Source organism: Astatotilapia calliptera, chromosome 11 (genome assembly GCF_900246225.1).
Source record: "Astatotilapia calliptera chromosome 11, fAstCal1.2, whole genome shotgun sequence".
Taxonomy (NCBI): Eukaryota; Metazoa; Chordata; class Actinopteri; order Cichliformes; family Cichlidae; genus Astatotilapia; species Astatotilapia calliptera.
The window spans coordinates 9930520-10074698 of record NC_039312.1 but is presented as its reverse complement, the minus strand read 5'-3'; the positions used below and the strand labels follow the sequence as shown (position 1 = coordinate 10074698).

Below are 144179 nucleotides of genomic sequence, written 5' to 3'. Positions count from 1 at the left end.
CTGTGCCAGGTCAGTTACAGACAGTTTGTTCCATTGTGAAGCAATGAGAGCGAGAACCCAAATCGTTTACTTGATTATCTCAGAGCAAATATCGGAGCATCACTAGGGCTGAGTGGATGTCACATTTAAATAGCTCAGAGATGTAAATTGCAATATACTAAGGATGGCAGACTATTTTATACCACAGGGAAAATTGGAAATGTAGAGTTAGTGAGGCAATCATTTTGGTCTGAAATCAAGATATTTGTGGACCATTTTGTTAGAACAGCTATTTGGATGCCTAGAACCTAAATGTAAATGATGAATGAAGTGAAATGAAAGCATTTCAAGTTGATCAATGTAAGAGACGTGAGTGCTTACATAAGATTCAATTAGTCACTTTTAAATAACTTTGCTACTTAAGATAAAAGACTCTGCGGCAAAGATTTCTTAAAGCAAAGAGGTCTCCCTTTTTTGTATTTCTGTTTTTATATATATATATATTTAATTTTCTAAATAAACAGAAGCTATTTTCAGCGACTAAAAAAGGCTAAGTCTAAATAGGTAAAAAAAACTAAAACTGACTGGTCAAAGATGTTCAGTGCTTCCAATCCAGGAAAGAAATTATAAATAAGTATTATTTAAATGTGGAATTGTATCATATTTAGTTTATCTAACTCACATGAGGTATTTGACATGTGGTCTGACAAAAGGAATCATAAAATTTACCGTAGGCTGATTCTGTGTTATTACACAGTAGCCCTGCAAGCATCTTCCTGAGATACTGCAAATTTCCCAATACGCAAACATTTTCATGACACAACATGAAACAGAGCACGAACCAGCAATGCCAAACAATTCCGATATAAAGGCAACAGGTTGTTTATAAAGTGTTTTTCTAGTTTTGTCTTTAAAGAGTTCAGCGACATCCACGGGGAGCCGAGGTCAGAACCAGCAGCTGATGCACACTTACTAAGAATTAAAGCCATCAAAGAATGAGTGAGGTTGCATGGACCCGTGGCCTATAAAATTTTATAGTACCTTCAGTTTTTTATGTCATTTCATTACATGTCATATTAAAATGCCTGTGAAAACACAAGTATTAATGTAAATGAAACAGACCAGCGTAATACTGACTTTAATAAATATCCGCAGCCTCACACAGAAGACAAAATAAGGATCTCCTGATGAATACAGTAATGCTTTGTTTTGGGGGCGGGGGGGTCTACACATTATACAGGTCAGCTGTACAGTTTTTATACAGTGGAAAAGTTTGTGATAATCTAGCCCTTCACTCCACCGAAACGGTAGATTTATCCTGAGAACAGCTGCCTTATATTTTCATGTTGTTTTCAAGACAGGAACAAATGTATTAAACATGCACTTACATTGCTTTACTTTTGTTAGTGATTTCTAGAACTTTCACACTCCCACCGGTGTATTTTCTGTGATTGCAAAGTGCAAATTTTCTGTAATGATTTCCTGAAACAAATCATTCCACTAGAAACAGGATGATGACAATGTGTGGCGTAAAATTTGATGATTGCATCTGTGCATGTAAATGGCACCTGGGAAATAATACAGAATAACCGGTGTGCTCTGGACCATTGCCCCAAAGCTACACCAAAGTGGCACTTGTGTTGACTTAAGGGTCACTTAATGGGCTGTTAAGCTGACCAGAGAGGCGCTTGGATCACTCGTGTGCCTTTGGAATGACATTAGGATAAACATTAAGAACACAAGGGCTACATTAAACAGCAGGCCTATCCGCTGATGTGAAAAGACCAAAGTACAAAGATGCCTGGAGGAATTGACTTTGCATAAAGACACTACTCACCAGGAGGTGTCCAATGAAACATATAAAGAGGATAAGGGAAAGGATGAGAAAAGCCATTCCAAAGGATATTCCCAAGACTGTTGTCCTGCAAAAAAAGTTGAATGTTTAAACTCTGAAACGAAGTTTAATCTGTTCCACCAAACAAACTTGTCCCCAAAATGACCACACAAACCCGCCATACTGAAACCATCTCATTGATTTAAAATGTTTTCAGTTCTAATATAAAGAAATATAAAATGCACATACTTAGGCAAGACCAGAATCTGCACAATGAAAATGCAGAAAAAGATCAAACAGGCGCAGGTGACATAGTATTTAAAGGCCGGCAAGTTTGTTGCTCTGTACTGAAAAGATTAAGAAAAAAAATGGTTAGGCATTATAAAAAAGACGTTTAAATCCTACTCCAAGAAATTTCTCAACTTAGACATGACAAATTTATGTAACTTACAAGATTTACAGCTTCTAAAGCCTCTTACCTCTTTCTCTAAGGATTTGTTGTGAAAGAACAGCGATATTCTTTGAATGTCCTCAGACTTCAGCCACTGTCTGGAAGCATAAACGCAGTGTTATAGAGTGGATTTAAAAGAAAAGAACATTAAGTAAATGAAAACTAAATTAAGATTAAAGTACTAAGAATATAGGCATGAATAAATTAACATATTGTGTTTTAACACAGCCACGTTCATTGAGTTGTACTATTAGAAAACACGACCTTATCTGCAGTAGGATAATCTACAATATGCTAGTCTGTTCTTAGAGTATATTAACACGAGTAATACATGTTTATATGTATGTAATAATACTTTTGTGACGTTATCCCATCAAAAGTCCTGATCATCCTCTCGTTGAGCTCCTCCTCAAACCGTTTTTTCTGAGACTTGGTCCTTTAATGGATAACAAAATGTAAGAGACAAGATATCTGTTATTTTCACATAGCATTAGTGACTCACACTTTAAAGCTTAAAGCAAAAAAAAAAAATGTTATCAAAACATTTTCTTGGCTGTCCTTATAATATAAAAAGAGATGAGGATAATCCTGTCAAACGAAATCGTGCGGAGCTATAATATGAGTAATTTGCCTTTCTGATCTTCTCTGGAAGTGATACTGCCCCATCTTCACGTCCTAAACACAGTGCAAGAGAAGAGAGACAAGTTAGCAGCTACAGATTAACTGACAAACAAGAAAAAACATGTCCAGAAAGAAATTACACACAGCAGTATTGATCTTCCCATTCTCATTAGTCATGCTGTCTCTGTGGTGCAGGTTGGCAAAGGGCTTCGCTGCTCCCCATGACTCCAGATAGCGGGTCATCCTGACAGAGGCTCTCATCTTGGCTCCATCTAGAGTGTTTCTGGGTCGGTAATGATGCTGTGGGCTCCGCCGCTCGACCTGGACAAACATGTTTCGTGTTTGAATTCTCATGCTGATGCGTTTTCTTCTGTGTCCAATATTCTCGTTTACTGGATCTGACATGTGTGTGATACCTTTGGGTTAATGACCAGATATGTGATGACTCCATGTTCCTTCAGGTAAGGATCTCTTTCTTGTCCATCCCCATCTTCCACCTTATAGGCACCATTTAGGTGTTCCAGTGTCACTGAAGTGATGTGGACTCGCCTTAAAGGGAACATTTGATAAAAGAATGGTTTCCTGTGTATATTAACAATATATCTGGACATTTAGCAAACAACAAGCCAGACAACACTGGTCCAGGCAAAATATGAATTAGCGACATAATTTCCTGTTTTGAAATTCAAATGCCTTACAGTATGTTTTTATATGCTTCTCACTTACCCTGGTACACCACCTGCCTCCATGTGATTGGCCAGTGTGACATCATGTGACCAGACATCATACTGCCATTTTTGAAGTCCAATGACACCACACAAGACATTCCCAGAATGCACACCAACACGCATGTTGATATCAACCCCTGTGGCGTCCCGTACTTTCCTGTCATACATCAAAAAGTTGTGTTTTGTTAATGTGGAGCAGGAAAAAAACAATGCATGCCATCTAGCCTGTCAGAAAACAAGCCTAACTCTGTGACATACAATATATGCTGCTTAAAAAAAACTAAAACTAAACAGTGAAAAGTACTTAAAAAAAGCGGAAAACAGCAACAACAATTAGTCCTTTGTTTTCATTGCAGGTCTGCTAATCAGTATGTTAATACTTATTTCTGTTTTCCAGTAACCACACTAACAATCTGAAGATCGTCACAACATGTTTTTGACATCAGTGATTCATTCACCAGGCTGAACTCTAGTAAATGAAATTGGAAAAACAATTTTACTCCATGGCAGCACTTACTTAATGGCCTCACACATGTCTAGACCCATTTTTACACAGTTTTTGGCGTGGTTCGGCAGTGACTCTGGCAGGCCGGACACACAGTAGTAACAGTCACCAAGGATTTTGATCCGCATACATTCATTTTCCTGCATATAGAAGGGTGAAATATAGTCTCTGCTACAAAAGGTCAGGTAAATATCAAAATGTTCATTTACAACCCTGCTTCCAAAAGCTAGAACACGGTGTGAATTATAAATAAAAACAATCTTTTTACTTTTTGAAATCAGTTTGTTTGATAAATATCAGTGACAGAAACTTATGTATACAGTGAAAGTGAAAACTACTGAGATCTATCTTCTATCTAGGACACTTTCAGCACAAACTGTATGGTGTCTAACCATCAAATAACTGAGTACAAGGTGTTTGCAGGAATTTTAAAAAACATTAGAGCAAACTAAATGTAAACATTTTGCATGACATTGCATTAAAAGCTGGTTATAATCAGTGTTACGCCTCATTGAATGCTGCAGGGCTAATTTTAGCATGCAATATTTTCACTCAAAGACATTTGTTTGACTGGCATGGATGATTCAAGGGTGCAGGGACATACATGAAATTTTAAGAATTTCTAACATGTGAATAAGAATTTGTGAATTCCACACTTCACAAATTTCCTAGCGAGTAAAATACTTTCCAGTAAAGCAGTTTGAGAGGTAAGCTCTGTTAATCTAAAGAAGATCAGCATGTGTTAGGACAGTAATTCATTACAAGAGCAGAGCAGGCAAAAGTTTACCTTAGCTATTTGGTCAAATTTGCCAAACAGTTCATTCAGCATGTGCACAAGTTCTCCAGGTGAGCAGTCACTGGCCAGTCGTGTGAATCCTACTATATCAGCATAAAGTATGCTAGATATATAAAAAACAGTAATGGATACACTTTAATTATTTTATGGATTTTACAGTTTAGAAAACATCTGATTTGAAAATATGCATTAGTATGTACCTACTCTGTATGTAAATTTGACCTAAATACAGAACCACTTGGCTACAATACATTTGATTTAAAAAAAGATACATGCCTGACATTAGTGTGCCTCTGGACATAGAGGTTGTGAAAATTGTTTGTGTTTTCAATCTGGCCAAAATTTGGACCCTTTAATCTCTGGATGATCTCGGCTTTCATTACACGGGCAATGTGAGCTGGCAGCAGAGACAGTAGGAGACGCTCCTAATGGCAGAAAACAAAGGAAAAAAAGAAGTAGCAGTAATGCAGGGACAGTCAGAAACATCAAGAAAAAAAAGCTGATCATTATGTAATTAACTTTTTTATTTATTTTTACCATGAAGCACTTAAATGTATGTGACAAAGTGACGAGGAAATTAAATAGTTAAATTCAGGTCATGTACAGTAGTTGGTTAAATCACAAAGCAAATATGACATATGCACAAACATAACCTATTTCTGTTAACTGTGGAGTCTATTGCCTCAGGGCCACATTGATTCATTGCCCCACACCTGTAACTAAGAATAAGCAGATAGCAGATGGTCACATGAAATATACATGCATTTTAGGTTTAGAAAATGAACAGCAAAGTCAGTTAAACTTCAGCAATATCACTCACTCCAGTTAGCAAACATATGCCACTGTGAATCACTTTCACCTGCAACAAAAAGACAACTCCCAGAAAGGGAATGCTTTAGCAGGTAGTGACTGCAAGATGCTGGTGCTCTCTCCTTCTCCTTCCTTGCTGATTTTTTGCTAGTTTTGCTTTTTTTGGTCGCGTCCTTTTCACTACTGGGAGTATGACACAATATCTGCAGCCCTCTCAGGTTGTATAGGTAGGCCAGCTTCTACAACGTGGCGCATCCATACAATCGTTAAAAGACGGTAAGGTCTGCTATGTCTCCCAGCAAAGTTTCAAAAGTATGGCTGAGAAACCAGGAGACGGGTAATGATTGACCAGTATCTGCTCCTTTGTGAAAGGAGAAACAGGAGGAACACTGACAGAGCCCCCATGATGACCTTTAGTGAATCTTTCATGTATGTTTTTGCCCAAAGACTACATGAAGGTGGGATGAGGTCCTTCAGTGGAATCTGTGCTCACAGACCAGAGCATTCACAATGGTTGATGCTTCCTAGCTGGACACATTGATATTCCTTAAGTTTAACTCACTTTGTGTTAACTATACTTAATTTCTATGAGGTGTATAAACTAAATGAAATTTCATGTATAGGTTCAAAGTTAAACTAGAGTGCATGCATTAGGTTGCTGGCACAGAAAATGAATTGATTGCAAGTATTCATTACTTTCTTGCAAGCCCTTACAATTTAAATTCAGCATTTATTCACTTCTTTCTCCTTTATTTTCTCAGGTGTCTCAGACTACTGAGTGTAACCTACAGTACCTAGCAAGCAATTCACCTTTAGGGTGAAGAGAAGCTGGGTGGAAATGCTTAATTAATCCAATATCAGCCCAAACGTGACAACCAATGATCATCATCTTTTTTTCACGCTCAGAGGATTTTATGTGGAAGAGAGGGAAATTTTTCTTGTGAATACCGCCAGTGATTTTGGTGTATGATGAATTCCCATAGTCCACTTGGACCACTCATAGTGAAAATGTATGCACTCACTGTACTGCAAAGCACTTTGGATAAAAGCATGCAGTGCAGCAAACAGCATATATTATGAGTGCAATGAGCGCCCAGGAGGAATGTGTCTCTGCACAGTTACTACCATCTGTCACAGGCAGCAGCAGCACTCCAGGGCTACTGCGAAATGCTCCACCCTAGACATTTTCAGCTTTCCTCGTGGCACTTCTAACACCACAACCTGCATTTACCATATGAAAAACCAGCTCAACCCTAAGCCTGGGCTTTCACAACAGCAGCTGGATTCACATCATCTCACTAAATAACTCACCAAAAGCTGTAGTAAAAAGCTAGCCAGATCCCAGAGTCGCACATCAGAGTGCTTTAATCAACACTTTGCTAATACTATCTCACAGGATGCTGCACCACTTGAAAGTATTAATAACAAATTAGCATTATTATATTTCAACGCTTCCAACTTTGCAGGTAGATGCAGAGAAAGACAATGCAAGCCGGTACAATATCAATAATAGAAAACAACTAGCACGATCCAAAATGTGAGTGATGTGTGTTCACTTTAAAAGAAATCATAGAAAATATTACCATTAATCCTCAATGAGGATAATTGTCATAAAAAAACCAACTATAGCAATATAGGCTGAGATAATCACACACTGACATCATTAACAATTCCCACATTCTGCACAGTGTAGCCCTGACAAAGTTCTCTGTCGTTGTAACTCAGAAGATAGAGCAGTTCATCTAGTAGCTGGACGGTTGATGGTTCAATCCCTGGCTGTTCAGGTCTGCATGCCAAAGATACTCAAATACTAACAGAAAGCACTTAAGCATAATAAAACTGATTGTATGAACGGGTCAATGACGCGCTTTGAGTGCTCAGGTGGAATAGAAAAGTGCTATAAGAAGGAATCCATTTATCCAGAGCCGATTGATTTCAATAATTTGAGTGTTAATATGAAGAGTGACATTTTAAGCACAGGACACAAGTGCTACTTTCAGCTGTTCCCATATTCACATGGTAGCTCTGCATGTTTTATATGGCAGATTTTTTTTACACCACATATCTTTCCTGACACAAACTCATTGGGATTTGTGTCTCCTCTTGGGATCAAATTGGGGATCTTTCACTTGTTAGGCAAATGTGTAAAACACTCAAATACTCTATGGAACCGCTAAGTATAGCATGTACGTATGACATAAAAATACATAGGAAACAAAAGAACAATAGAGGAAAGATGAGTTAAGTAGCAGTGGGATGTTTGACTCGAGTGCATGACATAAATATTCAGACTACATTATAAGATAAGTCATTCTAACAAGGCTCCAACATTTCCCCATGCCATTGTACTACACTATATTACTAAATTAGCAAATGATAATTAGAGGTAATGTTTAAAATCTGAAAGTCATTACTGTAACAATTATTGTAATGAACAGCAACATCATAAATATTTTATTGCCTGGTGTTCATTGTTTCAGTGTTTTAATTAAGTGTTATTAACCACGTTACCTGCTGTCTCTTCTCAAACTCCAGTTTAATTGGGGACTTGATGCAGTTGCAGGTGTCCTGGTAGGTCTGTTTGAGTGCCAGCTCCATCAGGTGCTTATGGTACGCTCCAGCCATGTTGCCACACATGAAAATGATAACATTGGCCAGAATCTGGGTAGGAACAGAGAACAATAACAATAAAAAGTGTTGTTAAGCTTTACTATATATATATAAAATAGTGGTTACAATACAATATAAAGAATTTAAACTCATATTTAGAATCAGTCCATTAAATAGTTCCTGTTATAGGAAGGCCTAGCAAAGAAAGTAAAAATCAACCTAAAGTAAATATTTTCCTCAATGGTTCCTGATCCTATGGTGAGATCTTGCAGTGACATCAATAGGCAGCACTACATTGTATTCAAGGGTAATGTGGCATATAAATACACATCTTTCATTTCCAGTTATTTAATGAAACATCCTGTGGCGGCTGATGACATTAAATAGAAAAATACAATACAATCAGATAATAATGGCATTGGATAAATTTGACACCGCTATACTGCCCCTGCTCGGTTGTTTATTTTCTCTCACTTCAGTTTTACAATGGCAACCCAGCCTCTACCCTGTAAGAAACACAAATAAGGGCAACCTATGTGACTACATCCCGTCTATATAAATAGACTCTCCCCTGAGTTCAGGTTGATCGCACACAAAAAGCTCTAACTTAATTAGCATTGTTGCAGCAAACATCACATGCCACTACAAGCACTATTTGACAAATGGTGGGCTCAGTTGAGACAACTGCTCTAAAACATGGATTGTTTTGAGCACAATAAAGCTTAATTAGATTTGTTTATTCCAATAATGAGAAGCCAAAATCTTTACACCCATACATTTTACAACCCAATTTCCTTCGGGGTCAACCTTCAAGATCAATAAAGTTTTATTGAATTGAAAGTGTATTTAGTAAAATCCTTAATAAGATGGCCTATCAGTATTATTAGTACATATTATGTACTAATATGCATTTATGCCAGAAATGTCTTTAGTGTCCACTACTTTGCGCTAACCAAAGAATTCATCTTATTTTTAAATACACTAATACTAAAGTCATAGCAAAGAAGATCTTAACAGTCTCCCATTTGTATTTGTTCATCTTTATATCAGCTGCAGATTGACTGCTGGGATGTGGTATGGAGCAGCGGTCCCCAACCCCCGGAGTCGTTTGGTACCGGGCCGCGAGAGTTGAGGCTTGGGTGTGAAATTTATGGTTTTCATGGTTTTTATCGTTTTTTGTCGTTATTTTTGTTTATATCATTTTTATCTTTAACTCAGTTTCCCTGGGTCTTTTCCCATGTGTTATGAATAAATCTTCTTTTCTTTGGTACTGGTTTTATTTTTTTGTATTTATCCGCGATACCTTAAAGGCCGGTCCATGAAAATATTGTCGGATATAAACCGGTCTGTGCCGCAAAAAAGGTTGGGGACCGCTGGTATGGAGCACGTTCTGTTTATCAGTCCACAGTGCTGCTGTGACACAGACTACAATTTTGAATAAATGGATTGTCATTTCATCAAGTGCTACACATGAAAGTTCATAACTGACAGACTACCTCAAAACCAATTTAAGTCCTGGCTTTAAAGCGTTTTTAATGCCTAACATTTCAATATTTTGGATACATCTTTCTTTCTCACTCAACAATGTGAGTGCATTTTGTATTCAGCAGATAAATGACATAGTATGGCAAAGTTAAGCCAAACTTGTGGAGAAAACTTTCACCTTTTTGACTGTGACAAATTGTCTCAAGTCAGAATTGACATTTACTACGCTGCTACTTTTAATGATTCAAAAGACTGGAAATGATGTCTTAATTTTTCATACATATAAACACCACAAAACAAAACAAAATCTTAAAAGAAAGTCTTTTATAGAGCATGTCCTACTTCAGAGTCACACAATACAAACCATGACACACAGGGATAGATGCTCTCCACTATAAGCATGGAGTGCAAATTGCAGTCTGTCCTCAGAATTAAGACTTTATTTCTCCGCACATTTCAGGCAAAACGCAGGGCTGCACTAAACACGAAGCCCCATTACAGGAACAATTTGGATGTTTATTAAAGATTTGGATGTGTAAAGACCCTGGAGCTCTGGTAACCTCGAGTTTAATATTTCCCAGCTATACAGCAAATGGATAATTTAATGGTTCTTCCCCATTGCTTGAAAAGAAATCTCCCTCTCCTTCACACTCTTGCATGCCTTGTCTCATTCTCGCTATTTCTCTTTCACTTCTATTCTCCATCTTTGTGTCTTTTCTCTCCTGCATAATGTTGACCTTACTGTCACAGTGACCATTGTTCTCTCTTTTTGGACATAAATATGCCCAACAGACTTACATCACAGCACAAGTATAAGCTGGTGACCTTTGCAAAAAGGACGTTTTATTTTAGTAATAATAGTCAGACAAGAAGAAAACAAAAATGTCTAAAAACCACAAAAACTAAAGCTCATGAATTTTATAGCTTGCAGACATCTGTACTTTGCTTCTAGTAAACAGCTGAAACTGAATTTAAAGTTATTTTCCAAACAAAAGCAAAAAAACCCTATGTACCCTTTTTACAATGCTAAATTATTCAGTATTTTATTTGACAGCTTAAAGGCAGACGAGGCAGCTGCACACACAAGTATAAAGCAATTGTAACCACCTGCAGCAGACTCTTCCTACTTATCCATCACAAAAAGACTCCCCATCAACATTTTCTTAACCAGGGTCCAAGGCAAGCAATACCTATAAAACTAGTGAGAGCCAATAAAGAAATATTGCAGTGAATCATACTGAGGTGAAAATAGTATAAACTATGCAGATATTGTCTCCTTATTGAGAAAGCTGCTTCCTTAAATGTTTATGTGACTACACCAGAAATGTACCATATCTCTATATTTAACAAAAGCAAACATTGAGGCCAGTAGCCAAGTACATGAGGTGACCTGCTGTCTGGATTTACTTTCACATCTATTCAGTGTATTTCAAAAAGACATCCCTCTTCCTCTCTGCCAGGCCTTTTTTCTGCACATTAAAAAATACTGAAAGAACAGAAAAAAACCCCATTTTTTTCTCTATATATCGTTCTTCTAAACGATATAGTATGGACAAGCTTGGCTTTGTTGATCATCATCCATTGTCAGTGGGAAAACTGACAAAACAGCCAGAATCTGGTACTGTAGAACAGTTTTATAGGGTAGATCACTGAATGACTGAAGAAAGCCACAAAAAGATGGACAGGGGCTTTTGTACGGTGGTTTATAGAAGCGCTTTAACCCATAGACTGTATATAATATTTTAACCCTTTCACGCATAGTGGTCACTACGGTGGACAGCTATTCAAAGGCTGTTTTCTTGTATTTGTGTCAGTGTTGACGTTATACTTGTACATAAACCTCTACACTTGTCACTGATGTGTCACTCCATACCCTGCCACCCACTGTGCGTTTAATGTTACTGCAGATGTGTGGTGTGTTTCATTGTAATTATTATTATTTAACCCTGTCATGCATAAATTATGACAACCTCAATCAGGATTTTTTCTTAAGTATTTTTGATGAATAAAAATACTTAAGAAAAAATCCTGATTGAGGTTGTCATAATTCATGCATGGAAGGGTTAAAATCCAAGTTTAAAATTCCCTTATCATACCAGCATATTTAACAAATAATCTATTCAGGCACATCTTTAGTGGCTGGTTAATATAAACTTTGCTGCACCAGAGCCTGAAAAAACCCCAGAAGTCACTTCAGAGAAATTTTCAGTATGCAAAACCTGCATCTGATGTTAAATGCAAATTACTTCCTATTGTGTGTAGCTGAGGTCGATATATTCAAATGGCGTGTACTCTTTGAAGACTAAAAAGAATATTTTCAGGCGCAATGTCAGTAAAGTTAAATTTCCTTTAACTATACTTGAAATCTAAATGCAAAGAAGACTGGGTGCATTTAATTTGCATTTGAGTTTATCCTTTTATGCAGGTATGTGATATTTTACCAATATGTACTCAACTGTAATATGTGCTCAACAGATCACATTAAGTTAACATAAATATTACTCTATAACCCGACTCTCACACTGACTACTTACAACCCATCTCAAATATCCAACCCAACATCACAGCAAGCCTTGTAATACACACATCAGTCCACCGTTTCGACTTCACACTTTGCCTCTCCAAAACATGAAATAGCCACACATGCTGAAATTGCATTACTGCATGTAGAAATTTTATTACCAGCAATGGGAGATAATATATTAAAAGCTACAAAGTCAGTAGTGAGCAAAAAAGGTATGAAGTACCTTGGTGGCTAATATGTATTGTGTTAATAATGTCTGTTTAAACACTTTTCCATGATTATTTTCATGTTGAGTTGAAATAAAATATTTCCCTCTGCTGTTCCTGCAGATTATTGCAACTTACTGCAAATTCTGCATGGGTGTCTATTCTCGATTTGGAGAGGCAAAGCGCGAAATGGACACGGCTGACCGGCGTGTCTATTACACGTTTTTCCGTGAAACTGCATTGAAATATCAGCTGTGTATAAAGGCTGGTGGTGCGAGTCATTTGTACCTCAGTGGTACCCAATTACAGATAACAGCAGGGTTAGGTGAGTATCACATCTCAAGAGCTGTGACTCCTGCTGGGATTATCTAAAACCAGGAAACTTCACTTTCTGAATGTTATATTTCTGCCATGTTACTGACATGTGGATAGAGAAAGACATTAGTGTGCAGATGAATCTTGTTTTTATTGTACATCAGTGACAGATGTCCACCGGTCCTGTCTTCAGTAGACCCTCAATAGTAATGACCACAAGCACAAATGACAAACAGTAACTTAGAATTGAAAGGATATATCAAACTACAGTAAGGTCCACAAGCATTTTAGCTCTGTACACTGTTAAAATTTACCTAAAATGAGTCATGGTGGTAGGCAATATCCAAATACCAAAAAACAAACAAACAAAATAACTGCCAGTGACAAAGGCACAAAAACAGGAAAAAAGATCTGTGAGCACCTCATGGGAACAGGCAATCTACTCTTTTCCAGCTGAGGAACCAAGACCTTCATCCCAGCTGCTTCACACTATAATCCATCCCACTGTGAACTGGAAGTTGTGTTTGGATAAAATCAACAGAACAACATCATCTGCAAAAAAGCGAACATGATTCCAAGTCCACCAAACAAGACACTCCTTAGACCAGGGGTCTCAAACTCCAGTCCTCGAGGGCCACTGTCCTGAAACTTTTCCATGTGTCCCTGTTTCAACACACCTGAATAAGATTAGTAGAGAACTTGACTGCATGCTGAAGTGGCAACCCCTAACCCCACTCAAGTAAATTTAAGTAAATCTAAGTGTTTGGAAAAATTTACTTCTAAAAGTACTTTTACTGCAACATGTTCATTCACTCATGAGCTGCTGTAACATGAATCAAATGGCATGCAGTCAAGTTCTATAGAGTACTGATAATGACCTACTAATTGTATTCAGGTGGTTGCAACAGGGACACAGGACACCAGCCCTCTAAGACTGGAGTTTGAGATCCCAGCCTTAGACCCTTGTAGCTCCTCCCCACTTTTCTGTCTACTCCGTAGTGCCCTGTAAATAATTAGCTGAAAATAAATTTTTAAAAAAAGTCTTGCTGAAGGAACTCAAATATGCAGAAGAAGTCGGAAATACTGCAGGTAATAAGAACCAAGATCACACTCCATTTGTATTATAAATTCGTTGGTTGTTCTATTGGGCCAAATTCTTCATAATTCCGAAGAACCCTCGTGTCGGTGTATTACACAAGGTCCCATATATTAGACCAAATCCACAAAACACATGCAGAGTTTTCTCTATGCTTGAGAAAGACAAATACTGGCCTAGTTGGTGTGTCAAAATTAATTCAAAATGCACTGAAAATGGATGTGATTTCACAGATTTCCATTTAAGTGAGATGGTAAGGGCCATGGTGCGGGCTGCCTACTTCTAATTAGAGATGTTAAAATTCTTTTACATAAATGTCATTGTGTAGACAAGTGCCAATAGATAACTCACTTAGCTTGCACTGTAAACAATCCAAATGTCTTCACAATGATTAGCAAACAAGGATACAAAGGATCAAAAAAGCAACCACAAATATCAAACAAGAACATAAAAAATGAACGTTTTTTTAGTAGAACACCCACAATAAAATCTTAAAAATAGCTGGAGGCAGCAAACCTGAGGCAAGTGTGTGATTGTGAATTCACTGGGCTATTGCAAGCACTTTTCTCACCATGCCACAAACCGACCTTTCTTTAAGGATATAAAAAGTTGGAGACATGTTGTTGTCTGGATATCTGCATCTTACATGCCTCTCTGTCGGCTAATTTTGGGGGAGATAAGTTCAGAGATGCACTGCGTGTGTGAATATGGCTCAAATGAGAGATCATTGACTTTGCTCAACTGCTGCTCAACTCCTTTTCTCAGTCAACAGGAATTTAAATACAGGAATGCAGGTAAATCACACAATTGAACCATAAAGAAGGTTTCTTTTTTTGGCAATATGAAAATCACATCCAGTGAAATGCAACACCGTTGAGACCTGGATGATCTGAGTACAGACAGAAATACTCAAGAATTGCATTTTTGGTTCGTATTACTGACATAAAACTTTAATATGATTCAATCTGAAAGGATGAGACAAAGAAATTCAAGAATTCAAGAAATACCAGTCTCACAGTTTAGACCTCACAAACACACTTAAGTATGTAATATATCTTTAACAAAGGCAAAAACCCTTATCTGAATTCAAATGAAGCCCCCCGTCCTTCAAAACATCCTCCAAAAACAGGTAATGCATGCAATATTCAACAGCTACTACCGCAGTAGTTTATGTGAAATTCTGTCAGCTAAAGCTTAAATGGAGTGTGAACACTGTGATGAATTATTGATGACTTAAGTACTCAAAAATAATTAAGAAAGTGCGCATCAGAAGTTTGCTCCTAGTCTGAAGGGAGAAGCTTTGATACAAAAACACAGTGGTCAGCTTACACGAACACTTTCAGTGTTGCACAGGACCTAATTACATCAAAGTCTGCATTGCATTAACGTTAGTACCCCCAAAAATCAAAGAAGTCACTAATATTGAAATAAGAGCATCGTTTTAAAAAATAATGTTTTAATAGCTCTAATGATAGATTTAGTTAGTAGCTTTCTCTGTACGTCTACCAATAGATAACTACAGTATCTAATCTCCCATAAGGTTGAGGCATATGAGAAATACTAAAAGAAATAAGAATATTTTTACACTGAGCTACCTGAGTAATCTTTGCACCTCTAAGGACCAGAAACAGATAATTATATTTGCAAAAGATGAAAATGCTAATGCTTCATTATTATTGCTTCTAAATATTACCCACAAGTAAATGTGGATCCAACAAAGTGCTATTTCCTGTTCAATAAATAAGCCGCTTCATTAAAACACCAATGAGCCAACACTGTAAAGTTTAATAGACCTGACAAAGTCAAGATGTTGGCATGGTTGCTTCTCACTTAATACCCCCTGGGCAGTCTCTCACGAGTGTGTAGGCACTTAACAGCTGACATTTACAAATGTCTGGAGGAACAGACTGATTTGATTGACTGTTTTTTCCCCCAAAAACTGCTGAATGCAATATTAAACATTTCTGAAATAACAAAAATCTATCTAGTCTAAAAAAATCTGGATACTGATTTGTAAATAATGGGATTTGAAATAAGCGGGTAGAAACAGAAAAAGTGTAAATGTCATCCTACTGAATTTCAAACATTAACATTGTGTAGACGTAGAGATTTTCATGAAAACATGTTTTAAGTTTTCTATCTCTCTCTCTCTCTTTAAAAAATTAATACTCTTTTGATTGAGTGTGGCTGAGTGTGTGTGTGTGTGTGTGTGTGTGTGTGTGTGTGTGTGTGTGTGTGTGTGTGTGTGTGTGTTGCTTTAAAGAATTATTTTTGATGTTTTGGAAAAACTCACATACATTTTCTTACTAATTCAAGTGTGAAAACTGATAACTATGGGCAGAAATCTGTGCCATCAGAAACTGAATTTGAATAAGTTCAATTTGAATTTGAATTGCTCAGATTGAATCTGAATTGTAACTTGAATAAATGCTTTTGAAAACTGAATTTGAATTAGTCTAATTTGAAATTGAATTTATGATTTGAAAATGATGATCACTAAATTGAAATTGAATTTTATATTTTGAAAATGAATTGATTTGCTTTGAAGCTGCATTTTATCCTTTAAACATTCAGCTCTCGAATAATTTCAGTTTCACTTCTCACCATTCAGTTTCAGTTCTACAATTCAATTTCAGTTCCAAAATTCAGTTTTTTGGAACTTACATCCGGTTCCGGTTCAAGCGCAGATTAATAGAACTACGTTTTACTAGCGGACCGAAAGTGTTACTGACGGGAATCTACAGCGTCTTGAGCTGAATTAAGACTTCAGAAGTCATTGGTCATGTCGAATGACCAGCGGATAAACTCTCAGGTTGGTAATAAATGTATTACATGTATAAGAACAAGCGTCATGTTTTTTTTTTTGTTTTTTTTGTTTTGTTTTTTCTTTTTTTCTAAATGACATCAGAAACAGCAGTATGCGACATTACGTGATGGCAGAGCTTCAGTTCATCCTTTGTCATTTTTTTTTTTTTTTTAATAAATAGGACAGGGGGAATGAATGAGAGAGAGAGGGGGAGAGAAAGAAAGAAAACCAAAGGGGAGAAGAGACGGTGAGAAGGGGGGGGAAGAGAGACAAAAAAAAAAAAAACTCCTGGGTCACCTGTATGGAGAAAAAAACAAACAAACAAACAAACAAAAACAAACAGAGGAGACAGCAAACAACAAAGAGCAACATAATAATAGAGAAAACAAAGCACCATCACAATAAACTAGCTAGTCATAGATATCAGTATTTACTAAGTAATAAACGATATTGTGCAGCACGCAAGATAGACAGCGCACAGTGTGCTTTGAGGCAGCAGCCAAGAAAGCTTTAGTCCGCGTCTGTGAATACCCATGTGTGCATACCTGTGTGGATCAGCATGCTTGCATTCCAAAGGTTTCTCCATGTAATGATCTGCTAGGGAGTGTGGGGGGGCCACAAGCGTCATGTTAACAAATGATAGCCGTAAGGTAACTTTTATGCTTATTGTAGCTGTTAGCTAAAAATGCTAATTGACAAACAAATATGATCGACTGTTTCTAGTAGAATTCCAAAGTTGTCATCTTGTACCCTCTCAGAGTACCCCTCTGTATGCTTGCAGAGACCCTACAGTAGGGAAACATGCAAAACGGTGTCCAAACCTTTTGTATTTTAGCTTTATTTATGTCTTACACAGCATCCCAACTCTTTAGCTAACTTAATAACTTTAGCTAAAGTGAATAGTTAGTCTAATTCATTAGTGCAGCATTACTGGATCACCTCTGTTTGAAGTGATATAATGTGATGTACAACTATCACTAAAACAGCAAACTTTGTAAATAAGCAAACAACACTTCTCATTCTCTAAACGTTTGGCCACAGCTGTAGATTACACTATCAGTGCTTGTTCACTCTTGACAATAATTACATTTCTAAATTTACTTTGTGCATTTACAGGTAAACAATATCTAATATTTTATCTAAATGACTGCTTTGTCTTTGAAAAGGGTGAAGAGCCTGAGGCTGGTGACAGTCCAGTTCTACTCTAAGTACATCCTTACAGTGGCTCACAGGACAAGGCCACATTCCTGTCCTGCCAGAAGAGAAGAGAAACTTCAGAGTCTTCATGCAGTTCAACCACACCTGTCATATTCCATATGACAGGGGTCTCAAACTCCAGTCCAAAGCATTTATTCAAGTTACAATTCAGATTCAATCTGAGCAATTCAAATTTAACTTATTCAAATTCAGTTTCTGATGGCACAGATTTCTGCCCATATATCCTTCAAGTCTATATATAGTCACAGCCAATTACTTTAGCTGTGCATAAATATTTATAGCATATTTATATACATTATAATATATACAGTATATTTGGATTATACATAAATAACCCACATGTTTATATGTTAATCTCTATTTGCTTTTGTGTGTTTGTGTGCATTACTTAAAGGATATAGAATCATAATACACATATTGAGGATGTAGCTCATCTTATAAGATTTGAGAAGGACTGAACAGATGGCGGTTGCCCTGAAAAAGCCATCAGCCAATCGGTAAAAGCACGATGCTGCACCAACACACAAACACAGTAAAGGTTTGAACAGTTTCAACTATATGACGCACTGGTGGGCATACCTGGTCATTAACACTGAAAAGATGCATTCAGTGTTCTTAATTATCTGCATTCATAAAGTAAATTACCATGTTGTTTCTTCTTCAGTTTGCTGAGATGAACCTGGGATGCTGATCGTACCAGCAGCTGATTAAGGTGTTTATGAAGAACAATTCTAGCGACAACACAAGCAGTTTTCCTAATTACATTACAGCAGCTTTTTTTTGGGGGGGGGGGCAAACGTTTCTATTTTCACACTAGAGCTAAAACAAAACAAAACACAATCTTACTTAAAATTTTGAAAACAATATTTCATCCTAAAGCTCTGAGCTCAGTTAGGTATTCACAGTAGCAATTTTTGAGCTGCTTTAGTCAAGCATTTTTTGATAGTGTATATTCACAATTTCCTTTTATTAACTATTAAGTTACAGCACCCCAATATCTCAAATGCTCCTTCTGACCCATTAAATCCTTTCTTAGCAATATATGTTAAATATATTTGGGACATCTTAACCAAACTGGACTAAAGAGGATGTTGTTGTACTACAAAATCCATCAACGTCACCTCAGCAGAGGTTTTTAATAGCTGCTCTCAAGTAGTTATTCTTTCACACATAAGCCTGAGAGCATCCTGTCACACTGACTCACTGCTCTTATCTAAAAAAAAAAAAAAGGACATAAGCCACACTCTGTCCCAACACAAAAGATTGACAAAACCATGGCTACTGCCTGAGGAAGACAGAGGGAAGATCCACAATATAAGCTGACACACAGCACAGTAAAAAGTATTTACCCTCATCCTGATTAAATGTTTTAATATTAACAAATATAACTCAAGTAAATACAAAATGCAATGATGATTTCAGGGGAAAAGGTCTTGTTCCTTCCTCTTGCAAAAACAAAGCATGCCGTTAAACAACAAAACACAACATTAATTGACATTTTAATATGCCAGAATTAAAAACCCCTTTCACATAGCACAATTTGACCTGGCAAACAACTTGATTTCAAATTTGAATTTTAAAACACTGTTAAAATGGAGAATCATAGTGTAAAACAAAGTAGGTAGACTCAAGTATATTTCTACTTGCCAAACTAAGAAAACAGTCTCCATGGATGACAAGCTTCTTTTTTAACTGCACAGGAAAGCAGAAAAATGGGCATGTCACACTACTTTTCCCCACATCTTTTCAGGAAAGGAGACAACGGCTTGCCCATTTACTGATTTAACCAACAGGCTTTTGAGCAGAGTGTCAATATCTGTAAATGATTAACTTTTGTAACATCTTTTAAAGCACCATGAACCACGAGTTCTAACTTGTGATTCATGTCATGATAACAGTCAGGTTAGGATTGATCTTTTCACACAGCAGAGTGATTCCTCTGTATCAGCCCTTCACAGAAGCTAAAATATGACATGACTATGTCATTTAGAATGCCACATCGCTATACTGTTGCTTTAGCAAAATATTTTTGCAATAGAAAATCAGTTTACATTTTCTTGTACAAAGTCTAGGTATGTCTGACAGCTGTATGCCAGCCTCAGATGGCCATTTAGTGCCAAAAAAGGGAGCTACTTCAATGTCAGTCCTCTAACAAGTAGTGTACCAAATGACTTACTCCACTCCAGGAAGCTATTGAGCAACATAACACAGTACTTAAAGAAATGAAACACGTAATACATCCCAGCACTGTTTAGCTAGCTGTAGTTTTCACACCAAAGTAGCCAACTGCTGCCCGCTGGCACGCTGAATGAATATAAGTAGCACATACTATATTACACATTGAGTTTATTCACCAGACTTTCCTTTTAATCTATAGTCCTTTGATGTCAGGGTAAAATCAAGTGATGTGTTACAAAGTGCTGTCCTATTTCATCTGATGTCACTTGAAGTTTATTGACTATACACACGGGAAATGCTAATTTTATCCAGAAAATGGTCTGAATAATTTCTGAAGTGACTGTACATGTTGGAAGCCATTGAAGTGAGCATCTGGTAAAACTAGAAAGGTACTCGGTTAGTATGTTCTCCACCAGGGCCAGTGCGCTATTTCTGTTAAAAAAAAAAAAGATTACATTTTTCTTGGGCTCTTGCTGAACCCAAGCGCCACATCTTTCAAGTTTCAATGATATTCAGCTCAATCATTTTTATGTAACAAAAGGCTTTTGTTGGTGGACTAATGATCATCATCAGACTTATTTTTCGTGTGCTATAAATGTTTGTTGTGTCTGGCTCTGAAATTCTTCAAAGTCTCAGGTTGTCAGTGAGGAAGAGCTTTTGTGACATGCTTATTAAATTAATCCTGTTTACTTTATGGATTGGAAGAAATTAGTCCCCAGTGTATTGAAAATTATTGACTGCTGAAATCAGGTTTAATTAGGCACTAATTGATTAAAGTATCAGCTAGACAGTTATCTGATATTGCTTTTGCTTTGTCTTTATCACCATATGGAATATGCCTGAACAGTTAGCACACAAGAAGCAGTAGTGCTAGAAAGAGAGGTGACCTTTTAATGAAGGATAAAAAAAATACATTAGAATTTCTATCACTCAGCTGATATCCTAAATTAGTTTTTGTTTAAAGGTTACAATTGTTTGTTTGCTATAAATACAACCTGTATATTGAGCCTGATGAGGAAACAAATTAAATGTCACAAAACAACTTTGTTTTATTATTTGATCTAGATGGTAATAATAAATTACCTTAAATGAAGAACAGCGCAGTATTTATTTAGTGACCTTCAGATGTAGGTGGTTGCTAGTTAGGGGCGATTTACCTTTTGAACAGGTTTCCCCGTATGCATATCAATCTAAGGAGGCTGCTGATGATCTCTGCGCAGGTACATGTGCATTCATGTGCTCGCAACTGTTAACTCACGCTAAAATTTGACTGCCTTACCTGCCACACTACTGGCTCGACGTGATCAGCTGTGATAGACAGGCAGACGCTCAGCACGACGGTGTGAGAGGCAGAGGTTAGAACACTGGCGATGACGGCGTCCCGCATGGAGAACGGCAACATGGTGTAAACCACAAACACGATGAACAGGAAGAATGACACCTGCGGAGAAAGTCAGACAGTCATATAACATTTGCAAAGAGAAATGGAAAGGAGAAAATAAAAGGAGCAGAAGAAATGCATGCAGAAGAAAGGAAAATATAGATGCAAAAATGTGGTAATTTGAGATTTCAGTTTTCTGGACTAAATAGCCAGGTCATATTAGTGCCTTCAGCTTACTTAAGGGGGACAATCAGCCCCTACACTTCAAATCTGACATCTCTAATGTAGCACAAGCAGTGGCTCCCTTTTTTTTTTTTATCCAGTTTTAACACACATACAATTGTATAAACACACAAATATATACACACACATAGGTTCTCACACACAAACACTTCTTTAATTCACTTTCTGCTGCAGGGTTAAAGCTTCTTGGCTGTTCCCCTGCCTGAATAGAAAGGATTCCGTCTTCTTCCTGCCTGTAGCCCGGATCTGGTTAACCATCCTTGGTTTATTTGCAGGACTTGTGGGAATGTTGTGTTAGGGTGCAGCAAGATGCAAAGAGGAGAGAAAATGCAGCCAAAGGACAGTGCGTGACTAAAACAGTAATGCCTCTATTAAAGCATGACTAACATAAATGTCTTTGACGCATGACAACTTCTGAAGCTGCTCTTAATCAAATGTAGCAAACAATAGATTTTGCATGTCAGATGTGTTCTCAGCACTAGATATATTCCGTTTTTTTATGCACTTGGATAAAACAGAGACATCCACCATGTGGTATTACTGTTGGGCCTACATTACAATATAAAGCACCTTGAGGTAACTGTTAATGTGATTTGGCGCTATATAAATGAAACTAATTTGAAATGAATTGCATTAATTGTGAATGACCTGACAATTACTTGCTTTATTCTCTCCTGTCTGTGCTCAGATCCAATTGATTTGAATACTTGAGTTCTCACTTACAGCTCCTCTAAGCTCTTATTCATGTGTGAAAATAATATTTAACTACACTTATGAACCTAAACATAAGTAAATATTAAAGTTTTGTCTGGTCCATTAAAGACAAGACACTGATGTTCACATCTGAATAAAAAAATTAACCAAAAGTGATAGGCCAAGTAATATAACTCCCATCTATAACTTCAGAATTAAAAAAAAACCACCACAGTAATTTACAGCTTTTTGCTGTAAATTTGCTGGATGCTGTAACCACTAGTGTAGTAGACCATGAGTTCTGCAATTACAAGAGCAGAAACAAATGGATATGAACAAATGGAGATCATCATAACATACAAACACTACCTCAAACTAAAAGTTCAAACAGCAGCCTTAGATGATAAATGTCATCTACTTTAAGAATAATGTAAAAGAACCCAATATGTTCCTGATAAGAGTGTGGTGTTATTAAAAAGCCCCCCAGTAGAGCAAGAGCAGACACCCATCCAGATATCTATTAAAAAAAGAATTTCACTTATTCAGTCCAAGAATAACAAACTGTATCCACACAAAAGATAACGTAAGAAAAATAGAAAAATAGAAAAGAATGCATTTTATTGTCACTGTGCACATGTACGATTAGTTTAAGATCAACAGCAACTCCTACCCAGTACACACATGTAAAAAAAGATGGGGTAAGGTATCAGCCACTATCTGCTATATCATCAACTATCAAATATTGGCTTTCTTGATAGATTTTGATCGAAAATGTGAAAAACTGCTACATTAATATTTGGCAATCAACTGAGTAAAGCACTTAACATAATAAGACATCAAAGTGCTTGGAAGTACTGATGAAGTTTAAATATTTGAAAAGTCAAACCAATATGAAATAGAGCAACAATGATTTTTAATTGAAGATGATACTGACAGTATACACTATGCATTGATTATATTTCATTTTATTTAAAAAAAAAAAAAAACTTGTTGAAGTGCTGACTCCTCAAAAAAAAATGTTCGAAAGGCTGCTGGGATGATGCAGCGTCTCTGTGCATTTCTCAATAGTTGCAGAGCATCTTACTGAACGTAAAGAGCCTTGAAAATTCTGCCTGACATATCATTACAATGAACATCAGATTACTACCATCTGTTACTGACAATCAAATGCATTTACAATTATTTCCTGTTATTATGAGCATAATAATGGTGGTTTCCTGCAGTGTTTCGAGAGTGAGAAGAAATTAATCATTTTCAGCGAAGTGACTGACACAAAGGCCAAGCACCTGAATTACACTCAATATAAAATTCCACAACCTCCTACTAATAAATGTTCACATTGCTCTAAGATGCATATAACATTTAAGAGTGTTTGAATATACAAATTCAAGCAAAAGCAACAGGTAGCAGTTGAAGTGTATATTTTGCTTCATGCATGGTGAAGCCTTGCAGTGGTTTGTTTTTATTACCTACAGAAGTTCTACACCTCCCTCTTTGTAGAGACAGTGTATAGTCACGAACACCAACATCTGCAGCTGCTTGACCTTCATAGCAACTATGTCTTTTTCTAAATCAGTGGAGCTCATCTTTTTAGATATGCAGTCTGGCATTTCCATTTTCCATTTTATCCAAGTCATTACACATGTATAAACTAACAACAATTACCATAATAATCCTCACTGCATAAATTACTGACAGAAAATGTTATATTGAGTGTGTGGAGAGAAAATGATTTTCAAAAGATGCAGGAGAAAGTGCAAAGAACCAACAAAATATCTAATGCTGCGTGATCCCCATTTCTATCAAATGCATAGCTAGGGTCCAGGCCTGAAACTGTTAAGATATAGAGCACTACAAAAGAACATCAACATTTAGCTGATAATATCTCTGGAAGACAAAGTAAATTTAAAGTTTATAAATTTGCATGCATCTTGTTTTCCTTCATTTTGGTCCCAGGGGAGATATGTTTTTTAATCTCTTTGTGCCAATGCCTGACGGAGCTTTAATTGGGTGCAGTCTTTTTTTGTCATGGTTCAGTTGTGCTGGCAATAATAGTTAGGATCCAAGCATGAATGCAGCACTGAGAAGCTTTAGAGGCCATCTATTGGGAAGCAATGCTGGAACGGGAAAGGAGGCAGAAATGGCAGGAAAGCATTGTTATATATTTTGGCAAGAAGGGAGAGCAAGTAGTCACCTGTTTATTGTGCGGAAATGCTGACAAAATAAGATGACTGTGGAGAAATATGAAATTTGATGAGCACAGAGGAGAAAACAAGAGCAGGGTGACTAGTAGAAAGGTAAGGGTCATTTAAATGATGAGAGAGCTCACATAATTGATGGTAGTTTTAATCTTGAGCATTTTTGTTTGTCTTGGCCAATGTAGGTACACGGCACACGCTTCGTAACTCATTTCATGTGATGCTAGTCAATCAAAGCCTTCATTCAGAATACGAATTTTACGAATTTCTTTTATTTATATAGCGCCAAATCACAACGACAGTGGTCTCAAGGCGCTTTATATTGTAAGGTAATACATACAGAGAAAAACCCAGCAATCATATGACCTCCTATGAGCAAACACTTTGGCGACAGTGGGAAGGAAAAACTCCCTTTAAACAGGAAGAAACCTCTGGCAGAACCAGGCTCGGGGAGGGGCGGGGCCATCTGGTTGGGGAGAGAGAAGTAAGACAGGAAAGTGCTTCCACGGTGAGATTAGATGCAAAATCAGGTTTAAAGCTGAGATGGTCTATATGTGAAACATAGGAAAGGAAAAACTTAAACTATGGCTTTTTATTTTGAACATTGATCTGAAGTCTTTTTCAAAAGCTGTATTTTATTTTTGACTGCTGATCTTAAATTCTCTTAAATGAAAATAGAACATTTTTTACTTTTTTAAAAATTTATTATTAAAGTACCATCCACTTAATTTGTGAAAATTAATTCAACATTGTTGGAATACTGCTGAATAGTACTTTGTCTTATAAGATAGCCAGTTTTTGAATATACAGTATGTAGTTGGGCTACTTTCAAATATACTGCATTGAATTATGATGCAACTTTTTGAAAATTTGGACTTTTATTTGAGGAAATTTACTCTAACTGGACTTCTTAAATTTGATCTAGATCTGATCTAGACAGAGACTGCAGATGAAGGCGAGGAGAAATTTAGTTCTTCACAAAAGTCCCCCAGTGGAATTTAAGTTTTTATCCCTTCAGTGCCCCATGATAGCAAATGTATGTTATGGTCCATGTGCATAAACATTAGAAATTAAACATTAGGCCCCAAGATTATACAGACAATAATTATTCATTTTAATATGGCAGAAGGGGAATAAGAAAGTATTAACTTACTTCCTAATACAGGAGAGAGCCGCTAATGCTGCCAAGCACCATCTAGCACAGTAACATAATTTGCTTAGGGTACAGAAAGCCTTTCCCTAAATTAATTCTCTGAAATTTAATGCCGCTAACTCAATCACAAAATTGTACCCAGTATAATGGAGAGGCTGCAGGAGTGAAGACACCTGCTAAGTTCTCCTACACAGTTGATACACGATGTAGTATTAAGAGTGCAGGGAATCCTGCATTCTGGTTACAGGAAGCACATAAGGGCAAAGGATGGATGTTGAACTTGATTTCTTGAATAACTTAAATTTCAAGACAAGGTCTGAAATGTCAATTAACAATATATTTCAATATTGTTAACATTTATCCATATCTTCTGTGCAACTTTTGATCCTAAATCAAATCATCTAGTACTCATTGTAAATAAAGCTTACATAATGTAAACATCACCAGTACGAGTGAGTACATACATTTTGCACAAAAGCTTTATGAGATAATTACAGCAATCAAATAGTCAGGATACACAATAAATTAAACAAGCCTGAAGCTTCAGAAGATAGAATGAACAAAGCACTCAAACAGCCGTATATTACTTCAAGTACAAGTAAACATAGACTCAGAAATAAAAAAGGCTCTGATATGCAATAAAGACACATTTTCAAAAATGATGGGTTGATTTTCACATTATTTCACCTGTGTTTTGCATACATGTGAAAGACATCATATTAATGGCTTTGCTCCCGCCCCATCCTGTTTTCATAGTTATTAAATCCAAAATGCCACCAGGTATCTCTTCTTAGTTCTTTCATTGGCTTCAGTAGACACAGATCAAACTGATTCAACTGATGCTGGTTCACTAGAATTGGATGGACCTCACTCTGTGATGAATCAAAAGTGCAAAAGTGTCCAGCAAACTGGGTTAAAGCTTCAGAAAATCAAAAGAAAATGGAATACATAAGGAAAACAGATGTCTATTTTTTATGGTTTATTACTGGATCATTCAAATGGAGCCCAGCCGTATTACAGGCTTTGTTATCTAAAAACTGCGGCCCAAGCTTTTTGTTGGTTCATCATGCTAAGTCAACTTTGCTTCTCTCCATGAATCTATCCCTTGATAATTACACTGGTGAGGGTTCATAAAACAAATTATAGAGATGGAGTGTCACATTACATCAGCCTTTTAGTCCACAGTCAGTGGCTGAGATTAGTGTACAGGTTAGATTTACTACATGGGATATGTGCGCGTTGCTGTCCATGTGTGTCAGCTATTTATAGTCAGAGATGACATATACTCATTTCATTTCTGGCTACACTTATTAAAATTGAGTAAAGAAAAAATGTATTGATTTGAAGTAAAGATGCAAAATTAAATGGAGTGCATAAGAGGCAATTAGCCAAGTGCTTGGTTTGCAATTTATGTAATCTGTCTGGGTATGTTGACCTTGATCACTAAGATAAATTAAACCGGTAAAGGAGAAAAAAAAAACAATTACTTCTCGTTACACTGAAATGCATCTGTCCCTGTCTCTTCTGCCACCATTTGCCTGTCTTTCCTATCAGTAGTTCCTGTTCTATTGCCATCTTCCCTCTTTTCGTGCATCTGGCATGTGTGTCTGAGAGACAGGGAGAAGGAAAGGAGGAGAGGAGGCATAGTCCAGACATCTCTCAGTGAGGGGTAGAGGCTGGACCACACAGATAAGCCTTTCTTCCTACCACCAGCAAATAGAGAGGGCTTTGTGGGAAAAGGATAAGCATCCAATTGATTTCAGGTTTGAAAATGGAAAGTGCACTCCATAATAACTAAATCTGAGAGAGCAGGAATGGTGAGCACAACAACACATAAGAATTTTTTAACCATCAACAATGCAATGCTTCTTTTACATGATATTAACTGTACTGACAGTGCAGCTTTTAGTATGACTATATTTTGCTCTCTTACCATCACATTATCTCTCAGAGGAAGTCACCATAAAAGTACATATGGAGATGTCACTCGTTTTATTTAATCCACAATATACTGGATAAACAGCAGAAATCTAATGGGAGAAAGCTTTGCAAATTCTGCAAGAGATAACACAGGTTCCCAGGCTAGTCCGTTTCCCTTGGGTGGGCAGGTTCTCTCTTTTCAGTGGGTTTAAAAAATGTAATCAGGACAAAAGGGAAATCATCTAGTTTTGTCAACACATGAGCAGAAATGCAACTGGAAAATATTCAATTCAGAGTGCCATCTATAAAGATCAAAAACAAGTCATGTTATTTCCTTAAATGAATAAGTCCAGTTACTTTTTAAGCTTTAGGCTTAAAAGGTCATATGTAGTGAGATTAAAAAAAAGGAAAAGACACTTGAATTTAAGAGCTAAGTGTACACTATATTTTGAATTTTCACCTACTTTGTCACCAGACAGCCCTCTTCTTGTGGATAACTAAAGCATATCCAAGCCATTTTACAATGTGTTTGTAGTATGTGTAACTTTAGTCTTTTAAAGCTTAGCTGCAGTAACAAATGGAAGTTGCTTTTGAAATTGGGTATCGGTACCACAAAAAATGTATTGCTGTCATAAATTAGAATAAATGTTGTGTTTGGGAATTCTAGGATGGTCCAAAGGCCAAGACATGCCAAACATTTTTCACAAATATTTCATCTACTGGTATCAAACTCAGAGTATGGTATTTAGTGTACAGTGTAAGCTTACAGACGTTGCCGTATATAAAATAGCCAGTGATGCTGAAATAAGCAAAAATGCACTTACTTTATCAATACATGCTTCCAGTACACACATGATCTGATCAAGTTATGATAGTGGGTGTGCCAGTCTGGACTGGTTGGTGCTTTCAATGCTTTATCATATAAGGAATGGAAGCTTTCAGTTGGTGTAGATGACATAAAAGATGTAGACTCTATCCCAGATGTTACAAACTTCTTAAGCTTATGTGTAATTTCCCAAAGGACAATTTGTATTCACTCATCTGGCCTTATTCCTGGGCTTTCAGGCTAGCCTTTTCTACACTTCCAGCTCTTCACTATTGAACGTGATTCTGTTATCATCACCCTGACCCAATCTTTTGTTGCCCACCTTCTGTGAACCAATCAGCCACTGCTCTGCATGCTTTAAATCTCGGTGCTTTTCTTCATTCGTGCAACTCACTGTTTCCACCTCATCTTGCCCAGTTGTCCAAGTCTCCACCTGCTTCGCCTCTACCACCAGTGTCTATACTGGGAGGGGGGCTAATCTTTACTTCCACAAATTATGACGAGGCTCTCAAACAGTCTCGACTTAATAAAATAACTTCAGTAAAGGTTACCAGATTGTTTCACAGGCTTTCCCCTCTATAAAAATGAGAGTTTTGGTAGCTGGGTGCACGTTTTCCTACCAGGACATCCCAGCAAATTCACCCCAATGTCAGACCATGCAATGCTTAGAACAACTGACTACTTATCTCAGACTACAGTTATGAGTTAAATGTTTATGATAATGACAGCACAATCACAAGAAGACTGTAGAAAAAGACTAGGTAGGCATAGCCTTTTTTTTATGGTGGCCCCTAGAGACAAAGCACTTACAAAATCCAAAACACGTACAAACTCCAAAACACATGCAAACCCCAAAACACAATGGAAGTGCTCCAGGACGCTAGGGGCAGTGTTGAGCTTTTGTTACCTAGTAACTACCAAAGACTGCTCGAAATGCGGCCCTCAAATGAGACCACGGGACTGTAACAAAATGATTGTTGGGCTTCATTACTGTACTGAGCAGTCATTTTAAGATTAGCTAATTGTTATTTACTAACTAATGTTGTTCATGAGACTAAAGTCATCTCACTGTTTTGGATTTTGTACGTGCTTTGTCTCTAGGGGCCATCGTATTTTTTTTTTTTTTTTCCTGGAAAAAAAAAAAAAAAAAAAAAAACAGCACATCAGGACAAACACTTCATACCGAATAATTTGGACTTCTTTTGAAGCCTGGGCACCTTGTAATTATTGAGTCAACCTTCTCATAATAAATGAAATGTGAAACCATCAATCTGACAGAAAAACCTGCCTGAAACTGGATTATACAACAGTACAATGATCCCAAGTACACCAGCAAATTTGTAGCATAATGGGTCAAAAAATAAAGAATCAAAGTGTTGCAATGGTTCAGTCAAAGTCCAGACCTCAGTCCAACTGAGTTGTTGCATCAAGATGTTGAGAGAGCTTTCCATAAATAAATATTTGCAAACTTTAATAACTTAAAGTAATGTTGTAATGAAGAGTTTGCCAAAATTCCTTGATAATGGTTTTAGAGACTGATAAAGACACTCATAAAATGATTACTTAATGTTACTGCTGCTAAAGATGATTCTACAACAACTAACCACAACCATTCTACTTTTTCACAGGACTTCGCTGTTCAGCATGTTTTCTGACTCTCCGAAACTGTTCATCTTATTGTCATTTTCAGTGTATGGAGCAATTTTCAATAAACTGTTACTATATAATAAAGAAATGTTGCAGCTAGTATAAAAGGGAACCTTGATAGCTAAGGTAAAAAAGGCTTCATCTTAATAAAAAATACAAAAACATGTCAATATTTTAAAGAAATACATGTAAAATAATGTTGGTGTTGGCCTTTTTTAGTGTGCATGCTGGTGTCTGAGGAAATGTTCTTCGAGGACAACTTGCTTATATTACATATTGAATTTTTGATTGTGACAACTGGCAACAACATTTTCATCTACTTACTAGCGAGGGCTACACTGCATGAAAGACATGGGAAAAGTCATCTAAATGACCTTAGGGCTGTACATGACAGGTGAAGCGATTAGAGAGGATGAAGCCGATGCTCTAATCAGTATTTTGTTCCCCTACTTCTCATGTCTACCACTTTGCTACAGCATAGGAAGCTATAATTGACTCTGTCTTTTACTTTGAATTCCCTAGTTTCTCCTCTGCAGCAGATATACACTTAGCAACTGGACAGTAACACCGGGGTAACCACAGTTTCAAAGATTGGTTGTTAATATAATTGACTATGATGCAATTGCGCAGCATGCTCCAAATTCATGATTAAAGTGAAATACTTGAAAAATAAATAAATAAAAAATTAAAGATCCCCTCTGGACATGCTTATTAATACAATTATCCAATCAGCTTTTAGGTCATGTTCACATTGACATATATAATTGGCTTTATTTTGTATATGAGATTGTGGAGTTACTGATCTCATAAGATTTTCATATTTAAAGAGTTGGGAGAAAATGGATGGAGGGATTAATAACAGCAATTATAGGTTTTAATTGTGTCAGACAAGCACAAAAGTCAGTTAAATAATACATTTGGCATCAGCAGGAAGAATCTAGACCGACGGTTGTAGTGTAATGCTATGGGCAATGTTTTCATCACACTACAAACTTTATTACCAATCAGTCACTGTTTGATGACCTGATTTAGAATTGCTTTAAGCAACTCTTAATATCTTCTATATTTGCTATTTTCAGCATGAGAATGACCACACCACAAAGGTTAGCTCAAACTGATGTAATGGAGAGAATAATGATTGCAATGTTCACCAGATCTGAAGTAAATTCATCAGAAATTTGTACCTGAAATGTGTAGCTGTGGAAACTGTGAGGGCCACAAACCAGACGCCACATTTTAAAGCAATGCAAAAGCAAACAGACGCCTCACTCAGCATTAGTAAAGTGTTCTTTTCAAAACACTTGGTGATTACAAAGTAAATAACAACTAGTTTAGTATTGATACTAACTTCATCTGTAACTCTTTTGACCACCTTCTTGCTTTCGGCACTACAAATCTCTCAGAGCCAAGATGTGTTTCGAATGGCGCCTGCTCATTGCTATACTGTGCTCTGAACTGATTTCAGTCATTTATATGCAATATGCCTGGCAAAGAGTGTATCAGCCTTAGAAGCCAGCAACTACAATTGTTATTTAAACATATTTACTTCCAAAGCTGAATGTCAAAAGAATTTCATATAGCCATCAGATGTTTTGGCTTGCCCTGTCCTCTCAATCTGAGTGATATCAAGAACTATTCATTTATTATTCTGACTAGAACATCTAGTCTAAAAATTAGCACATATGTATTATTCACATGCTTTTTCCTTACTGACTACATAAATAGATATGACTCACATTCATTTCACTAATACATGAAGTAAGTTTTCTGGTCACCCCGGGCGTAAATGAGTAAACTGAAAACTGTATACAAAGATGACGCTGTGTGAGAACACTAATGAGTCATTAGCTTAATCTATAAATTGGCAACAAGCAACAAAAATGCACAGACAGCAGCGCTTCTCAAAAATAATGTGTTTTTCAATACATTTTAATTAACATGGCTAAGATGCAGCAGTGAGAGAGCAGTAATGTCATAATCGCTGAAAATTTCAGTGAACAGAAGAAAAGCATGAATGGAGTGGTGTGTGAATCAGGCCAACTTAAGCTACCTCTCTGAGTCTACACTAGACATCTGTCTTGCCATTACACTTGAATGTGTGCAGCTTTCCAGTGACAAAGACTTAAAGTTCTGTGCCGCATTCATGGAACCCTTTCGTAGGCTGCATATGGCAGTAACAATGAAGAATCACTGTGCATTTGGCTGGCATTTTTTACCTTGTGTCTGACCTCAGTATGCATAGATGCATTTCTCACAAAAATGAAAGGAACACTTTATAAACACATCAGATCTCAATGGGATAAAATCATCTATATCTATACTGATAAGGACTGTGTAATGTGTTAGTGACAAAAGGATGATTCAGCTGTCCATGGGCCTGGCTGTGATTGGCGCGTGGATATACAGCTCTGGAGTAACTGGTTCAAGCTGGGGGACCCGCCCATTAAATGAAGGCTGGAGCGCCGCGAGAGGTTCTTGCGTTTCTCCCAATGTCCAAGCAGAACCCCATGACAGCTGCTGGCTGCAGTTTCTCTGCAACAGTTGAGGAAGTGGAGTGGGTAGGGGTGAGCTGCCGTTCCTTTTGATCACCTGTTTTCTCCTGTTTTTGAGTAAGTTTAGGAGGTCAGACACAGTCTTTATTTTTGGCTCTGGTTTTGGGAAGGTTAGGTATGTGGGAATCAATTTAGATTCTTCTGTTTATTATTTTGGCCTTGGCTCACCCTGAAGTGTTAACATTCCCGTTTTGTTGTTCCTCTTTTTATCACATTGTGATGAGTTGGGACGAGTGCTTCACTCATGTTATGACCTGGCCCCTAGACGGGTTGTAAGACTGTTAAAAGGGAGTTTTTCTTTCCCAATGCTCATAAGGGGTCATATGATTGTTGGGTTTTTCCTCTGTATGAGGCAACTGTTGTTGCGATTTGGTGCTGTATAAATAAAATTGAATTGAATTGATAATTAAAATTAGAGAGGACTGAACTCAAAGACACCTCCTCAAATCAAAGTTTAAAAAAGTCAGGCCAGGGATTGTCATGCACCAGCAGGAACCCAGGCTCCACTGCACCAGTGTAGAGTCTTACAATGAGTCATAGGATTTCATCCCAATTTCTAATGGCAGTCAGAGTGCCATTGTCTAGCCTTTGGAGGTCTGTCTGTCAATTGATATGCCTCCCCAGACCATCACTGACCAACTACGAAACCGTTCATCTTAAATGATGTTACAGGCAGCATAACAGACCTTTTCATGTCTTTCATATGGACTCAGATGTGAAAAGCTCTCATATGTGAAAAGCACAATTAGGCTCTACAGTACCAGGCAGTGAACACAGCGGTCATTCGAGGATGTTGGGCCCTCAAGACACATTCATGAAGTCTGTTTCTGATTGTTTGGTCAGAGACACTCACACCAGTGGGCTGCTGGATGTCATTTAGTAGTTCTGCAGTGCTCATCCTGTTTCTCGTTGCACAAAGGAGTAGATACCGGTCCTGCTGTTAGTCCTGTCCAGCTTTCATAGAGCAATTGCCTATCTCCTAGAATCTCCTCCATGCTCTTGAGACTGTGCTGGGAGACACAGCAAACCATCTGGCAATAGCATGAACTGATGTGCCGTCTTGGAGGAATAGGACAACCTTTGAAACCTCTGTAGGGACCAGAAAAACTGAAAAGCCTCTCTTGCACTCTTGGCAATTTTATTGATATCAAAACAGCCTCTCTGCTACTTATCTGACCACATTAATCCCAGAGGTCTAACTGACTTGATTCTATACTGTGATTACAAAGTGTTCCTCTGTTATTTTTGAGTGGTGTATATAGCATACATATAGTTAGTTTAAAGGGCAACTGTGGCTTTTCCGCACGTATGAATGGCTGGATGATCAGAAGAGACAGGTTTCACACAAGACACCTGCCAAGCATTTTGCATCAAAGTCACACTACTATATAAGGTGTAACGAATAAGGTCAGAGAGTTGTTCTGTAAAAATCTGAATCCACACTGGAATTGAATTTGGCAGGTTTTCCATTGAAGATATCTTTTGATGTATCTTCAGGATACTTTTAGCACCGCTGCTATTTTTAGATCAGTCCCTTGAAGCAGTGATATGACCACTTAGACTTGTTCATCTATGATTTCAAAAGGACCCAAATTTCACGTGAAGGATCATAGCTGGTGACAAGAACTAGATCTCTGGCTATGACATAGCAGTTTTAAACAGTTTTTGGTCCAAGAGTCCACAGTTTCCAAGCCTAAAGGTAGCACATTAACCTCCTAGGACCTGGCGTCCACATATGTGGACATCACATTTTGATATCCACTTATGAGGACATTATACTACAACTGTTCTATCGAAATTTTAAATGAATATCTCATATGTGGCTCTCATTTTTCTTAGAAATAAAAATTAGGTAAAAAAATATCAGGTAGTTCTTTGTTTTTACATTCATCAGGTCCCAATATGCCCAAATATCACAGAGAAATTAAAAATGCATGCCAAGGAAGAGTTCGCGTCTTAGGAGGTTAAGTATGGATTTTCGCTACTTCTCTTCACAAAATTAAAAACATAATTTGAAGGACTGTCATTTTAGCACAGTGAAAGAGAGCCAGTGCATATCAGTAAAGAGCAAGCGCAAGCAGACAGAATGCGACCAATCAATCTAAAGATATCAGCCAGACTTAGACCAGCTAGTCATGCACAAGAAGATGATCCTGACGACTCAGCTATGGCTTTGGATATTTCTGAGAAATTGGATAATTCTCTTGTTATAAGCTCTAAACTTATATAATCTTCTCTCTATAACCTTAGTCGAGTAATAATATTGCAGGTTTCTAGATCAGTGTAGTTTGTGTAAACTGTATAGAAACTCCCTTGAATACCATTTACAGTAGCAATCTATAAAAAAAACAACAACCCTAATCTCTGGTGAAAGTTAGTGTGGTTTTCCAATCAAAGGTTCAATAATTATATTTTTTCTAACAGATGATTAGACTTTAATGTAATTTTCTTGTATTAATATCATTCTAATATAATTTCTCTTTCTCTTTGTATTAGAACTTCAGTCTATCAGCTAAACTCATTAAGACAAAAGTAAAACTAAAAAGCAACAAAACATGATTAAATAGCAGAAAGCGCTGAAGAACATGCATGTATGAATGTAAAACTTCAAAGGCAGACTGTCTCAGAATGTAGGTCAGAAATCACATCAGATAAAATAAAAGATTAAGATTTTTTTTAAACCAGGCCAATTACATTCCTGTGTCACATTTCACATAGCTCCACATTCTAACCACACTCCACATCAGCAGAGAGTAAAAAGGAGAGACTTAGGTATACGTATGATGTTGAGCTCAAGTTCCATCATACTTTTTATTGTCTCTGTATCAGTTTTTATCTAAACCAAATCACAGGAGTATCTATAAAACACAAATAAATCACTTCATTTAAACACACATGTAACATGCTCTACAACAAATAAATGTACCAGAAATTTCATCGCTTGTCTTACCTGATCCCACGGACAGATGATCCCTCCAGAAAACATAAAAAGGTAACCCATGGCAACCAAACAAGCCCAGATGACCAGGGAGAAAACACGTAAAAGCTTCTTGAAGACAGACTCAATGCAGACAAGCACAAATACAGCCAGGAATATGGCCAGTGCTGTGGGTACAGTGATTACAAAGGCCACATGGTCCGCAATGTTCTGGAAAAGGACAGAACAAAAAAAAAAAAATTGAGCATCAGAAAGGTGAGAAAAAAGTGAGACATGTAGATGGACATTTTAAGAGGGAAGGGAATTTATCAGACGACTGAAGAATAATCTGAGTAAAATACCCTTTCCTACAAATTCAAAGGGCAGATTTCTCGAGAGGACACAAAACAACCTTTGTAAGAAAAAGCCATTTCCCTGTCTCTTTCTGCTTTAATATTCTAAAAATAGAGTAACCGAGGCAGATGTGTGCATGCAAATGTACACACCTGCCATAAAAACTAACTAGGGACTGTGGATATAAATGAACACTTACAAAGAAAACACTGTATCACAGCTCCTGGTAAACCGAATTTAACCAATCTCCATATTTACAATTTTGTTTGCATAAGATTGAGAAAAAAAAACAAACCAAACAAAATGCAAATAACCTAAAAAAAAAAAAAAGAAAAAAGAAAAAGGGGTAAAACTGCCCCCAAAGGATAAATCATGAGTTCACAAGTTCCTATGAAGTCCTGTGGGAACTTAGTGCACCCCATGATTCAGTGAATTGCAGAACCACCTTTGGCAGCAAAAACCTACAGTATTGTTCATTCACAGCTCTCTGCAGCAATTCCGTTGAATTGAGCTCTATACTTTGACTCGGCCATTGCAACACCTCAATTCTTTTCTTTTTCAGCCATTCTGTTATAGATTTGCTGCAGTGCATGTCACAGGGTGGAAATGGACAAGTTAACTGGGTTTTTCATCTTGCATGAGTGCTGTGTTTTACTATTTTTAATATTGTACAGTTTTCTTGTATTATTTCATGTTTTTGATTGTATTTCTTGTTGACTTGTCATGGAGAGACTCCGCCCCTCCCTGATTACTAACTTGGCACACCTGGGAGGTCACAGAGGCCCAATAAGAGGGCCTTGCAGGTCAGGAGAAGGAGGGCAGCAGAGATGGCGAAGTAGTGGGCGGCAGCGGCAACTGAGGAGGTCGCAGGTCAGAGGACATTCTCGAGAGAAGCTTAACTGGCGACAGCAATAGCGTTGGAGGTGCTGGCGAGTGGGCTGCAGAGGAGCAACTGGGAATATTCTGCAGCGGTGTGGGAGATTCGCAGCTGCGGGACGGGCAGAAGTACACCGGATGTCGGTGAGGGGCGAGACACCTGACACGTGTATTGCTCTTTTATTCTATTTTAATAATTGTTGTCCCTGCCCAGGGTATTTTACTGTTTATGTGCAAAATAAATTATATTTTTAAAATGTCCTATTGTTTCTGGCTCCAATATTGCTATTCCCGTTTAAGAAGGTTCCCCTTTTTAAAGTAGAACCTGTATTAAACCGTCCTTGGTGACATGCATAGGATCATTGTCCTTTTGCAGTCCCTTCTGGTCAAGCATTAGCCATTGCACAGATGGCATCACATTTCACTCCAAAATGCTTTGCTATAAAGAGGTGTTCATAACTAACTGAATGAGTGGAACCTGTCCAGGTCTTGGGGCTGCAAACAAGTCCAAATCATCAGCCCTCCACCACCGTGCTTGGCAGCTGGTGTATTTGTGCTGGAATGCTGTGTTTGGTTTTCACCAGAAATAACTTGTTCAATAAATCTTGTGGTTTGTTCAGAGGCACTTTTGCTATCCTAAGCTGTGCTACTAGAGAAAGAAGGGGCTTTTTTTGGGACTCTTACAAATAAGCCATACTTGTTCAGTCTTATTTTTTATGAACTTTAACATTTAACATGCAAACTGAGCCTGTAGAGGCTGAGATGTTGTTCTTGAATTTTTTGTAGTTTCTTTGAGCATTGCACAGTCTGACTTTGGGATGTATTTTCTGGGAGATTAACTCCTGGGAAGATTGTGGCAATGCACACCAATTTCCAAAACTTTATAGAGGTGGTCATGAGGAGGAAAACAGTACATTTGACTAGCAGCGCCTGACTACTATGTACTTTCATGATTCCTATGGAAGCAGTAAGGGTCTACTTTGATTTTCACAGGACTGTGTTATTATATTATAGATAATAAGCTGTTCAATAACAATACATGTATCCATGTCCTGTCATATCCTCTTCTCAGTGTGCAATGATAGAATAAATTAAAGTGACAGGATGTTACACGGTCCAAAACAAAAACAGATACAAAAGTCGTTAATTAGTAATTAGCTGAAGTATTCATTATAGGCATGTTTAATTTCTTAAATACACTTTGATATGCAAGTTCTGATAAAATATTCAAGAGCTTCTCCAAGGTATAGGATGTTAAAGTGAGACACGAGCTGCCAGGCTTTGCCAGGCTTCACCCCATCAGTGGTTTCACAGTGGTATGATGGGGGATGGAAAAGGGTCAGGACAGGGACATGGAGGCTGATGTGTCATATCATATCATATTTTCCTTTGGAGGAAATGAAATCTGTAAAAAATTTCCAACATTTGAGATAAATCAATCAGTTCTATGAATAACGGTTTTCAATGCTGGTTCAGTATATATTAATTTAAAAACATACGTGATTCACAGACGTGATGATATTAAGAGAGCCTCATAAAATAGCTTCCACATCCATGCACGTGATTGTCACGTTTAAAAATTAAAAATATCCACTATACGAAGCAAAACATAATCCAGACTGACAGCAACAATTAAGACTGTTTAAATTCTCATTTCAACTAGTGCGTAAAAAAAGTAGTCATGCATAGTCATGCATATAGTTAATTGAAAATGTGTACTTCTCATTCACTGCAGCATAATTACTAAAACGATTTTTATTCTTTCAATCAACTCTTTCAAAAGTGACCTGTAATTCTGCTAGCTTAACAATGTTTCTCTTTGCATTTATCCTTTTTCTAGCTCTCCTTCTCCTTATTTAGCCCCCCCCCCCCCCACCTATCCTCTGTCTTTTTCTCATGCGCAGTCAATGCACTGGGACATGAGAGGATGTGTGTGGCTGCAGAAAGCCACATAGAGTTTGTCTCGCCCAGAGCAGAGCTCCAAAACAGCACAGGATTTAGGTCAGCCAGCTAGGAGGATGGAGGGATGATGGGATATGAATAAAAAGAGAGACAGAAATATGAGGAGGTGATAGATGGCATAAGAATGGGATGATGGAGAAAAAAAAATAGCAATCAGAAAATTCATGCATATCCAGCACAGGGATAGAGGAAAAATATATATATAAATAAATACATAAAAATAAAAAACAGAAGGCAGAAGATGTTGAAACAGATAGTCTGAGCAGTGGGCAGGAAAAGATTTATTCACTGTGTACCAACAAAAACATTAAAAAGATATTTGTTAATGTTTTTGTTTATATTTTTATTTAATAGAACTGTTTTCCTAAAACTACAGTTTCAAAAGACTCTTGGTTGGTTCTGGTTTATGCTTCTTGCTTTATGTTAATTATTAATGGTTTTAGGCGCTTTTACCTTGGGGTTAAAAATACTTCTATATTTTGATCTAGTTAAACATTTGTGTTAAATAATAAGGTCAAGATGAAGTTATCCTTCAGGCTGAGACTAAGGTGTCAAATCTTAAGAATGACCAACTATCTTATCTCTCCATGTGGAAACCCATAACATCACTATTACAAGAGAGTGTATCCATGATATTTATAATCTAGTTTGGAAAACTTGTATCATGATTTGTTTCAATAGTGGTTAGAAATTCAAACTATAAATCTATTATTCTTTCATTTCATTTCATTTATTTATTTATTTCACACTTGGTACAACAGATCAAACAAACCAACCACACTTTCTATCAATAAAGCACTACAACCATGTGTGAAAAGGAGCAGGAAGAAGAAAATATTATATTATTCTAAAATTATTCTTGATTTGATAAAAGAAAGAGGGCACTATTTAACTGCTGACTCCCAGTACTAGTGTCAAAGCAATGACCTGCACGACCTTTCTGAAGTTCAGACATAATTTCGAAGCATATATTTAACTGAAAACAGTACAACTATAATATATCCAATGTTGTTTTTGAATTTGATGCCAGCAACATGTTTTAAAAACCTGAGACAGAGGCTTATTTCCCCACAGTGCTGCATCACCTCTTGTTTTAACAGCACCTTGCTAAGTGTTTGGGTACTGAGGGGACCAAATGCTGTTATGAAAGCATAATATTCCCATATTATTGCTTGATATTTGCCATTCTTTTCATTGCATAATGGTATGAGTGTTTTCAATACAAGCTGCACTGTAGACAGTATAGTTTAGCACCAGTTCGCCTACTACACAATCACGCTGATGGAAAATGTGAAATGCTGTTTTTCTTGCTGAAATAAGCAAGATGTTCTCCAAAAATTACTAAATGAGCAGTAATGCTACCATCAAGGAACTGACCTTTGAACTTTGACCTGAGAACAAGCCAGACAGTCTTCATTCTCTATAGCATAGAGAAAGAGCCATCCATGGTTTTTGAACGAAATCTTACATTTTTTAAATTTCAGATAACACACCAACTAACCATAGGAAACTGCTTATTGTAGTCATCTGTAAGTCATAGTGCTGTTCAGACCTTTTGTTTGCAAGTATATTATCCCCCATTGGAATTATTGTACCATTAAATTAATGTAAAGCAGTTTCTCACAGAGTAGTAAATCCCTACCTATCTTTATTTCTGAATGACTTTTGCACGGCTTTTAAACAAGTATTTTGTTGCAGTTCTCATTTCCAAACACAATGTACTGCCTATTTTAGTAATAAACCTAACTTATCATCACTGGATAAATGCTTTTATATGTTTTTTTTATATTTTATTGTGCTTTTTTTGCTTTTAACTGTACTGGAGTACAGTAAAAGTTGAGAAAAGAGTGACTGTGTTTTTGCTGTAACTCTAGCACAGTAAGAAAAGCAGTATGAGCACAGGTCTTTTTAATAACGTAAAGGCAGAGCCATTATCATCCCATCAGAGCTGGTTGAACCTTTACACCGTGCTGCAGTGTCAGCCAGTCTTAGTTGATAGTGCTGAATCTTGGTAATCTGCTATTGTTATTGTTTCAGTAATTAGGTATGAGCCCCCACTGAAAGCTACCACCTGGTTTCAACCTGGTCCTAACACCTGAACTATAAAATAGTGATGATATGTGAACTGCACAATATCTACATGCTTCAATATCTACTCACAGTTGAATAAAAACTAATTTTTGAAAAAAAAAAAAAAAGATCATTTTTGTCATGTTAGGACGCACATTCACCTCATCCCACCCCGTGGATACCACTAATATTATAATATGCAACAATTAAAAATGTATGTAACATTATTAAAACATTCTTAACTAAAAATTTGAAAGTTTCCAGATTATGATATGCTCGCTCATAAGATTTCAGCCTTTTTGATGTGTCATTTGTTACCTAATCAGACATTTATGATTTTGTTTCGTTCTAACTGATTGTCCATGCAAGGAACTGCAACAGCTGACTTTCCAACCACATGTTAGTGAGCTCATCAGGTTACTATGCAAGATTTTCTAAATATTATGTGATATGTGCTCTGTGAGCCAGTGCTTTCTATGCAATACTGTGTCTTTGTATGTTTTAGACTGATCACTTCAAAACAACAGACACAGCAGAGACAGTAGGAGAGAGACACTTTTCTAGATTCGGCCAATGTCTAAAGAGTTCTTGTTTTCTTAGTTATATAACAGTATGAAAGTAGGAAGCTAATGAAGGACAGTCTAAAATGGAAGCAGAGCCAATGACCATAAGCACTTATATTGTGCTATTTTAGAGCCTTTTTTCACTTTATGAATTTTCAGATTTTTCCGGAAAACATACTCCATGAAAATAGTGAAAAAAGGAAACAGATCTTTCTGCAGCTATGAGCTCATAAAATAACTAAGACCCTTGCATCCCCTCTCACCTTTATCTCACCCTTCTCCTCACATTAGTTTTGCAATAAAGACATGCTGTGACAACCTAAGCATGTATGTACAAACAAACTGTGTGTAGTCAGTTTCGGTGACCCCATTTGCATGAATACTTATAGGATGTACACTATACATTATATAATATATACATTATACAGTATGTGGCTTGCATCCACTTCAATAAATGCAACTGTTTAATATTCATTTCCTACACACACATAAGTCTGCATGTGTGTGTTTGTTTCTGTGTGTTTTGAATGAGCAGCTTACCAGTCCTGAAGCAAAGAACACAGTCAGCAGAGCCAGGCAGGCACCCATCACTATGAGGAGCAAAAAGACAATCAGAGGATGCTGCTGGCTCATACAGTAGTATGATTCATACAGCCAGTCTGGGGACTTGTTTCTCTTCACTTCACCACCACCTCCTCTTCTGTTTACTTCAGACTCCCCTGTCCGGTCAAGGAGATACCGCTTTCTCCTTATAGCCTCCTGCCACATGGATCTTGGAGCTGAGAGGGAGGAAAAAGAGGAGGTGGTCACTGCTGAGGTATGAGTAGTTTCCACCACAGATGAAGAGCAGTTGCTCTTTTCTGTTCTTCTGCTGTTGTTGTTCCTGTTGAGGACCCTGAAGTGAGAGCTCCTAAGCTCCAGCTTAGTCTTCGAGTCCTTCTCCACCTCCCCTCTCAAGTCTTTCAGGCGGGGACGGCTGAAAGCTGAGGCTGAGTCTGAGTCAGAGGCAGTGTGCGCTGGCCGGAGTGGTGGCAAAAACGCACCAAGGGTAGAGCGCAACATCCTCCTCTTTCTCCTCCTGCCAACATGTTGGGGTGGAAAATGAAGAGAAGTGCAGGCAGTGAGTGCTCTTTAGAGTGAGAGAGAGAAAAGTGGGAGGGAAGTGGAGGGAAAGAGGAGGGAGAGAGGGCTAAGGGGGAGGGGAGAAAGAAAAAGAAGGTGCAGCAGCAGGGAAAAGTCAGCAAGTGAATGAAAGAGTAGAAAAATGAAAGGAGCAGAGAAACTGACATTTATGGAGAATGCATTATGTGGTATTATTTGTAATAACATGGGTTTGAGCCCAGTCCTAGAGCTGTAACCCAGATGATGATGATTTTCAGAGCAGCGATAAACCATATCATTAAATCAATTCTTTTTCAGTTATCCCCTTTGCCTCTCTTACTTAATAAATAGCCAAGCAAATAACACATTTGTCAAAACATGCATATTTGCATTTTTTCCCCCAACTGCAGATTACAAAACAGAACCTCAGTTGAGGTTAAAAAATATCCAAATAAATTTGTTATCAATGTATAGTAGGACGTTACGAGTATGAGCAATGATGTGCCTGCCCAGAAAAACTGAAAACTGGCACACTTGTACATACATGGCATCTCCTCAAATCCTGTGTGTGTACTCCTGCAATGATGCACATGCACAAATGCCAACACACACACACACACACAACCCCGTTCAGCTATCTTAGTGAGGACCCTCATTGACACAATGGTTTCCCTAGCCCCTTACCCTAACCATAACCTAATTGTAACCCTGACACTAAAACCACATTTTGAGCCTCAAAAAATTCAAAAATGTGAGGACCGGGTTGTGTGTCCTTACAAGTGACTGCTGGTTCTCACATATATAGTACAAAGATAGCTAGACAGGAACACACAGACACACACACACACACACACAGGGGGCAACTGAAAGGTGGTGCTGGCCAAACCACTGTCATTACAAAGATGAGTAAATCATGACAGGTTCCTCTAATCCCCTAAAACCTGAACAACCTCATTTGTGGGCTGAGTTTGCACAGCAAAACGACATATTACTGAAAAAACAATAATAAACAACAAATATATAATTTCTATATTAAAACTACAAATATACCCTATGGAATGCTGAAGGGTTTAGCATGTGACTGTAACATTTTTCAACTGCAAAACAGAAAATAATGAAAACATTTGGACTTGGAGATGAAATGGGTGATGTGATTTAAAATTATTTGGATTTGATTGAGGAGCCCTAAAATAAATTATCATTACTAAAGAATTATATGTGAGCTACTCGTAAAGTTTTCCAATATCAACAATTTAACATTTATGTTTGAAGAGAGTTCAGCTCACATTTTTATCAACTCTGGGACTGCCTGACCAAATGGAGACTGCGAAGCCGTACTGATGATATATTTTTATTATACAAAGCTCAGCTCCAACTGGGAAAAAGGAAAAAAAAATCACAGAGTATCAAAGCTGTATCTGCATTCTATTGTTAAAAAAAGGATTTGACTATTTGTATCATTGCTGAACAACCAGCATGCCACATAATCTTTAAATGGTAGGTTAACCTGTCAAGATGTTCCACCAACTTCCATATTTAAGGCTTGAAGCTTTGAGTGTGAACACATCAGAACTGGCAAATTTCAGTTTATCTGATTCAACCGTTTAAGAATTTCAAGCACATCCAGGCACGGCTTTGAGGGCCGTGCCTGGATCTGCCAGCCGTCATCAATACAGAAAATCTGAATATTTCTTGCACTGTAGTTCCATGTTTGGATATCACCTAAACATAACAATAAATCAGTTATTAATTGATGATTTAATATGCTGCAAATGAAAGATTTTTTCCTGCTTCCTTATAAATAATTTATTTTAATATTGTTATAAGGATAGAGTGCAATGTGACCAATTAAGCTAATTTAGAGATAATGTGCAGACGGGAAAACATGATACTTATTCATTCCAAATGAAGCTGAGAATATTTGTGGGCAGTAGTTAAAAAAAATGTAGCTACACCTCCCTCATAAATGGACAGGAATGTATCCCTCAAAGAGCTTTTATAAAACAAATTCACATTTTTACAGTGCTCAGCGTGGAGTTAAATATCTGGCACTAGTATCCTGCCTGCAACATGGAGCTTTGATTTGTCCTGAACCACAGCCACCCTGCTTTTCTTTGCTAACTATTCTTTTCGCTCGTCTTCATCAGTACCTGCACATCATAGCATCATTTTATTCACCCATTTTCTCTTAGCTTTCATCTCTGCCTTAACCTCTTATTTCATACCCAGGTATTTTCCCAGCTCATTTTCCACAAGTACGCTGTCTCTGCTCCTGCATTCCAATCCCTTCTTCCATCTCGCACCTTTCATCCTCTCCCCATCATGTCCCAAAGAAATCTTTATATATTCTCTCCTTCAAATTCATATTTCTATCCTTTTTCAGGGTATAAAAAAGTATATCCATTTTGTGAGCTTCAACTTCTGTTCCCCTACTTCATCCAATATTTTCCTATCCCTTCATTTTTTTTTTCACATCACAATTCAGGTTCCCTTTTCACATGCCTTTTATTTTCCCTTTCTTCCCTCTTCCCCCCCATCATGCCTCCAGTTGGTGAGCTCATTCTATCTTGACCTACTTTCTGCTACCATCTTACGTCCCGTCTCTTCTTTCACTCATCTTTTCTCAGTAACATTATTATAGTTTGATATGGCCATGTGCTGTAGGTGACACTGGCAGCTTATGTAGGAAAGATGATTGTTTTGGTCAAAGAAAACTATCCTGTTGTTTTATAAACTCAATTCTGCAGAAATTGGGACAATGTATAAAGTGTTAAAAAAAAAATCAATGCGAGGCTCATGAATCCATGTTATTCACAGTGGAATATATTTATTTAAAAAACAAAGTTTTTAAAATGAGTAAACATACGATTTTAGGAAAAAACATTTCCTCATTTTTAACTTGATGGCATCAACAAAAGTGAGTCATAATCTGCAGATTCACTAACCTGCAAAAACCTGCATTTCCAAATTGTGAAACAATTTCAGAAAAATCTTCTGACATTAAATCCCAAAGATCTTTGGGTACTCATCATCTACAGTACATACAATCAAAAGAAGATGATAAGTACTACAGAATCTGTGCACGGCACAAGGCTGAAAATCAATATTGAATGCTCATGATTTTCAGGCCCTGAGGCACCACTGCATTAAAAATGGGCATGATTCGGTCATGTCAATGAATGCATGGGCTCAGAAACACTTGTAGAAATCAGTATCTGGAAACAGTTCTTGTTTTTACAGCCGATGCATTTTAAAGCTCTATAATATAAAAAAGAAGCCATATCTCAACATGATCCAGAAATTTCACCATCTTCACTGGCCAAAAAAACATAGTTAAAATGGACTGAAGCAAAGTGGAAAGCTGTTCTGTGCTCAGATGAATCAAAATTTGAAATTGTTTTTGGAAAACATGGTCTGCATCTTAAACTAAAGAGGACAGTGACCAGTCTGCCTGCATGACAATTTTAGGGGTGGGCGATATAAACGATATACGATAGAAACTATATAAATTTGGCCAACGATAGAGATTTTGACTATACCGCTCTATCCCGATAGCGCATGTTGATGATGTCATCAAGCTAAGCCTGTTTTGGTCGAAAGCGTCGCAGTGGCTACAACAATTATGCCGCGAGTCATAGCAAAGAGATGAAGCACTTTTGAAATATGGGGAAAGCCAAAAACTGCGCTTCCGTAACACTGATTCATTAATGTTGAATTCTCTCGCAGCTGCTCTATGTTGCAGTATATTAATAACTAACCTTGTATTGTGGTTGAATAATCTCAGTTGTTCTCCTGACTGAAGTTTGGCCCGTGTATAGCATACTGCTATGCGATTGCATTTGCCTTTAACCACCAGAATCCCTCACGTTAACTTTTATCGAGTGGAAAAAAAGTTGGCGTTCATCCGCCAGCTTCACTGTGCTAATGTTATGCTAACATAGCTGTGTTGCTAGCAATCACGTAGCACAACATTATATACCAGGTAGTCCAACTTCAGTAACCCTGCAAACGCCACTGCTGTTTAGTTTTCTGTCTTCATTATTTTGGAAGTGGTAGCAGAGCTGTACGTTTTAATTAGTTTCAAAAATCTCTCAGCCAGAACATGGTATGAAATGTTTAGGTGGAAACTAGCGAGCTAACTTCCTGTTAACTTCTAACTCCGTTAAATTTAATAAATTCTGTTTTCATGGATGCCTGGATGTTAAACTTAATTGTTACACCTGGTAAAGCAGCAACGCTGATGATTTCATTAAAGATGAAAGAATTTAGACCGTTTTTCACTCTCAGTATTCGTTTGACTTTGGGACCTGAATTACAATGACATTAAATATCGATTGGCAACCAAATCCTTAACTCCAGTTCATGTCAAGCAAAAGGGTGGTCAAAATATTGAGTTTCCTTTTTTTCTATTTAGTTTTTGTAGAGATACACCAGTTGCTCTGACAGTTTAAGATGAGGCAAGGGGCCTTTAGGCAGAAAATCTGTCAGGGGCACCAACAAGGACTTGCAGCTTTTTCATTGAGTTCAAGAAAAAATGAAGTCCCTGTTTGTGCTTCTGACAAATTTCCTACTAAGAACCTCAGATATATAACTGAATGTCATCTGCATAGCAGTAATAAAATAATTCCTTAAAGGTGCTCAAAATGTGCTACAGAGTGAATAGAAGGCCCCAGAACAGAATCTTGTGGCACACTGTATGTAAGAGAAGTGGCAAAGGAGCTGGACTTAGAAACAGCCACAGAAAAGCATCATTCAGGTAGAAATGATGCAAAGGAGAACCAGACACCCACCCAATATCTGAGCCTCTTCAGCAAAATATGAACAATATCAAAAGCAGAGGTAAGGTCTAACATCAGCAAAACGAAACATTCTCCTGCATCACTTTACAACAAAATGCCACTGGACACACTAAGAAGAGCAGTTTCTGTAGAATGAACCAGTAATGTGTTGATCATAGTGAGCACTCAAAGACCAATAGACTGAAACAGGAGAGAGAAGAGGAGGAATCTTTCAGTGAGTCAACCAATTTTACCATCTTCAGTAAAGAAACGGGTGAAAACTTTCTGAAATAGCACGCCGAGCTGATGCAGGAACACACAATGAAGATGCTGATGGACAAGTATTATTTCACGTCATGTGAAAAAATAGGGACAGCAGGTGGAGCAAGAGTAACAATATTACTAATAGTGTTAAATAACACCTTACGATTACCTCTGCTCTTTGTAACAAGGTTTGAAAAAGACAAAATCGTTTATGAGGCTATTTCTCATTTTTGTCTGGACATATAAATGGCATTTAAACATCACAAATCATTATTTTAGGTAGGCATCCTAAACTCATATTGTTACACTTTCAAAATAAGAGTTACAATCTGCCTTTCTGGGATCAAATTCAACATCAGTGGTTTCCAAATTGTGTGCTGGGATTTTGTATCTAAATAGTTAGTTTGTTGTGTCAACATATTGTGTGCAATAATACTAAAATCTATACTCCAAAAATACTTCAGTCAAAAACAAGAAAAAAAAAAAAACACAAACAAAAAAAACACACCAAAAATATATCAGTCACAGGGTAAGTCATTCTATTTGCACAAGATTTGCACATGGATGGTGGGCGTTACCAGAGGTGACACATCAAAAGGCCTTGAGGAGGACAGTAATATTTGTGTAGAAGACCAACAGAGAGGAAAACAAATCTCTCTATAGACAGTTTAAAGAGAGCCACCCGTCTTAAAGCTTTAGATGCATCAGGGATGTCAACAGTGCTAACCCTGAGGGTGTTATCTGTCAGGAGAAGTTTCCTAATGTTAACACTGTGGCAAGCATGATTAAAAGACTGTGGGAAACCAAAGATCCTGGCCTAAAAGAAGCTTCAAACGAGAGCTGGAGCTGAACCAGAAGCAGCTGTGTTGAGAGAAAGTATCTGCTAATGTGGTGGAGGTAAGCAGCCCATGGTGCAAAGCAGAAGAAAGCTGACACAATAGCAACAACACTTACAAGAAGACTGCTAGGTCAAGATGTCACTATGAAATTAACATAAAATGAGCAATGAAAAACATATGACGTTTAAAAAATTAAATAGAGCATGCTTGTTCTCAATGACTTTCAAAAATCACATGTGGTAACAATTCTCATACAAAAACTTTCAGCACGCTGCGCTGGAGCTCTCACTTTGTCAGCCAAGGCAATTACCCGTGTATTTTCACAGCGGAACACTGAACTCAGTTTACTGTCACCTAATGCAATATGCCACAAAAAGTGCGAATAAAATAATGGGCTTATCTTTTTAATCACGTCAAAAACTTCACACTTTGGGGTTTCTTTTTTAGGAAAAGAGTAAAAGTGAGCTGTTATTGGTAAGTGTAATTAGATGGCAGCTGTGCTAATGTCACAACAAGGACGAAGCAAGTAAACAACTGGCAAATATTTTTAGATTTTAAATACCATACCTATTCTCTTTAAAATGTTATCGTCTTGAAATGTTCGATAACTTACTTTAACGCAAACTCCTCGTTTGCTCCCATTTGATCTGGAAATTGTTTCGCACCAGTCCAGCAGAGGGCGCCTGCTCCAAAATACCGGAAGTGATTGGCCATTTCCGTCCAATCAGTAGGTTTTTATTTTTGCCAATAAGGGAAGACAAAAAGAAAAATAAGTCTGGATTTTGCAGTTTTACATTAAAATTTATTCGTTTTTACTCATGGTCAAATGTATTATAGTGCGAACAAGATATCTTATTCTTTTAACAAGGGGAAACAGGCCATCTCTTAAATATTTTAGAAGATGTGACAGGGAATACTAAACTGGCAGTAAACCCATAGTGAAGACATTGGCTTACTATATCCTACAACACTAGGTTTTTAAGGGGATTTTGTATTGGACAAGCAGTTTTTTTTTGGTCCCCAAACAACACATCTTAATTGTTGTTCTATCCACATATGATACAATGATATGCTAGACATAAATGTACTAAAGTATAGATTGTCTCTTTTCCCTGGCTGTCTCCACTTCTCATTTGATTTAACCTAGATATCAAAGAAGACCTGGATATTTTAAGGCACTAGAGTATTTAACTGTAACCCTTCATTATCTGGGCAAAGAAATTTGCCACTTAACCCATAAGTGTGTCTAACTGAGAGCCTCCCAGCAACCTTAACCTTCATATTCTCTTGGTAACCTTGGTGATGATTGTACTAATAACTCTGATGCACAATTAAATGCTTAAAAGCACCATGGATGTTTTGAATTTAGGTTGATAGAATGACTCAATATTAAGTATCACAGAATGTACTGCACTAGCACATATACCAATACAAGAGCATACATACAATCTCGCAAATGAAGTACTTCATTTGTGAGATTTTAATTTATAATACTCTTTGCATACACTTTGTAAACCATCCCACCTGCCATGTCTGACTCCGACCTTTAACTGCATCCCAATCCAAAAGCAAGTTTTACCCTTCAAGCAACCCTTTGAAGGAGCACATACCCGGGAGCTTGTGCTTACTTTCCAAAAGTATCTAAAGGCATTTCATGTGTCTTGCCTTATATAATATTTACTGTGTGAAAAGAAAATATATCCAAAGTATTTAAATTGAGGAGAAGGAGAGCAAATCAAAAAAGGTCTCTTGAGGAGGACTTTTTTTTCCACCCCGCTTTTATTTTTTGCGCTGCTTGTTTTTAAAAGTGTCTTCAGTCATTCACAGTTTCTCCATAACCCCAGATGGGGAAAACATCCTTCATTCACACTTCATGAAGTGCGACATATTCTAACTGCACACTAATCCATTTTCTACTCTCCACTTTACCCTTAACAACTAATCAGCGGCTCTATTTTCCTCCAGCTGAGTTCCTGGAGAATTTTGATTGCCCTACCCTTTGGTGAGTTTAACCTTGACATTAGTTACAAAATGATGAAACGTTAATGAATATGGATAAAAACTAGATGTAAATGTGTGAAGTATAAAGAAAACGTGTGAGGAAATAAGTCATTGTCACTTTGACAGTGAAATGGGAAGAGGGGGACAGCAACCAGAGCCTGTCTGTTTGTCCCTGGAGAGAGTGAGAACAGTTAGACTTTCACTATTTCTTAGATAAACCACCAACTGCTCCACTAATTACCTTTTCCCCTAATTTCTCTTCGGTTAAACTTTTCTCATCTTTATTTTTTCTCAGTTTTGTTAGTCTCCTTGTCTTTCTTCATGTCTGATTTATTATCAAATGGGAATACTACACATCAACTCACCTCACAAAAAATACTTGAAGTGTAGACGTAACTGAACAAATAAACATAATTTTTTGGTATGTAGTTAACTTTTAAAAGAAAAAAATGTTTATCTGAGTCATCAAGGCTGAAAAGACTAAAAACAGCAGACATTTATGGTATTTTTTTCATGTATAGGGTTCTCACAACTGCATCAAGAGTATATTAATAAGCCTAAATCCATCATTGCTTAGACAAAATGACTTTCCAACATAATATTATGCTAATACTTACCTTTTATGTTTATTTCATAGCTTCTAAGCATACAGTAAAGAAAAAAGAAGAAATATGGTAAACTGAAGATACTTATTTTTTTTTTTTTTCAAATTCAAATTCAAATTTTATTTGTCACACACACACAACCATACACAATACGACATGGGGGTGAAATGCTTGTAGCTGTACAATGCCCGACCATTAAATGACAGAAGAAAAGTTTTACAATATTTACAATTTACAGTTTACTACAAAATTTACAAATTAACTTAGGAATTTACAGTAAAGAATGTGCAAATAGCAGAAGAGATTATAAAGATTATAAATTATAGGAATTATAGGATTATAGGAAATGTGTGGTGGTGCGTGTGGTGATGTGTGTGAGAGTCCAGTCTTATAGTGACGTGTGTGGGAGAGTCCAGTCCTACACCTGGTTCAGGGCCCGAATAGCCTGGGGGAAGAAGCTCCTCCTCATTCTCTCTGTTTTGGCCGTAAGGGAGCGGAAGCGCTTCCCAGACCTCAACAGTGAGAAGAGTCCATTGTTGGGATGGGAGAGGTCCATCATAATCTTCCTAGCTTTGGACTTGCACCGCTTGGTGTAGATGGACAGCAGGTCAGGGAGCTCTGATTGAATGATGCGTTCGGCTGAGCGCACCACTCTTTGCAGATCTCGTCTGTCCTGCTTGGTGCTGTTCCCAAACCAGGTGCAGATGTTTGCCATCAGGACGCTCTTGATGGTGCAGGAGTAGAAGTTCTTGAGCACCTTCAGTGGCAGTTGGAAGTCTCTAAGTCTTCTGAGGAAGAAGAGACGCTGACGGGCTTTCTTAACCAGGGAGTTGATGTGTCAGGACAATGACAGGTCCTGAGTGATGTGGACACCCAGGTATCGGAAACTGTCCACTCTCTCCACTGGCGTGCCACTGATGATGAGGGGTTTGTAATTCCTCGCCTGCTTTGTAGTGAAGTCCACGATCAGCTCCTTAGTCTTGCTGATGTTTAGGAGGAGGTTATTTCTGTCACATTCCTGAAATATTCTTTATATAAAAATAAAATAAAGAAGACAAACCTATCAGAAGGCCAGGCACAGATCTATTTAATGAAGCACAAAAATTCACTTTTTGTTTGTACGTATTGAGATGTTCACAGAAAGGAGACACACTGTAGCTATAAGGATTTATAGCTTATAGACAGAGATTATAAAGACTGTCAGGCTTTACAAATATTTGCTGCTCAGTTTCATCCATTAGTTGAACTATTCAGTGTGATTTGTACCCAAACTATGAAACGTTGGCATTTAAGTTGTGTATACCACAAGTTTTGTTTTTTTCACAGATTATGTTCTATCCTTTATTTATTTATTTTTTAATGACCTCCATTTATTCCCATGTGGCCAGTCTGAGACCACATTCAATGCATCTTCACTGAGCTACAGCATAACTATATTTGAATTGAAAATTAGCATCAACATCAAAACCATTAAAGTGGATAAAGGGTCTTCCGTTAGTAATATTTTCCACATTAAAGGTTGGACAAAATGTAAAAGTGCTGTAATAATGGCTTCGGTATCATTTGAAATTAATGGCATGTTAATGCGCCCTTCAAGTCTGCATTTTTCAGTCTGTTTAGTACAGTTTGTGTTTGTAACCTGCACTGATTGATGGATTTATCATCCTCTTGGGAGGAGGTGCAGCTAGCTATTAATGCAACTTTTACATTCTCTATCATTGCCACACAGTTCACAAGACGAACAGTTTACTATTAACACAGCCTATAGATTTGAATTCATTAACTCCAATATGGATCTCTATAAAGTCTGGCTATGTAGCATACAGTTAAGATGGTGTTGCTGAAAGATCAAGGCTTGTGGCTGGAAAATTCAAACTACAGTGCTAAAAAGATCTTGTCTGCGGGTTCTTCACTACTTCTCTATGACATTTCACTGTTATTTAATCTATTTTAAATACAATCAACTTCAGATCTTAATAAACATTTCTCAGAATCTTGTGAATTAAATTGCCTGCCACTGAAATGTATTCATATTTCTTTCATTTCTCACAGACGTGACACAAGTATTGCTGTATGAAACTGATGGAATGGTGCAAACCAGGTGTTTTCATATATTTCTGTTTTTCCCGCCATTAGCTCTGGACACTTTATTTTCAATGCTAGATTGACAGTTGTGACTAATGTCCCAGCAGCAAATGATTTTGCCAACCGACAACAAGGGATCACAGAGAGTTTTGCATTAGAAAAAATATCACTGAACCAAGGGTCTCTGAGACACGTTGTTCGTGTCATTTCTACATCAGTAAAACACATGTCAGGGAATAACCTCCAAAACAGCATATAAACCCTATTGAACAACAGAACCTCTGAGCATTATTGTCCAGGTGTCCTCTGGGATGAAAATAAGCTTTAGCGATAATAAATTAGTGTGCTAGCAGAGCTCAGTTCAGTTGTGTGATCCTCACATGTCTTTGTGTAAGCCTCCATTATTATCAGCCTTCAGTAGGAGGACACTGCTCAGATGAGCTCTTCGTTTTCTTGTTTGTGATGTTTGCTGCAGGTATTAGACCAGGTAAAGATGAGCTGTACTGCAGTATATTGAATTAGCCATTTTTAACTTTTCCAGAACGGAGCACAATCCTTCAATGATTATTCACTCAGGGACAAGACTGCGTCATCAAAATAGGATTTTAGCCTTTGTGATCAAAATAATACTGATAATAACTGGCTGTTTTTATTGGTGTCTTTCACAGTGTCCGAGGACACACTATAATTCATCACACCAGAATTATTTCTGGTGTGATGAATTTAAATAATTTATGAATTAAATTTTATGAATTTAAGCACCTAGACTTAAAATGAAATTGATTATGATGTAACCGGATTATATTTGAATTAAAGCTTTGCTCGTGTACAGCTCATTTGAGCGGTGTTTTACAGCATCCAGTAAGTTATAGAGGGCTGATTATTAGTGACAGGACTACGATGCTGTGCTGCAGAATGCTGGGGCTCCCATGTTGCCGAGCATATTGCATTGCATTGCAAACAAGTCTGTTAAACCTGGGATTTAAAAAAAAAAGGGGGGGGGGGGGGCTGTATCTGGTACAGCCCCCCCCGAAGTCTATGAATAAGCAGCATCATGTGGGTTCATTATATCAATAGATAACAACATCTATTTAGAGGTTCCTTTATACATTAAAGGATTTCAACGCATGGGCATAAGAGAAATGGCACTTTCACCAAACAGGTGGACGATCGTTTTAATATGTCCTTATTAAAATGGATATATAAAGAATACGTGAATCAAGAAGTGTGACAGAAAAGTAACACATGCGCACACAGTTTGACATGTCCTAAAATACTGCAAAGCAGGATGTGTTAATGAACGAGGTCTGTAATTAAAGCCTTGTGATCTGACACGGCTGCTTACGTTATGCTGAGACACATGACAGCCAGGCTGAGATGTGAGGCTGAGTTCAGAAAAACTTTAGGCCTCGTGATAGTTTTAAACAGGAGCTGAAGCACAGGAGTTTAAGTCAGATCATGACTTGTCATTATTCTAGCCAATTAATCTTACTACTTAAATACTTGTTTTCATTTCTTCATCATTTGCTCTTCTTTTTTGTAATGTAGGCGTCCATAATGCCAAAAGCTGAATACCAAATATAATTGTTTCCATAAGAAGTAATTAGATGAGACAGTGGCAGTATACTGCAATCATTATTTTCATTGTGTGTCTATAATTTATTTTAAGCACAATTATTATAAGTAACCTGAAGTATATATAATTTTGCAGTTAAACTCCATGCCATACCCAGATTTCCAGATATTAAAAGCTGTGCTCTCTTATCACTAAGAGTCAGAATTTTGATGAGCCTTTCCATATTTTATATTATCTTTTAATCTATTTCCTTGTAGTGAGCTGGGCGGGAATGAAAATTAAGCAATTAAAGGACGTTAACTGCTGTCATAAAAACTATTTTCCAGTGACACTTGAGGATGACCTGGATCTGTGCCAGGAAAATTTCATCATCCAGCAGGCAATTTGCCTGTCACTCCTTCAGTGTCCCAACACTGCGGGCTGTTTTCACCCCAGCTACTGAAATATCGTCTCAGACCCGCTTATATTCCACAATATGCTTTATTTCTTTATCTCTGTCTGTTTTTTATGTCATGTCATTTTGATCAAGTCAGAGGTGGCTGTGATAGGCAGACATTCTTCTACCATTTACACAATTAGCATATCTGCTGTTATGTACAACTCTTGTATAGGTCAGCAAGACTGATTAGGTTGTTGCATTATAATATTACTAAAAACTGCAGGTATATTAACAAAGTAGCTTCAAACGTTTTCATTTCAAAATGATGCTAATGAGAGCAGTAAGAGCTGATCAAAGCAATGAAGCTGCAGATGAAAGATAAAACAGTTAGTTGAAGCTGCAAAAGGGCACAATAGAACTGGGGGAGATGCAAAGTGGAAAACTCACTGCACGTATACGTTTACAGATGGATGACTACTTGTCTCCTGCCAAAGAAATCAATATTTAATTCCCTTCGCAGTTTTAATTTTCAATCTAAAATGCTGATACTGCCGACTGTCAGAGTGACTATCGAGACAAACCTCTTGAATTTCTGTTTCTACAAGTGGACAGGAACAAGGGGAGGATCACTGGCAGTCTGTTCCAGAGCAACAGTTAAAGCTCGTTACTGCAAAAACTGCTTGCAATTTACTCAAGAACAGATTGTCTGCCATTTGTTGTCGGTGTAAGCTGTTTGTTGACAGATGCCCTCCAATGCATGTCTGCCAATTTAAAAAAAAAAAGAAAAGAAAAGAAAGGGAAAATGTGTGCTATTTTTCGGGTTTGTGCATCCCTGAACTTGCTAGGCGACTACAGACAGATTTCTGTGATTCTGATTTTCCTTAGTTCTGATGTTTTTTGTTGTTGTTGGAAGAGGAACATCTGAGTACCTTTATTTCTATTAATGCCATCCAGAGTGGGATATCAAAGCTTGCCTGCCTCACGGTTCATTTGGCGAGCCAGAAGGGCAACACAACTGGCCTATCAAAACGATTTGTTTAAGGATAACATACAGCAAACCTTTATTTTAGTGGAAATGATGGTCCAGATGACACCCTGATATTTTATCTATTTTACTTTGAAGTTTTGGTTTATATTGCTGCTAAATTTGCAATCTTCAGGGATAAAAAAAAAAAAATCAAGACAACATGTAAATGCCAAAAATGCAGTAACACTAATAGCCGCTTAAGGCTTGCTTCAAAAGCATGGCATTCCCAGAGGGAAAGCATGCTTTTCTTCAATCATAAAATAACATGATTACAGCCTGGCACAAAAACATTTTCAATCTTCAGAATTTTTCCTTCATAATGACTGAGCGGGGTAACTTTCATTTCATTTTATTGTATTTATTTTTTTTAAACAACTCACCCATTTTGCTACTGTCGAGGTTGTAAGTGTGGCTGAATCGATGGATGGAGTGATGGAGCCTTTCTGGACATTTTATTGGGATTTTCTAGAAAATAATAAGAACTATTGTGCCAGAGATAAAAAGGTTTCTTCCTGTTAAAAAGGACTTTTCCTTCCCACTGTCGCCAAGTGCTTGCTCATAGGGGGGTCAACTGAGTGTTGGGCTTTTCTCTGTATTATTGTAGGGTCTTTAGCTTACAGCACCTTGAGGTGACTATTGTGATCTGGTGTTGTATAAATACTAGTATTTATGACCCTATTACTAAGCTCTCATTGACAAATAGATGATATATACCAAGGCAACGAAGATTCCAGGTTCAGAGTCCACAGAACCCCAACCCTCACACAGACAGCCTAAATTTTGCATAAATACTGCAGATGTATCCATTTTCATCGCAACTCTGCAACAAATGCTTGCTGCAACATCTCAGAAAGATATTTTTATATAGATTTATCCATAATCAAGTTTGTCTGATTGTGTTTGACAGCGTTAAAATCAGGGACAGTGTGCTATCTTTCTTGTGGCAGAAACTGCAAATAATGGCTGCAACACTGATATGATGATATGTTGATCCCTTAAATTCTTAGAAGTGCAAACACAGTATTCAGAAAGCTGCAGTATCATGATACTCCAACATATAAGCCTAATGCAATAAGTGGAACCAGTCACTTTCCTTTACATTTTCATATACCCTGAGAGAACAAGAGTAAACAAAGGAGCCCGAGACGAAGATGAATAAAAGTAATTTTCTATTTTCTTTTTCTCCCTTCGAGTTCAAACACACAAGCGCAACAAAAACACAGTGCATAAATGGGGTCATGCTGCATTCTGCGGTGTGTTGTGTTGCATAAACCCAAATCATCAAGCAAGCTAGCTATCAACATCTGAAGAGATACATACAGTACGCAGTAATAGGCTGAGTCATCTAAATAACTCTTCAGCAGGGTGCAAGCTACAGAGAAAAGATAAAGTGATGGAAGGCACCCGGTTTGTAAATGTGTTTTTCTGTATAAATACAACCTCAAAACCGAGCATGCTGAATATAAAAATAATGCAGTCATCATTTAATCATGGAAACATGCATTCGCTCTCTAAGTTTATTCTTGGTGTTAACTTTCAAAGAACCTACATCGTATATTTTTATGATTTGTAGGTTTCATTTTATGTATGTTATGCACCGTAATTTTATTTGTTATTTGCTATTTGCTATTCATAATCTACACCCAAAGTAATTTGGATTAGTCAAATATTTAACACCAGATGGAATTGGCATGATAATGTGGAAGGCTTGAAATGATAAACTGACATCAACTTATCTATATTCTGCAGTTGCTGTTGGCTCTGTTGAAGATTATAATGGCATTCAGCTCATTGTTTTAGTTTTACAATTAGACATTTTGATTCAGTCTCACAGCTCTCCTGTACTCTGATTTAAAAAAAAAAACTCACTGTGGAAACTTTGCCAAGAACAAGCAACAAACAGGCAAAGTAAGCAACTAGCTGGAGGAGAATATGGAGCATTTATCAAATGAGGTGCTAGCCATTTTTATCTGTGACAAATTTATTTGCATTATGCGAAGTTAGTCTTTTATTATTGAAATTCTGGGTGTGTAACCATAAATGTTTTGAAATGAAATGAAATCTGAACTGAATGTATGGTTTGATTTAGATAAATGAAACCTTTTGAGTTTCTACACCTTTAGAAAATTTCGGACCAACATCCGTCAGCAGCTGTGCTGGTTGATGAGATTTGTACCTCAGTTTTGTTATGCAATGTTTGTTGACAGCCGCCTGTTGAATATGAAAAATTAACACTGCCTTCTAAAGAAATCTCCAAAAAATGGAACTAATGATCTGAAAGATATAGATGTAACTAGGGTCTGTTCCATTCCTCTGTCAGGGTCTTTAGAGAAGTATGTTTCTTAAAACTGCCAAAAAAGCTCCATTATTCAGAGAAAAATTGGTTTTGTGGGAAGAAAATGAATACTGGTGTGTATGGGTCATTAGTGAGCTTTAGACTAGAGAGAGGCTGAATGGAGCCATTTTATCAGGCAGAATACAGAATCCATCAGGCCTCTTTGAGCCAAAGAAGAAAAGATATCTCAAGTGAGCACATTGGACTAACCACGAATGAGCATGAAATCAAGGTAAGTGGAGATATCTAGGCCAAGAGGCTATGCTTGTTAGCTAAGAGTATTATACTTTGACTTTGGAAACACAAAAGGGAGATAAGCTATTTAACAGGTCCTACGTAAACGAAAGATGAATGAACATGGTGGGTGCACATAGGCCACAATTAATGGGATCTGATTTTAGACACATTTTATATAGCTATAGTGTGGAAACTCAATCTGAATGTTTAGTTTTAGCTATCAGTGGCATATTCAGGGGGCTTTGATGGTCGACATTTAGACCATTATTATTGTTATAATACATTATTCTAAAACAAATTTACAATAAATATATAAATACATAAAAATAAGAGTGTGTAGAATTCGAAGACCACCATGTTTAAAGGTTTTTTCTCCTCTAAGAGGCTGAACTAAGAAAGGCATAATAGAAAGTGAAAAGTGAAGTGAGACCGATGTCAGTACATTTACGATTTTACAGTCGTACAGAACTTCAGATGGACATCATCTTTCACTTAGAGATCCATTTACAGGTGCAAAAGTAAAAAGTCCGTGAGACTTTTTATTTCTTGACTTCCCTTTCCATTGCACTAAAACAACACCATCACTGTCATTTTCGTCTCTGTTATGCACACTCTGTGCTCGCATCATCTGTGTCTACATGGCTCCATGCTGTAAATAGCATAATGGTAGAAAAGTCTCTTCCATATATCTTGAAAGCATGACAAAAAGAACCAGTCAGTAGTTAAGGCTGAGCCTTTGATCACATTTTCTCTGTATTTCAGAAAGACACAAAGGAAGAATAATTGGCAGAAAAACAGAAAAAAAGACTTGTCAATGTCACTTCTAACACTTCTTAAAAAAAACCCCACAAACAAAAAACTGGCCTGAGCACTATTGGGTGGCATTGAGGAGATAACAGCTATATCATTTGAAAATGTGTATGGCAAAAAATCTGATGTATATATGATTTATGTCTCCATATTTTACCTACTTTACCTGGGTGTTATTTTATGAGTCAGACCAACAACCATTACAAGCGAAAATAATATTGTAATAATTGTTCTCTGGACCAAAATGTCCCTTATACCCTGATACTATGTATCGACACCAAATTTTAAACTACAGTCACGGTGCTTTCAGACAGCCTGGAGGCATAAGCTATATTTAATTCCAGTAGAGGTTGAAAGGAAGCTCTTTTAAAGAACCTTCTTTAGCCATTTCAGTTTGACTGGTTAGCACACAATGAGATTGTACTGATTTATACGTGAAAAAGGCTTGTTTATTCCCACTGGAAAGCTATTTTCTTGACATGTTGAGCACAGCAAAGTTGTCATTCTTAACGTAGTATAAATGTATTTATTTTTTTGAAATGCGCTCTTATCTAGAGAAAGATATTCACTCTTTGCGAGCATTACATAAAGACAAGTGCCCCCTTTACTGCATGCAGATCTCAACAGGTGAATGCTAACTGGAGGCGCCTTCTGTTTCCCCTAAGGGCTGACATGCTTTTAGGCAAACCATGTAGCAGCACAAACTGTGTGAACAACCACTGTGTGGAAAGGCAGCTGAATTTCTCATCAGTGCATAGGCCAGATCCCATGAGCCCTATGATCTAATCTAGTAAATAGATCTATCAGGAACAAAGAACCAACTTTTAACAATATTATGAACTGTAGCTGTGCCAAAGTAATCATTACAAGCTGTAGATTTAAAGTCTAATTTCCTAGTGTCTTAGTCAGCTTTTTTAAATGAAAGACTAAAAGGGGGCATCCTCGTTGCCCCCTTTTCCATTGCTTTAATTGAAATAAAATGACAGTTTCAGCCACTAACCCTCTAGTGATTAAACCTTTAGATGAACCACTTCATTGAAGCCCCTTCTTCCCATTTCCCTGCTGACAATCTGAAAGCTAATGACTCTGGAGCAGCTACACCAAGCAAATGATCCAGCAGTGCCCCCATGAGAGACTTCGTGGGATTACAATATACTTACATGATATTGAAACTATGAAAAAGGTTTTGATTGTTGTAGTATCTTTTGCACAGGTGACTGTGTTATGAAAAATGCCTCAACTACATGAAGAGTAGTGAGAATTACTTCTGCAGGAAAAATTGCATCAAAGCAATTGAGAGAAAAACTAAATTAGTGTGTTTCCTTGGACACAGTCACTTTTTTAGTCCACAAATTCTCTCTCTCACACACAAATGACTTTTGGAATTTTAAAATGTTTATTAAAAAAATAGAAAAATTGTATTTAAAAAAAAAAAAAAAAAAAAAGTCAGTTGTTTACACAATACAACCAGCCATTAAATGTACAGGAAGGAATGAGCTGGGGGGAGATTTGGTTCATGTAACAACCTAGATTATCGTTTAAACATATTGCTAAAAAGCTGCACTGGGGGGAGGAGAAAAAAAAAAAAAAAAAAAAAATAAATAAAAACCTGACAGCATCATGTGTCCATCAGTTTGGTACACGGCATGTTACAATAATCTGACTTTCGAAACACGAGACTTTAAGTGATTTTTACTCTTGCCTCAGCCAAAAGTCTTGTAACAATAAATCTCTGGTTTGCCAAGAACAAGTCGCTATGTAAACTTTAGCTGTGAAACTGTCTTTGAAATACTGACTTTAAAGATGGCAGAGGAAAACCTCTGGAAAAAATACAAGGCCCTCTTGCACAAATCAACTATTCTTATCAATTTAGGGGAAAAAAAAAAAAACAAAACCCACACACACCTCACGCACATGCTGCTCATGCTAACAATCACTGACTGCGATCGGAGTCTGCTCTCAGAGCTTACATCTACAAGCTGTATGGCAAAAATAAACGTCCAACAGTTTTGTTGCCACTGACAAAACACAAAAGGCTCTGACTATGTAACGGAGGAGGGTCAGATTTGGTCATTTAGAAAGGCAGTTACATTGTTGCTTTAACAGAATCAAAAAAGATATAAGGCAAGAAAACAAGCACTTTGCTGGTAATAAATAGCACCAACTTTTCTTGAACTAACAAGATATAACACTGCTAAAAAGGTGCATTTCCCCAACACAGCCCATCAAGAGGAAATACTAATGAAGAAAGCAAAAACAAACCCCCAAATTAAGTGATATGTTTAAAATGAGAACCAGTGGTGGGAGGAGCTATATTTGGACAGTTGGGAAAATTTCAAGTGATCATAAATCAATGGTAAATGACAATAGTTATGTGTTGGCATCATGGGATTTTTGGCACATTTCTCACATTACACCATAGCTCCCTCTTGTGTTGGAAAGCTGTAAACAGACAGTCCTAGGCCCTCAAATCCTATTGCACAGATCAATGTAGGCTAATATAAAAAGCAACCTTATAGTGGCGAGAACTCCCTTATTTAAAAAAAAAAAAAAAAAAGTGGAATAAATTAAAAACTGGTCAATATTGCACAGAAATGCAACAGACATAATATAAGGTGGCAATGTTTACAGTACAGAACAAAACAGAGGTGCTAATGTGTGTGGGAGGAGGAGACATTAGTGAGGGGAAAAGTTTTTAAAACACAACAACCACCCAATTAAAAAAAAAAAAAAAAAAAAAAAAAAAAAGGGAAGCAGACAACGGATGATGCCCAACACACACACAAAACACTTCGTACATTCAAACAAGTCATCACAGTTTGAGCACTTGCGATAAGGTCCATTTTTGTGCCGTCACACCAAAAACACTGTCAGCGTTGAGCTGCATAGGTAGAAAGGTAGTGCTTCGATCCAGAGTACAAGTTGTAGTAATAGCCCTAGCTGTAGGGGCTCTTCATGAAGAGTTCAGCTAATAGGGTGTTGCATTCACAAGATCAAATGAGCCCCCAAACCTGATGAGATGGGCCCCGACAAGAGTCAAAAGTTCAAGAGATGCCAGGCTCGATGAACCAGTTCAGTAAAATGGCACACGATGTTCAAAAAGGTCCGAGTTCCATGGAAACTCTACTTGACTTGAGCTGCTCAATAAACTAGGAAGTAACACTGATGAGAAGGTGAAGTCTGGAAAATCCTCAATCAAGTCTGTGCTGGTGTGCGTCACATTGAGAGAGGGGCTTCTGACTTCAGACAGATGTAACAAAATGAGTTCAGTCATGGATTTAAATTCAGTTTTCGGACAGGAAGTGTGTGGCATAGTAAACTGACTTGGGAATGCTAGCACGATAAGGTGCATTTTTGACAGCCTCCCATATCAAGATTTCAAAAAAAGAAAAGTATCATCACATGATCACTTTGATGGTTGTAGAGAGGCCTTCAGAAACCAGTTGGGACAAATACTGTAGGTGTATTCTTTCATCTGATTTGGTTCAAGGCAGGAAAATTGTCCTTCTTTTTGCGTCGACAGGCGTTACGGCCGTACTGCTGCTGGTTCCTGAAACCCGATGTAGCGTTATGAACTTGGGGAACAAATCTGCGCTGAGGACTGAAGTTAACGTGACTTTGGCCTTGGAGGTTACTGCACTGATTGTGCTTGAAGACAAGTTTGGGATGCTCCAGTGAACCGTGGGAATTGGATCCCATGGCATAAGAGCGGCTTTGCAGTCCTCCTACCTGAGGGTGGTGAAGTTGTTGTTGGTGGTGGTGGGGACTTAGGAGAGGGCTGGTAGAGTTCATGTATTGTGAGATTTGAGGGGTTTGTGGTGCGACTTGTGGCGAATGACGGTGCACAACGCCGATGGAAGGAGGAGTCTCGTGGTAGAAGCGGCAATCGGAGAGATGGGGGATGGCTATGTTTTCTGGGAGGGACATCTGGATCTGAAAAATTGTGGGGAAAAAAGAAAAAGATTGAATTTGGGATTCTTTTAAAGCATTAAAGGGCATTTGGAAAAAAAAAAAATTGGACTTTGCCTTTTGAAATATAAATGTCAGTATGAAGAAACAGACCGACCTGATGCATTGTGTGAATAAAGCCTGCTGGATGCGCAGTCCTCAGGTTAGTAGTCATCTGAAACATTGACTGGAAGGTCAGGGGATGGAATTGGACAGTAGTATTGGTGCCGTGAGGGGATTCAGATTCCTAGGAATGTCCATATACAAGTTAAGAAAGCCAGACTGACAAGAGAAAAACCTTAAACATTTGGACTATGATCAAGTTGTGATGGAACATTATAGCTGCTTTGTCTATGTGCTTTATCTTTACATATTTTGAATTGCCACCTTGTGTGCCAAAGTGGTTGTCAAATAATTTGGTAAAATGAAGAAAAGAATATTTGCCCTTACTATGTCACTTCCCGAAGAGGAAGAAGAGGAGAGCGAGCAAGCAGAGGATGACGACAAACGGTGATGGGGGCTGTTAACGAAAACTGGAGATGGTGACGGGGAGTCGGCACTGAGCGGGGAGGATGAGTCTCTTTGATCTCCACCCAGCATCAGCCTGGCCAGATCCTGTTCACAAGCCTCAACATCTAGGACCAAACAGATTACGGTTAGACTGCATTGGGTATATTTGACACATTTTCCTCTTTTCAGCAACATCAGTTATTGAAACTGAACTCCAGTTCATGTTACGCGAAGCAGGCACTAACCAGAAGTTGAAGACAACATTCTGTGGTTTCCCAGCTTGGCATACTGCTTGGCACCCCACTTCTGGATTGTCCAGTCCCTGTATTTCAGGACCTCTTGGCTGACTATGATGAGTCTTCCCAGAGTACTGCAACATAGAGAAAGTAAAATATGACTACTTAGAGAAACACTGTAAAGATTAAACTCATAAGGAAAGGTTACACTTTCCTTATGATTAGGAGGGGGTGGGTTGGCACAAACCTGTCACAGTCTTTGTTAGGGTATGCACGTGAAAGTGGAGAAACACTATGGTTTAGTACCATGTAGGCAAAGTCAAAAACCTGCTTGACTTGCAGAACCCCATATGAACTTCTGCCCACGTCGTTGCCTGTGAAGATCACAGACACACACGCACACACTCGATTAGTTGAGCATTACAAGACGGACTCTGACAGCATGACACATTTTGGCGTTCATATATCAAATGTTTTGGGATGTACAGCAATCATTTGCCTCCTCTGCACAACTTTTATTGTTACTGAACCCACAGGTGATTATACTGAAGCTCTTTAACATTTTTATTTCCCTTCACTTTGGATTGCCCTTCCAGCAGCCAATAAATACCTGTGTTTTTTTGCTTTTGCAGTAATGTCTTGTACAAATTCTATACACATTTGAACATTTTCTTTATTTTAGTCTGACCTGGTTGGACTGGATCTTCTATGCAGAGCAATGATGGTCTGTTTCCATTCTCCATTTCTTTGAGCATTTCCTCCTTGCACAGGTAGGCTCCTCCATTTTTCACTCTGATGGCGGTCTTAATGTAGTCGAAATCACGGCCGTACAGTGCAAAAAATTCAATCAGCAGGATGCCCAGGTTAATGTTGGGACGGCTCGTGTCTATCCGAGGGTGTAGCTGATTAGCAGGACATAAAGAACTTATTACCTTTGCTGTGTAACACGTTACATTTTAACAGCTTTTTGGTCAACTTTTACAAAATGTTTTTATTTTAAATAAACCAGAGTGTAGTTATTATCAACTCTGGAACTAATCACTTTGCTGATGAGCATCACTGTGTACCTGCAGGAAGCTGATGGCCATTAGTATAAGACTGTATGAGCTAATGCCTCCAGTGAAGACTTCATTCAATTCTCTCTGCAACAGGAACTGCTTCAAAACGAAGATTAAGGGTGGCAGAACGGGGTACTTCTACAAGAAAAAAAATAAAAATAAAACAAATTAGCAGAAAAACAAAACGATCATTTACACAAACTCATTTTTTTAAAAAGGGAAAAAAGTCCGTCGTTAAAGGCTTACTTTAAGGTAGCTTTTGATGAACTGTGCTGCTTTGACTGCAGTCTCTACATTAAAGCTGATGTCCACTCTGACCCGTGTTTCACAGTCTGTAAGCTTGATGATTGGCACCTAAGGAAATGTCAAGAATTAGTTCACAATTTGGCAATGCCAAAATTAAAAAGCCAGGATTCTCTCTCTCGACTTACTGTAGCTTTGTCAAGGAGTTTGATGGGATGTGAGCCGGACACATTGTGTTTTTTCAAGGCTTGCTCCAGTTCTTGCAGTGGAGGACGGTCCCACTTTCCGAACACCACCAGGTCAATGTCACTAAGGACGCAGCAGAATGAAAGCAACGCAATTTCAAACAGTTTCTTTACACGTCTCTCAGACACACACCAAATGGTAAAAATAAATTAAAAAAATAAAAAAATAATAGCTACAACAAGACAAAAGAGAAGTTACTGTAACCATGTTCTAGTCATAAAACTTCAATCTTATCTGCACAACAAAAAGGCTTTTGACTACATAACATATGTACAAATAATAAAGAAAGAAGCAGTGATCTCTGCCTGTTGGTTTGTGTACACATGTTAGAAAGACAGTTTTATTTCATAACCAATATTTAATTGTTCAGGCAGTTTAATTTTCATTGCTGAGCGAGTATTATGTGAATCCAATGAAAACAACCATTGCACAAAACAGATGCTGTATGTACTCACTCCAAAAATCACTTCATTTGCTAATGCGATACAATGTTTCCAAATAAGGCTGCTGAATATTTTAAACTCCTGCATATTTGCTGAAATGTCACTCCCCCTCAACACTCTTCATTTCTGTAACTCTCAGGACAAGACCTTGAGAAATACAATGCATACATAAAAAACTATAATAAACAGCATCTAGTTCAGTGTAAATTCTAGCAGAATGAACACTGAATGCAGTGTGGCATTTTAATACTGACAAAAAAAATGGTGCTCCTACTTCCTAAAAAGCAGCGCATTTTACAAGTACCCCGTGTAAGGTGAGAGTGTACGGCAACGGTAATGCAACAAATGTTACCTTGTTGGAAGATAAACTCCAGTGCTGAAGCTGCCAAATATCTCCACCTGCAGAGGACAACATAGGTTTGGTTTCAAGAGCCATAAGCATATCTGAGGTATTTGCTAGCTTGACCTTGATTTTGAGCTGACAATGTGGAACCTTAAAAAATAAAATAAAGACTTCAGTGTAGTTACAATTAAGGCCATACATGGCTGTTTTTCCCTTTATACACCACCACAGTGGGTTATTAAAAATAAAAAAGTAATTTTTGTTTAGTTTATTTATTTCAAGTGCTGAACTTAATTGGTAGCTGGTCATTGAATGTGAACATCATTAAACTGACAAACCAAAATCAACACATCAGAGAGATGGCAAAAAGTTTAGAAGAGGCCGAATCGACAGTCAAGCACGTCATTCAAAAAGAAAGACCAGCGCAGGCTGGGGATGACAGAGTTTGATGGCTAAGATAAAAAAATAAAATAAAAAAAACCAACTTCACAACATCTGAGTCCTCTCGAGGAGGCAAGTCTATCAACTGACAAGGTCAACAATCAAGAGAGACCTTCATGAATACAGAGGGTATGGAACAAGGCTCAAATCATACACTCGATAACATGGCAAAATTAGACTTGACCAAACAATATCTAAAGAAAAAAAAAAAAAAAAAGGCTGCTCACTTCAGGAAAAATTAATTCACGATTAACTTGTATAGAAAGATTGGAAGAGAAAAGTACCGTATGCAGAAGGGCAAACTGAAGCATTACACATCAGCTCACAAGCATGGTGGAAGCATCATCATGGCACCAGCATGTATGGCTGCCAATGGAACTGTCACTAGTGTTTACGGATGATTTAACTGCTGACAGAAGTAGCAGAAGTTCCCGTTTAGCAAGCTGTTATTTATAATTTTGGAGAAAAAAAAAAAAAAAAAAAAAAAAAAGATTTGCAAACTAAATTTGACCTTGCAATCTTTTTGTGTAGTTTTAAGCCATTTGGATAAATAAATATTCATTACTTAGCAGGTGTCTCTGAGTGTGCAACAATACAGTCTGGACACAGCTTGCCATCCAAGCCTGCTAGCATTAGGTGACAACTTTGTGCTCTACCATTCTGCAAATATGGCCAATTCTTGACTTAGTAAAAACAATAAAACTCAGTAAAAAAGTAAAGGCCAAGCCAGCTGCACTGCTATGTGGGGCAGCACATCCAAGAAGGTTTAACTCCAGTCTTACTTGAGCAGAACTCTAATATTTCTGAGTCTTTTACATAGCACTGATTCGCAGATATCTGTATCTGTGCTGCATCCACAGTTTATGTATCCAGCTTGTTGACCAGGCTTTCTACTGTTCTACATACAGTGTATGGTCAAAATACACTAATTTTATGTATTAGTCAAGATGTGCAATAAAACTATTGCCTCTGTAAATGTCTGGTTTCTAGAAAAGAAAAAAATAAAATAAAATCACCACCAGGGATAGGAGGAGTAACACAGAATGATCTTCAGAGAAAAGAAAGGAAAAGAATCCAATTCACAGTGAGGCCCAGTGGGATTTCTGTGGGCCAGGATTAGTTCAAAATGTTTATAATGTGAACCCCACCCCCTCAAAAAAAGAGCCATTTGTTACAGAGTGCACTCTGTTGGCAGTATACAACGGAAAATAATTTACTAATGTTACTTTGGGAATGCAGGCAATATGAATGAATGATTACATCTGGCCAAGTCTGTTTGGACATATAGCGTAAACGATGCTGCTGACTGCCTTCTGCATAAAGCAGGACACACAAATGTAGTAAAGTGCCAAACGTAATGACTGCTGAAACCATGAAAATCATAGGCCTGATTTATGCAGGGCATCACAAACAAAAACAAGCTGCATAATTATAACCATAAAAAAAATAAAATAAAATTACTGAATACACCAACAGCAAAGAAAAAAGAAATTGGATTCTCATAAAGTTAAGTGCAGGGCAAAAAGATGCCCTTTGTGACCAAGGCAGTAAAAAAACGCTTGATTGGGGTCATCGCTGTATTTCCTCAGGCTTACAAGTACCTACGTTTGAAATATCCCTTCTGTTCTAGCATGTGTCCGAACATTTGGATGCCAGACAAAGAGTGGGAGTAAAGGTTAGTTTTTTCCAAATATATCTGACTCGTGTGTTCAGTGTTACTCTGGAAGCAGGGAGGAGTACTCCTGAATTTAACAAGAATCTAACATCAGCTTGTCTCTTGATTAACTTTAAGAAGCTACTCTGATACTCATAAGTCAACATACTTGGCTTATGAGAGGGTTGGCAGCACATCACAAAAACAAAAGTATGTAAAACTGAGCATCCAAACCCCCACCCCATAGTTACCTGTCCAAAAGGTGTGCACAGGTAAACATCTATGCTGGTGACACTCACCTGTACTGTGGGCCACAAATCTTTGATAATCCCCTCTATTCTGTTCACTACATCCCTTCTCATTGACTCTTCTTCTGGTTTTGGTGACATGAAGCTGAAGAAGTCCATAATCTCTTCGTGAAGACTAAAAAGACGGAAATAAAGTGTAAACCAGAAGCACATCTATGGTGAAACACTGCATTTGGATAAAAGAAAAGTTTGTCCATACCCCCTCCTCCCTCCTTTTCCTTACCCATTGATGCCCTGGCTGTAGCGCCTGGTTTTCCACGGGCTACAATCAGAGTCTGGATGATGTCCATTGGAGTCGAAGCACAGGAGGGGGTTGATGCCGTGGAAAGTGTTGGCCCTGTTCAGGTGCTTCCTGCGGCTGGATGAATGTGTCTGATAGTGGTGCTTGTTCCCATGCTGATTTCTTATCCCAGGGGGGGTGTGGTCGGTAGATTGTGGCATGCTGCGCCAGTGTTGCTGAACAGTGTGAAAAGGGGTTAGAGGGTATTGCTGTCGGAGACTGTTCTCCTTCAACTCCTGCTTGCCGTAGTGCAAGAACTGGTTAGCCTCTTCTGTAACGCTCAAATTGTCGATGTGCAGGCAGGAACCAGAGGGCGAGGAACTCTCGGCCTCCGAGTCCAAAGAGGAGGAGGACGGCGACAACGAGCCCTTCCTCCGGACACTTCCCCTCTCCCCGCTGCCGTCTCGCTTCGACAGGTTCCCCAACACTACCATCGGTGGCGGTGCTACATTTCTGCAATACTCACCGCGTGAGTCCGTGGAGTTTGCGCTCTGCGCTGCAAAGTTACGTTGGTGTTGAAGGCGGCTGTCGATACCGGAGCCTGCTCCGAATTCCTGAGGGGTTCGCCAAATGTGCATCCACAGGGTACTGGCAGGTACCTTCTGCTCCGGCTGGATCCAAGCGGTCCTGGGATCCATTGGACTCAGAGTTTAACGGGAACCCCTCTTCTCTTCTTAAAATGGCAAGCAATGTAACAAATGAAACACACTGCAGTCAAGCAAACTAATAAATCCTACCGCGCTTATTCACTTATTATCCTCTCAGGGTTTCATGTCCGGAAACGGGTTTGGTTTTCCAAGCGGCTTCGCTAACTCCACTACCCTAGTAAAACAGCAATATGGCGCACCCAGTAGCATTCAGCATCTACGCATGTCTGAGGGATTTAAATCTTTGAACACACCCCTCAGCCCCGAGAGAGCGGTAAAGCTAACAATATACAAGCCTCACAGAACGGAAGCTGGTCCCTTGAAATTTTACTAAATTTAATTATTTTATTTTGACGCACTAAAAGTAAATGAAAAAGAAAGAAAATAATATGAGCTAATTATTATTTTCATTATTATTATTATTTCCAGTTAAGGCGTTCTTTCTGTTGTTGCTATTCTTAGATTTGGCACAAAGCATGCTTTTGTTTCTATTAAAATATTTCCCACTATCAACGACTAAAATAGTTTTGATTTTTAAAACTTCTACGATTATCTGCTCCTATCATAACAAATTGTATGGAGGTTAAAAAAAGAAGTCCTAATTCGTATGAGCTTGAACGTTATGATGAATGTAGCTATCGAGCGATTGTAGATTTTATTTTGATAGGCAGCCCCGGAAATGGCAGCTCTTACAAAATTTCCACATTTGATAAATCTGAACACCGGGTAAGATAAAACATGATTGTTGTAGTGGTTTAGTAGTCCTCGGGTGTTACTCTATTTTAATGAGTCCTGACGTTTGCAAAATAAACCTCACTGTTCATCAAACTGTGAACGTTTTACTTTTTTAGTTTCAAGATAATTTTTTATAAAAATAACAAGCTGATCCGATAGTATGCAGCATTCCCAATAGTTTTGAAGTATGTACACATCACTGAGAAGACCTAGGTTAACAGAGACTGCAGCAAATGAACACAACTTGGATCCAAATTTGGACATTTTAATTTGAAAACCGCCCCCCCCCCCCCCCCCAAAAAAAAACAATTAAATAATCTCTCAAGCATTTAACTGTACAACATATTTACTTTGGCAATCCTATTTTTCATGAATACAGACACTGATGCTACAACTGTAAACTTCAGCAGAAAAACATACACAGCAACACCACACATATACACACTGTACAGTACTTTACAGCATTAATCTGAGTATAACAGAAGTTATACCAGTACATTTGCTACAGGCAAAGTTTCAATTTAAAAAACAAAAACTGCTACAAAATTCAGAAATATAAACATTTTTATATAATTTTAGAGTAGAAGTGCACATAAAAAAATTAAAACAAAAAAGCAGTCTGCTGGACGTTTTAAAATTTTAGAACCACCAATTTATAACTGCTTGTGAGTCACCCAGTAAGTTTAAATCAGCGCCAATTTTTGCGTCTGTTTCCAAAAAAAAGGGGACAGACTGTCATGTCTGTGGATTTGTGCACTTTAGCTGTTGGCTTGTCTGCAAATAGAGGCTAGCTGGTTAATGCAGCTAGTGACAGCAGGAGGGACACTTTGAGATGTTTCTCCTCTCCATTCTGCAAGAGCTTCCAGGGCTTGTTTGGGGTTGCATGGAGACAGGTCATAGATGCAGTAGATGGCTGCTAATTGCACCTCCCATGGCACACCTGCACACATGTGACATAATATAATTAGAACTGTTACATGAAACCCTTCCTTTTAGCGGCAAATCAGCATGTGCTTAATGGCACAGAAAATACAGATAGGCAAATGTGCTTTAACATGTCTGAGACAGAGAAATATAAATCTTGCTTAAATCAACACTACACAAATTAAAGAGATACCATGTTAACAAAAACATTGTATTCCCTTCAGTATGCAATTATGTCCTACCTTCAGTTGGTCCGTGCCTACCAAATGTATTGATGACATTGGCAATAGTGACCACAGTAGAATTACACTTCTCCTTCAGCCCCAGCTGACCAAGGCATCCTATTACAAAAACAATTTAATTCATTTAATGTAATTTCCAACAAATCCCTCCAGCTTAAAGCTTGATAACCAAATAAATTTAGGAAACATCTGACCTATGAGTCTGAGCACAGTAGCAACAGCCACATCAGAGATGGGCTGTTGTTGCTGTCTTGGCTGTGTTACCCAACTGTTCATCAGTGGCCACAACTCCTTGCTGTCAAAGAAAATGAACAAGTTAAGCAGAAGCTATGTGCCTTCAGGAGCCATGTTGGACATGGCTTTTTACATCTTATTTGCAAGTCACATAAAAAACAAAAAACAAAACCCTCACATTATTATTATTATTACTACAAGACAGAAAAACAAAATAACATACCCTAGTAAATTATCATAGGTCCACTTCCACTTCTTGTTTGTACAAAGCAGGTGCAGTGCATAGACGTGTTCCCAAGCCTCGGCTCCAAGGTCCTCCCCGTACCGACTGTGTTTTGTGAAGGACAAATTTGATCCCGATCTGATCTCAGAAAGTGTTCTGGAGATCAGCTCGTCAATGTCACAGGGAGGAGTCTGTAGTGATATGGGAAGAATAAGTTTAAGAGGGCACACACTACTTGATTTAAAGAATGCATACTCGTAATCAAAAAATACCTTGTTCCAGCCAAGAAATGCTAAAAGGCAGCTGAGAAGCTCTTCTGATGCTCTTAGTTTGGTGACGGCATGAATGGCCTGGGACAGAGAACTGGTGTGTGTGAGAAGGTTGGGCCATGTTGTCACCATAAATAAAATCAGCTTCGCAGAATCTGGAAAATCTGCAAAAAGGATGAAATAAAGAAAATAATAGCAATATTGACTACAAATAAGCTTAAGTAATACATCACAACGAGTAGAGGTAGTTCTTTAACTTTAGCTTTCCATGCCGTCACTATGTTTTCCAGTTAAACAACACCAAAAATCAAATTAGCTATCACGTATACAAGTTCTCTTAAACTGTCATTAGAATTATTTTTAAATAAAACCATGTTAGTGTAGAAAAGCTGTGTAAAGCTTTTATAAATATGGAACAACATAAAATGCTCACTTTCTATTAGGAGGCTGTAGGCCAGGACACGAGCCTTTTCCACATCTCTCCTCTGCCTACAGAGCCCAGTGTAGACTCTGCAGAGGGCCTGCACATAGTTTCGACTCAGGTCCATTTTCCCAGCTTTCAGTTTGTTCAGGATGGCCACAATCATGTCATCTGCCTAAAGTGTAAACCAAGAGAGACAGAAAAATGTCAAATTACACACAAAGAACCTTCTTACTAGTCAGACATTTTGATGAGAGGCAGATGTGAACTAATTGCTTAATTTTGCTGACATGAAACTACCTTCATACTCGTATGTGGCAAAATTTACAAACAGGAAGGAGGTAATACATTTACTGACAAAAGGGTTATTAAAAAGCATTGTAGCAGTAGAGTGCGATTGTTTTATTTTCAGCCCAGTAGATCCTCCAACCAGAAATTAAAAGATAAAAAAATGTAAGAACAATAAACAGTCTACTAACTGAGTTGCTCTGGCAAACTTCAGCGATGACCTCCTTCTCCTCATCTCTTAAGACAGGCTTTTTGGGAAGGTTACCAACATGCAGATGGCTCCGGATCACAGGCAGCAGATCAAAGCACTGGTCTTCAATTTTCCTTAAAGAGTTAACTATAAGATTTTTCTGTGGATGTTCTACAGATTTCAGGGGTGAAGAGGTTGTCTCAGTTTTCGGCTGTTCTAGTGTCGGATTCTGGGCTGATGAGGTGTCGTCTCCACTTTTTGAAGAGGAGGCAAGCACCTGATTGCGAGTCACACCAGCAGCCTGATCAAGCCTGAGACATTTACTGCTTTTAGGCTGCAGCATACCGATGGCAGGCCTTTTTTCTCCCCTCACTTCAGTCTTTGTGAAGGCCGTTGAAGTGGAGTTTATAGTTTTAAAGCTAGACTTCTGACTGTCGGTTGTCGGTAATGTTCTGCCCTCGGATGAGCAAATGTTGAGATTGACATTGCCTCTAAGAATGCTCAGAGTACGAGCCCGGGCAGAGAGCTCTGGATACATGGTGTCGAGAAATCTCATGGAATTCTCCTGAGATGGCGTCGTTGAGGATGATGAAGGAGAAGAACTCACTGCTGTCAAAGGCAGGCGACCAGGGACTGGCACAGCATGTTTAGGCGTGGCAGAGCCGAACTGAAGTGGTGATGAGGGGACTCCATTTAGAGGGAGTGGGCTGTTTGTGGATAAAGAACTCAGCTGATGACGGTTCGGTGTTCTGTTAGTCTGAGTAGGTGAAGTAGGAGATTCAATTCCATCCATGGGTGAAGGAAATAATAGTTTCCCAATAGCCTGCCTTGGGTTGATAGATCTGTTCGCCTTCGGAGGAGTCTTCAAAGGGGTAAGGAGACGAGGAAGTGGAGGACCCATTTCGCCGCGAACATTGCTTATGCACTCTGGAGCCTGAGCTTCAGCTGAACTTTCTCCTGAGGTAGTTTTTTCCTCTCTTATTAGATTTTCAGGCTCTACCGTTTGCAAGTCCAAAGATTTATCTTTTCCTTCTGTGGCAGGATTCTGAATTAATGGAGTAGTATCACCTCCATTCATTTCATCCTGAGCCTGGTCTTCATTAGTAGCACTTTTGGTGACACCTTGTTCCTCTAAACTGAAAGAAGGCGATTGTATGTTTGTTGAAATAATTTCTGTCTGAACATCAGCATCCAATATTCCTGGGTTTGGCTGAGTGTCCAAAGATGCCAGCTTTACAGTGGGCAAAAGACATGAGGGACTCAACTGCCTGCAAAGAGAATGTCTATCTTCTTTTGAAGCTTTACAGTTTACAGTATTTGTCTCTGGGGAATCAGGCATCGTCTCCAATGACGTACTACTACTGGTGTGTACTTTGTGCTGAGGAAGATCTTCAACAGTAGCTTTTTCAATGTCACATTCTTTCTCTAAATATGGAAAAGGAATTGGTTTGTTTGTTGAGACATGGTCTATGTTAACATCAACGTTCAATTTTCCAGGATGACTATCCAAAGCCTGCAGCTTTATAGAGGCTAAAAGGCAGGAAGGACTCACTCGCTTGCAAAGAGAATGTGCACTTTCTTTCAAAGATTCACAGTTTATAGTATTTGTTTCTTGGAAGCTGGTAACTATTTCTATGTCAGCATCCTTTTTTCTAAAAGGTTCAACATTTGCGTGGCCAGATTCCTGATCAGCACCGGACTGGTCGTTTTCCTTCTTTAACAACGCAGATGTAGGGGGTGGAGGTATATTATTACAGGTTGATAATGCAGGCAAAGCTGCCACATCATCTTCTGCAGTCCTCTGTGCATTCCCATCCTCCTTCCCAAGAAGTTTGATGCTTTCATCAACTTCCAATTTCTCTTCAAGATGTTCATTAGAGACAGCAGTGATGCTGTCACTGCTGCCTGATGAACTTTGAGTATGTTCAGGTATATCAGAGTCCTTGCAGCCAGACCGTGTACTGTCCTGAAGTTTAAAAGAATCCAGAGTATTTTTTTCAATGTCTGAACTATTTTGTGTAGCTGCAGCCACGATGCCTTCCATAGAGTCACTTATTAGGGCTGACTCTCCACCATCAGGAGCAACTGTTTTGTTATCAGTAATGTCACTAGGGCTCATGTCAACATCCATGCTTGTTACAGTCTCTGAGAGATCACTATTTGCATCTTCTAAGGCATTTTCATTTTTAGAGATTCTACTGATGCCAGGATTACAGGATAGAAGTGTACTTTCAGTAGGTAATGGCACAGCCTCAATCAATCCTGTAAAACTTGATGTGGAAAACGACGATGATGGTGGTGATAACTGTGCAGATGATGGCTCCTGTTCAATCAGCATGTCGTTTTGAGGACGTATTCCTCTCACATCTGTAGCGATTTTGTCAATAACTTTAGGAATGTCACCAAACTTGGTTGGTTCAAAGTCCTTTTCATTGGAAATTTCCCCCTCTCGCTCGTCTGCGACTACCGACAAGTCTGCATTCTCCTCCATTTGAAGTGCAGCTGATTTTGGATTCCTTTGACTTGATGGTGAGGTTGCAATGTGTAAGGTCTGCTCTTGTTTAAGAGCAGGCCGGTCCTCACAGGGTTTAGAATGACTTTCATTTTCTCGAACCTCCATTTTCATGGATTCCACCTCAGTGTTCTGAAGGAAACAAGAAAGCAAGAATGTAATTTAAAAGATATTATATTTATCATGACCTAAGAATAACAAGGTTTATCAAAGAGTAATCTTTCTAAGGTATTTGATTTTAAATAGTTAATCTTACAGGTTTTATCAGCTGATGACAATTCTAATTAAAAGGTATGTGCAGCCACTACAGCTTTGAAACCTTTTAAGATACCAAGAAGGACTTCAACTAGTGTCTGACCATACACACGTTTCTCAAAAACAAACTTTCACATTATATTAAAGACTTTCCTTTAAACTACTGCAGTAAACAGAACACTGTGTAAAGCCATAAACAGGAAAATCAGCACTTTGATCAACAAGCAACAACAAAAGCCGTTCATATTAGATCTAACCAAATTCTCACCAAATCTGGAAGTGGTGAAATACTGGGAGGCATGGGCTTAAACAATCTGATAATCTCTTCAACAGATAATGTGTCCATCTCCGTAGATGACTCAGCAGTTTTGCGTGCCTTAGGTGATCGCTTGCTCGTTTTTGGAGTGCCTGCCTGCTTTCTTTCACCAGAGCACTGAAGAGATGCTTTGTGCTTGATGGCATCCTGTGCGCGAGGAGACTGGTTTAATGGCGTACAAGTTGCTTTCGCTGGAATGTGGAAACTGTGGGGTTCACTGATCTTCGGAGAACCAAACGGGGACATTTTACTCAAATGAGAGTGCAGTGTGGCTTGTGGAGAGGAAGGAGGAACTCTGGACTCTGAAATTAAAAGAATAAAAGAAGATATTGTGTATGTAGAGGTGTAGAATTGTTAAATAAAAGAAAAACAAACTGAAAAGACCGTATATGCTGTTATGTTACAAACAATACCGTGAAAGTGCAACTGGTTTACAGACGACTCCTGCTCTGGGTCTACACATGCCCACAAGTTCTCTAGCAACATCCAGAACTTTTCTGCAACACACGATAAAACATAATTGCAATTACAATGTAAAAATCAGGCCGCTTTGGGGGTTGGTGTATGCACGCAGCTTTTCAAATGAAATCACAAAATCTGTAAACAGCTGCATACCTTTGTCAATTTTAGGCTCTGCAGGCGCACTTGCTTGAGTTGTTGTGCTCCTGTATTCTTGAGAGATAATTCAGATATTGTTTAAAAACAGATTTTAAGTCAGGAAATGGATGCTGTTAAAAATTAAACAGACAATATTATTGTTTCCTTTAATGCTGAAAATATTATCGTTAATAATTTTCATTGTTGATTTTTACCTTTGTTCCTTTCCCTTTCCAGTTTCATCAGTCTCACCTACAAAACAGAAACGAAATTATACACAGATAATGGTCGGATCCTATTCCAGAAAGCAGGCTTAGCTAGCAAACTTGAGTATTCTGATCCAGAAAGCCAGTGAACTTCAACTCTTACCAGGGTAACAGACTGAACTTAACCTGCTGCTGGCAGGTTTTCTATAGCAAACTCTGATTTCTCTTTGACTCTCCTTTTCCTGCTGCGTCTGAACCAGCTGACTAACACCCTGATTCATTTCAAAGCACAGAACACTGTACTTAATATGAGCGCTTTTACAATCATCCAGTCTTCCATATACAAGGATGGAGACAGCAATTATATCACTGATTTATAATCAGCTCAGAATAAAATGTAGTCTCCATCCACTGTGTGGCTCTAATGCAGCAGGATGACCTGGATGACAGAGAACCTTCAGAGACATATTGCCGTAATCTAATGCAGTAATGCAGCTGTCTCTGCTCCAGAGTTTTGGCTATGTGGATAACCATCATGGTCGGCATTGACATATGCTCCTGGTGCGACCTAGATCTCGGCTCAAGACCAGAGGTGACCGCAGAGACCAAGACCAAGACCAGAGCGCATTCGCCGCTGTCGCACCCTACCTCTGGAATAACCTCCCCTTAGCTATTCGGGCGTCTGATTCAATTCAATCTTTTAAATCTCAATTAAAAACTTATTTGTTTAGCCTTGCTTTCCCCGTCTCCTAGAGCCCACATTTTTACTGTACTGGAACTTATCTTTATCACTTTGTTAATGTTTATAATGTTTTAACCTTCAGCATTGTGTGTGGACTTTACTGGTGCCTACTATGCCTGGTGTATTATTGGTTAGTTATGTCACCCGCCTGTTAGTATATTTTATTTGTATTTTGTGCTTTATATTTGTATTTATTATTGCTCTTAACTCATTCTGTGAAGCACTTTGGCATACCTGTGGTTTTTTAAATGTGCTATATAAATAAAATTGTATTGTATTGTATCGTATTGTATTGTATATGTTCATGAAAATTGAAAACTCAGAGCTGTCGAACCTGTACTCTGGTCTATCATACTAGAAAATATTTTACTCCATAACATTTGTAAAGGGCTTTACTGCACCTGTAGATCGTTGATACTTTTCTCTAGTATGGTCTTCTCTTTGGTCAGTTGGGAAATTTTATGCTTCTGTTGGCAAACTGAATCTAAAAAAAAATATCAAAGAAATCACAGCTTAGATAGCAAACAAACACATAAAAGACTCAGAACTTATTAACAGCAACAAAATATTTAGTAAAATTTGATTTTAAATACCTTCAAGAATTCTGATTTTACTTTCAAGGCTGTCCTTTCTGTTGATGAGAAAACAACATGGAACCTTTTTTCAGTGCAATTCATTTTAAAAGCTTTGCTCAAAAAAAAAAAGAAAAAAAAAAGAAGAAGAAGAAGATGAACCTCAAACTGTGACTAATCATATATTTCAACAGCTCGTGCAAATTCTTACGTGCTTGTCATCTTGGCGTTTTCATCCATGAGTTTTTCAGCTTGCTCTGCTTGTGCCTGAGACTTCTGCAAGGATGTCTAAACAAGTGACATTTTTTTATGAGTTTTAGCAGATTTATGTAAAGCTACTGTGAATGCTAGCTGCATTTTTGTAAATTATGATATTAAACTAAGGTCAAACAATTCATTTGGAGAGCATTCCTTTAGTTTACCTGAGATATCAGCAAATCGTTTTCCACCACAGCCTTTTCTCTTTTCAGCTGTGCATTTTCAAGTGTTTGTTTGTCTGCCAAATCTAAGAAAGACAATTTAGGACAAATTCAATCAATTACAATTACAAGTCTTCCCTGGTACAAATCACACCATGCAAATGCAAAGTACCTTTAACATTTTTTAGCTGGTCTTCAAGCTTTTTGTTCCTGATGAAAATGGAAAATGCCAGTTAGCATTTTAGAATGATAACAACATTAATAATAATGATAATACTGTTGTAGCGCTTATCAAATCCAGTGTCACAAAGTGCTTTACCAAAAAACAAAACAAAAATAAACAAAGAAAAAAAATCCCTTCAAAATGAAAGAAGATTAATAAAAACTAACAATTCCAAAGCAAAAAACATTATTTGTACTGTTATGACCAAGACTAGATCCAGTACATACTCTGCTATTGTCTCGCTTTTTTCCACCTTCAGTTTTTCCACCTCTTCAGATAGTTGTTCATACACCTTAAGAGCACTCTGTAAAAAAATAAATAATTTGTGAATAATCAGCAAAGGCCAGAAACTAATGAAATATTATGAGTGTGAATTATTTGGTGTGTAGGGCTGTTCAATTAATCGAATTTTAATCACGATTACGATCTGGGCTTTCAACCATCATTAAAAATGACTGAGCCGATTATTAGCCCCTCCCTCATGCTTTACTCTCGCGCTGCTCCGTGTGGCAAATCCAGCGCACCTCTCTGATTTCGAACACGCGTCACAACAATTAAGAGCAGCGGTCCCCAACCCCCGGGCCTTGGACCGGTACCGGTCCGTGAGTCGTTTGGTACCGGGCCGCAAGAGTTGAGGCTCAGGTGTGAAATGTATGGTTTTCAGGGTTTTTATCGGTTTTCAGCGTTATTTTGTTATCGTTTTGATTGTTAACTCGGTTTTCCTGGGTCTTTTCACGTGTGTTATGAATAAATCTTTTTTTCGGTACCGGTACTAGTTTTATTTTGTTGCATTTATCCGCGACACCTTAAAGGCCGGTCCGTGAAAATATTGTCGGGCATAAACCAGTCTGTGGCGCAAAAAAGGTTGGAGACCGCTGATTAAGAGGACCCGAGGGAAGCTCAGAAAGCTAAGCAGAAGTTATTTGGAGAGGAGAGTGACTGCCGTTGGTTGAAAAGAGAGGTAAAAAAAAAAACTTCAGTGGTGTTGCACACTATTTTATATTATTTTTTAAAGTCATTATTCAATACATTGTTATTGTTAACCCTTTAAAGCCGGTCAGAGCAGCACGTTCCGTTTTGTGTAACTATTTTTAAATCCCTGTAGAACCTGAACCACGTAAGCTAGCGCAATATTTTTTTTTGCATATGAAACCAGAGGAGTTGTACTTACATCTTATGCCATCAGCTTGTCCTCGGTCACGGTTTCCTTCCACATAAAGCTTTGCAAAAACTGCATAAAAAGCGCTTGCAGCAACAAAAACATAATATTCCAGAAACACGCTTTGCTGATCCGATTACCTGTTCATACCACTTCCCACAGTGAAACAGACGTCAGCGCGAACTATCGCATGTCCGCCATTTCCTGCCCGAAACCGGAAGTGACGTCATTTTCGCGGAAAATGTAGTTTTTTACTTGTAGGCCTTAAAAGCCTATACTGGTGTTTTTATAAGTCATGTTTGACTTTTCTGAATAGTTTCTGGGATGCTTAGAACTCTAATTGCACTGCTGGAAATAGTTTATTTTGATGCACATGCTGTTTTCTTTGCAAATTTGCATCATAGGATTGTTTTTTTGTTTTTCCTGCAGTATATAAAAATTGGTGTATCTCCAAAATAAAACTATGAAGACACTCAAAATAAATTTCCTGTTGTTGTAAACTATTTTTTGCAATTTTTTTGTATTTAAAGTTTTGAGGGATAAATCTCTTAAATTTCTCCAAGTAGAAATATATGTAAAAAAAAAACAAAAATGATTTTCAATTTTTTTGTAGTTTATTGCACTTTTTTTGCAATTAATGTACTATGGACTTAATACATACATATTATTAAAATATGGGCTATAACAGTTGTATAGCAACTTGAAATGCTCCCACAAATGGCACTACAACATGTAAAAAAATAATATAAGCTCTGGCGGACTTGGTTCTATAGTAGGTCTTAAAGGGTTAAATAAATATCGTCAAATAATCGAGATCTCAATTTCAGTGAAAATAATTGTGATTATCATTTTTGCCATAATCGAGCAGCCCTATTGGTGTGAAAACAGTATTAAGAGTCAGACATATGATTACAGGTTAGGACATTTCATAAGATTGTAAAGTGTAACCGCTTACTTTCTTTTCTTCCAGTTCTGCTTGCACCGATTCATAATCAGCCGTCTTTTTCTCCAGAGTAACCAGTCGGATCTGAAGCTCTTCCAGCTGCTGCTGAAGCCTGATTGTGTCACTGCACATAACAAGTTGAGAACATGGATCCATGTGTTAAACCAATTGAATGTAGCAAAAGAACAAAAAACAACCCCAAAAACATTTTATGTTTTATTAAGTCTACAAATTTTCATAAAGTAACAATGTCCTGAAAGTGAATGGATATTGTTCATGAAAGCTTAGTTCAAAGATAAGAAGTTTTTATATACAGTCACACCATTTATCAAGGTGTCTAAGTGAGAGGATCACCGTCTTAATTATCTGAGTAACACGGGCATAGAAAGTTTTACTTAAACCGAGACTTCATCTTTTTTTGGCTTCTCTCTTTAGCAGTTGCCACAGATGATCACCTGCTTCCATAGCATCCTCCTCTGTCACACCAAACCACTTCATGTCCTCGATCACTACATCCAGCAAACTTTGTTGCGGTCTTGCTCTTTTCCACCTGCCTGGAAACTTCATCTTCAACATTCTTTGTCTAATATATCCACTCTCTCTCTTTTCCATGTCTTTGCATCATCAGCAGTGCCAGTCATACCTTATAGCAGATCTCACTACCATATTGCAAATGCCTCCTTTCATTCTAGCTGCGATCATTCTGTCATCTCCACCCACTCAATCCTGCCTGCATTCTTTTCTTCATTGTCTGTTGCTTTGGATGATTGACATCAAACATTAAAACTCATCCTTTTTCCTAGTCTACTCCTTGCAGTTTCTCTCAATGTCTCTCATTCACACAAATGTATTCTACTTTATTTGTACAGACTTTCATTCCTCTTCTCTCCATCCTATATTCACAAACAAACAATGCTTTGCGAAATGGCTTTAAAACTTATTTTAAAAAAATCAAGTAAATGTATAGTCACTTACGAACATCAGTTCCATTAGAAAGCACATAGGGAGAAACTTTGGACAAATTATTGTAATTTCAGCTAGTTTGCTTGTAGCTGATGACAGCCGCCATGTTTCAGAGCAAATCAAAACACACGAGTTTTGCTTGTATGCTGAATACCGCAACTACGACCTGTTCACGTCTCAACGTAAGACATATTACCAAGGCAATAACCGCCCGTTGGTACTTACTCTGAAACCGCTATCTTCTGTTTTAGTGCCAGGAATGAAGACACATATTCAGCCAGACTCTGACGAAAGACAACAAAACAAACAGGGGACATCACAGTTAGTAAATACTTATCAACACGTTAACTCCACAAGATAAAAACACATTAAATCGCTCCATAATGTTTAAGATCTGGATCGAAAAGATGATGTAAAGCACTGTAACTGATTTCTCGGTAACAAAAAAGCCCCCCAAAACATCACCGACCTGCTGCAAAACAGAGCAGTTTTGACAGTTTCCAGTCGTCGCGTCCGCGGCGATTGCCAACGCTTTGGACTGATTCTCCCCTGGCATCATAGTAAGAAAAATCCCACCGATACCCAGGCAGCCTTTACGTTTTATTCTGAAAACGGAAAACTTTCATATCTTAGTGTCACAAATTCCACGAAGGCTCCTCTATATTCAAAACAACTTCACATTTTCGCGTCTCCCACGTTGACCAAGGACCCAAGCGAAGGACCCCTTTAGCGGTAGCTTTGCAAAATGCCTGTCGCCGTGAAATATAAGATTTCTAACTAATAAGTTCAGAGCATAATCATATTATATTCATAAGTTACGTATTGAATTGAATATCGGTAACGCGTACGTACGAAATTAAAATAATTTTTACCGCTTCCTTACCGTGATGCCTCCTGTTGTTCAAGTTTTTTCTTCAGGCATTTCAGTCTCGTTTTCGTCAAAATAAATTTGTTTGTGTAAGTATCAGGAACGAACGAGGCCAGAGTAACCGTTTCCTGTAGTTTTAACATGATATAGTTATATAACATGATATAGTCTGTTTTAAATGTTTTTTGTTGTTGTAGTGTTTGCCAAGATTTGCGAAGCCCGAAAAAACTATTTTCACTCTGTCAAACCCACTGTCAATAAAGTGGCGACATCTGCTGGACAAATTCTACATATTGGCTTCGTGTGTTTAAATTTGAAAAAGAAGTTAACACTCAATATTTACGTGTATGTGTATTATGTGTATATTTTTCCATGAATTATCCGTGTAACTACTGAGCTACTTAAAATATAGTTCACAGCCTGCGTATTGAATTCCGTTTTCATGATAATAATGTCACGGAATATTGGTCACGTGATTTTTTTTGTCCTGCGTAATGTCCACGTGTTGACTCTGAATGTTATTAAGGTGGAAGAACTGTAATTTGTTAGGTAGTCAGACTGTTTTGTCTTCAAAGCCCTACAAAACACAAATAACAGTAAACCTTTATAACAATTGAGGGGGGATGTAAAGCTATTTCATTATTCAGGTTCTCAACGTTGATATCACTCCCTGGTGGTCTAGTGGTTAGGATTCGGCGCTCTCACCGCCGCGGCCCGGGTTCGATTCCCGGTCAGGGAACTCAGCTTTTTCTTTCGTCCCTGTATAGCTTCCCAAAATCGTTGCAACACATTAAACTACACTTACAGTAAAGAACAAGGAGTTGACTGGTTGTCAAGTTATAACACAGAGAAGCTGGGATTTACTCCATTTCCCATTTCCTACCAAGTCCAAGAGCACTGTTACTCTGCTAACAGTACTTCAGCTAAATAGTTGCCTATTCTTCAAAAATCTAATATAAAGAATATTTAGCGTCATATTAAAATATTAATCAATACCCCAAACCCATTTACTGACACAGAACGTTGCACTCACTCCATTTTCATTTACAAATACAAAGTTGCAACATAAAAAATGCATGTTACCCACCAATGTCAAGCACCATATATCACATATTTTGACATTATATTATTATTAGTTAGCAGATATAGTCAGCAGAGGGTGCTATTGTACTAATAACAGTTGTCGCACTGCTCTCGCTCCTTCTCAAACCCACACACTAAACCAGTACTTTTGTTAGGTATCATAATTTCAATTTTCTTTTAAAAAATACCACTTTGGAGTTCAGTGTTAATGTCATATGTTTTAATAAATGAAGATTTCTAGTTGGTGTTCTCCTTCTTGAAAGTTCTATCAATTTCAACATAAGAAGAAACACCTGAAGACACCGTTGTAAATGCCATCATGATGGAAAGACCCTCTGACTGAACCTTCTGAGTTGCCTCAAGGCAAAGGAGCCACACTCTTCAAACAGATGCAGTCAAACAGAGACAGTGACTGTCTATGACATACAATCTCTGCTGTTAATAAATTTGTCTCAGTCAACTCTTGTTTAAATCCACAGGAAGCTGTCTGAACCCTATCTTGAATACACAAAACAAAACAAAACTGCTCCATCGTCTTAATCCCTTCCTACTTGTGAGGTTGAATTTTGTCCTTTTATTTTTTTTCCTCTGAAGTTGCTGCGGTTGATGTAAATGGAAATACATATTTTTGCACTGAGGTCACAAATATTTTTGGTAACCTAATTACTAAGTTAAGTTAAAGGTCCTTCAACAGTAAAGCAGTTATGTGAGTTAAAGATCCGATCTCACTTGTGTCTCTTTTCTTCACATTGGCATGCACCAATAAAACGGTTCTGCATCACATAAAACCTTGCAGACATTTGCCTGTGAAAAAAAGGCCCACTGAAACTATGGTCTATATTTATTTAGTATTTCAGTGTCTAGGCACACATTTTCTTTGCCTGGAGCGAGCCAATGACTTTAAAAAATGACTCTTTACTTTCTACATGATTTCTTCCTACTTTTAACACTCTTCATATTTCCTTCTTCACTGTCCAGCTGAAGGTCCTTGTAACGGTGCCCCAGGGATTATGACAATGGTTATTTTGTTTTGGGCATCTGTGTCTCCTTGACTTGTTGAGAAATGAGAAAAGAGCAAAGCCCAGATACAGTATGTCATAGGTGTTGAAATGGCTAATACCACATTGGCATTACTGTTAGCCTGTGTTCTGGCTTACATGCAGCACTCTGTTGAATCCTGAGAACTAGATCTCAGGATTAGCTCTCTGCTTGCTGTTCTATAAATCTAATCATGCAATATTTCTTTTGAGCGTTGTTATAGTACATAATCTGTTGAAAAGGGTTCAAAAGAACTCCTAAATATCAAGCAGTCACAGAGTCAACAGATGGATGCCCAGTTATACCCTCATCGCCTGCTGTTAGGAAATGCAAGGTAGGGCGTTAGCAAGACCTTATCTTGGAGTATTATATGAATAAACTGTAAATTAGCAATACTGTACTGACAAGAGTAATACTTTCATTTATTTCTAGATGATTTTAATAAGCCCAGGAAGGATAGTTACAGATAGCATTAGCATTAAAAGAATATCCAGTAACTGAAAATTAAAATGTTTTCTGTAGCCAGTCCATTGAATTTGAACTTACTGGCATGTAAAAGTAAAAGTAAAGTAAATAGTTGTAAATAATTAAATATAGTTCATTAAAGTTCTATTAAAATCAGTTTGATGTGCTTTGTGCATATCAAGCTAATCTTTTTTTTTTACTGCATTATTATTTTGTAGAGTCCCACCTTCACCATAGCTAGAGCCATCCAAAGATGAAGGCTGGATTATTACTTTTTAGTTTAAGTGTTCCAGTGTTTAAGCCTATTTTTTGGTGTCTGTAATCAGCAGAGAAATGAACAATCTTAAGGATAATACACATAATTTTCCTATAGTTTAATGTCCACACCTGGCTGTGTTTCAAATGGAGTCCTTTGACTTTAATAAATACCTGCAGTGTGACACAGCAAAAGAGGTGATCTGTGTTGTGATGTAATAGATAAACATGAATTTAATTCTTGTCTATAGCAGCAATCTTCCTATGAGCCAATTATCCTAGATATCTACAACCTCCAGGAGCTAGAAAAAAAATCAGATTTTTAGGTATTTTAAAATAAACGATGCAAAGATAGTCCGATATTGAATTGCAGTTTTTTATACTTAACATTTCTTGACTCTGCATGGAATTACAGCTTGATGGTAATACAGACTGAAGGTGTAAGCTATATTGTAGTACATGCAGTAATAAGTAAATCTTTTTAGGCTAAAGAGAGGAGGTATTAAAAAGGTACAGGATATTTTTCCATTCACTTTCTTTAATGTAGTAAGTGAAGATACAAGTACTAGCAGCTGAAGTGGCCTCAGCTATGACTACACAGACACAAGTACACATTCAAAGCACGTAAAAAAACAACAACAACAACAACAAAACTGTACTTGAATAGAATCAACTTTTTGGGCTACCAATGAACAGCTCAATAAATCTATTTTGTATCAAAATAATGCTGTAATAAAGGCTCAAGAACAAGGAATCACTACATTTTGATTTAGAAATTATAGTTGGTCTTCACCAGCTGCACAGCCAGAGGTTCTGATGTGTTAGTCTGTCACATAAGTGGTTTAGACATTGGTTCAAAAGCATGAAGCATGCTGAGCAGGTCAGACCTCTCACTTCAGCATGTTTAGTAATAAAATCAAATCTGTTTTTTAAACTTCACACCATTGCCTAACTACAAATTATACTTGTTACCTAGAAATATAAATAAACAAACAAACAAAAATGATATATGGGATCTAGGTTCATACAATAATGCCATCAGGCCTATTATAATGGGGCACTTATGTGCCTAAAATAACAGAACATAATATGAACTATTTTAGTTCGTATTAGTTCAGTGAGTTGTTCCTTGTGTTATGAACGTCACACCTGTTTTCTACAGTCATTGGTCAGCACAGGTAAATTACATGAAGAGTTGCATTATGACTAAGGAAAAAAGATACCTCTACACAATTACCTCTGAGACTGAAGACGTCACTTGGATCAGCAACCACCGAAAACCCAACGTCCAGATGAACACAATCAACTTCCTAGGGTTACCGCCACAGTTTCAACCATACAACTTTAATGATATAATATGATGTCAGCTGTACACACTGAAGGAACATAACAGCATATTAGACATACTAGTTACATATGGGATATGAAATACAAGGCTAGCTCTTATCTGCTTCAAATTGTGTTAGCAAAACTTCAGATTACAATATTGAGTCCACCAACTATATTTAAAGGGACAGACATAGATAGTAGGGGTGCAACGATATTCGTATCGATATTGAACCGTTCGATACAGTGCTTTCGGTTCGGTACGCATATGTATCGAACAATACAAAATTTGTAATTTATTTTATCAACTTTCCTTCTGACGATGCTGTCTGTGTTGAGCGCTCAGTGAATCTGCGTTCGACTACTCCGCCTAGGGTCGACAGTGCAGCCTAGGCGGAGTAGTCGCACGCAGATTCACTGAGCGCTCAACACAGACAGCATCGTCAGAAGGAAGAGCGTAGGGCAAGCTAGCGAGACAGAAGTTAAGCTCTCCTTACAACATGGACCTCCCCCACTCTCATTCAGATCTGGCGTTTGGAATTACTTTGGTTTTCATGTGACGTATGACCCTGAAGGTAAGCGAGTCATGGACTAAAGTAAAACAGTATGTTGGATGTGCCACGCAATGCTCAATTACATGGGTGGGAACTAGTGTGTTAGCGCAGTTAGCTCGTTAACGTGTTGGCTGTCTAGCCCCATGCACAGGGCGATCGGCGGTAGCTCGTTAACGGAGATTTGCCGTGTTGTGGCGTTAAGGTCATTTCAACGAGATTAACCTGAAAGCACTAGTGGGAACACAACGAATATGACTGCACATTTACGCCGACATCATCCTAGTGCAAAGACAAGTGGAAGCAGACCAAAAAAAAAGCAAGCATGCTACTAACTTTAGCCGAGTCATTTAGATAGCTGTTTAATATGCTGCTGAGAATATAGCCCAGAAGAAGCGGATAGTATAGCTTTTATTTTGGAAAGAGGCATTTCTCTGTAATAAACTCTCTTTTCCAAAGATGAGTGATTCCTCAATCAGATACAGGGCTCGCAATATCGCTAGCCCGACGTCCCGGAGCTAGCGATTTTTTTCAGTCGGGCTACCAAAATCTATCTCTTCCCTGCCCGTCGGGCTATTGTAGGAAGGAAAAATATATGTCAATGCTTTTGCATTCTTTCAGAAATGTAGCTGGGTAATTATGTCATTGGCATCGGTGAGCCACTGTCAATATGTGACATATTGAAATCGCGTTTGAATTTGCGCTTGTTTTTTTGCTTTCACTTTGCAATCATGCGAACTATGTATAGAGAGCGACAGCACTGATCTGTGAGTGATGATAATTTGCGCACCAATTCCTCTGACATCGTCTTATTAATTGTTAGCTTACTATGCAAACATGACAAGTGAAATCTCCCGCAGCAAGCTTAAACATGTGAGAGGTTGATCGCGCAGAGAATCGCTGAGCTTATGTGAGTGCGTGTGTAAAAGCAGCAGGATTTATATTTGACTACGATGACCTGGATGACTGAGAACCTTCACAGACAGATATATATTTTAGTTCTGCTGAGCCAAATAAGACAGGTCAGGGTGAAGAAGTGACAGCCAAAGAAAAACTTACCACAAAACGGAGAAGTTATGACAAATCAGACTATAAGGCAAAAAGAAAGTGCAGCTTTATGGTTTCATGGACAAAAGAATTTCTGTGGCTGCAATATGACGAGCTAAATAACCAGGGCTGCACATAAGTGGTCCGCAGGTGCGCATTCGCTGTCAAAATAAAAAACACGCACAAGGGTTAGGGTTAAATTTAAAAACTGTACTTTTGAGTTAAAATATATATTTATAATTTGAATAAATGACAAATTAAAAAGGCATGAACATTTTTTTGTATCGAAAAAATATCGAACCGTGACACCAAAGTATCGAACCGAACCGAACCGTGAATTTTGTGTATCGTTGCACCCCTAATAGATAGTAAAGCTACAAATGAAGACTCACTGCTATTATGGTAATAGCTACATTTTCAAACAGTGCATGTGAAACAGGATGAATACACATAACACTCTGGAGCGGAGCCATATTTGTGCTATTGACAATGTAACTTAAGCCGGATTAGGCCATCCTATATAGCTATATATCCAGCTATATCTCCTATATACCGGTAGCTTGGGGAAGGACCTCCCCTTTGTCCTGAACCTCCCCTTGGCTCTGTTTCAAGATCTACTTCATTATGGGAGAGTCTGACCAAACATAAGTCAGATCGGATCAATTGAGTAGAACAAAGTAATATTAAAAATTATTTAAAAAAATGTATTTAAAGAAAATATGAAACCAAACATTAAAAACGTTTTGGGTGCAAATTAATGTGTTACTGTAATGGCGTTACATTTTCAGTAAAAGTTACACACAGTCCTGCAATCAGCTGATTTCACTTTGTGTGCTTGTGAAAATGATTTTTATTAATATTGTGCAAAAGCATCTGCACAGACAGTATGCTAACACATAGCTAGGCAAGAAACCAGAAACATGTCAAGGCTAAGCCTTCCAGCCCAGCAGCCAGGGGCAGATTTTCAGCAGAAAAAAAGGCACTTAGACTTGTAGCACTGAAACCTCCATTTCTACACGTACATATCACCCTGGCGTTCGCTTTAAAGTCTCTTTAGAAGGAGGTCAAATGCACCGTAAATTTAGAAAACACCAGCAAATAGAAAAATATGCTGTCCAAAACCTTCACAAAACAACTGCAGAAGTGTTTTTGGGGGGAGACAATAATGTGACGGACCAGATACGAAACCGAACAGCTTATAGCAAACATGTATCCACATTGTTATATGAAAAATGCAACTAAAACACACATTACCTGCATGTTTTTCCTCACTCACAACACAGATGAAACCATCTCTTCTTTTAAGCGTCTCAGTGCAAACCTTTGTGGTTTCTATCTCTTCCACAGCTGTTCCGTCAAGTTATTATCTCCAAAAAACACTTGAGTTGTGTTTTGTATTATTTGAGTTTTTTTGTTTTGTTTTTCTTACTTGTTTTATTCAACTTCCATTGGGTATTGCGAGCTCTTACAGCATTTTTATATTTGCTGATGTTTTCTTGAGTCACAGTGTGTTTGACTTCTCAGGGCCACCATACTTTGGGCCAGGTTTCATCTTTGCTTTGTGTTGCCGGCTTTGTGTTCATAAATAAAAACTAAAACAAAGATGACATCGGGATATGGATAAAAATTAGGATAGGAATTTGAGTCATTGTGCGGGTCTGTAGCCTAAAGTTTTTATTTCTGACTGATAATTAAGTGACAATGTGTTTCAGGTCATTTTGTGGAGTAAAGCAAAAGCAATACAATTGCTTTGTCCAAAAAGTAATTTAGTAGCTTAGTGCATTGAACTGAACTAACTGTACTGAAAAGACATTCCATCAAAGTTGAGTAGGTAGGTAAAGCAGTGAACTACCATGTAATCTTACTTATGTTGGAAGGAAAATAATAAATAGAAGCAAAGACTGGAGTTAAGATGTTTAAATGTACATATATACATTACAGCTGTTACAAGTAAAAGTTATAAATCTGTATTTTGAAGCCAGAGAAATGCAAAAGACGTACTAGCCCCCGCTATGGCAGAGTGGAACAATGGTGACAGTGATGTCAGTGATTTGGTGCAATCCTAATCCTCTGTAAAGGCATGATGACAGCGCCATGCCCAGTTGAAGACTGTAGCCAAAGTTGTATGAGTCAAGCGATCAAGTTTCCATCCTGAATATTTGTTTTTCTGCTTTTCTCCAGGAGTCCTTTTAGAGTTTCAAGTTTATCCCCCCCCTGAAAGATACTCTGTCCAACTTAAAGCTAAAAATGATGAAATCGGGGCTCATGTTCCTGTAGTTACACATTTTGTTTATCTTATTTCATTACCACCGTTAAAAAAATCATATTGTAATAGTATTACCTATCATCCATCAGTGCTTTTAAAATGTAATTGATATGTAACGCATTTTTGTGCCATATAAATGCATGCTAATGTCATGTATAATAATGTAGGACACATTAAACAACACACTGATATGGCTTGTTAGTGATTTCACTTGACAGCTGCTTTCTTTTAAAAAATAAAATAAAGGTTTTGCATAAAAAGGTGCAGTTTGACAGCATGTAATGAAAATTAATAACACATATTAAGGTAATGGGCTTAGGGTAGAGTAATACAAGGACACATTTATAATGCTTAATCATACAGTTTTCCAGAAACACTGCATTGCAAAGCCAATAAATAAAACAAATAATACTGTACACGGGTCACACAATTCATTTGTTATTTCCTGAAGCTTGAACATTTCACACTGATTTCATGAATTCAATGTGACAAAGTTGTAGCACCACTTGGAAGGAAAGCCACATCGCGCAGACTTATCCTGTCACAGAAAACATATGCATCTGATGATGCAGTTGATTTGTGCTCTGTTCTTTTTTTACTTTTACATGACAACTTCCATGGCAACTGCCCAGCTATTAAAGAAATACACATTGATTAGCATGTCATTTTTGTTCTCTTTTTTTTAATTAAAAAAAATTAAGCTCAAGGCAAAATTTATTTATACCTTTATCGTCTCTTTGAAACGTCCCTTTTCATTAAGAAACCACAGATTGTCAATTCATCAGGGTCTGCAGCGCAGACCAGGGCATATCACATGTTGCGTGGCAGCGCTTGAAGACGTCTTTCTTTGTTGGTTTGCCATCGTTGACCTTTGGTTGACTGAGAGATGCTGAGTGTCCTGAGTACAGATCTTTTCAGCTACAGTATATAAACAAAGCTGGGATTTTTCAGTTTCTTTTAGACATGTCCATCCTATTTGCTTTAATCACGATTACTATTTTGTTAGTTCCTCCACATAATTCTTGTCTTTATTTGTTTTTTCCCGATCACATTCCTGTGTAGTGCTGTCAACATCAAGTTCTTGTATCCAGATGTCCGGCATCGCAGAGAGAAAATGAAGAGCACTTCCAAAGAAAAGGCTTTGTATTTCAGTGCTCGCCACATGCTTAAAACCACAACCATGTTTTGCAGTCTTTTGACTAACTACCTATCTGCCTGTACAGCGGACTGAGTCACGTCCTAGGATTATAGGTTTGAATTTGAACATGACTGGCAGCACTGCTTGCCATAGAACTTGTGGTTGCAGACTCCATGTTGGGGCACCAGGTAACACCAGCTGAAGTAATCCTTACATGCAAGTTCTGTGTAAAAAGAAGAGAAAAAAAAAAGTGAAATTCTTTTTCTTTTTTGGGAGATCTTTTGAGAGAATAAGAGCACTGGTACCTTTCTTCTCAGGTTGTGGACAGAAGTTGGTATTGCAGGCCTGGGACACTGCAGGTTTGAGATGGACGGCACAGCCGGTGGAAGGTTTCTCTTCCGCCAGACACTGGACCGCCCTGGCCTGCACTCCTCCTCCACATGTCACCGTGCACTGCAGAGAGCGAAGCAACAAGGAACGGATTATAGATACTGTGAATCTCCTTTGTGCGACACATTCGCTCCCTCCTCTTGTTTATATTACCAAAGTGGAAATTCTGCTGATACCTGAGACCAAGGAGACGAGCGCCATTCTGGCCGAGGTGGAGGGTGGGCTGGATAGCTCCGATAATGCGTCTTCCATTGGTAGTGCACTGATTGTGTTGTGCGGACAGGGCATTCAGCCAGGATGCAGGGCTTCTGAAGCTCTACTATGGGTTTGGGAACATGGTGGCACTTCTTGGGAGCAAGCTCTCTGTATTTTCCTGCAGTGTCCTTTATTATGAAATAGAGAAATTCACTAAAGCTATAGATGCCATTATATAATAAAGAACCTCCAAAAAATCAATTTAGAAACACAAAAGCAAATAATTAAAATAATATTAACAAATTGGAATTTAAAGAGAATTTAAATGCAGCGAATTATTATGACACTGAAAAATGACCTTTTGCTGTGTCTGATCAAACACACACACAATACACACCTTCTCTGCACACTTGATGAAGCGTGCCTGATAGCCACGACCACATGTTACTGAACACTGGATGTGGAACAGAGCAGAGACAGAGAGCTTATTCACATTAGCTAAAAATACATTTAAATACTGCATAAGTGCTGTTTTATTCATTTTAATTTCATACCTCTTGCCATGTGGAGACAAACCACTGGACCTTGCGTTGTTTCTGGCAGCGTCTGATGAAGCAGGAATCCTGACCAGCAGGTTTTGGCAGGCCTGCGCACTTGCTGTTGGGCAGCGTGTGTGCCTGGGCACCCGGGTTAGAGCTCACACACAGCACAGTCCTCTTCTTCAAACCATTGCCACACTTACGCGAACACTGCCAAATAAAAACAAACATGATATCTGATTGCATTTAGGTATTGGAGCAAAGCTTTCTCTTAATTAATGGCTGATCAGTTGGTTTAAATGCTACAGTATTAACAATCTTTGTTATCATAGTTAGGTCCAAACTGTCATGTTATATTCCAGCATTGTCAAAGCCTTGTTATGTGTTACACACATTTTTATCATCCATTAACAAAGACATAAAAATGTAGACTAAACTGTTTTTTTGAGAATTTCTTTCCATTTTTTTCCCACCTTCTTTCAAGCAGAAGGAACAAATTTATCAAAATTAATTGAGAGTTTGACATATTTAATTTAGCTATTACCTGGCTGGAAATGTCACATGCTAAACATCTTAACAGGCCAGCTATGCACAAATAGCATTTCAGAAAAGCTGCTATACAGCATAGTCACCACACAATGGATTACTGTGCTTTACTGCCTTAATAATTCCTTTGAGGTACTCCAGCAATTCCCTCAATATCCTTTTTTTATTCTAGAAACAGCTAATGGGACAATCTAAATCTTGAAGTGATTCACTACAGCCAATAAACACGGGGCTGTGACGCACTACACTGTGCCACAAGCTACCAGGGGGAGAGCGAACTGGACACCACTTGTGCCATGTCGTTGACGATATTTGGTGTAAAACGGCAGTTAAAATGTTACACTGAGACAAGTCACCACACAGAATGTATAGGATTTGGACAGAGAACAAAACACTGGAGGTCTCAGCGGGCACATTCATAGTTTAAAGCCACTGAGATCACTGTCATAAAATGTGGTGAAGCCATTAAAGCCAGGGCGAACTTCACAACACAATGTGCAGAGCTCTTTAGGGCTTACTGGGCGAGCGTATGACTTCAAAGGGGTTTTTCAAGCTGTGTTCTTCAGCAGCAACGTGCCAGCAGCGTAAACAAACAGCATTAAAGTTTCACACTCTCACCTGCGACCACGACCCAGTTGTCCAAACCGGTGGACAGCTGTGTGTGTTGCAGGTCTGCTTCCTGACCGGGGACGGCTGGGCACAACGAGAGTCAGCCAGGGTGTCCACGTCAGTCTGGCTGGTTCTCTGGACACACTGGACCTGCCGAGTCTGCTCCCCTCCTCCACAGCTTCGGCTGCACACCCCCCACTCTCCTACAGACCAGCTGGGACAACACAACGCAAACCCATAGAGTCAATACGCACATTTTCTCGATCAGTTAGACAAGTGTACAGGAATTAATGATAATTATTGTTATTGTGGTATTGTTATTGTGATAATCACTGGTGTATTATGGAATCCATCTATGTTACCAGTATACAATCTGTGTGTTTGCCAGCAAAAAAGCAGTTGGGCAAAAAAACACAAGAACAGGCTCAGGAACAGGAACAGATTTACCCTTGAGTGGTGATTTCCACCACCCTAATTTCCACCATAGTCCACACTAGAGTGTAAACACGGCACAGAAATATTCACGCGTTTCAACACAAACACATACATATGGCAGGGAGGACATTTTAATTAGCTAACGATACTGAAACTGGCTAAATTGTGTATAATGCTGCTGTTTTCCTGCTCTGTCAGTGCTAAGTGTATTTTTATCTTTAATAACTTACCATTTTTTTTTATTATTTTATTTTTAAAATAATTTTTAGCTTAAGAGAAAGCCACACAGAATTTCACTGTGCTATGTATAATGACAATAAAGATCATCCATTCATATAATAGCGTCTGCAGAAGATTGTCGAATCTAAGACATTGCAGACATGCAATGTTTCAAAATAAATCTAAACTAAATTTAAACTAAATCTGATATAAATTTTATATTGTGCACGTCATTATGGTTAATATGGCTTATTTGTCAATATTCTAAATATCATGTACAACCAGAACGGCCGGGGGCTTTAAGCTGTAAGTTAAACCTCTGCAATATTTTAACCCCCCTCGCCTGGCTAAGCTGAATCATGACTAAAACTAAACATCACCACCTATTTCTTTTGTACATAACACAGTTCAGTTTATACTATTTTAGTGCATTTTTCTTCCAAGACTGCGCCTCAGTAAAATGTGTTAAGTTGCCTAATCCTCAAGCCTTCGCACTTTCTTAAAGTTTTGTTGCATCGCTTCCAAATGACCCCAAACTAAGGGCACAGGCAGCTCAATCGCTCAACACACACTCTGTTATCCTTTCTCTAACTTCACCCCAGTATACCCACCCAGCCTCCTACGATTTACCCCAAACAACCCAAAACATTGCTGTCAGCACACTGAGCTGTGTATATTAACAGTCTAAACTTTATTTGCAGTAATTTGGTGCATCACTTGCTTGGAATGCTGCAGAAGGTCAGTGAGAAAAGCTCCAAAGGGCATCATATGTGCACTATCAAATGTAAATAAAGGCAGAAGTAGAAAATCTATCTGGTGTTTTGACATGTCATGAGGAAGATACACACTGCGGTAATAGCAAATGGTGGTTCAGGGGGAGCGAAAGCGGCATGTAGAGATGAAAGTTTCAATTCGCTTGTTTATTTTAAAAAACCGACCAAGTAATCAACACATATATGTAATACATTTAACATGTTGACATAATATTTATTAACCTTTGGCAAAGAAATGTGAGCTGAACTTTGATGGCGTCATTAAACACATAAATAAATGCAAGCAGAACGCCAACCGAAGCCTAAGTGCAACACACCCTTCAAGAGCAGGGACTTTTTTGGGGTTTGTTTCATTTTTATTTTTAGTTTCACAAGGTACAAAATTCAGAATATTGTATTTTTTATAAATATATTTCCATAAATACTTCAATTCCTAATATGCACAAGATTCCTATGTCACAGCATGCTAATTTGTAGTATAGTAGCTGATGTCACTCATTTAACATTTAAGAAAAGTTATGATGACATAAAATCACTTATTATGACATATTATCTTGGCTCTCTTACCCCTTCTTAGATATCCCTTCCTGCACAGGAAAGTAAAATATAGCCATCTGGCATACAGTTGGCAAAATATTTGAATGTATATATATGATAAAGTGCAAATTAAAACTTTATTTCATACTCCAGGGTATTTACTTTTACCATGTAAATATCAACACAATCACTTCACAGGAACGGCCATCGAAATAATATACTGTTTAATGCTGGATCAAGTTATAGAACACCTTGTGATCTTTGCCTCGGCTGGTATGAGTAACTGTGGTTGAAGGATGAGTAAGCATCATGCTCCCTGGACAGAAGCACAAGAGCTCAGGTGTCCTGTGGTGTGTCAGATAGCCTTTGAGGTCTAAATGACGCTGTCTAAATACACACTAGTGCATTAAATAACCTCTGACCAGTGTTTATAGCTTTGCCACTGTGCGTGTCTGCTTGGACTTTTACATGTATATATCACTGTGTGGGTTTTTTTTTTCAGTGTACACCAGCAGTGTGAGACAGAGTGATATCATGCTCTAAATGTGAGTGGGCATCGGAAACCTTTTTCCATGATGTAATGCTTGTTCGGTCCAAATCACTGGTTGCAGACACAGCAAAATTAAATAACTGCACGGCCTTAGAATAGGATGACATGTAGAGATAGACTGGTGACCACAGCCTGCTGGTCTACACTTGCATCCAAGTTGTGCGTGTTTCGGTCGGTCCAGCATGTGTTCTGCTTCAGATTCAGTTCATGCATGGCGAGGGCCCACAAACTGTAAAAGACCTATGCACTTTGATAACTTGAATAAAAGAAGCACACGCACATTTACAATTTTTAACAAAAATGCTTAATACTAGACTGGATATTTGACAAAAGTATAACTGAAACTAGTTTAGCTTGAATAAAGCATGAAACAGAACTTTGATATAGTACAACACATTAAGCAGGCAACTATATCCTATACATGTTATGGATGTTTAACAGGAAATCTGAGCATTGTATGGACGGCAATGGCATAAGAAGGTCTATGGAGGATGTAAATGCACAGGAATGCAGAGCAGGTTACACCGTAACCAACAGGAAAAATACTGTAAAGCCTATCTAATCTTATTAAGTTGAAAATATTTTGCAGCCACAAGAGAGCTCTCATTTTTAGAGTCCTTATTGTTATCTGAAGTCGTTTATACATCAAGAAATGTTGGGTTTTGCTCAGAACAGTGAAAATCTGTCAGATGTTGCTGTATGTGTCTTACCAACACATGGTTCCCATGCACACACATATAAACACGCATACACATGCAGACCAGAAGCTCCAGCTTTAGATAATGAACGAGATAATCCTAAGAGACGGGTGTAAACTGTTGTGAGATTACTTTACAGCCTTTATTATCACTGCTTCCTCAGCTCAGTGTACACAGGCAGGTCCATTAGTGGCTAAACAGTACAAAGCAAGCAAAGGAGAAATAGATTATGTCAGAGCAGCATGCACATCTACCACGAGTGAGTAAAGAAGTGCGAGAGAGAGAGGGCAAATGTGAATCTGAACATATTTATAAACGACTTTTAAAAGATACAGACGGCAGAGAGACAGAGGAGCAGACAGACAGCATGGAGAGTGGTTGTCATGCAGTCACAGTCTCACAAATCCCCGATGAGAGATTGGAAGTGCTGTGGCCTGAGCACAACTTTGACTGAATGACAGCTATCCTTGGCTGACTGCTTGGTTGTACCAGTGTGGGGTTATTTTTTTTTTTTTGGTGTGTATGTGTGGGCGATTGCTCGGATAGGATGGGAAAGGTGATGGAGAAAGGGAAAAAAGGTATCCATATTAACGTATCCAACCTGTTAGATTTACGGTTATGGCCAAGCCTGAAGAAACATAAGTGATGGACACTGCAGACAGCGTCTTAAAGCAGTCTTTGTATGTGGATGCATTAGAAGTGGAAGAGAGGTCTCAAAAGGGATTTATTTCCCCCTCTTTCCAGAAACATCTAGTTTCGTGATGCCATTATGACCTATTTACCAAGAGAAATATAATTAGATTTTCCACTTTAAGTATGGTATAGAAACATAATACCCTACCTGGATTTCCATCATGTCTATACAGTTATCAGAAATACTTCCATTTCAGTTGTGTTATTTCTGTGCAAAGGGAATACAGGAAATCATTGGGGAACGTAATTTAGACCACTCAGTGATTATTGTATCAATATAAACTAGAAATAAATGAATTAGTCAAGCTTGGCATAACATTGTTATAGCAAATATTCCATATATTCATCAATTTCTACAGTCCCCAAAGTTTTACATAGATTGTTGCCATTTCACAGTGGATTCCACATATGTTGTGCTTTGGGTTGTAAATTGATTGTATATTTATCAAACCAACACGTCCACTTTGATTGAAAATTTTTGTATTGAAAAAGAGGCATGTTTCTTTTTAGCACGTTTGTTATTGGTTTCAGTTGTGTGTACTAAATATAAACCTAACAAATTAATGTTGAAGTACTTTTTGTTTCCTTTTTCCTTTAAAAAAAACTGCTTAAAGTACTGTTTGAAAGCTTGCTGTAGTGTTGTGTGTCTGCATTCTGATATACAATGAGCTCGCAGACACAGCGGGATGCATTTGGAAAGGTGACCCAGAACAACTTGCAAGGTCTTATGTTTAAGCTACTTCACAAAAAGGAGTCGTTTCCATGACTGATAGTGTTCCTTTGTGTGTTTCTGTGCAGGTATCATTTTTGACAATGTGTGATCATTGTTATGCTGAAAAATGAAGCTGTTGCCAACGAGACGCTTTCCAGATGGTATCGCATGCTGATACCTATCATTTTCACATCCAAATTTCAAAGTTTGGATTAATACTCTGCAAGACATGTTGCCACTGATTTTCAGTCCAGTTCTTGTGTAATTTGGCATATCTCAGCCTTTTCTCCCTGTTTCCCTTCCCTAAAAATGGCTTCTTGACAGCCATCCCTCCACTGAGACCATTTCTTATGAGGCTTCAGTAAACAGTAATGGATCATCTGAAGCGCAAGATGCATCGCTCTTTTCTTTGATGGATTTTTCCCCCCCGTTTCTTAAAGACATAACTTTGAGATGCTGTTCATCTGGTGTAGATGCTTTTTAGACCTGATACTTCCTTCTTTTGTCCTCTACTTGTCCAGTTTCCTCAGATTTTATGAGGACACACTGCTCACCATGCTGAGATATGCCAGTTGTTGGCTGGTTGCTCTTTGGGAATCGCCTTGTTGGTGCAAGAACTACCTTATTCCTGTCAATCTGTGTTATCTTTGACATTTTCTAATAGAATCAACTAAATGATTATGTGTTTTTGTGACAGGCTGCTACTAACCAAGTATCTAAAGATACAATTTAAAATTGTTCTTTGCTATGTTGTCTGTTATGTGTAGATACAACACCACTTTATCCTTTGAGTTAGGGGCCTTTTTTATGCTTGAGTCGTTCACAGGTCAGTGTTAAGTGGCTTGAGGCCTGCAAGAAAAATAAGTGAAAAAGCAGCTAAAAAAATGTGAAAGACCAACAAAAAGCAGGGAGAACTATGGCTCAAGACTACTTTAAAAAATTACAACAATGTTTGGCTCCTTGGAAGAATAATCAAAAGAAATGATTGGTGGCACATGGCTTTCAGATACTAGTGTCGGTGCTAAACAATGACAAATCTAAGAGATGAAGGATGTTGAAGGCTCTGGCAGACAGCAATGAGGTGACAAGATCAAAGAGTCAAAGCCGTGTAGCATAGGAAAGTGGCTTTAGACATTACTATGGTCCCACGTGGATTCAAACCCTCCACGAACAGTAAAGCCATGAATGCACTTCACAGACCTTTCTTTCCGAGCAGACATGAGCTGGAGCTGAGGAACATTAATAATGGCTTCAACCTACTATGTAATGCAATTCAATGCAGCATTAAAAATGTTATTGGTTCCACCTAACTGAGAGGTCATCGTGTCTGTTGTCAGCTAGGCCTGTTCAATGCATATGAAGTGAATCATTTATAAACAGCGCAAAAGCATAAAGACAGTTTTGGTACCGCCATCTGTGTTGCATTTAAATTGTCAAGCATGTCACAGTTTTAAGATTTTGACTGCTTTCACACAACAACGAATAAACCATCCCCACGAAAATGTGGCTCTCCCTCTTTAATGGAGGCCGTAAGATGTGGTTAAATGCTTTAAAGACTAACCAAGCTTGACCTCGTTGAGACTGTTTTTCTTACCATGCTGAGCTTAAAATGCACATAATTAAATAACAAAAACACATTTGTCAGGCATTAAAAAAATACTCGGTAACAGTAATGACAGAAAACTCCAGGTGGAGTACAGAGGTGGCCCTCCTATCTTAAATTTTGGTAAACCTTTATTTAAAACGCCCCGCGTGTCTATGAGTAAAGACATTTTTTATCCTGGCTGGGAATCGTCTGCACAGCTGGCAGCGGTGTGCTGTCATCATAGCACCATTTTTTCCCTTGAATAGTGAAAACAAAGTAAAAATGACTAAATAAAATACAGCACATTACTACACATGATGATACAATAAACCACAAAGATACTAAAAAAGGCTGAAATAACAAAGCTCTGGGGGGACATGTGTTCCTTTTCTGAAGACTTATACATATTGTCAGCGCCATCACTGCTTTATGCGAGTGAATACGAGACAGTTTTGTGGTCATCTTGTAGCATTTTCCCAGGTTACCTGTTCCAAAATGGAGACAAATACAAGCTGAGCGAGAGGAAAATATTCAGGCAATGACAGAGCTATGCAGAGGAAAAATCCCCTTTTGAACAGCTGCTGGTTACTATAAAACACGAGATAAACGCTAACATAATTGGGATTCCATGATTTCAGAGTGGATTACATAATATCGATGCGCTGTTTAATACTGTATCCACATTTTCTTCTGCCTTGATAATTTTTTAAGCATACTTGGTAAACGCCCGTGAAAATGCAGAATGAGAGTGATGACTTCACAAGCAAGACGGGTTCCAGTGAAAAGCACTGAGAAGACGGGAGATGGGGCTAGTAGAAAGAATATGAGCTAACAGACTGCTGCAGTTTAAGACTGCTGGCGGCTCTGATTTTGAGGTGGGGTTGGAGTAGGGACACTGAAATTTGTCTTAATGAGAGGGTGAGAAAGTGTGGGTGGAAAAGAGCTTCAGAAGTAACTGAAGTCACCACCTTCTGCTGCCCTGCCATGTCTTCTGTGCAAGCAAGCCAGGCAGCAGCTGATGGCCACTCATTCTGCTTTTGGCAAAAACAACAACAGCATCATGCAGCATGATTGCATACAAGATGTTGCTGTATATGTTGCATCACATTTTAGGCACACAAGCGCAGACACACCGCCCCTTGAGAAACACATTGCAGGCAATGCATTAGCGGCAGCACCACGACAATTTTGTTGACTTTGCTTTTAAAACTTTCTATGAAATGTATTAACTTTGAGGCTCCTGTCACATTATATTACATTTCATAGAAATACTAAATATTATTACAGAAAGCAAGCATGACTGCAACAAGGCCTTATTGTGCCCAACTGACCTTCTAGTTCTTCTAGTTCAAGAACTTTATGGAGAGTTCTCGTAAGGTTTTTTTTGATGGTTTGGTTTGGCTACTGCATGACATTTTTATAAATGTGGCGGACAAAGTCACAATTGCACATACAACAAGAGAATTTTGCTGCACGTGCACATGCAACCCTGACCAAGATGAGGTCAGTGTCCCAGCTAAATCCCTCTCTGCTCATGAATCAATGCACAGCTTGTCAGCAGCGTCCCCTTCGTTTGCAAGAACTTGGCTGATATTTCAAGAGCTAAGAGTGTTCATGGAAATGCTCACAATAGGGGCACAGAGAAATGGATGCCTCAGCAAAAGCCTAACAAAGCCTCTAGGTAAATTCTTTCGGTATTGATTTTAAGACAGACATGCTTTTATCTCTGCTAGCTAAAATGATCTTTTCATTCACAAAAGGTTTGAGTGCCAGTTTTCAGTTTGCATGATACAGTGTAACAAAGTTCAGCATTCTGCCTTAATAGAAACAACATTTAGGCACGGAAAGCCTGTCTGCTTTTAATCGAAAATAAAGTTTTTACTATCTTATTTATTTATTTTTTGCAGACCTCATTAAAGTCTGACAATGCTTTTCACAATGAGCACTGGAAATAATATAATCAGTTGGTCCCTGCAGTTTTAGTGACATTTGGTGATATTTAGTGATATTTAAATGCTTTGCCCCACCCTGTATGTAAATATCCAGTCTTAAAAAACATATCTATATATTCGAAACCATTTTAAACCATCAACGCAATCGCAAATTCTCCTGTTATTTGAAACCACTGCTGTCCTAAGAATGCCTTACACTCACACATCTTCTGGCCAGGACTTTACACAACATGACACTGACCAGAGCAGTGCAGACAAGGGAGGGACATTTCCCCTGTGTGTGTTCATATATATCTTGCCTGTCAACGGGTGAACCACTTCCGATGATGTCCACAGCATCAGGCCATGTTGACTGATCTTTGTTCCTCTTTGTTGGCTCTTAGCATCAGGGATACAGACAGTGACCAAACCACCTAAACGTAGCCAAGATCCTACAGAACTACACCCTAAAACCACAAAATCAGGAGTGGGTCTCACTCCCACTTTCCCTCAATATGTTTGTGCCACTCAAGGTGACCCCGCTGACATTTTACAACAACTGGGAAAGCCTGCTTAACCACAGCAATCTGGAAGTGCATCTCAGCTTATGATAACATTTCCTACTTCCCAATTAGTCTTGGGCCAGCATCCTGGTATAGCCTTGTGGGAAAAATATGCTCTGATCAGCAGAGTTTGGAAGTGAACCAGCATGTCCCACCAAAGAAACTGGCAGTGCATTTTGCATACCCCAATGCGCTGGACATCTAAAAGAAAAAAAGTTCTAGGTGGATCCTGATATGGCCAAAGAGCTTAGGTCCCAAAGTGATGATCCATGTGAATAGGTTTACAAGTTCTTGGCCTGCTGCATTAAACAAACACAGAAGCTAACCATTCCTGACAGTTGGTGGGGTTTTCATGCTGAACTGGATAAAGACATGAACAGAATATCCAGTGGAACTTCTCCTTCTTCCCTGTGTCTCACACGCATGTTCTGGCCAAAATGTAAGTTATTTTTCATTTTGAAGTGAGGATAATGTCATCATCACAAAGCAGGTGCTTTAACGGGTTGGAAAAGGGTAAAACATATAGTCAGTCCTGCCTGACACTCTTCATTGGCTTTACTATGAGGAGATAGTGTGGGAACTTTGGAAGAAATTACTCAAGTAATAAACAGCTCTTCTGACAGAAATTGCAGAACAGATGTGTAGGTGTTGCAGACCAGCAACACGTGGCAGTGAGAAAGAGTGAAGGAGAGAGAAGGTGAAAAGGAGAGAAGCTAGGAAGATAGCAGGATGGGAGAGAGTAAGAACACCAGAACAAAGTAGACAGAATACTATTCGCTGCCATGTTTTTACCTTCAATAACTAGATGTGAGTATACTTGGCTGGAGGCCCTAAAGCTGATCCTCTAGCTACCTAAGGTGCAAACATGAATTGCACGCATGTAGAAAATGTTCACCATTTACAACTGAACACATTTTGTCCCGTAGCCAGAAGTAGACGCTGGCCCTTCCAGGATATGTCAACTGAACAACTGAATAATTGACAAAGCCTGAAGTCTTGAAGGGCCAAACATTGTGCTGTTTTCCATCCAAAATATGTATCTGGAAAATATGAGGAAAGGTCTGCACAATTCAAATACCATTTTTAATAATGTCCAGACTGAGAGCCATCTAAAACCAGAGCGCCGATATATTGATGAGGTCATTCACAATTTTTTTTAAAAGTCACAAATTATTTCGTTTGACTTGCATGAGTTGTGATGTTGTAACTACATAAAGTCATCTTAACAACAGAAGTCTGCATATGACCATAGTTTTGTCTCAATCTAATGGTGGTGCCAGATGGAAAGTTAGGAAAATAAGAAAGCGACTGCATTTAAACATGAATGTCTGTAACCCATTTAATGACAATCAGAAGTCACTGGGATTTATTTCCTGGATGCAGTGACTGTCTGTACAGAGTTGCATGGCTACCTGTGATATATGGGTGAACATGAAATCAGAAAGGAGATGAACCAAGCTGATTTCTACGAGATATGAGCTAAAACAGAGAAAAAAAAACGGTCAATCACACTCACACTTATGTCCAATTTAGAATATTTTGCCAGTTAACTTAAAATTTATGCCCCAGTCACACCAGTACAACCACACCCTTCTTGCTGTGACATGACAGTGACGACCAATGGACCATTTAACCGCCCCATCCAGTCGTAACACAGATTTTTTATTTTAGATGAAAACCGAGCATGGCACAGTTTAAAAAGCGGTTTAAGGATATGGTTTTTACAGGGTACAGGGAAAAGGTAGAGATTTGATAGGGTGTTCTTGTCTAATATTTTCATGTGTGTGCGCATGCACGGGTTTGTTGGTATGGGTATATATATATATATATATATATATATATATATATATATATATATATATATATATATATATATATATATATATAATTGTAGGTTGTGTATCCTTGAGGTGTTAATGGGGTTATTGAAAATGTGTATATGTGCGTATGTGTGTATATACGTATGTATGGATAGATAGAAACATATATGTGTATATATTAAAAAAAATTTTTTTTACACATAACATATAATGTAATTGCAAGGAGGTATTTCTGTAGTCTATTGATACTAGATAGTGGAAAAGGGGTGGGATTAAATAAGCTTATGCTTCTTCCTGCTCCTTTTTGAACATGGACGTTATTTGGAGTTGTGGTTGCTCGTTTTCCTTTTGTTTGCTTTGTTCATTTGTCTCTTTTAATTCTATTTTTTTTTATACTTTTTCAACATGTTCAAAATAAAGATTCAATCAATCAATCAATCAATCAATCAATCAATCAATCAATCAATCAATCAATCAATCAATCAACGTTGGACCGGTAGACCAACAGATATGCAGTTAGCCAAACGAGAAAAAAAAAACTATACATGTTAGAAAACCTACTCAAATTAATTAACACAATTTATAATACATGATGACTAGTGGGGATGATCAGCAAACATAACAAATACACATGAAAATGCTGAGGGTCTGACCTGGGAGGACACGGTTGGGTGTTGCAGGGCATCAATCCAGTAGCTGGTCTTGATCTGGGATTGCAGTACGACACATTCACCTGCACTTTCAAGTCTTTGTAGCATGCTGACTTGGTGTTCATTTGGCCTGCATAGGGTATAGATCAGTAAACATAGAAATGTTTAAAGAATACAGTTGTCGTTTTGCGTCAATCTGCTATTTAACTACTATAAAATCAACAAAACTGCATGATGGGAGATGGAACCACACGTTCACCACTTCTACATATGTTATTCAAATAAATGTTTTTGTCTCACATGTGTGCAAAAAACTTAATTTGATTCAATTAACTTTACTAGTTTATCACCAGATTGTCCTTTCATCTTTAATAAACTTAAACTAATATTCATGTTTGACTGAAGTGGCTTTAGCATCAGTGACTTCTTGCACAATTGCATATTGTGTTGATTAATCTAAGTAAACCTTAAATCAGGTTTTAAGACTACTTTGATTATTATTTTAACTTAGGCAGAGTCAGTCAGTACATCTGAGCTAATATAGGTCACTTAGTCAGTCACACTCTTTAATAAAGCAAAAGACTCTCAACTCATCACAACCTGCAATCAGTATTCATTGAGGTGGAGGTGGCTAGGGGGTACTGCAGCAGACCGGGGTGGACAACTTTAACCTCAAGGGTCAATCAATAGGAATTCTACACTAAGAGCTTTGTTCACAGTGATGACGCTAAGCAAGCGCACATGCACAAATATAGCCATGCCTACACAATGCACCCTTGTTCCTCAACCTCTGGCCACAAATTACCTGCCCAGGGGACAAAGGCCACTGGTCGCAGGCAGGCATGTGTGTGCTTGCAATGTGTGTGTGTGTTTGTAATAGCAAGTCTCCAGCTGAATAAGGAGAGGTCCCACCAGTTTGAACCAAGAGCCTCTAATGTCCCCTCAGTAATGATGGGAACACGCTCGTCTCCATTTAACCTGGAGCTAAAAGACTGATTAAAGGTCAGAGAGGCAAGAACTAAGCTTTAGGCTTAGTCTACTGATCTACAAATTGTCCTCCTCATTTACGGTTTTAGATCAAGATTAGAGGTGATGCGTGCTTTTTCATCAGTGCAACAGATTTTAAATTGCTTCTTAAAAAGTTGCATCTATGAAAAAACAAACATAAATCCAAAAAAATAAAAATTAAAAACAAAGACATTGCATTTTTTAAATGTTTGCTCGTACCTCCAGCACAAGTGGCTGAGCACTGGGAGCGTATGATAGCCCATGTATAATTGTGCTTGATGCGGTTCTTCATCAGTTTCTCATCAGCTTTCTTTAGAGTATATTCCCAATGCACACCAGGATTCCAGCCCTGCAACAGCACCTAAAGGAAAAAAGGTAATAAACAGGCAAGTAAGTCACAAAGAAAAAGGAGAAGGAAAGTAGGTCTTAATCATGTTACTGAGACCAATGACCTACTACCTCTATTACTAGAGTCTCATTGGTGGGACCGGCTGATATGAGACTCTCTGGTCTGTTATATGGTCTTTTGTACTCGAAAATTGCTCCAGCAACGGGGTGTCGGCCAGGCCAGTCCACGGTCCAGTGGCCATTAAGGTAGTAGCGTCTATGTGTGTCCCTGACAGCCAAGTAGGAGGTGGAGGAATTCAGTTCAATCACACGGATGCTCCGAGCTCCAGCTGGGACGGTTATCACTGCATAGTACTCTGAGAAATATTAGAAGATCTTAAATAAGCATTAAAAGTGACATAAAACTCCAGCAAACAAAACAAAATGTTAATAATATGATATTAGGCTACACAGATTTTATGGTGAGGACTGCACCATACAAAGTTTGTGGGACATGAAAACAAATATTAGGTTTTAAAGCATTTCCAATAAAATCGCTAAAAACCAATGAAGTGAATAATTCATTTGTGACGTACGGTTAGTAAAATGCTGTTTTGTGTACTGTCCTTTGTAAATCTTGCAGGTGGAGTTGTCTCCTTTACACACCCCACAAGCATCGGGCACAGCTGTGGAGCCTAAAACACGGTCACAGCCAACTCTCTGTGGAAGAAAACCATCAGCGCTTTTGATGACAGTGTAGCTCACACACATAAAAACACAAGACTGCGTCACAGTACGCATTCGATTACAACATTTACAAAATTCCAACATTTATTATGTACGTGGTGACAGGTCAATATTTTACTATTCATTACATCTAAAGTAGCAGACAGCAGGAGAAATAAAAGAGTCTGTTGATGTTCTTTACTGCTTACATCCATTGTCAAACTTCATGAAGCCACTTTGAAAGACCTCACACGCCATATACATAAATGTAGCACTTTGACATCAAGGTTTGGTCACATCATGTTACTTTCCAACTTAACATTTAACATTACCTCACACAGTCCATCAATGCAGACATTAGAGCTGTCTGGTGAGCAGAGTGTCCCATCCTTAACTTTGCTGGCCAAGGCAAAAAAGAAATCATAACCTTCAGCAAAGCAGTAGAGCTTGCATAGATCTTGATCTGGAAGAAAAAGAAAATGGCCATAAAAAAGGCCTCTTTTATCATTTCAAATAATCTTTAGTTACGAGTTTTTTTTTTTTTTAAATTTAAGAGGAAAGCTTTCTCACCATCCACTCTAGTGTATGGTCTCCAAGTGTAGTACCAGCCTCTGAACTGTTTGCCGTTGAACTCAGCACACTGTTGTGCTCTATAGTCAATGGTGTTCCTGGGACAGTCTTCAGTATTGCAAAGTTTGTATGACCTGGAGGAACCCTCGCAGAACTTCCCTCCGTATGCCGGTCTAAAGAGATGGATTTAAACGTGTAGAATTCAAGGTTTTTCTGCACGAAACACATAATAACATGCTTCCAGTATTTTATGGATCTTCTTTCTTCATCTTCTATCTGTGACTGTATGTTCGTGTTGAAACCCCAAACATGGGTGACAGTAGAGTGCAAAGTATTGAAATAATGTTAATGGTAATAAAACATTTAAGATAGTTTTTATCTGTAGAGTCTGTGAAATTCTGATTGTGTTGATCCATGAGCATGTTTCACTCCATATGTGTGTATAAGTGTGCCTTTGTGAAGGCTTGTGAAATCACAGGTGTATATCCTCGGGTTATGTTCCTAAAAATCTCTTGGATGGGACAAAAACAGCTGCAAACTCTCCAACCACTCTCTCTGTGTTGTGTTCTTTCGTTTGATATCTCTGCATTTAATCTTTCACCTTTTTAATCCCTTTTCTGTCATCCCCCCCTCCTCCTCCCACTTTATTCCACTTGCCTGTCTTTGTCCTTCTAACCCTTCACCACCAGCTTTCCTTTCCTTGTCTTTCTTTCTCCTCCTCACTCTCTGTCTAATTTAGCCCACCACTTGTCAGGATCTTGGCATGACATGATAAAAAGGAAGTCCCAGCATTTGGAATAGGGGCCCCTGACTGACTGACAGTGGCAATAATCATGAGTGACTGATGAGTTGGGGGCTAAATTAGCAGATAAGTGACAGACTTGTGTGACTTAATCACAATTCTTAATATACTGTTGGCCCTTAGTCAAACAATCAGAGGTACCACAGGCCATCCAAGTCTTCTGCATGTTATAGTAAGAAATTATACAACTAGAAAACTATACTTTGACAGATGATGACTTTTAGTAGACTTTTAACACCATTTAGTAGAACTGTTCGTAGTGTATTCAGTAGTAGTTCAAAGTAACACTTGCTGTGAGGACATGTGTTAGTGTGGTATTATCTGGCAGCAGTATGATAGTTAGCATATAGCTTAGCATAAAGACTGGATACGAGGATTAACAGCTAACAAGGTTTGTCCTGAGTCGGTCTAGAAACACATCTAAAGCTCAATAATCATTCAGTATATCATTATTCTTAATTCTTATCTTAATTGTTTAATTAGAACACAAACACTTATTTGTGATACTTAAAACAATATCAATGATAAGACTCCCATTCCAGGACGCTCCTAAGTTAATTTAAAATCCAAAAATTATTTTAGTCTGGCTTAAAAATCATTAAAAGTTTTTAAAAGGATACTAAGGACAAGTGGATGTGAGGACTTTTAAATATAGAGAAAACTAGGTGCCGCTTCAGTTTTTGTGTTAACTGTCAGCTAGCAATACAGACAGAAGAGGTTTTGAGTAAAGTTTGTAGTCACTTGTACATTTATGTTTTTCTAATGCTATGTAAGATTCTATGTAAATATAATGTCAGAGGCCATTGCTTTGTCTTTCCCTACCTGGGGTTGTTGCATTGCCTCTCACGATATGTAACGCCGCTCTCACAGCTTCTAGAGCATGTAGACCAGGTGGACCACTCTGACCAGTGGCCATGCTGAGGCCTTGGACCCTCATCACCCTGTTTCACACACTGGCCCCGACGACACCACTGAAGGGAACAAAAGAGCACTGATATATGGGAAAGAGAAAGATGCAGCAGAATGGGGGTTCAAATAGAAACTGTCAAAACTAGACCCGTTTTTATCTTAATCACGAGTGAACTCACACACAATCAGACTGCAGCATCGTCCATCTTTACCGTTTCTCATATGTAGCATGTGGCATGCATTTCTCATTATGGGGAACGCTCTGTTCTAGGTAGAGTGTGCTGTGGTCATTAATAGGATCACTGAACATGCTGGCTGCAAACTCACTGGCAAGTGCTATTCTAACATCCGTGCAAGTCTGTGGGACTGGACTTAACAGAGATTTTGTAGAGAAGAGCAGTGAGGTTAAAATCTGTTTAATACTTGATTTGATTGCACTGCAAATGTGCCTTATTATGTTCACCTCTGCCACGTCAAGACATGACTTACTGTGCTTACTGTACTGTTTTGTTTTGTGTTTTTTTTTAACTGTGGCCCAGTCCTGGTTACATGTTCACAGTCTACCAGTAAAACCTTTTCAAGGTCATCTCATGCTCTTTCAATTTTCAAAGACCAATTTCTCTTTCATTCTGATCTCTGGTGGACTGAAAAGCCATGTGCATATAGTGTTACTAGCTGCTTCTGACCAAGCAGCTTTCGAGCAGTGAACACTGCCAAATGTGTCCCTTAAGGCAGCAGGCAAAACCGAAGATTACACGATAGTGGATAAAAAAAAATAAAAATCTTTAAATATGTTTCTGCACTTCTTTGGACTGCATGCAATGATGGTTATCGTACAGGGAAAACTCAAAGCCACAATCGAGTACATACATCAAAGGCCGAATCATTAATCAGCTTCAGTGTACTTCTTCTCCCAGAATTCCACACACACTGGTATTGCATAAGCTGTGCTATGTCCATACATCGAACATATGCAGCTGTTCTTGTTCTCACTATGTGAACAATAACTACACAAGAGACCACAGACCCACACGCCAGCATATGCAGACTCATGCACACCTTACCAACTAATCTCATGGTCCTTGACTAAGAACTAGAACAGCTGATTTCCCCTCAGTTTTCCCCCTGCGGCTGAGTGCCGCAGATTCCTGTGTGAGGCAGTCAGTGTTTGTGCTCGGTTAATTTTCCCGTGGAGGGGGAGCGCGAGATTAAACCATCAAGTTTAATATATTGAGATGCAAACGTTGATGAGAAGCTGTCAGGGGAGTGAGGGTAAGAGAAAGAGCAAGCCTCGGGGGGGAATCATCTTGAAAAGAAGAATGAAAAAGAAAACAAAGAATAAATAAAGAGCGCAGATTGCTTTTTGGATCCAAGCCAATTGCATATTTCTGCCACATCAGCAACAAACGAACTGCAGCTGCTCCCTGAGGTAAAAGAAGGAAGGACAGAGTGGTACCTAGAGCAAAAGAAAAAAAAGGAGTTTTCATTTACACTACCCTCAAATGTACTAAATCAAAGTAAAGTTGCTGATTTGGCTTGAAAATAACTTAAATAGTCTGTGCTGGGATATGAGGCCATTGCTATGTAAGCAAAAAGCAGTTAAAAGAAGTGTAGTATCACTCAGTTCAAGCCATTTGCTTTCAAATAGCTGGACTTAACACTACATAACAATAAAACACTCAATAAATGTTACTTTTATAAGGCTATGCACATCATTGTTGCCTTTTCAGTGTATTCATAGCTATGGCTTATTGTCCTTTGCAGCTTACTGACTTAAAGGTCTGTGGTATCCCTAAGTCAAAGAATGTGTTTCCCATTTTTACAAGCTTTCCCCCGCTTATACTTTTACACGCTTGGTAATGTAAAGAAGCACACTGCCAAAACACTGCTAGGGCAACTGATATGCAGGAAGGAGAATTTGCCCTGAGAGTGAAGTCATTTTTCAATAGACGTGTTTAAATCCACTTTTCTTAAGTTAGCACACATAACAGAGTAAAACTCTCTTACTGAGTTGTGTTACTCTGTTGGATGGTATTTTTCTCACCAAAACTGAGAGGAAATGTGTGTGGGGCTCTTGTTTAGGCTGTCCTAAAGAATAAAGGCAATGTTTGCTAAATGCCATATCAATTGGAGGAACATTTTGGCTCCTTTGGCTATCAAGAAACAAAGGTTATCTTATTGGTGATATGACTAAAAGCTAACTCTATGCCCTGAATAGATTGTGGACTTTTTTTCCAGTGTACAAATGACATTTTGAAGAAGGTATCTTCATTTTCCTGCTAGCGGTTGGAACTGTCTTCCGCTTCAAATGCCTCTAAGGAAATGGATAAAAGATTCCAGTAGAAGTCAGCGGCTCCCATGCCACTCATGTGATGCCACTCTTGAGGTAAAAAAGCCTGTGAGTGTCAACCCCTTTAACCAAACACATCGCCATACCCACACATGCGCACACACGCACTACATCATGTGTTAAGTCACCATATCGGGGCCGCAAGCAGAGCCCTCAGCAGCTGGCATGAATTTGGTCTCACACTTCCTCCCAACACGGTGGCACCACAGAGCCTTGCAGATATCCTGGAACAACATAAGAGAGAGAAACATGGAAACCTTAACTTACTTCTTGCTCCAGATTCCAGAAACTGGATCATCACGATCCTCCTCACAATAGCTGTAAACAAAGCTTGCAGTGGGGAAAAATGATCACTTGTAATAGCATTTTGATTTTGCCTCTTGAGAGCTAATAAAACATGTTGAAGGAATCTTGCTGAATCTGCAACTGTCCGAATAATTATTTTCTGGAGAGCTTCCCGTGTGCAGCAAATGTGAATCTCCAAAATATTTATGCTTCAGTAGCTACGGTAAAGACATCAGCATCGATACATAAAATCTGGTCTAAGTGGTTCCAACATCATCTCTGTTGCGGATCGACGTAGCGATCTTCAGCTTTGAGGAAGTGAAACACCAAAGTGAAGAAGTAACACAGAACATGAAGATTAGGACAAAGTATTAACAGGGCACAACTGTTTTACCAAACTTACATGATGTAATGGCTGTGTTACTCAGTCATTAAAGATTCAGCTGGGAGCACCGGCCTGTTTCCCTGCTCGCATTGCCTGAGAAACACAGCCTGCTGCTTTTTAACATGTCTACTCTGTTGCTATTTGAATGACTATATCAGATTTTGACAACTCAGTGCAGATGCTGACAGACACCTCAGCCTCAGCTTGCTGCTGCCAAAAGCCACCATGGAATTCATCCCAAGGACTATTTGTCCATCTGTTTCGCTTGCTCGGGCCGTTTGTAGCAGTAAAATAATGGCAGAGAGCGGTTAGCGATGGGAGGAGAGACAGAGAGAAATGATGGACAGTGTGTCAGAGGCTGAGAAAGAAAGAAAAACGCCCATTAACATTATTCAATTTTTCCTATAGAATAGCCCATCCCTATCTAACCGCAGAGAGTATCATTTGTTCCCTCCAGTGGTACCTTATCTTGACAACAGCTGCCAAAAAGTTTAGTGAAAAAAGAATTCATTACACCATGAACTGCGCCGCTGAGGCCGATTCTTGTGGGCTGTTTTATTTTTTATGAGTAACAAGTGCTCAGAAAGACAGTGAGTGTAATGGCTGCTTGGAGATTTATCAGTCCAGAGCACCTTGCTGCTACCAGGTGCACAAGCGTATGTTATAAATGTAATAATCCACGGATATTCAGACGTTTATATAAGCACACAAAGAAGGACAGCATGTGCAGAAGACCTAGGATTCAAAGCCAGCTACTACTGGCACTGGCATTTCTTAGAGCATAAATTAAAAAAGTCACTTGCTTCAAGTCCCATACTGCAGACATAACATATTTGATACATACTGCAGTAACTTTATTACAAAGCATTAAATATCCATCTTGCTTTATCGTTGATCATTTTTGGTAATGATATCTTCCAGATGAAGTAAATTTGCTACACAGAAAATGATAAAGGAACAAGACAGGTTAAAATAAAATGTTAAAATAAATGAATACAAAGCACAAAATTGCAGTACATATATTATCAGATTTTTATAATGGTCCACTTGACTGCAAAAAATAGAAACCTTTATCCTGTGTGTGACTAAATGCTATGGTGCTGCAAATATGTGCGCCATTGTAGTATACAAAAAAGGTCACAATAATCTGTTAGAGGGTCTGTGACAAAAATGAACTATTGGCTGCTAAGGGTCTGTGGGGTAGATGGATGGTTTAACCTTGTTTGTTTCTTCAGAGAGCTTTGTATTTCATCTAAACACTGAGAACATCCTTGCCTGAATGGTTCAAACAATACAGGTGCAGCTTTGGCTCAACTGAGGTTCAGGTGGGATACTATATTTTAAGACTGATTACATTTAACAAGTATTTAAAGCCCTATTCGGATTATCTGGGAGAGTATTTCTAACAGTAAGATCAGCAGCAATGAGACAATGGGAGAGCAACGAGCAGAGATTCCCACTGGCAATGCTCCAGTATATATTTAGTCATCTATCCCAGTGAGTACAGTATATCATGGGCAGTCTTCGAGTCTCAGTCTTTGTGTGTGGATGCATATGTGTGTACATGCACAAGGGCATGTAACCCGGATCAGTTTCTCTTTTCCTTCCTCTTTTTATTTGATTTTTCCTCTACCTCATTCATCCCATCCCACTCTTGCATTCTTTGACTTTTTCCCCCTAACTAGCAACACATGATTGTTAAAAAAACGTATCAAATGCTCACGTTCCAGTAGATGTGGTGATAAAATCCCTGACTGGGATTATAAACCTGTTTTTAAATTAGCATTAGATGGCATAAGAGAGTCCAAATCAGTTTTATTACCTTCTTAAAATCAAGGGTGCAGAGTTTGGCCTTCTCCCCAAACTGCCATTTGCATTGTGTGTCTGCATCGTACAGCTCGCCAGGCAGCTTCTCAGGGTATTGATACTCTGTGATTGCTCTTGGTTCATCTGATAGGCACAAAGCCTGGGCAGAACTGGGGAATTTGATAGGGAGATAGCAAAGGAAAAGCACAAAAAAGAGTTAAGTAGCTGGCATATGAGACTGCCTGCTGTGCACATAGAAATTCCAAAAGCGAGCATCACTCCACGTGTTCCATTGTTCCCAGCACAGTGACAACTGTAAAGTGTAGCTATGGTAACATAACAAGTTGGCAAACTCAAAACCTGTGGGTAATGTTTTAATGCATCAGACACTCAATTATGACAGACATAAAAAGTCCTTGCCCATATCGCTCATATCCTAACACCAGCAGGGGGTTTCCAATGTTAACTGATATCACTGGTTACTATACAGCGATGTTTTACAGCTTAAACGCTGCAGTCGGGGAATATATTACAAGAATATGGTGGAAAGAGCATGAAAAGGCAAAATATGCTGGAATGGTTCATTGTGTTAGTGAGTGGTCCTGATTGCTTTAGCAGAGTGTATGAGTGTCTGTGTGTGTATATGTGAGATCTTCCATTGCTTTATGGGCCCTGTGTGTCTAAAGAGAACAATGTCTGTTCTACAAGTGCAATATTCTGGTATTCTACATTATTCACATAATATGGTTTCTGAAAAATACATTACATTTACAGTACTGTGTAATCACACATATCAGCAAGGACTCAAGTAAAGATTGGGAGGACTTAATGTAATTCACAAGTAAAATTACAAAATGATTTGTAGGATCTCTTGAGGGCAAGAGGCTTAAGACAAAATTTACCCCCTCCCTAAAAAATGTACACAAGATTCTCATCAGCTAAAGATAAAAAAGCATCCTTTCTTTTCTATGATTCCCTCAGGATCTACAGGCTCACCCCATCCAGACCGAGGGCTATTTATATCTATCTATTTTTTTGTTGGCACATAAAACACAGACAGCAAACTGCTGAAAAAAAAACCATAAAAGGTTTAGATAAGACTGGTCACAAGCAGACTCATAGCTGAAGAACATTTATCTGCAAGACTTTTTGATTAACATTGCTGAGTGTCAACCAAACATATCAAACAAACCAGCGTCCAACAAACATACTGTAAACACATTTTATGTTTACAGTATGTTCGCTGCTTGCAAACTTCCTATTAGCTTAATTTTAAATTAAGTCCGTAAGTAACAAAGTCTCACTAACTGCATTTCTAAAACGGAAACATTTTGCATGCTGTTTGTCATTTGATTATTATGACTGACAAGATATAATGTAGTATATCTGTTTTACAGATGGAAATGATTGGTTTTATTACTTTAGCATAGCCGGCCAAGCAGTTTCCCTGTCCTAGTTTTTAGGCTGAGATATGCTATGCTAAATTAAGATAAGCTAACTAGAAATGGTCACAATCTGCAAACCATGTAGAGACTTTTTCTGCAACTCTGATGGAGCTTCTTCTTCATTCAGCTGCTCCCATTAGGGGTTGCTGCAGTGGCTTGCATCTCACCCTATCTTTAGTATCCTCCTCTGTCCTCTGTCTCCTCTGCATGTCCTCTCTTTGTCCAGAAATCTTTCCTGTGCTCTTCCTCTTTCCCTCCTGCATGGCAAGTCCATATTCAGCTCCCCCTGTTTAATGTACCAAGTTTCTCTTCTTTGCACATGCCCAAACCATTTCAGCCTTCCACTCTAAAACTTTCTTTCCAAACTGCAAATCCTGAGCAGTCCATCTAATATACTCATTTCTAATCTGGTCCATCCTCGTCACTCCTAGTGAAAATATTAGCATGTTCAACTCTACCACTTCTGGTTGGCTTCTCGTCTTTTTTTGTGCTACTGTCTCCAAACCAGACATCATAGCAGGTCTCACTACCGTCTTATAAACTTGTCCTTACACTTTTGCTATTATCCTTCTGTCGAAAATCACCCCTGATACTCCAGCCACTACACCCTGCCTGCACTCTATTCTTCACCTCTCTTGTGCACTGTCCGATGCTTTAGATGGCTGACTCGTCCACCTTCAGTACATGTCCTGCATCACCCTCACATACTTCACTGCTACTCCCAACATCCTCGTATAATACCACAACTCCTCTCTTGGCATTGTATCATATGGTTTCTCTAGATCTACAAAGACAGTGCAACTCAACTTTTCCATCAACACTCTCAAAGCAAACATCACATCTGTAGTGCACTTCTCTGCCATGCTGCTGCTCACTAATCATCACCTCTCTTCTCAGCCTAGCTTCAACAACTCTTTCCTAGAGCTTCATGGTATGCCTTATCAGCTTTATCCCACTGGACCTACTACAGCTTTGCACATCACCCTTGTTCCTGCAAACTGGCACAGTACACTTCTTCTCGATTCCTTACACATCCTCTCACTCCCCAGGCTTGTGCTAAACAATGTGGTTAAAAACTCCACAGCCCTTTCTCCTAAACATCTCTATACCTCAACAGGTATGCCATTTGGACTACCTCTCCTTGTGCTCTTCATCCTCTTCATAGCTTCCCTCACTTAGTCCCTACTGCACTTCACTACCTGTGCTCCATCCATCCATTCCTGCCCTCTCATTTTCTTCACTCCTCAGCTCCTCAAAGTACTCTTTAGACCTGCTACACATCCTTTCCAGCTTGATTTCTCTGCCTAATCAGTTGCTACAAATGCTTCACTCCTTCCTTAAACTCTCAGCAAGGAGCTAAATAAGCACATTTCTCAGAGGAGTCTGAGAGAGAAGGGGATCTTGAAGCTTTCTGGTTGGTTTCACCAGCTTCAACAACAAAAACAACTTCAACTGGCTTTTAAGGAATTTGCTTTCACTGACGTGAAGATTATCCATCCATGTTAGGCATGGAGGGATAAAGCATCTGACCATGCGTACAGTCCGGCCTGTCTGTCATGGCTGACTGAAGAGAAGTAGATCTAGAGTGAGTGTAATATAAACTCTGCTGGCTGACATAACGCTTCTCTCCATAGCAGATGAAGGAGACACTGTGGAGTCTCATGATTGCAGCTAGGAAAACATACAACATTTCAGCAATAATATCATTCAGTAATAATGCAAGATGACGACTCCTTGATGGTTTAATGTTTCAGCGCTCTCCTCCATGTGACCTCAAGAGGTGATGGGAGTTTAATATAAAACTGACAGCTCTAACGAGGTTGAGGTCATCCCAGCTCTAATAACTCAGCGAGGAAATACACTGTCTGTCTCCGCCACTCTGAGAGGGGAGACCTGACAGTTCAGCTAACACACGGGTAAATTTAGTGGTGGGCACTGACTCTGAGCTATCTAGTTTCAAGTATACACGCACACAGACACACACACCTACATCCACAGACAAATAGAAACATGTCCAGACACATGGGCGCGTTGTCTGTGATGGCTGTTTTCCCGCTTGGGAGAGCAGGCTATAAGCAGAACAGTGCACAAACCAACTGCCATGCAAACTTACGGCTTTTACAAGCATGCATCTTGATGCACAATAAAAGTGCATTTTGTAAAAGAGCACTAAGAGAAATGTAGGACCATATTTCACTTAAATTAGCTGCTATGGTAACTACATTCTTTACTTAATTGCATGTAGCCTCTTGTTCATTCAAAGCTTTAAAATTGCTTTTGAAATATAAAATCTTTTACAGGTTTTATATAGGTAAAAGTACAATTTTTCACTTGACACATTAAAAATAAAAAACACAATGAATGCATGAATTAATTAAGTGGCCAGTTTGAAAAATGTAGTTGTTGTGTTTGTTGTGTGAACTCTAACAAAAAGGCAGACATGAAAATTCTTAAAAACACTAGTTTAATTTCTTTTAGTCAACACAATGAAAGTAAAAAAAAAACCCCAATTGCTTACTTGAGGAAGCGGCTGAGGTACTGACGGCTGCAAGCAGACCAGGAGAAGACACCGTTGTGACCAGCTAATGTGGGAGACATGATGTTGCCTTCTGACTTTTTACAAACATTCCCTTCACCATCATGGACCATTCCAAAACTGGAGAGTTAAAAAAAGAGATTTTTATCTACAAATTCAGGTGACATAATCATCTACTTCACATGTAACAAATGCAGAAGTTGTCATTCTAGTAGATTATTTATTTTTACATGAATTAAAACAAATTTTGGTACATTTTTCATTTCATTGTCGAACAAGGTTGAACGAGGCTGAATGTACTTTGGAAACCCTTACTTGTGTCCTGATTCATGGGCGATGGTGAATGCCAAACCCAGGCCAGTGTCCTCATTAATGGTACAGCTGCGGTATTTGCTACACATCCCGCTAATTGGCGCAAACCCTGCAAAAGCAGTGATAGATTTTTGTTTTTGCAATCTTTAATACAAGTTTTATTCTTTATTAGTTTAAAAAAGCCATTCCAAAAATAACTGTAATTGGTTAGTTAAAATAACTGCTGTCAAGTTGCTTCTTCTCAGCTTTTTAACTCTACATTGCAAGAGAAATTTCTCAAACGATACGCACTGGTGTGAATTTGTGGAGGGCACATGTCGGAAATATCAAACAACATCAGTGAATTCAAATCCTTCCATATGATAACATATGGTGCTCTATATAGTCACATATGCTACCTTTTACTTCACTTTAAAACATTCTTTCCCTATCTTCACATATTTCTCATATCTCTCATTCTCAGTTAAACTCTTTTATAGTATTCAGCTCCCTTTATGCCTCTCTCTGTCCTCTCTCCTCCTGTCTCTCACATTTACAGCAACCTCTGGCTCTGAATCAAAAAGGCTAATCCACACGAGAGCCTCCCTTAACGTTTTTTCCTTAGAGTTTCATGGCGAATTTGGCCTTAAATGTTGTTTGATTTACATCTCTAAGTCTTTGCCACAGAGTGGCTCATGTATATAACTAATGTGAGCAATGATATTAAATATAACAAGGGAGATTAACTGTGAGAACTACCATTTATTTCTTTTTTGTGTTAGGAAAGAGGTAGGTCATTGATATTATATGACAGTTTTGAAATATGAATAAAAACATTGAAGAATAGGGCTCTAATAGTAATCCAAATAAACAGTGAATGGTTGTGCTAATGCCTATTTTACATCGTACTTCTGGGAATTAGAAAGCACTGATTCTTATTTTGACTGGACAGACACACAAACACACACACACACACACACACACACACACACACACACACACACACACACACACACACACACACACACACACACACACACCTTTTATCTAAGCTTGCACAGCTGTATGGATGAGGTTAGTGCCTGTTTCGACACTTTATTGTAAAATCTTAGGTCTGGGGAAGTTACACTCTTGTGTTTTTCTGGTGCAAAAAAGGGGAGTTTTTTTTCTCACAGTGTGGAAGATAAGAATGTGTTTGCACGGTCATTACCCCAAATAAGCTTCTGTTATTGTGCTAGGTGATGCACACTCACAGAGACAGCGTGTGTCTGAATGCTCAAGCCAGCTGAGCTTAGTCTATGTAGAAAAACACTAAGCACTCTAAACTAAATGAAAACCTGATAATGTGTCCACTTTCTGAATTTCTATCTGGTTTTTCTCTTATCTCTGTTAAATACGGTTGGCAAAAAAAAAAAAAGTAAAAAAAATAAATATTCGGATACTAATTATCACTAAATACTTAATTACTATTGCATCAGATGAACTGCGGCATGATATAGCACTGATATCAACAGTGTTATCTTTGTTTCACCTAGCTAACACACAACTTCACACAACATGCTGAAGGCATGTTGCTGCTTTACTAGCAGCTGAATATGGCGTTATTTTTGTGCCACTATTCTGAGCGCACGTAAAAAAAAAATGCAGGTGCAAGTGTTGCATTTTGAGGAGAAATTTATTTTGAGCGAAGAAAAGCTAAATTTGAGTGAACAAAATTCGTTGCTGCGTGCAAAAAATGTATTTCAGTGTTTGTTATTATCCATACACACACACACACACACACACACAATAGCAGCCCCTCTCGCTCAGTTTTTGCATTTGCGCTTGCACGCAATGTGTTGCTGCGCTCTCAACATTTCTACCCGTGCGCGCTCAACTCTTTCTCTACACCGTTATATTTGTGCCACAAAACCAGCCAATCACAGACTTGGATGCAAAAAAATCTGACTGGCTGTTTTGGTCTCCAATCAGCTCAAAATGACGAAATGCAATATCCCAGAATCCATTTCGTCCAGAACTCAAACGAGGCAGTGGCGGAGGAACACAGAGTGGCGGAGTTTGAAATATTACTCTGGGTCACAAAATAAACTTTTAAGATATTTTCATGCGAGAATGGTGCTGTGTGAACTTCAAATATCTGCTCGATTTATCAAGACATCACATATTTGCATGAATTTTGTTCACTCAAATTTAGCTTTTCTTCGCTCAAAATAAATTTCTCCTCAAAATGCAACACTTGCACCTGCACCTGTGCTCAGAATAGTGGCACAAAAATAGCGCCACAGCAGTGAACAACACTTTATGAACAATTTCAAGAGGTGAGTAAAGCCCCCCTTTTCAACAATAATTAAGCTCTAAACAGGTAGCACAAATGTCAGCCTGGCCAGCACACACATTTAACTTATAGCCGCATTAGCTGTCTCTTAATGATCATTAAGGTAGCAGCTAGCAGCTATGGCTATTATTGGAGCTAGGCGGCAAAATCACTTGTGCCTGTATAACAGTGTTTATTTATTAATTTAAGAGGATTTCGCAATTATTTGTTTCTTGTAAAGTCCCTAATTAAAGCTGTGAGAAGTCTAAAAGTAGACAGAAACAATGGCAGCGTACCTTACCAACAATATTTGATCAGTAATGAAAACATGGTACCAAATCACCAGAAATACAAAGTACCCCAAACAGCCTAAAATTGTTGTTATTGTTTTTTGATCGGATACTGATAACTGGTAATACATTTATAATAAATCTGGATTCAACATAAAGTTAAAAACTAAACATAAAAATAAAGAAGATGATAGATTTTTCTTTCCAGGTTAAGGTACGCTGAGCAAATATGATGGATCGGTGTATTGACAGGATTGTTTATTGCCTCAAATGAGGCCTTCTGGCATTTGGTTGTTGCAGAATCTGCTCTTTTGTGATTTACAAGCAATAGAGCAACAAAGAGGTTTTTAAAGTCATACCAAGAGTATCACAGGGTTCATTCTTCCAAGAGCAGATGTCGAGTCCCGTGAGGAGGATGGCGTGGTCATGGTGCCGGCCCTCTCTACCTCCCAGGGTGGACTGCCAGTGGCAAAAGCTGTTCAGTGTGTGGTCTGCATGGTGGTTGATTACTAAGCCATTCTGTGACATAAAACACATAAAAAGATATGATGACAGTATTAACTTCATTGAGGTAAAGCATTATTATCCATATATTTACTGCCAACTTACAGATTCTCTCTGGGTCTTTATAATCAATAACCAAGATCCCTTAGACATATAGCATGCATGTTGATAACAACATAAAGGCTTACAGATTTTCTTTTGTGTACAAAGGAAAACGTCTGTGAACATTTTTGTATTTTCACCATTCCTCCTGCTTATAAATACTTAATTTTAAAATCTATGAAGTGGCTGGCAAGTCTAAGCCATTGTTCTCAAGCTGCTTTACTTTTCCCAACTGTACCCCAACAGTTTGTCTCTCTCTGTCTGTGTCGCTCATTTACTCCTAGACTCCATGAGAATTTCCCCTGTGGCACAGATCCAGGGAAATACATGCTCTATTTAAACTGTAAAAGCCCCTAGTTGTTACAACAGCCCCAGGAAGATTTTGGAAGGACCAAAAAGATCTGGAACCTCAGGCAAAACAAACAAATAAACATACAAATGATCCTTTTTTGCATTTTTTTTTTTGCCCCTTGGTATGTACAGCTAAAGAACATGGTAACATATTGTTAGTGTATAGGGTTGAGTTGTCTGGGTGAATGATGATTCTGACTAAAAACTGACACGCTCACCTGTTCTTCATCCAGGAGGACGAGACCCACAATCACTATGTTGATATTTCCCCCTATTGTGCCATCTTTGAACAGACTTGAGACCTAAAAGGCAAACAGACAATCATTATGACGTATTACTAGAGCATCTGGCATTTGTCTAATCCATCTCAAGTAATGTTTCAAACTCATGTAATTTGAGACATAAACTACATGTGCATGAGTAATTTTACAAAGTTTAAAGTGGCTTGAACGTGAGCATCAAAGTGACATCTGAAGTACTCGCCTGTTTATACAAATGCAGGATCTGTCATTAAAAACTGTTACTGGTACTCGAAGAGGATCTGATTAGTACAATCTAGGCTGATGTGTTAAAATGTCCTTAACTTATATTTATGCACCACTCCCATAATATGACTATGAGGGTTCGCTGTATGCCTTTCTCTAAGACCTCGCGAATACATCTTTAGGAAAACTCATTCATTTCCCTCTTTTCGTCCTGCTTTGCGCTGACTCACAGGAAGACACATGGCCGTGGTTTGTTGCAGAAAGGTCAGGGAGGTCATCAAAGAGCTCACTTAAACTAAGCTATGCTGAAAGCTGAGTGTTTGGCAGGCTGTCAGATTTCTGAATTGATTAGAGCAATGAATCCCTATATGTTTTTACATATAGGAATAATGTATCACACCTGTTTCCACAGATCTGTAGTGTTTTGTGATGCATAGTGCACTGCATGTTTTTTTAAATAAGTAACTATGATTTTTTTTGTCTTTCCACTGTCACTGTGAAAGCACAATTCTATACAAAGCTAAAGAGCTTATTAGATTTCCTTTCCAACAAATATTAAATGACTTTTGTAAGCCCCATGAGGGCTGGCAGGTGGTGTGAAGCGTTGGGTATTTTCTGTGAAACCCCATATAGTATTTAGGTGACTCCTATGAGGCCGGTGACTGCTCTGACTTTGTTTTTACTACAGGGAACTATGTTTTCAAAATAGATGGATTATCTTTGGATTTGTCAGTCAGTCATTAAGTAGCAAAACAAGTGTGACGGTATTCGCTTACAGATAAGCTGAGAGGAATGGAGGGGGACACTGCAAGCGTTGTGGAGATGATCTCACCCAGATATCAGTTTCCTGTTTTAAGATCTCTGATAAGTTAGTCTAGCAGACAGGATTGTCAAGTAACTAAATCCTTACTTCAAATAAATTGCATGGCTTCCTCTTTCATCAGCTGATGTTATGGTGTATAATAGCAAAAAAAGCACAGCATCCTAAAACTTCATTTGATGATGTGACTGCAAAGTTACACCAGGCTTTGTGGTTCTGCTGTTAAAGCCACTTGTAAAAATACAAGACAACTTTCCCATAAAGTTACAAGACATCATATTTGGTATTCTTAAAAAAACGAGTCAGCCTTAAGGTTGATTTATGTAACTCCTGTCTTGAATGTGTGCTGCGCCCATGCTAGCCTATAGGCAGAGTGCACATCAAACACAGTGGTAAAGACTAAATTTGTCTCACCATGTTAAGCACAGTAAGAACATATGTAGTTATGTTCTCATGGCCATGGTTGTCCATCATCTTTCTGTCCACCACCACAAGTGTCTCCACATTGAGTCCCTGGTTGGCCTTGTTCTTCATCAGCACTGCCCTTTTATTCCTGGGGATAAACTTGTATTCATCTGGAAGGATAAAAATATCCTCTTCTGGAGGTTTCGGCATGTCTGTGAAAACAGATGGAAAAAGATATAGAGTAAGAATTCATTAAGTAATAAACTGGTCTGAAGCAAAATGATGTAGTAACAGCTGAACAACCTGAATGGAGCATTACTCAGTGATCTATGGCTGCACAGTTAACATGATGAACTACTGTATGGAAGCTTCCGAGTGACTGATGAAAGCCCAAACAATAGCGCATATAATAGCGCCTTAATTGCAGCCATAATGTCCATGACAAATGCAAGCCTTCCTTTCCATTGCTGATTACATTTGCAAGTGATTTGAAATACATTTGTAGCCACTGGCCAAATGTTTACCTTTGCTTATGTGTGCTAACCAGCGATTCTGGCAAATAGCTGGCAACAGCTCTGGATGATTAACCGTGCTCTTACTTTTGTGACCTGATGTCATGAATAAACTGCCAACTGTGCTTTTTTTTTTTTTTTTTTACTGTTGTTGACTCTGGCAGTCTCAATGTTATGCTACCATTAAGTGTGAAATCCTAGTATGTGTTCTGCCTTGCAGTAGCTACAGTTACATAAAGTAACAATATTTAAAACAATCAACTATATGAAATATTTACATGTTGAAAGCACACACATTCATCTGAAATGTATGTGCTTCCAGAGCTGTTTCATATTCTATAGACATGTAACATAAATATAGTGTATTTTTGTCCCAAAATGATGTTTTTTTTGTTTATTTGTTTATTTAGTACTAATGAAAGGCTGTATTATGAAAAAGATTTTGTAACTTTTGATGAATTGAAGCTTGCTATGTGAATCTGGGAGTAAAAGCACCTTCGAACATTCAGATTTGAACTATGACATAAAGTAGAACACCTGTTAGTGCAAAAGCACAGCATGCAACCATAGTATCTTGTAACGTTATCTTCTTAAGTCTTATTTTCAGTGTTTTGATAGGTTATCAAAATTTTGACCTGCTCATCGCTGGCTTAGATAATCTATAAAGGCTAGAAAGTTTGCTTATACAGGCGGACACACAACGCAGGTGTTCGGTGATATCATCTTATAAAAATGCAAACATCATTGTGTTTTCATAGGGACATACAGCTGCTCTCGTTTGAAAGACCCCCGTGATGCAAGCAATGTTAACGGATCTTGTGGTAATTTCTTGAGAGCAAACATTTGTCATAGTGCAAAGTAAACAGAAATTATAAGAATTAACCTTTACTTATAAAATCAACCACAAATGTCTAAATAAATACATGAAAATGATGATTGTTCGAGGAATCAGCTAATCATGAATGAGTGTTATTGTGTTTAAAGATTTTCAGTCTAAGACAATCTGCTTTACAACATTTACAATCCCCATGTTGTGTAAGTGACAACACACTGCTGATTGTCTCCTTTACATAAAAAGGAGCTAATGTCTTAACAATGTGTGAAACCCAAGTCAACATAGAATGTGTTGTCTTTAATCTTGTGTTACAATTTAAAATGAGACACAGCTGCTGTCCAATTTTCACAAGTATTTGTGAATGTTTGCTGCACAAATATGATGATATTACCATCATTAAATAGCAATTTGATGCTTCCACCAGCCACCCTCGTGAAGCTGTTACAAACAGAGTAAACCACAAATGTAAACACATGTAATATTATCGAAGGATAAGAAGGTTATTTAGTAAGTGTTAAGTGTTTTCATATGAAAATCTGAAAAGGGCAAAAATGACTTCATGGCTTTTTTTTTTATAATTAAATTAGTAAAAAGTGATCCAATATCAAATCCACCCTAAATCGGAGAATATGTGAGTAAGGCTGACCTCAAAATAAAATAACATTGTTTGGTTCTTAAACACTTAGGATGTCACCAATCCAGAAAAATTTTGTATATTATTTTTTCCCATTTTACTAATCTAAATGTTCTTTGCATTCTTCGTTATTTAATACTGCTTTTAAAGCAATTACCAAGATTGATAATTGCTTTAAAAGCAGAATCTTGAATTACCAATTCAAATTCTTGATATTTCCAGTCCAAATTCTTCTTCTTGCCAAAAAACTAAGACAAAGCAACAAAGGAGAGTTAAAAATAACCCGAACCAAACAAAAAACCCCTTCAGTAGTTTGTTTGGTACAGCTGTTACTCTATCTATTACAATCTAGCAGTGCCTAGCCATCCATGAAGAAGAGGATTTATGAGGCTGACTTTAGTTGGCAATAAGAGCCACCTCGTTGTTAAAAACTTTACCTAGCCGGCCAGATTAAGCACTTAAAATGAAAGTTTAGTGGTGCTGTTACTTTCTGTTTGATCGTGAAAACCCAAATACCAGTGAGATTTGGCTAGTTGACACATAATGATCTATGACCCCTATAGTCAAGAGACATTGTTAGGTTAGCAGTGCTTGCAAATTCTTTTGCAAGTTTCCGGGTTAAGGTGAAATTGATTTTAATAAACACTATGTAAACCAAATTATTAGAGGTTTAAAAGTATTATAACAAGCAAATAGGAAGGTGCAGGAATCAATAATGTATGTAAATCTTAAGAGGAATACTACAATGTTACATTAGCATTAGAAGGAGAAATTGCCCTTACATACATTTCTTCCTTCTCCCACAGAAGTGTTGCTTCTGCTTCTCCCCATGTCTGTAGTCGCTGTCATGGCGATGGTCATTGTGCTGTTGGCCACTTCCATGATGTTTTATCAGGTCAGCTTGAGTGTTGCTGTTATTGTTGTCATGCTGTTTTTGCAGTCCCTTGTATTGATGTTCAAACACTGTGTTGTCAGCGGATCTCTTTTGAAGCACATGTTGCCGCTGTGTTTGGGAGTCCCTTTCTCTCTTATAGAGGATGTGTGGCTGATGACCGAAGGGCGCTGTGAAGTTCTCCATCTGCGCCAAGCCGTGTGACACGGGTCTCAAGAAATATTCTGCATCCTGTGTTTGGATCAAACCTGACTAGAGGCAAAATAGAGAGTTTGATTAGCTTTACAGCACAACCTGTTACCTAGGCTGCACTAATCTACTGTTGCACCCATGTTGTCTACACTCAAGCCATGTGGAAAACCCTCAAAAAAATCTTTCTCAGGCCAAACAATCTTGAAAAAAGAGGGTCTCTTCCCAACTTTTTTGTGAAAAAATATTTAAACGTGACCCAATAATGAAATATTGTTTGCTAAAACCTCAAAAGTTCACAAATTCTTTTCCACTGAAAAAGGCCCAAAGGGCTGCAGTCATATATTTTAATGATAACGTTACGATAATTACTCTCGCCAGCTTTTCATTTAGCTACCCAGTCTGCCTCTTTTAGCAATTAGTCAAGGTTTGACCCTTAGTCGCTCTGAACCCGCCTCCCTTAAACCTCTTTAGGTCACTGGCCACGTTTCATCATGTTTAACATCTGTTTTACTGTTCAGGGTCAACCGTTATCTCACCTAAATTTAAACCAAACTTGGTCAGACAGAATGATTTTAAACCCAATGGGCTGGTGGCATGTATAGCATGTATGTAAGAGAAGCTCTTAAGAGCCCATTTCCAGCTCTGTTTATCCTGTGATATCTTTAATACAACATAGAATACGAGAATGGGCGACATGAACATCTTCAGCAGCAACAATTTCCTTTTACTATATATGAAGATCAATGTGTGCTTTTTTGGTGCCACAGCATAACTTAGACATTCAGTTACAGGTTGCTTTTGTAAAAGGCCAATTAATATGGCCACTTGAAAAAGAAAGTTTTGAAAGAAAGTGTGGGTACAAAGTAAGTACAGTACCAGCTGTTAGGGGCTACTAATTAAATTAATTAATCTGAATTGCTGGCACTTTCCTGACCTGGAGGTCAGGTCAAAATGGGTGATGCAACAGGGTAAAGATCCCAAGCATAGCAGGAAATCTGCAACAGAGTGGTTAAAAAAGAAAACAATCAAGGTGTTGCAGTTGTACAGTTAAAGTCCAGACCCCAACAAGGTTTTAAATCCTTTGGCAGGACCTTAAGAAAGCTGCGGATAAATGAATGCCCATAAAGTTGTAAAGAAGAGGGCCAAATTTCCTCCACAAAAGTCTTAAAGAATTACTTCAGGTTAACGCTGCCAAAGGTCATTATGCACGCTACTTAATAATGGGGTGTACTTAGTTCTTCAAGAATTGCATAGAATCTTGTGAAATGCTTATTTTTCACATGACTGTCAATATATCTGCACATATTTAAGGACACAGCAATTTTCATTTATAAATGTTCTAACTGGGTCAGTCTGAATTGTAGCAGTGGCATGTTGTTATTAATCTCAGTGGATAAACTGAGTCAAAAGCCTTTTTGAATCTCTACATTTTACAGTGACAATTATTCACAATATTTTTTTAAGCTGACGTTATTCTCGCTTTATTTTTCCCTCTATCCCTGTCTGTGTCAAAGAGACATTTCAGCTTTCATATTCAGCTTTTCAATAAACTTCTATCAACACAACAGATTCAGACAGTTGGAGATGGTTTCCCTTGCTCTCTTCTTCTCTTTTTCACTCTCAGTCTCTCTAAACATGCACCACATTTGTGATGACAGTCAGTTGGCATGTAGTGTTTGTACTTTAACTGCACTTGGCAGTTACAACCATTTCCCTAAAATATGTTTAAATGACTACAGTCGCCACTGCTTTTTTTCTTTCATTTTGTTTCACTGTGAGTGGAGTATGAGGCCCTTCATCCCTGCAGTCAGATGCTGGCTAACAGAGACACAGTGACACAGTTGCAGTGGTGAGGTAGTGAGTGTGTATTAATGTGTCTTTGTGTGTGTATGTGCATAAGTCAGTCCTTACACAGTACAAAGTGGAAGTTTGTGTGTGAGACAAAACAGTGGGAGAGACAGCTGGAAAATCAGGGCTCATAAATGTGAAACTCAAAAGTCTGCATGTGTGGATGTCTGCAGATGTTTCCATATCTCTAAGTAGGGGAATCTCTGGTAGCAATAAGTTAGACTCGCAGGAGCAAATTTCAAACAGTGATGTCTTTCATGCTGACAAGGTCTTCAGAACCAATTTTTTCATCATCACTCATCAACCTGGGCCGTTTACCCTTCATACAGGTCAGAGAACTAGCGAAGCAGAGTCTATGGAAAGTACCGCGTTGAGCTTTGCATGTGAAAACTATGAGGTCGATACAGATGTGTCAGCTATGACCACAATGACCATGCAGTTTACAGCTTTAATCACATACTGTAGTAAAAAAAGTTATTGTCAGTACTGTGCATTTATGAAGTAATTAGCATGATTGGTTCTACAGCTGTCAGAATGGCGTATTCCTTGCAATATTATCAAATTATGAATATTAACACAGGTAAATGAAAGAATTATATATCCAACTGACCACATGATTCCTAGAGTGTGACATTAATGGTAAAATGGGGTGGAGGGGCAGGCTGCTGGGGTACTTTTCAAATCCTACTGTCAAGTTGTATGCTCAAGCCAGAGGAGAGCAGTTGTTATTTACAGATGTCCCATATTCAGATAATGATCATTTCCCACTATACAGTAACTGGTGTTTCACAGATGAAAGCTACCTACAAACAGCAGCACTATATGGACACAAATGTAGGCCTAGACTGCTTAGTCTTTGAATTCAGCTGTTTTCAGTCCCATTGCCACGAGTGTAAAAGTCAAGCACTTAACCATGCAATCTTCTTTTACAAAAAAAATTGTGGCTCGTTTTAAAGAGCTCACTGAATTCGAGCATGGTACTATAATAGGAAGCCACCATTGCAAGAAGTCAGTCTGTAAAACGTCTTCCTTTCTAGATATTCCACAATTAGCTGTAAGTGGTATTTTTGCAAAGTGGAAGTTTTTAGGAACCAAAGCAACAGCCGCAAAGAGCCAGACCACGTAAAGTTGTCGAATGCTGAAGCGGAAAATGCGCAACGGTCGCCAACGCTCTGGTGACTCAATAACTGCAAAGTTGCAAACCTTCTCTGGCATTAACATCAGCAAAACATTCCATGCCAGAAAGATGAGGGTGCGTGATCAGTTATTGAGGGAAAGAAAGAAGTGAGAAAGAGGCTTACTAAAACGTTACCACCTTCCACCATTGCTGGCCCGCCAACGGTCAAGAAATACCCCAGCCAGGATTGTTGCTTATATCACATGTGACAACCGGTGCGTGATTCCACATGGCACCCGCCCCGGCGCTGTGTAATCACAGACAATTGTCAACAATTGGTTCCAAGTCACGATGAGGCCTCTGACCTGAACTGTGCTGCCGCCAACCATCAGAACTTCACATGCTAAGTATTTATTTTTTCTGTGTGGGTGGTTCAGGGATTGAACACTGGGGCATTAGTGTGGTGATATGGTAAAGCAGCTCTACAGGGGAAAGACTGCCAAGAACATTAAAAAAAAATCCCTTTTCATCATTTTTTTTGTTGTTGTATGTGGTTATTTTTAGTCAATCCATTGCAATGAACAAGACAGTCAAGAAAGGAAACCTATTGAGTGAGAGAACATCAACCATAGGATTTAAACCTGCAGCATGTGTACTGACTGTTTAGCTTGCGGTTGTTATAGAAACAGACATCTTTTGATAGCTAATAGCAGTAGTTTAGACAGCGCAGGGAAATCTGGCTGACATTCAGTCTCAAAAAGAACTGTATCTACAGAGAAGATATTTTCAGAGCTGCACTATTTAAATTTGACTTATTTGCAGCTGTATGTTGCCAACTTTATAAGTCATGTGGTTAGAAAAAACCTTTAATTTCCACTTTTGTTTACATTTGCATATGATACTTCGCTGTAACAGCATTTACAGTACAATACATGAAGCAAACAGTTCAAGAGCAAGTGGTTCGCCATTTCAACCGAAGCCAAAGGCTTTCCACTGGAGACATGTCAGCAAGCATGAACAACAAGATAGCTATGGCCACATTTCAAAGTGACAGTGTTCACTCTTTTATTCTTTTACTAAAGTATCTTACAGTTTGTGTATACTGGCTGCTTTGTCTTTTCAGCATTGCTGTAACACAGCAGTTCCCAGATATCTGTCTACACATATACGAAGTGATTTTTGGAGCTGACCATGGTAGCTTACTGCCATGTCATGGCATTTCAATATTTTGTCTATGCAACTTCACTTTTTTCCCTGGGTCAAATCATCAGTGTCGCTTTAATATTTTAAATGAGCGCATGAAAAGCTCTTTCAAAAGCATCGCAAAGCCAAGTTAGGGATGAGCAGCTAATATGCTTGTGTCTGGAGCTCCATCATAAAAAGGACCATGAGTCACTCCTCCACATATTATCCTGTTTCCTCTCATCTGCATTTTGTCACATAGACTGAAAGGACTGTTTCTCTGGAAGGATAGATCAATGCATCTAATTGTTTTACAAATGCTGTCAATGTATTTTGTCCTGTGCTTCAGATATCCAATCCAGATGTTGATACCACAGTATTTAACTGTTGGCTGTGAGCTCTTCTAAAATATGCTGATTTCATTTTAAGTGTTCTATTACTGAATACATCAAGTTTCAGTGACAGAAAACTAGACACGCAGAGGTGTTGTACTGTGTGTGCAATGAATTTAAACAAAGCTAAAGGATGTCGTTACAGACAAAAACAGATTATCTTTTTTATGCAGTTTTTGAGTTGAGCACAAACAACATACATGCACTTTCTTTAATTTAATACGTACGTGAGCGTGTGTGTGCAGGCTGCTATGTTAAGAGATTAGGTCACACTGGTCCCTTTCCTAAATAGCCAAAGTCATCGGATTACACAGTACGCAGTATGAAGTGCAAATAGCAGTCATAAAATGCTGAAATACTACTTGGGAGGGCGCAGACAGCTGGACTCTGTGTCAGACTCATCCAGACAAGCAGCAACAAGAACGGGGGGGGGGGGGGGGGGGGGGGGGGGGAGAGTAGGCGGGCAAGAAACAGAAGGAAAGCGGAAATGAGGCGGGGAAGCGCTCAGTGCATTACAAGATGCACCTGACTGTAGGCTGTATATGTTTCTGTCGTTATTTATCTCTACCCCTCCTCGCTGTCCTCGACAAAAATACGTGGCAACTTTGGCATCTCAAACACAAGGCTTCACATTTCCAAACAATCCGTCTTTTGACAGAACAAAGTGCTTCAAGAGATGATGCTGCAATGCTTTATTTGTCATCCACACTGATTCCACGATGGCTACACTTCCAGCAGCCGAAGACAAGGATTCAGATTGTGAGCTTTGCGTTGACAGAGTTAACTGAACAACTGTGAATTGCTCTCTCGGGTCATATTTTAGTTTAATGCGCATTTCTTTACGAATTAGAGATTACCACTGTATCCAAAATATCCAGCACGGATTACACAAACTGGAGGTCCTCATTACTTAATCTCCGTGGTATGGTGGAGGAAACCATGAATGATGAAGCCTTGATAAAACTGTTCTCACATCATTGGGTGCACAGTATCTACTGAGAAATGGTGATAGCAACCTGCCAAGACCACACTATGTGCTTTTCAAAGCTTCACTAACATCAGTAGACCCATCCCTCATATTCGCTTGGAAATCCCAGAGGTGGAAGAAATGTGCAGCATTCTATTATTACCATGATTGCGTGCCCCGAGGCAAGAAACACACCCATCCTTTTACAAGTGGAAAACACATACCTTCCAAGTGATTTGTAGTGGCAGGACATTAAGAATTTCCCTTTGATACAAAAGGAAGGTGTGCTTTACAAGTCTGAGTAAAATTAGCCAAACTGATACAGATGTAGGTGAAGCACAGGGTTAAAGTACAGATGTGAAAAAAGGACATACTGTATAGAGAGTAAGCAGTTGCTTATTAGTAGTTACTAGTTGAAAAAAGGTTATTATGCATACCTTTGTGTAATGTTCATGGATGCAAATTAGCAGGAGATTAAATAGCATACAAAAAGGCACAATAAGACCAAATTGTTACTTTGGTAGTACAGTGCTGCTGCTATGCTGCATACAGAAAAATATTTGAGAAAATGAATCATAATAACTCAATAATTTAAGCTAGCAGGTTCCAGCATGGGGTTTGCAGACAGCCAAGTCTCAAAGTTAACATATTTACAGATAAAAATCATGCTTGCAGCTCTGTGAGGCTTACAACATTCTTTTACGTTTTGCCACCATGCTGGTGAGTTCACAATGTCAACTAGCTGCTGTTAGGTAGGCTGGATGACAATAACGATGTTCAACATATTAGTTCGGCATGCTAAACATCTTGTGTCTGAGTAGGTTTTTCAACAAAGCTTGAAAAAGAAGGCAACTGGAGTTCTTTAGGTGTATGAAGATGTTTCACCTCTTATCCAGGATGCTTTTACAGGTCTAAAATGGCTATTTACCCCTAGTAAGGGGTTGTCCCCTTTGGAAGTGGTCTTGAGGTCACTGACCTACTATTGATCATGTGAGTTATCTCAAGGTGTGAAATAAGGCATGGGTCATTACCATCACCTGTGGGTTAAGGATGAAATCCCTGTGAAACCTTGGATGAGAGGTAAAATGTCATCACAAACCTAAAGAACTCCAGTTGTTTTCTGTTTCAAGATCTCAGGAATAACATCTTTTTCCCCCTTTGTTTGGACCAAAAATTGCACAAGATGCCATATGTAGGCATAGGGATGAAAAGAAAGTTACCAGATTGGAACAATTTCTGCATATCACTCCTCAATAGCCTCATATCCATAAAAGCAGGACTAAAGCATATCATGCTGCAGCATAAAGTCGACACAGAGAAGGAACTGTTTTATGATGGGCTGTTCCATGTGTGTGTGCTGGTGTAAGAAACCCTTTGGCAGGTGATCAGTGGGATTGGCCTGAAACTTTTATTCCATCAATTCATTGCTTGTAAGTCAGAGATTTTTACGGCTGATCACCCTCCTGTCATCAACTGCATGGGCTGCCAGAAGATGAGAGTTGAAAAGGCAAATTATAAATAGGCTTTAACAATGTTACACTGCCTGCAAGAAGAATTTTAGCACTTCAAACTTCCAGGGAGGGAGCAACGACCCTTATATTCTTCGTCAATGTCACTCCTTTTCACTCTGATCTTTCATTATCCTTCTGTTGGCGTCGATTAGCCAGCGTGAGAAACCCTAACCCTGCAGCTTACTCTAAACACAGATGGATGGTGTTAATTTTTTTTTTTTTTTTAAGAATGACAGCGCAAACAAATGTGATGAAAGAGTCTAATCTAAGTTGTATCACTGCGCATTTGGAGTCCAGGTGCAGTGCTGCTCCGGTCAATATTTACCTGTTCCTTGCTAAAGCAAACTGGCCAAAGTGCAAGGTCTCCCATATGCTTTCAAGTACAGTGAACTCTGTTATGACGTTTTGACCAGTTGTATGCAACATCTGTAGCACGCACACACACTTAGATTAACTGGCTGGACTTGAACACTTGTCCAAGAACTTTGAACCTTAACCAAAGCTTATATTAACGTTAAATCAATCTAAACATCTTCATTTTAAAATCCGTTGAGGTATCATGTACGTTGACACCACAACGTAACAATGTAAATGGCTTAAGTCCCTAAAAGACTGGCACTATGCACAGCCAGTTTAACCCTATAGGTATGTAGGTCTTTAGTGCAAAAACTCATCTTATGTATCAACACTGACTGTGTGACAGTGGTGAAGTTAAATATTAAAACGTATGCAGAAAAATTCTTATATGCAGTTTAGCGCTTAATAAAATGCATTCTTCCCTTTTTTTGAAAATCAGTAACCAGCTTGATCTTTTCCCTAGAATCTAAATACTTTTGCCTGCTGATATTGCTTTGCACTTCCCAACTTCACATCAGAAAAAGCCAAATTCCCAATGATGCCCTGACCCAGTCTGTCTTAGCCCGCCTCAGCCGTGAGAACAACATTTACAGTCTCTGCAACCCTGGACCTTTTGGCTGGATCTTTTATTGGGATCTGCTCTGAAATGTAGACACACACACACACACACACACACACACACACACACACACACACACACACACACACACACACACACACACACACACACACACACAGAAGAAGAGAAGCATCCCTGGAGATGTGCCATTCTCTGCCTGTAGTTTTAGAGGGCAATTCTCAGACACAGCAGTGGTCCCTTACAATGAAATATAAACAGCAAACCAACATGGAATTTATTTTAGCCTAATTAAAAACACTAAAAGCCATGCTTAAGTGAAATGTGGTCAAACTGGTTTTTAGGGGAATTTGCTTTTGGTAAAACTGTGAAAAGAAACAAGTTCAAACAATATTTCTTTTTCAGATGAAAGCTTATATCCCACTGGCCTGAATGCATTCACTAACGGATGTCAACTGACAAATGAAGCATTCCACTGATGTTGAAGAACAAAATGAGGAACACTTGAGAACTTCTCTTCTTTTTACCAAGCTTCAGCTGTACAACAGAAAAAGAGTAGAATGTATAATGAAATTAAGTGGCATAATAGCAAATAAAAAGAAACAATAAGACCGAACAAATCAATAAAATTCTCAACAGAAAGTCTGGTTGAACAAAAAAGGTTTGAGTCAACTAAACATAGCTGTAGTGGTAGACCGTTCCAATGCCTTGTGCCACAAGTGCCACAGGCTGAAAGGCTCTGTCTCCACTAGTCTACAGTCAAATGTGTGAAACAACTAACACATGCTGAGCCTGTGAACGAAGACTGCAAGCAGCAGTGTATTTTGTAAGAAATAATCTTGAGCCTGGTGATTTAGTGCTCTGTGTGTGTACATACGGTCATTTTAAACTCTACTGGCAGCCAGCGTAAAGAACATGCTGACTTCAAAACGAATAAGTGTGTAGGTAAGTTTTTGTATTAATTAAGTCCTTTGTTCTCTAGTCCAGACTGCTAAGAGGGTTAATATAACACTTGGGGTCTTAGCGTGGCACTACCTCACTTGAGCTTATTACAGTAATTTCTTCTTTATGTTCATGCAGCACAGGAGGACCACCAAGGCGAGAACTGGAATTTAGCCAGTAAATCTAAACAGAATGTAAACTAGTCCAGAGGATTTAATTCAGATTGATTCAGTCAGCATTTTTAGCCCAAACTGCATAATAATGACTTTTATGCCTAAAAAAGATGGACTTATTATACATTAACGAGTAGAAAGAAAAATAAAATTGCTTCCAAACACTGCTAGAGCAGATACCGAGCTTCACTCTGACCAAACACACAAATACAGCTGATCATTTAAACACCAATAAATCTGCTCAGGTTCGCATGTGGATATCCGCTTACTGTCTGTGTAGCTTTTAGAGTGCTCAGAGTTTAATTTCACCTGGATTGGATTTGCACCCATTTCAATCCTCTTTAAGCAGTGACAGCTGCAAATGTTGCGGCCTTCAAGATGATGCAAAGGTGCTTCTCGTTGTTGGAGGAATATTCAAAATATTTTTATATCCGTGTAGTAAACGCCATGTGCTAAACGTAAAGATAAAATACCATCAAAACATTGTCATGGCATATTTGGCCCATGTGTATTTTTAGAATTTTCCTGGCTTGTAGCAAACATGATGTGAACATGAAGCTTAGCTTTTCCATCCATTAGTTATTCATTAGCCGACTTACAACTAATAATGCATGACACGCTGGAACGAGAACCTCCTGTGTATGTTTTGCCAACTTATTCGGTGGGTTTTTAAGTCAATTTAAGTCAATTTTCTCTGCACATCAGAAAGACAATGGACTGACTCAAGAACTGTGTGAAAGACAGCCATAGAAGCATACTGTCGAGAGTCATAATGTTTCATCAAAAAGTATGGCGTCTCACAATGAAAGAATTGCAATTGAATTGAATTTACTGTCTGTCTTTTGTCTCGGGGTGTTAAGTTACTATATTCCAAACTTTGTGTTGAAATCCAAAAAAGGTCAATAACCTCTCTCTTTCTGCCTCCCCGGTTTTGCCATGACAAGAACTCTGACACTCAGTGTTTATAGTATCAGCGGTCCCAGGATGAGCCAAATTTCTTTGGCTCCCAAGCTCGTTTTTTTTTCTCGGTCATTGAGTGCAATTAGAGAACTCACTGCTAAACCTACATGCTGCCAAAACTTAAGCAATATAAAAATGTCCCTGAGATGCACTTTTATGATGAATTTACCGTGAAGTCTTTTTGACTGATACAGATGCACACACACCCTTTATCTGAACTATTTACTGACTTTCCTTTCTTATCTTCAGAACCCATCCTGCAGCCCATCTTTGTTTTGACTCACCATCCCCATGCATGTGGATAGTGCCACAGAGGAGTTGACCCTTGACCTCAGTGACCCTTGGTAAAAGCAGAGGTCATCCTGATGGTAGGCCCTCAGGCTCTTGGTGCCATTCTTTCCCAGGACCTGGATGGTGAAGCCAGGTGCAATCAGGCTTTCCGAGGCGTCCCTCAGCTCCATGTGGAAGTCCTGCCCCAAGCCTCTGAGTCGGAAGTGGACTGTTTCGCTGATGCTTTCAGCGACAGATGAGTCTGCGTCTGAAGCGAGGGATCTGCGCCGCCTTTTGCGCTGGTGGTGGGCAATTTCATGAGAGACGTAAGCGCCTTGGTGGTCGACCTCATATGGCGATACAATCTCATATTCTGGAGATAAAGGATGTTGAAGGAAGAAGAGGCAAGGAAAGGGACAGGAAATGTGAAAAGACAAATGAAACACTGAGTGAAAATTGCAATCACAACACCCACAAAAAAGGCAGCCACAAAAAGCAACTATATCTAGTCTTTTAATGTGGACATATTAAATATAAAGACATTTCTTAACTTGGAACTATGCAACTGAAAGCCTGCTGAGAGGTTTTAACTGTGATGAGAGAAGACTATATTTTTACAGATACAAAAAATAAATGTTTAGCCTCATGGTAAATCTATACTAATTTGTTGTGTCAACATAATTAATTGTGAATTGCTGCACATTGTGTCAGCTGCTGCCTTGGTTACAACACGGTCTAAAACTACAGCTTTTTGCTTTTCTTTGTTAGCTCTCCTCTGCCTGCCTCATTTACTTTTGCTGACGGGGTCAAAAGAGGATTACGAGAAAAGGAAGCTTTCTAGACAATTCCAGGCCTTTTAGTAGAGAGTGAATCATGTTTGACCAAGTACTTTATTTCTTTTATATAGCTCAAACTGGATAACAGCAAGTCATAAAGGGAGATGGTTGAATGTCATTGTCAGCCCTTGTGTTGTAGTCCAGTTAAAAGTCTAATCATGCTGTGATCATAAGAATTAACGGGCTTTCCTCAAAAGGTCAAATCAAAAGTAGCTGATTTTATACTGACTCCCTGCCTTGGTCCAAGTTTCATTTTGAGGAAAAATCATGTGACAGAGAATATTGCTTAAGGTCATCTGAGGAGTAAGAATGGCAGAACAGACTAAGGGACATCTTTTATAAGAAATGAACATATTCACTCTTGCATATACTTGAAATATATATAGAAAAGGTGCATGATGGCCAGCCATCTATCCATCCATCCATCCATCCATACAGGGTACATCCTGGACAGGTCACCACTCTGTCACAGGGCTGACACACAGAGACAGACAACCATTCACATGGATATTCACAGATATAACCAGTTAAGAAAGGACAATTAAGATTACTTTTGGATTGTGGCAGGAAGTTGAACTTACGGGAACCTACGCAGACACGAGGAGAACATGCAAACTCCACACACACTGGATTCAAACAGAGGACTTGCTTTCTGTGAAGTGACTGCACTAACCAATGCACTGCTCTGTGTTAAATGTGCATGATTGCTCTCATTTTAAATTATTTATTTATTTATTCATTTTTACCATAACTTTTGTTACTGTCCTGGGAACTTAGTTAAAAGGGACACTCGATGCTGTCGTGTTTTAAGTCACACAGCTTAAAACATTTTACAGTTGATGCTTTAAGAGTAATCTGGCAGCAAACAGACATAAGAGCATCATGGCTGATTTTGGCACAGTACTGGAATGGCCACTGTAAATGTGTTTAGCCATGCAAAAGTGATACGGTGTCACTTTTTTCAGGTTAAAGTGCACAGAAATAACAACAACATTGGACAGTCAATAAGGGCATGTCCCAGTTACCGTACAGGCTGACCTGCTTTAGCAAGACCTAACAATGAGTATATATAGCACTGAGACAGACAGGTTCTGGCAGTGGGAAAAACATGCAGGGTGGCAGACTGTGTGTCATCCCTGCCTGTGCCAATGCCTGCTTTTTGGTGCATCTTGGTCATTCAGTGTATCTACACACAGCACCCTGTCCTCAGCAGCGGGTGAATTATTTAAAGCACGTTGATTTGCTACGACTGCATAAGTTTTAGCATGGGCAGCCAAGGCAGGAAGCAAAGCCTTGACATGTCACCAGTCTTATCTATCTCAGAGTTACAGGACTGCAAAGAGCAAACACATGCCCCAAGTCTCAAGCATTTTCTATGCGGAAAGCAAAGCTCTTAAGCAAACCCAGAAAATGGTCCTCTCTGTCTTTGCCTCTGTCCACATCCCCCGAATGCATAGACACACAGTTGCTTCCAGTTAACTGCTTGTCCCACCCTCACACAAAAAACAGCTGCGGCGACCCATGTCTGACAGTATACAAACAAAGAGTCCGCGAGAACAGAGTACACATACACACACACATGCACAGACACACACACATGCACACAGAAAGAGAGAGACAGACAAGGCTGAGACAAGATCCTGCAGTTGTTGGTTTGTTGGTTTAGTGGCTCCTGAGTGCCATTAGCACTGATGAAGTCTTCAGCCAGTGGGCACCTTGGCTTAAAGATGATAAAGGAATGAAAATATGAATTCTGCATATGAACTCGTTCTAACATATGAATGTTGACACATTAACAAGGAGAAGTAATTGTTGAAGCGCTGCCTATGACACTAACTCAAAACACAAGCGAGGGCTTTCCCATTCCTTTCTGTTTCAGATCATCCGCACATGTGCTCACAGAGAGTTCATTTATGCAGACATATTTATGCACTTTCATGGTAACAACAACAACAACAACAAAAGATCTGGTAGAGAACTGCAAAGAAGTTGCTGAGTCATCACACCACATGGGGTTAGATCCACAAAAACAAGAACAGATGAAAGCCTCGCTCTTAACTGCTGGCACTAATAATTGACAAAGCAGGCATCACTGCATCCTCAAGGAAGAGTTTGGTCACTGTCCCAGCTAGATTGCTCTGGGAGCCATTTTTATTGTGTGTGTGTGTGTTTTTTTGTCACCCCCCCCCCCCCCCCCCTTCTTGTTCTTGACACGTGTGTTGACTTGACACGTTAATAAATAATTCCTTTCATGTAACGTGAAATAAGTGAAACGACTTTTACAGAATGAAAGAATTCCTTATTTTGCTGTAGACCACAGTTTGAGATCCTCTGCAGCATGCACCAACTAGTGACTCCGAGTCAGGGTACAGGTTGCCCCCCAGCGGTGAATGGCGGTAACGCACAACGCAGGTGAGCGCCGTTTGATGCTGCTGACCGCTTTATGGGTGAGCGAGCGAGAAGTATTTATTGTCTTAATTCAGCTGAAAAGCATAAAACAGACCAGCAACCCACAAAAACATCATTACAGTGGCAAAAACACATCAACACTTCCCCCCTCTGTTTTTCTTGTTTAAAGCCTACCTGTGTTTTGAGGTAAATTGAGAGACCGTAGCAGAATAGATGCGCCTTGATCACATTCGGCACTGTCAGCACCAGCATTCATAAGAACGCTCTGCGCGAGAAGAAGAAGTGCAAATGAACTTGTTTGAGTAATTATGCTGAAAGCACTTGCTTATTTGAGTTCCTGAAAACTTTATGAGCAGCATGCACGCAGACTTACGTTGCCCAGGGTGAGAAACCACAGCAGGTGGAAAAACGACGGTCTCCAGTTTCTGCACGCTGCGCAAGACAAACGCAAGAAATTCATGTCCGTGGATCACTTTTAACACACCTCCCAGCAGTATCGATATCTTAAATAAAACAATTCAACAGCAGCAGCAGAGGCAGCACTTCTGCTTTAGATGAATGAAGCATCAAAGAGATTCGCATGCAGGCTTCAGTTTAACCACTTTGGTCTCCATTTATTTCCATGCGGAGTTCCAATCGCGGTAAACTGCTTGAACTCCAGTCCTCTCTCCCGGCAAGTCATTTTCTTTCTTTCCACTCAGACAGCCCTACAACCTCCCCCCCCCTCTCTCTCCCTCCCTCCCTCATAGCTACGCTCACTCGGCCGCTCTCTCCCCCTCTCTCTCTACCCAGTGACCACCACGGATCCTTTTGACTCCCAACGAAATTATGTGATTGTCTTAAATAGGCCGCATCTCATCTTGGCAATGGCAGACTCCTGTAAAAATCGCACAGAGTCCGAATATGTTTCTCTTGGGAGCCCGACGAGGGAGCTCTGCGCACAATACTCTGTGTGAGTGTTTTCTGGTGTAGGGGGGCTTACCCTAAGCAGGCTACAGCCTGTAGCCAATCACATTTGGCACCTGCTTTGAGAGATGTTCTACTTCTCAGCTTACATGGTCGCTATGATATTTAACAAACACACAAAAAAATGGTTTTCTTTATGTCCCCCATAAGGTCAGGTTCGAATATATGAATCCAGTCATGTGGATCTAGTGGTCCAAACGCGATTCAGAGATTACACCCCGGAGCAGGTAATCAGTAATTTGTGATGGTTTACAGTCTGAAATTTAACCACTGACCCCGTTTAATCCGCTTGCCGTTCTCCCATCTCTCCAATATTCCACAGCTGCACTGATAGGCAGCGTGCCAACATTTCTGAACTCCCTGCAGTCATTCATAGAAGTGCTCAGGAGTGTGGGAGCCAACGCATCGGGAGCACTTGTTTCATATTCTGAAGTATTTTATCATCCTAAAAGAAAAAACAGATGAGATCTCTGCTGTACGGCAGGGGAAATAAATGTGTGGTGTTTACAGAGTGATCTTTGTGGCACCGAGTCAAAAAACATCTGAATCAGAGTGAAAGTCATTAAAGGTGATCTTCAAGCCAGAGGGTTTATAGAGTCCACAGAGGATGAAATGTATTTTTGCATATGGTTTCTAATTTCTACAAAGCAGAAAGATCAGACGGTGGCATATTTTGATGACTTTATATTTAGAAGCATTTAACTACATATAGCATGGGTTTTCGTAACAGAAACACTGGCATCTAAAAGCTCATATAGATTTGATGTTCAGGTGCAGAGCACACTAGATAGAAAGTTTACTTTGGTAAATTGGTAGGAAGAGAAGAACAGAAGCTAACCCAATAGTGAACTCAGCTCTCTATGACACCAGGTCTTGTGGATTTGTTTCCCTCTGGAATGCAAAGTGTTTGATGAATCTTCCAGATGGCCTGTGTCATGTTGCATTAGTGATAGCTGTCATGTATGACAGATTAATTTGTTCTGAACGTCAGAACGTTAATCAGTGAGTTAGAAATCAGTGACCAACAACTAACTTTCTCCTGAACCATAGTCCCCTACAGATAGGAAGCAGGATAAGCAAATGCAAGAACATTTTCATTCTGAGAGTAATATGTTATAAGCCTATAAAACCGATACATATACAGTACCCACTTCCAGATTTCTGCCTCTGTTTGCCAATCCTGGGTTTAATCAGTGATAAAATGCCGTCATGAATACAATTCTTACCATATGTTTGGAGGTTCAGGAAATCTGTGCTTTACAACAGCAGCTGACACTGCAAGCACCCCTCCTCGTCCTCCTCCTCCCCCTTCTACATTATTACACAGACCCCTTGCTCAGACACATGTGTGCACTCGCAGCAATCCAATACTCACTCTGCATCTGTGTGTCTGGCATCATGTGAATGTATGGAAAATGTGCTGCTCTTATACATCTGTGTGAGCAAATGATTGATATTTGTTCAGCAAGTGCAGATCTTCACAGCTGACTGGAAAGTTGCCACACCTTTGGCCCCCGAAGGCGTCTGACAGCCTTTTGTTGGGATGTACGGCAGGATGCTTCACTGTGGGATGCGCGGGTGGGCAGATCAAACTGGCAGACTGAGAAATAATTGTTTGTTGTTTGTATTGTTTGAAGGAACTGAAAAAAGAAAGCTCCTGTACATACACCAAGTGCTGTGAGTGTTTTGACCCCCGAACCTGTGAGCTCCTGTAGGCCTCTCAGTCTGCCTGCACGTCTGAGTGCTTGTTCTTCTGTCTTCCTGTCTCAATCAGCTTGGCTTAAAGCCCTACTGTCTGTCTTCAATAACATCTGTGGATGTACAAAGGCAGAGAACTGACACATAAAGGGAACTCACTCCAGCACATAGTCTAAAATATACAGTGCAGTGAAAAACAAGAACATCAATCATGGTTATTGTTGGAAATTAACATTTTGCACATTATTGAAGTAAAGAAAAACAGGTTAATCACAGGTTAAATATAAGAATACTTTCACATACATACAATGCCTTCAAATCCACGATTTAATCCAGATTAAATGCCAGTGATTAAAGCTTCAGTCTAGCAGT

The 144179-nt window shown here is 38.6% G+C and overlaps 4 protein-coding genes and 1 non-coding gene across 12 annotated transcripts in view; 1 reads left to right on the top strand and 4 right to left on the bottom strand.

Annotated features, from left to right (window-relative positions):
• Positions 1-49195, bottom strand: part of adcy2a (adenylate cyclase 2a) — a 61855-nt gene extending 12660 nt beyond the window's left edge. Inside the window, exons 1-16 of one of the 8 annotated variants that reach the window (XM_026184648.1) lie at positions 49067-49195; positions 42058-42296; positions 35726-35923; positions 21442-21603; positions 8236-8385; positions 5191-5339; positions 4906-5017; positions 4131-4258; positions 3612-3770; positions 3302-3434; positions 3030-3206; positions 2896-2939; positions 2620-2700; positions 2293-2362; positions 2063-2160; positions 1817-1901 (exon numbers count right to left, since the gene is read on the bottom strand). In XM_026184648.1, coding sequence (XP_026040433.1) covers positions 1817-1901; positions 2063-2160; positions 2293-2362; positions 2620-2700; positions 2896-2939; positions 3030-3206; positions 3302-3434; positions 3612-3770; positions 4131-4258; positions 4906-5017; positions 5191-5339; positions 8236-8385; positions 21442-21603; positions 35726-35923; positions 42058-42285 — 1974 coding nt within the window. In that variant the 5' untranslated portion in view covers positions 42286-42296; positions 49067-49195. Of the gene's footprint in view, positions 1-1816; positions 1902-2062; positions 2161-2292; positions 2363-2619; positions 2701-2895; positions 2940-3029; positions 3207-3301; positions 3435-3611; positions 3771-4130; positions 4259-4905; positions 5018-5190; positions 5340-8235; positions 8386-21441; positions 21604-35725; positions 35924-42057; positions 42647-48614; positions 48641-49066 lie in introns of those variants that run through there. The other 7 variants (XM_026184642.1, XM_026184644.1, XM_026184641.1 and 4 more) reach the window with 7 other exon arrangements.
• Positions 49196-62300: 13105 nt separating this feature from the next.
• Positions 62301-70145, bottom strand: LOC113032634 (non-canonical poly(A) RNA polymerase PAPD7-like). The gene is made up of 12 exons (XM_026185647.1): positions 69208-70145; positions 68976-69099; positions 66591-66637; positions 65738-65858; positions 65553-65660; positions 65316-65444; positions 64937-65150; positions 64496-64622; positions 64258-64382; positions 63953-64137; positions 63621-63749; positions 62301-63487 (listed from the first exon to the last, which is right to left on the bottom strand). Exons 1-12 carry the CDS (start codon positions 69900-69902, stop codon positions 63026-63028), a joined length of 2466 nt encoding a protein of 821 aa, XP_026041432.1. The 5' UTR covers positions 69903-70145; the 3' UTR covers positions 62301-63025.
• Positions 70146-71216: 1071 nt separating this feature from the next.
• On the bottom strand, positions 71217-83479 carry ice1 (KIAA0947-like (H. sapiens)). Its single transcript, XM_026185302.1, has 21 exons — positions 83228-83479; positions 82814-82949; positions 82570-82628; positions 81394-81505; positions 79507-79583; positions 79229-79266; positions 79060-79142; positions 78849-78925; positions 78659-78696; positions 78467-78549; positions 77333-77369; positions 77136-77192; positions 76934-77017; positions 76473-76822; positions 73439-76081; positions 72972-73134; positions 72542-72702; positions 72270-72460; positions 72007-72107; positions 71813-71911; positions 71217-71586 (listed from the first exon to the last, which is right to left on the bottom strand). Exons 1-21 carry the CDS (start codon positions 83371-83373, stop codon positions 71405-71407), a joined length of 4917 nt encoding a protein of 1638 aa, XP_026041087.1. The 5' UTR covers positions 83374-83479; the 3' UTR covers positions 71217-71404.
• Positions 83480-83879: 400 nt separating this feature from the next.
• Positions 83880-83951, top strand: trnae-cuc (transfer RNA glutamic acid (anticodon CUC)). The gene has a single exon. It is a non-coding gene; the product is annotated as a tRNA-Glu (tRNA).
• Positions 83952-90020: 6069 nt separating this feature from the next.
• On the bottom strand, positions 90021-141803 carry adamts16 (ADAM metallopeptidase with thrombospondin type 1 motif, 16). Its single transcript, XM_026185423.1, has 24 exons — positions 141517-141803; positions 141318-141408; positions 137913-138271; positions 127305-127662; positions 124547-124749; positions 123046-123129; positions 122230-122389; positions 119291-119396; positions 118958-119095; positions 115011-115164; positions 112647-112742; positions 110082-110230; positions 108458-108630; positions 108220-108350; positions 107758-107881; positions 107294-107538; positions 107054-107195; positions 105830-105956; positions 94670-94874; positions 93521-93715; positions 93364-93420; positions 92948-93154; positions 92687-92834; positions 90021-92604 (listed from the first exon to the last, which is right to left on the bottom strand). The coding sequence occupies exons 1-24, from the start codon at positions 141601-141603 to the stop codon at positions 92489-92491; spliced, it is 3855 nt and encodes a 1284-aa protein (XP_026041208.1). The 5' UTR covers positions 141604-141803; the 3' UTR covers positions 90021-92488.
• Positions 141804-144179: the final 2376 nt, after the last annotated feature.

What these genes read in the sequence shown, in the direction of transcription:
- adamts16 (XM_026185423.1), bottom strand. Translation starts at nt 141,603, where the DNA reads ATGAATTTCTTGCGTTTGTCTTGCGCAGCGTGCAGAAACTGGAGACCG. An exon ending in TGAACCCTGTGATACTCTTG is followed by an intron (nt 119,397 to 122,229) that starts GTATGACTTTAA and finishes CTGCTTTTGCAG; the next exon opens with GGTTTGCGCCAATTAGCGGG. An exon ending in ATGAGACTCTAGTAATAGAG is followed by an intron (nt 107,196 to 107,293) that starts GTAGTAGGTCAT and finishes TTTTTCCTTTAG; the next exon opens with GTGCTGTTGCAGGGCTGGAA.
- LOC113032634 (XM_026185647.1), bottom strand. Translation starts at nt 69,902, where the DNA reads ATGGATCCCAGGACCGCTTGGATCCAGCCGGAGCAGAAGGTACCTGCC. An exon ending in ATTTGTGGCCCACAGTACAG is followed by an intron (nt 66,638 to 68,975) that starts GTGAGTGTCACC and finishes TGTCCTCTGCAG; the next exon opens with GTGGAGATATTTGGCAGCTT. An exon ending in TCATCAAAAGCTACCTTAAA is followed by an intron (nt 65,445 to 65,552) that starts GTAAGCCTTTAA and finishes TTTTTCTTGTAG; the next exon opens with AAGTACCCCGTTCTGCCACC.
- ice1 (XM_026185302.1), bottom strand. Translation starts at nt 83,373, where the DNA reads ATGTTATATAACTATATCATGTTAAAACTACAGGAAACGGTTACTCTG. An exon ending in ACTGCTCTGTTTTGCAGCAG is followed by an intron (nt 82,629 to 82,813) that starts GTCGGTGATGTT and finishes GTCTTTCGTCAG; the next exon opens with AGTCTGGCTGAATATGTGTC. An exon ending in TAGGCACGGACCAACTGAAG is followed by an intron (nt 71,587 to 71,812) that starts GTAGGACATAAT and finishes ACATGTGTGCAG; the next exon opens with GTGTGCCATGGGAGGTGCAA.